Raw genomic sequence first — 144,179 nt, forward strand, 5'->3', positions numbered from 1 at the left:
AAAACCTATGTACTGATATGTCTGCATAAGGGAATCAAGTGTGTCTAGAGTGGCATAAACATGGCAGCGAGAATCAGCTCAAACCCACTATAAAAAGGAATTTCAAAAGCAAAACCAAAAAACAGGGAAATTCTTTACAATTCCTTCAGGGTGTCTGAGGAAACCTGGAAAGACCCTGTCTACAATGACAGCTGTATGTGGCATAAGGCTGGACACTTGGGACTGAGAGGATTGGTGAGATTGGGTGAGCAAATGCAGACCCTTTCAAGCAATAATGCATGGCCCCCATTCGATGGGTACCAACTCTCCAGGTTCAAGGGAATATTACTACAGCTATAACACGTACAGGAAACCTAGAGAATGGACACACTGTGAATACGAAAGGTTTCTAAAACTCAACGAATAGTCCCTCTCCTGGTGCTCCAGTTTGACTTTCCAACTGCCTTACTATCAATCCCCCAACTTGGAGAGACAGGCCCTTTAACCTCCTGGTTTGCACAGGTTCCCAATTTGGCAGAGGATGGAAGGGACGAGGGAGAACCCATGAGAGAGTAGCTGTTAGGCATTTGGACGGGCACATGTCACTCTAATTTCCCGGCAGGAAGAAGAATTAACCAAAGTCTCAGCCACCCACCGGGAACCAGAATAGGACATGATCCAAAATTTTGGACTTGCGTTCAGCTCACAAAAAACGAGTTGAGAAATGGAGCTCAGGGGCACAGCAATTCACAAACTGGCAGAGTGATAAAGGACAACTATCGTCCAAAAATCTGTTGAGGGAAGTCAATGAGGCGGACTTGAAAGCGAGGCAAAATAGCAGGAAACAGATTTCAAGAGGTACGTTGGAATCGCCTGTAAAGCACAGGAAGAGGGGCACAACTTGGACAATGGTGCACTTGGCCAAAAAGGGCGTATGCGTTTTCTCCTGAATATATTCAGGAGAAAACGCATACGCCCTTTTTGGCCAAGCAAGCAAGTGGGCAATGCAAATCTGCACTACAAAGAAGTATCATTTCCCACCGGTCAAAAGGGACATCCACAAAATGTGTAAAAACCAGAAAGGCAACACAGGTCCTGGAGAACTGGGAGCCTTGTTATGCTGATGGGCGGGATGTAAATTGCCAACTGCATCACTGGAGGAGTGCATTGTGTTCCCTAAAACAAGTAAACAACAGAGCTACAGAGCCAAGGCCACTTCCAGTCTAGGCAATATACCTTGGGAAAACTGAAAATCAATAAGAAAGAGCCACCTCCAAATTTAGGGCTGCACTGACTACAAGAACCTCAACTTGGGTACACCTTAAATATCCCAGGAAATATAAAAATGGTTCAAAACATTGTGGTACTTACGTACGATGGAATATCCCTCAGCCATGAAATCAATGTCATAAGACCAGTAGCAGCAAAGTGAGTGGAGTCAGGTTACGATGATTCTAAGTGAAATAAGTCACACAGAAAAAGAAACTTATCATAAGATATCACTTATGAAGATCCTGTAAACATGGCTACACGTGAACTGAGTTAGGAAAGAGAACAGAGTCTCACATTTAGAAAACACTCTTATGCCTGCATAAAGGGGAAGGAGAGGTGGGGTGATGCATAAAACAAGAGTTTGATATAAGCACAGGGACCGTTTCAAAAACCAACTTTGGAATTGACAAGACCGACACCTTCCTTAGTGAAAGAGACTCAAAAGCCCATATTTCCCACAAAGGAATATATCTGACTAGTAAGAATCTTAAAACCTATGTATTGATATGACTCCATAAGGGAAACAAGTGTGTCTAGAGTGGCATAAACATGGCAGCGAGAATCAGCTCAAACCCACTATAAAAAGGAATTTCAAAAGCAAAACCAAAAAACAGGGAAATTCTTTACAATTCCTTCAGGGTGTCTGAGGAAACCTGGAAAGACCCTATCTACAATGACAGCTGGATGTGGCATAAGGCTGGACACTTGGGACTGAGAGGATTGGTGAGATTGGGTGAGCAAATGCAGACCCTTTCAAGCAATAATGCATGGCCCCCATTCCATGGGTCCCAACTCTCCAGGTTCAAGGGAATATTACTACAGCTATAACATGTACAGGAAACCTAGAGAATGGACACACTGTGAATACGAAAGGTTTCTAAAACTCAACGAATAGTCCCTCTCCTGGTGCTCCAGTTTGACTTTCCAACTGCCTTACTATCAATCTCCCAACTTGGAGAGACAGGCCCTTTAACCCCATGGTTTGCACAGGTTCCCAATTGGGCAGAGGATGGAAGGGACGAGGGAGAACCCATGAGAGAGTAGCTGTTAGGCATTTGGACGGGCACATGTCACTCTAATTTCCCGGCAGGAAGAAGAATTAACCAAAGTCTCAGCCACCCACCGGGAACCAGTATAGGACATGATCCAAAATTTTGGACTTGCGTTCAGCTCACAAAAAACGAGTTGAGAAATGGAGCTCAGGGGCACAGCAATTCACAAACTGGCAGAGTGATAAAGGACAACTATCGTCCAAAAATCTGTTGAGGGAAGTCAACGAGGCGGACTTGAAAGCGAGGCTAAATAGCAGGAAACAGATTTCAAGAGGTACCTTGGAATCGCCTGTAAAGCACAGGAAGAGGGGCACAACTTGGACAATGGTGCACTTGGCCAAAAAGGGCGTATGCGTTTTCTCCTGAATATATTCAGGAGAAAACACATACGCCCTTTTTGGCCAAGCAAGCAAGCGGGCAATGCAAATCTGCACTACAAAGAAGTATCACTTCCCACCGGTCAAAAGGGACATCCACAAAATGTGTAAAAACCAGAAAGGCAAGACAGGCCCTGGAGAACTGGGAGCCTTGTTATGCTGATGGGCGGGATGTAAATTGCCAACTGCCTCACTGGAGGAGTGCATTGTGTTCCCTAAAACAAGTAAACAACAGAGCTACAGAGCCAAGGCCACTTCCAGTCTAGGCAATATACCTTGGGAAAACTGAAAATCAATAAGAAAGAGCCACCTCCAAATTTAGGGCTGCACTGACTACAAGAACCTCAACTTGGGTACACCTTAAATATCCCAGGAAATATAAAAATGGTTCAAAACATTGTGGTACTTACGTACGATGGAATATCCCTCAGCCATGAAATCAATGTCATAAGACCAGTAGCAGCAAAGTGAGTGGATTCAGGTACGATGATTCTAAGTGAAATAAGTCACACAGAAAAAGAAACTTATCATAAGATATCACTTATGAAGATCCTGTAAACATGGCTACACGTGAACTGAGTTAGGAAAGAGAACAGAGTCTCACATTTAGAAAACACTCTTATGCCTGCTTAAAGGGGAAGGAGAGGTGGGGTGATGCATAAAACCAGAGTTTGATATAAGCACAGGGACCGTTCCAAAAACCAACTTTGGAATAGACAAGACCTACACCTTCCTCAGTGAAAGAGACTCAAAACCCCATATTTCCCACAGAGGAATATATCTGACTAGTAAGAATCTTAAAACCTATGTACTGATATGTCTGCATAAGGGAATCAAGTGTGTCTAGAGTGGCATAAACATGGCAGCGAGAATCAGCTCAAACCCACTATAAAAAGGAATTTCAAAAGCAAAACCAAAAAACAGGGAAATTCTTTACAATTCCTTCAGGGTGTCTGAGGAAACCTGGAAAGACCCTATCTACAATGACAGCTGGATGTGGCATAAGGCTGGACACTTGGGACTGAGAGGATTGGTGAGATTGGGTGAGCAAATGCAGACCCTTTCAAGCAATAATGCATGGCCCCCATTCCATGGGTCCCAACTCTCCAGGTTCAAGGGAATATTACTACAGCTATAACATGTACAGGAAACCTAGAGAATGGACACACTGTGAATACGAAAGGTTTCTAAAACTCAACGAATAGTCCCTCTCCTGGTGCTCCACTTTGACTTTCCAACTGCCTTACTATCAATCTCCCAACTTGGAGAGACAGGCCCTTTAACCTCCTGGTTTGCACAGCTTCCCAATTTGGCAGAGGATGGAAGGGACGAGGGAGAACCCATGAGAGAGTAGCTGTTAGGCATTTGGACGGGCACATGTCACTCTAATTTCCCGGCAGGAAGAAGAATTAACCAAAGTCTCAGCCACCCACCGGGAACCAGTATAGGACATGATCCAAAATTTTGGACTTGCGTTCAGCTCACAAAAAACGAGTTGAGAAATGGAGCTCAGGGGCACAGCAATTCACAAACTGGCAGAGTGATAAAGGACAACTATCGTCCAAAAATCTGTTGAGGGAAGTCAACGAGGTGGACTTGAGAGCGAGGCAAAATAGCAGGAAACAGATTTCAAGAGGTACCTTGGAATCGCCTGTAAAGCACAGGAAGAGCGGCACAACTTGGACAATGATGCACTTGGCCAAAAAGGGCGTATGCGTTTTCTCCTGAATATATTCAGGAGAAAACGCATACGCCCTTTTTGGCCAAGCAAGCAAGCGGGCAATGCAAATCTGCACTACAAAGAAGTATCATTTCCCACCGGTCAAAAGGGACATCCACAAAATGTGTAAAAACCAGAAAGGCAAGACAGGCCCTGGAGAACAGGGAGCCTTTTTATGCTGATGGGCGGGATGTAAGTTGCCAACTGCCTCACTGGAGGAGTGCATTGTGTTCCCTAAAACAAGTAAACAACAGAGCTACAGAGCCAAGGCCACTTCCAGTCTAGGGAATATACCTTGGGAAAACTGAAAATCAATAAGAAAGAGCCACCTCCAAATTTAGGGCTGCACTGGCTACAAGAACCTCAACTTGGGTACACCTTAAATATCCCAGGAAATATAAAAATGGTTCAAAACATTGTGGTACTTACGTACGATGGAATATCTCTCAGCCATGAAATCAATGTCATAAGACCAGTAGCAGCAAAGTGAGTGGATTCAGGTACGATGATTCTAAGTGAAATAAGTCACACAGAAAAAGAAACTTATCATAATATATCACTTAGGAAGATCCTGTAAACATGGCTACACGTGAACTGAGTTAGGAAAGAGAACAGAGTCTCACATTTAGAAAACACTCTTATGCCTGCATAAAGGGGAAGGAGAGGTGGGGTGATGCATAAAACCAGAGTTTGATATAAGCACAGGGACCGTTTCAAAAACCAACTTTGGAATTGACAAGACCACACCTTCCTCAGTGAAAGAGACTCAAAACCCCATATTTCCCACAGAGGAATATATCTGACTAGTAAGAATCATAAAACCTATGTATTGATATGTCTCCATAAGGGAATCAAGTGTGTCTAGAGTGGCATAAACATGGCAGCGAGAATCAGCTCAAACCCACTATAAAAGGAATTTCAAAAGCAAAACCAAAAAACAGGGAAATTCTTTACAATTCCTTCAGGGTGTCTGAGGAAACCTGGAAAGACCCTATCTACAATGACAGCTGGATGTGGCATAAGGCTGGACACTTGGGACTGAGAGGATTGGTGAGATTGGGTGAGCAAATGCAGACCCTTTCAAGCAATAATGCATGGCCCCCATTCCATGGGTCCCAACTCTCCATGTTCAAGGGAATATTACTACAGCTATAACATGTACAGGAAACCTAGAGAATGGACACACTGTGAATACGAAAGGTTTCTAAAACTCAACGAATAGTCCCTCTCCTGGTGCTCCACTTTGACGTTCCAACTGCCTTACTATCAATCTCCCAACTTGGAGAGACAGGCCCTTTAACCTCCTGGTTTGCACAGCTTCCCAATTTGGCAGAGGATGGAAGGGACAAGGGAGAACCCATGAGAGAGTAGCTGTTAGGCATTTGGACGGGCACATGTCACTCTAATTTCCCGGCAGGAAGAAGAATTAACCAAAGTCTCAGCCACCCACCGGGAACCAGTATAGGACATCATCCAAAATTTTGGACTTGCGTTCAGCTCACAAAAAACGAGTTGAGAAATGGAGCTCAGGGGCACAGCAATTCACAAACTGGCAGAGTGATAAAGGACAACTATCGTCCAAAAATCTGTTGAGGGAAGTCAACGAGGCGGACTTGAAAGCGAGGCAAAATAGCAGGAAACAGATTTCAAGAGGTACGTTGGAATCGCCTGTAAAGCACAGGAAGAGGGGCACAACTTGGACAATGGTGCACTTGGCCAAAAAGGGCGTATGCGTTTTCTCCTGAATATATTCAGGAGAAAACGCATACGCCCTTTTTGGCCAAGCAAGTAAGCGGGCAATGCAAATCTGCACTACAACGAAGTATCACTTCCCACCGGTCAAAAGGGACATCCACAAAATGTGTAAAAACCAGAAAGGCAAGACAGGCCCTGGAGAACTGGGAGCCTTGTTATGCTGATTGGCGGGATGTAAATTGCCAACTGCCTCACTGGAGGAGTGCATTGTGTTCCCTAAAACAAGTAAACAACAGAGCTACAGAGCCAAGGCCACTTCCAGTCTAGGGAATATACCTTGGGAAAACTGAAAATCAATAAGAAAGAGCCACCTCCAAATTTAGGGCTGCACTGACTACAAGAACCTCAACTTGGGTACACCTTAAATATCCCAGGAAATATAAAAATGGTTCAAAATATTGTGGTACTTACGTACGATGGAATATCCCTCAGCCATGAAATCAATGTCATAAGACCAGTATCAGCAAAGTGAGTGGATTCAGGTACGATGATTCTAAGTGAAATAAGTCACACAGAAAAAGAAACTTATCATAAGATATCACTTAGGAAGATCCTGTAAACATGGCTACACGTGAACTGAGTTAGGAATGAGAACAGAGTCTCACATTTAGAAAACACTCTTATGCCTGCATAAAGGGGAAGGAGAGGTGGGGTGATGCATAAAACCAGAGTTTGATATAAGCACAGGGACCGTTTCAAAAACCAACTTTGGAATTGACAAGACCACACCTTCCTCAGTGAAAGAGACTCAAAACCCCATATTTCCCACAGAGGAATATATCTGACTAGTAAGAATCTTAAAACCTATGTATTGATATGTCTCCATAAGGGAATCAAGTGTGTCTAGAGTGGCATAAACATGGCAGCGAGAATCAGCTCAAACCCACTATAAAAAGGAATTTCAAAAGCAAAACCAAAAAACAGGGAAATTCTTTACAATTCCTTCAGGGTGTCTGAGGAAACCTGGAAAGACCCTATCTACAATGACAGCTGGATGTGGCATAAGGCTGGACACTTGGGACTGAGAGGATTGGTGAGATTGGGTGAGCAAATGCAGACCCTTTCAAGCAATAATGCATGGCCCCCATTCCATGGGTCCCAACTCTCCAGGTTCAAGGGAATATTACTACAGCTATAACATGTACAGGAAACCTAGAGAATGGACACACTGTGAATACGAAAGGTTTCTAAAATTCAACGAATAGTCCCTCTCCTGGTGCTCCAGTTTGACTTTCCAACTGCCTTACTATCAATCTCCCAACTTGGAGAGACAGGCCCTTTAACCTCCTGGTTTGCACAGGTTCCCTATTTGGCAGAGGATGGAAGGGACGAGGGAGAACCCATGAGAGAGTAGCTGTTAGGCATTTGGACGGGCACATGTCACTCTAATTTCCCGGCAGGAAGAAGAATTAACCAAAGTCTCAGCCACCCACCGGGAACCAGTATAGGACATGATCCAAAATTTTGGACTTGCGTTCAGCTCACAAAAAACGAGTTGAGAAATGGAGCTCAGGGGCACAGCAATTCACAAACTGGCAGAGTGATAAAGGACAACTATCGTCCAAAAATCTGTTGAGGGAAGTCAACGAGGCGGACTTGAAAGCGAGGCAAAATAGCAGGAAACAGATTTCAAGAGGTACCTTGGAATCGCCTGTAAAGCACAGGAAGAGGGGCACAACTTGGACAATGGTGCACTTGGCCAAAAAGGGCGTATGCGTTTTCTCCTGAATATATTCAGGAGAAAACACATACGCTCTTTTTGGCCAAGCAAGCAAGCGGGCAATGCAAATCTGCACTACAACGAAGTATCACTTCCCACCGGTCAAAAGGGACATCCACAAAATGTGTAAAAACCAGAAGGGCAAGACAGGCCCTGGAGAACTGGGAGCCTTGTTATGCTGATTGGCGGGATGTAAATTGCCAACTGCCTCACTGGAGGAGTGCATTGTGTTCCCTAAAACAAGTAAACAACAGAGCTACAGAGCCAAGGCCACTTCCAGTCTAGGGAATATACCTTGGGAAAACTGAAAATCAATAAGAAAGAGCCACCTCCAAATTTAGGGCTGCACTGACTACAAGAACCTCAACTTGGGTACACCTTAAATATCCCAGGAAATATAAAAATGGTTCAAAACATTGTGGTACTTACGTACGATGGAATATCCCTCAGCCATGAAATCAATGTCATAAGACCAGTAGCAGCAAAGTGAGTGGATTCAGGTACGATGATTCTAAGTGAAATAAGTCACACAGAAAAAGAAACTTATCATAAGATATCACTTAGGAAGATCCTGTAAACATGGCTACACGTGAACTGAGTTAGGAATGAGAACAGAGTCTCACATTTAGAAAACACTCTTATGCCTGCATAAAGGGGAAGGAGAGGTGGGGTGATGCATAAAACCAGAGTTTGATATAAGCACAGGGACCGTTTCAAAAACCAACTTTGGAATTGACAAGACCGACACCTTCCTCAGTGAAAGAGACTCAAAACCCCATATTTCCCACAGAGGAATATATCTGACTAGTAAGAATCTTAAAACCTATGTACTGATATGTCTGCATAAGGGAATCAAGTGTGTCTAGAGTGGCATAAACATGGCAGCGAGAATCAGCTCAAACCCACTATAAAAAGGAATTTCAAAAGCAAAACCAAAAAACAGGGAAATTCTTTACAATTCCTTCAGGGTGTCTGAGGAAACCTGGAAAGACCCTGTCTACAATGACAGCTGGATGTGGCATAAGGCTGGACACTTGGGACTGAGAGGATTGGTGAGATTGGGTGAGCAAATGCAGACCCTTTCAAGCAATAATGCATGGCCCCCATTCCATGGGTCCCAACTCTCCAGGTTCAAGGGAATATTACTATAGCTATAACATGTACAGGAAACCTAGAGAATGGACACACTGTGAATACGAAAGGTTTCTAAAACTCAACGAATAGTCCCTCTCCTGGTGCTCCAGTTTGACTTTCCAACTGCCTTACTATCAATCTCCCAACTTGGAGAGACAGGCCCTTTAACCTCCTGGTTTGCACAGGTTCCCAATTTGGCAGAGGATGGAAGGGACGAGGGAGAACCCATGAGAGAGTAGCTGTTAGGCATTTGGACGGGCACATGTCACTCTAATTTCCCGGCAGGAAGAAGAATTAACCAAAGTCTCAGCCACCCACCGGGAACCAGAATAGGACATGATCCAAAATTTTGGACTTGCGTTCAGCTCACAAAAAACGAGTTGAGAAATGGAGCTCAGGGGCACAGCAATTCACAAACTGGCAGAGTGATAAAGGACAACTATCCTCCAAAAATCTGTTGAGGGAAGTCAATGAGGCGGACTTGAAAGCGAGGCAAAATAGCAGGAAACAGATTTCAAGAGGTACCTTGGAATCGCCTGTAAAGCACAGGAAGAGGGGCACAACATGGACAATGGTGCACTTGGCCAAAAAGGGCGTATGCGTTTTCTCCTGAATATATTCAGGAGAAAACGCATACGCCCTTTTTGGCCAAGCAAGCAAGCGGGCAATGCAAATCTGCACTACAAAGAAGTATCATTTCCCACCGGTCAAAAGGGACATCCACAAAATGTGTAAAAACCAGAAAGGCTAGACAGGTCCTGGAGAACTGGGAGCCTTGTTATGCTGATGGGCGGGATATAAATTGCCAACTGCCTCACTGGAGGAGTGCATTGTGTTCCCTAAAACAAGTAAACAACAGAGCTACAGAGCCAAGGCCACTTCCAGTCTAGGCAATATACCTTGGGAAAACTGAAAATCAATAAGAAAGAGCCACCTCCAAATTTAGGGCTGCACTGACTACAAGAACCTCAACTTGGGTACACCTTAAATATCCCAGGAAATATAAAAATGGTTCAAAACATTGTGGTACTTACGTACGATGGAATATCCCTCAGCCATGAAATCAATGTCATAAGACCAGTAGCAGCAAAGTGAGTGGATTCAGGTACGATGATTCTAAGTGAAATAAGTCACACAGAAAAAGAAACTTATCATAAGATATCACTTATGAAGATCCTGTAAACATGGCTACACGTGAACTGAGTTAGGAAAGAGAACAGAGTCTCACATTTAGAAAACACTCTTATGCCTGCATAAAGGGGAAGGAGAGGTGGGGTGATGCATAAAACCAGAGTTTGATATAAGCACAGGGACCGTTTCAAAAACCAACTTTGGAATTGACAAGACCGACACCTTCCTTAGTGAAAGAGACTCAAAAGCCCATATTTCCCACAGAGGAATATATCTGACTAGTAAGAATCTTAAAACCTATGTATTGATATGACTCCATAAGGGAATCAAGTGTGTCTAGAGTGGCATAAACATGGCAGCGCGAATCAGCTCAAACCCACTATAAAAAGGAATTTCAAAAGCAAAACCAAAAAACAGGGAAATTCTTTACAATTCCTTCAGGGTGTCTGAGGAAACCTGGAAAGACCCTATCTACAATGACAGCTGGATGTGGCATAAGGCTGGATACTTGGGACTGAGAGGATTGGTGAGATTGGGTGAGCAAATGCAGACCCTTTCAAGCAATAATGCATGGCCCCCATTCCATGGGTCCCAACTCTCCAGGTTCAAGGGAATATTACTACAGCTATAACATGTACAGGAAACCTAGAGAATGGACACACTGTGAATACGAAAGGTTTCTAAAACTCAACGAATAGTCCCTCTCCTGGTGCTCCACTTTGACTTTCCAACTGCCTTACTATCAATCTCCCAACTTGGAGAGACAGGCCCTTTAACCTCCTGGTTTACACAGGTTCCCAATTTGGCAGAGGATGGAAGGGACGAGGGAGAACCCATGAGAGAGTAGCTGTTAGGCATTTGGACGGGCACATGTCACTCTAATTTCCCGGCAGGAAGAAGAATTAACCAAAGTCTCAGCCACCCACCGGGAACCAGTATAGGACATGATCCAAAATTTTGGACTTGCGTTCAGCTCACAAAAAACGAGTTGAGAAATGGAGCTCAGGGACACAGCAATTCACAAACTGGCAGAGTGATAAAGGACAACTATCGTCCAAAAATCTGTTGAGGGAAGTCAACGAGGCGGACTTGAAAGCGAGGCAAAATAGCAGGAAACAGATTTCAAGAGGTACCTTGGAATCGCCTGTAAAGCACAGGAAGAGGGGCACAACTTGGACAATGGTGCACTTGGCCAAAAAGGGCGTATGCGTTTTCTCCTGAATATATTCAGGAGAAAACGCATACGCCCTTTTTGGCCAAGCAAGTAAGCGGGCAATGCAAATCTGCACTACAACGAAGTATCACTTCCCACCGGTCAAAAGGGACATCCACAAAATGTGTAAAAACCAGAAAGGCAAGACAGGCCCTGGAGAACTGGGAGCCTTGTTATGCTGATTGGCGGGATGTAAATTGCCAACTGCCTCACTGGAGGAGTGCATTGTGTTCCCTAAAACAAGTAAACAACAGAGCTACAGAGCCAAGGCCACTTCCAGTCTAGGGAATATACCTTGGGAAAACTGAAAATCAATAAGAAAGAGCCAACTCCAAATTTAGGGCTGCACTGACTACAAGAACCTCAACTTGGGTACACCTTAAATATCCCAGGAAATATAAAAATGGTTCAAAACATTGTGGTACTTACGTACGATGGAATATCCCTCAGCCATGAAATCAATGTCATAAGACCAGTAGCAGCAAAGTGAGTGGATTCAGGTACGATGATTCTAAGTGAAATAAGTCACACAGAAAAAGAAACTTATCATAAGATATCACTTAGGAAGATCCTGTAAACATGGCTACACGTGAACTGAGTTAGGAAAGAGAACAGAGTCTCACATTTAGAAAACACTCTTATGCCTGCATAAAGGGGAAGGAGAGGTGGGGTGATGCATAAAAGCAGAGTTTGATATAAGCACAGGGACCGTTTCAAAAACCCACTTTGGAATTGACAAGACCGACACCTTCCTCAGTGAAAGAGACTCAAAACCCCATATTTCCCACAGAGGAATATATCTGACTAGTAAGAATCTTAAAACCTATGTACTGATATGTCTGCATAAGGGAATCAAGTGTGTCTAGAGTGGCATAAACATGGCAGCGAGAATCAGCTCAAACCCACTATAAAAAGGAATTTCAAAAGCAAAACCAAAAAACAGGGAAATTCTTTACAATTCCTTCAGGGTGTCTGAGGAAACCTGGAAAGACCCTGTCTACAATGACAGCTGGATGTGGCATAAGGCTGGACACTTGGGACTGAGAGGATTGGTGAGATTGGGTGAGCAAATGCAGACCCTTTCAAGCAATAATGCATGGCCCCCATTCCATGGGTCCCAACTCTCCAGGTTCAAGGGAATATTACTACAGCTATAACATGTACAGGAAACCTAGAGAATGGACACAATGTGAATACGAAAGGTTTCTAAAACTCAACGAATAGTCCCTCTCCTGGTGCTCCAGTTTGACTTTCCAACTGCCTTACTATCAATCTCCCAACTTGGAGAGACAGGCCCTTTAACCTCCTGGTTTGCACAGGTTCCCAATTTGGCAGAGGATGGAAGGGACGAGGGAGAACCAATGAGAGAGTAGCTGTTAGGCATTTGGACGGGCACATGTCACTCTAATTTCCCGGCAGGAAGAAGAATTAACCAAAGTCTCAGCCACCCACCGGGAACCAGAATAGGACATGATCCAAAATTTTGGACTTGCGTTCAGCTCACAAAAAACGAGTTGAGAAATGGAGCTCAGGGGCACAGCAATTCACAAACTGGCAGAGTGATAAAGGACAACTATCGTCCAAAAATCTGTTGAGGGAAGTCAATGAGGCGGACTTGAAAGCGAGGCAAAATAGCAGGAAACAGATTTCAAGAGGTACCTTGGAATCGCCTGTAAAGCACAGGAAGAGGGGCACAACATGGACAATGGTGCACTTGGCCAAAAAGGGCGTATGCGTTTTCTCCTGAATATATTCAGGAGAAAACGCATACGCCCTTTTTGGCCAAGCAAGCAAGCGGGCAATGCAAATCTGCACTACAAAGAAGTATCATTTCCCACCGGTCAAAAGGGACATCCACAAAATGTGTAAAAACCAGAAAGGCTAGACAGGTCCTGGAGAACTGGGAGCCTTGTTATGCTGATGGGCGGGATATAAATTGCCAACTGCCTCACTGGAGGAGTGCATTGTGTTCCCTAAAACAAGTAAACAACAGAGCTACAGAGCCAAGGCCACTTCCAGTCTAGGCAATATACCTTGGGAAAACTGAAAATCAATAAGAAAGAGCCACCTCCAAATTTAGGGCTGCACTGACTACAAGAACCTCAACTTGGGTACACCTTAAATATCCCAGGAAATATAAAAATGGTTCAAAACATTGTGGTACTTACGTACGATGGAATATCCCTCAGCCATGAAATCAATGTCATAAGACCAGTAGCAGCAAAGTGAGTGGATTCAGGTACGATGATTCTAAGTGAAATAAGTCACACAGAAAAAGAAACTTATCATAAGATATCACTTATGAAGATCCTGTAAACATGGCTACACGTGAACTGAGTTAGGAAAGAGAACAGAGTCTCACATTTAGAAAACACTCTTATGCCTGCATAAAGGGGAAGGAGAGGTGGGGTGATGCATAAAACCAGAGTTTGATATAAGCACAGGGACCGTTTCAAAAACCAACTTTGGAATTGACAAGACCGACACCTTCCTTAGTGAAAGAGACTCAAAAGCCCATATTTCCCACAGAGGAATATATCTGACTAGTAAGAATCTTAAAACCTATGTATTGATATGACTCCATAAGGGAATCAAGTGTGTCTAGAGTGGCATAAACATGGCAGCGCGAATCAGCTCAAACCCACTATAAAAAGGAATTTCAAAAGCAAAACCAAAAAACAGGGAAATTCTTTACAATTCCTTCAGGGTGTCTGAGGAAACCTGGAAAGACCCTATCTACAATGACAGCTGGATGTGGCATAAGGCTGGATACTTGGGACTGAGAGGATTGGTGAGATTGGGTGAGCAAATGCAGACCCTTTCAAGCAATAATGCATGGCCCCCATTCCATGGGTCCCAACTCTCCAGGTTCAAGGGAATATTACTACAGCTATAACATGTACAGGAAACCTAGAGAATGGACACACTGTGAATACGAAAGGTTTCTAAAACTCAACGAATAGTCCCTCTCCTGGTGCTCCACTTTGACTTTCCAACTGCCTTACTATCAATCTCCCAACTTGGAGAGACAGGCCCTTTAACCTCCTGGTTTACACAGGTTCCCAATTTGGCAGAGGATGGAAGGGACGAGGGAGAACCCATGAGAGAGTAGCTGTTAGGCATTTGGACGGGCACATGTCACTCTAATTTCCCGGCAGGAAGAAGAATTAACCAAAGTCTCAGCCACCCACCGGGAACCAGTATAGGACATGATCCAAAATTTTGGACTTGCGTTCAGCTCACAAAAAACGAGTTGAGAAATGGAGCTCAGGGACACAGCAATTCACAAACTGGCAGAGTGATAAAGGACAACTATCGTCCAAAAATCTGTTGAGGGAAGTCAACGAGGCGGACTTGAAAGCGAGGCAAAATAGCAGGAAACAGATTTCAAGAGGTACCTTGGAATCGCCTGTAAAGCACAGGAAGAGGGGCACAACTTGGACAATGGTGCACTTGGCCAAAAAGGGCGTATGCGTTTTCTCCTGAATATATTCAGGAGAAAACGCATACGCCCTTTTTGGCCAAGCAAGTAAGCGGGCAATGCAAATCTGCACTACAACGAAGTATCACTTCCCACCGGTCAAAAGGGACATCCACAAAATGTGTAAAAACCAGAAAGGCAAGACAGGCCCTGGAGAACTGGGAGCCTTGTTATGCTGATTGGCGGGATGTAAATTGCCAACTGCCTCACTGGAGGAGTGCATTGTGTTCCCTAAAACAAGTAAACAACAGAGCTACAGAGCCAAGGCCACTTCCAGTCTAGGGAATATACCTTGGGAAAACTGAAAATCAATAAGAAAGAGCCAACTCCAAATTTAGGGCTGCACTGACTACAAGAACCTCAACTTGGGTACACCTTAAATATCCCAGGAAATATAAAAATGGTTCAAAACATTGTGGTACTTACGTACGATGGAATATCCCTCAGCCATGAAATCAATGTCATAAGACCAGTAGCAGCAAAGTGAGTGGATTCAGGTACGATGATTCTAAGTGAAATAAGTCACACAGAAAAAGAAACTTATCATAAGATATCACTTAGGAAGATCCTGTAAACATGGCTACACGTGAACTGAGTTAGGAAAGAGAACAGAGTCTCACATTTAGAAAACACTCTTATGCCTGCATAAAGGGGAAGGAGAGGTGGGGTGATGCATAAAAGCAGAGTTTGATATAAGCACAGGGACCGTTTCAAAAACCCACTTTGGAATTGACAAGACCGACACCTTCCTCAGTGAAAGAGACTCAAAACCCCATATTTCCCACAGAGGAATATATCTGACTAGTAAGAATCTTAAAACCTATGTATTGATATGTCTCCATAAGGGAATCAAGTGTGTCTAGAGTGGCATAAACATGGCAGCGAGAATCAGCTCAAACCCACTATAAAAAGGAATTTCAAAAGCAAAACCAAAAAACAGGGAAATTCTTTTCAATTCCTTCAGGGTGTCTGAGGAAACCTGGAAAGACCCTATCTACAATGACAGCTGGATGTGGCATAAGGCTGGACACTTGGGACTGAGAGGATTGGTGAGATTGGGTGAGCAAATGCAGACCCTTTCAAGCAATAATGCATGGCCCCCATTCCATGGGTCCCAACTCTCCATGTTCAAGGGAATATTACTACAGCTATAACATGTACAGGAAACCTAGAGAATGGACACACTGTGAATACGAAAGGTTTCTAAAACTCAACGAATAATCCCTCTCCTGGTGCTCCAGTTTGACTTTCCAACTGCCTTACTATCAATCTCCCAACTTGGAGAGACAGGCCCTTTAACCTCCTGGTTTGCACAGGTTCCCAATTTGGCAGAGGATGGAAGGGACGAGGGAGAACCCATGAGAGAGTAGCTGTTAGGCATTTGGACGGGCACATGTCACTCTAATTTCCCGGCAGGAAGAAGAATTAACCAAAGTCTCAGCCACCCACCGGGAACCAGTATAGGACATGATCCAAAATTTTGGACTTGCGTTCAGCTCACAAAAAACGAGTTGAGAAATGGAGCTCAGGGGCACAGCAATTCACAAACTGGCAGAGTGATAAAGGACAACTATCGTCCAAAAATCTGTTGAGGGAAGTCAACGAGGCGGACTTGAAAGCGAGGCAAAATAGCAGGAAACAGATTTCAAGAGGTACGTTGGAATCGCCTGTAAAGCACAGGAAGAGGGGCACAACTTGGACAATGGTGCACTTGGCCAAAAAGGGTGTATGCGTTTTCTCCTGAATATATTCAGGAGAAAACGCATACGCCCTTTTTGGCCAAGCAAGCAAGCGGGCAATGCAAATCTGCACTACAAAGAAGTATCACTTCCCACCGGTCAAAAGGGACATCCACAAAATGTGTAAAAACCAGAAAGGCAAGACAGGCCCTGGAGAACTGGGAGCCTTGTTATGCTGATGGGCGGGATGTAAATTGCCAACTGCCTCACTGGAGGAGTGCATTGTGTTCCCTAAAACAAGTAAACAACAGAGCTACAGAGCCAAGGCCACTTCCAGTCTAGGGAATATACCTTGGGAAAACTGAAAATCAATAAGAAAGAGCCACCTCCAAATTTAGGGCTGCACTGGCTACAAGAACCTCAACTTGGGTACACCTTAAATATCCCAGGAAATATAAAAATGGTTCAAAACATTGTGGTACTTACGTACGATGGAATATCCCTCAGCCATGAAATCAATGTCATAAGACCAGTAGCAGCAAAGTGAGTGGATTCAGGTACGATGATTCTAAGTGAAATAAGTCACACAGAAAAAGAAACTTATCATAAGATATCACTTATGAAGATCCTGTAAACATGGCTACACGTGAACTGAGTTAGGAAAGAGAACAGAGTCTCACATTTAGAAAACACTCTTATGCCTGCTTAAAGGGGAAGGAGAGGTGGGGTGATGCATAAAACCAGAGTTTGATATAAGCACAGGGACCGTTCCAAAAACCAACTTTGGAATAGACAAGACCTACACCTTCCTCAGTGAAAGAGACTCAAAACCCCATATTTCACACAGAGGAATATATCTGACTAGTAAGAATCTTAAAACCTATGTACTGGTATGTCTGCATAAGGGAATCAAGTGTGTCTAGAGTGGCATAAACATGGCAGCGAGAATCAGCTCAAACCCACTATAAAAAGGAATTTCAAAAGCAAAACCAAAAAACAGGGAAATTCTTTACAATTCCTTCAGGGTGTCTGAGGAAACCTGGAAAGACCCTGTCTACAATGACAGCTGTATGTGGCATAAGGCTGGACACTTGGGACTGAGAGGATTGGTGAGATTGGGTGAGCAAATGCAGACCCTTTCAAGCAATAATGCATGGCCCCCATTCCATGGGTCCCAACTCTCCAGGTTCAAGGGAATATTACTACAGCTATAACATGTACAGGAAACCTAGAGAATGGACACACTGTGAATACGAAAGGTTTCTAAAACTCAACGAATAGTCCCTCTCCTGGTGCTCCAGTTTGACTTTCCAACTGCCTTACTATCAATCTCCCAACTTGGAGAGACAGGCCCTTTAACCTCCTGGTTTGCACAGGTTCCCAATTTGGCAGAGGATGGAAGGGACGAGGGAGAACCCATGAGAGAGTAGCTGTTAGGCATTAGGACGGGCACATGTCACTCTAATTTCCCGGCAGGAAGAAGAATTAACCAAAGTCTCAGCCACCCACCGGGAACCAGAATAGGACATGATCCAAAATTTTGGACTTGCGTTCAGCTCACAAAAAACGAGTTGAGAAATGGAGCTCAGGGGCACAGCAATTCAGAAACTGGCAGAGTGATAAAGGACAACTATCGTCCAAAAATCTGTTGAGGGAAGTCAACGAGGCGGACTTGAAAGCGAGGCAAAATAGCAGGAAACAGATTTCAAGAGGTACCTTGGAATCGCCTGTAAAGCACAGGAAGAGGGGCACAACTTGGACAATGGTGCACTTGGCCAAAAAGGGCGTATGCGTTTTCTCCTGAATATATTCAGGAGAAAACGCATACGCCCTTTTTGGCCAAGCAAGCAAGCGGGCAATGCAAATCTGCACTACAAAGAAGTATCATTTCCCACCGGTCAAAAGGGACATCCACAAAATGTGTAAAAACCAGAAAGGCAAGACAGGCCCTGGAGAACTGGGAGCCTTGTTATGCTGATGGGCGGGATGTAAATTGCCAACTGCCTCACTGGAGGAGTGCATTGTGTTCCCTAAAACAAGTAAACAACAGAGCTACAGAGCCAAGGCCACTTCCAGTCTAGGCAATATACCTTGGGAAAACTGAAAATCAATAAGAAAGAGCCAACTCCAAATTTAGGGCTGCACTGACTACAAGAACCTCAACTTGGGTACACCTTAAATATCCCAGGAAATATAAAAATGGTTCAAAACATTGTGGTACTTACGTACGATGGAATATCCCTCAGCCATGAAATCAATGTCATAAGACCAGTAGCAGCAAAGTGAGTGGATTCAGGTACGATGATTCTAAGTGAAATAAGTCACACAGAAAAAGAAACTTATCATAAGATATCACTTAGGAAGATCCTGTAAACATGGCTACACGTGAACTGAGTTAGGAAAGAGAACAGAGTCTCACATTTAGAAAACACTCTTATGCCTGCATAAAGGGGAAGGAGAGGTGGGGTGATGCATAAAACCAGAGTTTGATATAAGCACAGGGACCGTTTCAAAAACCAACTTTGGAATTGACAAGACCGACACCTTCCTCAGTGAAAGAGACTCAAAACACCATATTTCCCACAGAGGAATATATCTGACTAGTAAGAATCTTAAAACCTATGTATTGATATGTCTCCATAAGGGAATCAAGTGTGTCTAGAGTGGCATAAACATGGCAGTGAGAATCAGCTCAAACCCACTATAAAAAGGAATTTCAAAAGCAAAACCAAAAAACAGGGAAATTCTTTACAATTCCTTCAGGGTGTCTGAGGAAACCTGGAAAGACCCTATCTACAATGACAGCTGGATGTGGCATAAGGCTGGACACTTGGGACTGAGAGGATTGGTGAGATTGGGTGAGCAAATGCAGACCCTTTCAAGCAATAATGCATGGCCCCCATTCCATGGGTCCCAACTCTCCAGGTTCAAGGGAATATTACTACAGCTATAACATGTACAGGAAACCTAGAGAATGGACACACTGTGAATACGAAAGGTTTCTAAAACTCAACGAATAGTCCCTCTCCTGGTGCTCCAGTTTGACTTTCCAACTGCCTTACTATCAATCTCCCAACTTGGAGACACAGGCGCTTTAACCTCCTGGTTTGCACAGGTTCCCAATTTGGCAGAGGATGGAAGGGACGAGAGAGAACCCATGAGAGAGTAGCTGTTAGGCATTTGGACGGGCACATGTCACTCTAATTTCCCGGCAGGAAGAAGAATTAACCAAAGTCTCAGCCACCCACCGGGAACCAGTATAGGACATGATCCAAAATTTTGGACTTGCGTTCAGCTCACAAAAAACGAGTTGAGAAATGGAGCTCAGGGGCACAGCAATTCACAAACTGGCAGAGTGATAAAGGACAACTATCGTCCAAAAATCTGTTGAGGGAAGTCAACGAGGCGGACTTGAAAGCGAGGCAAAATAGCAGGAAACAGATTTCAAGAGGTACCTTGGAATCGCCTGTAAAGCACAGGAAGAGCGGCACAACTTGGACAATGATGCACTTGGCCAAAAAGGGCGTATGCGTTTTCTCCTGAATATATTCAGGAGAAAACGCATACGCCCTTTTTGGCCAAGCAAGCAAGCGGGCAATGCAAATCTGCACTACAAAGAAGTATCATTTCCCACCGGTCAAAAGGGACATCCACAAAATGTGTAAAAACCAGAAAGGCAAGACAGGCCCTGGAGAACAGGGAGCCTTTTTATGCTGATGGGCGGGATGTAAATTGCCAACTGCCTCACTGGAGGAGTGCATTGTGTTCCCTAAAACAAGTAAACAACAGAGCTACAGAGCCAAGGCCACTTCCAGTCTAGGGAATATACCTTGGGAAAACTGAAAATCAATAAGAAAGAGCCACCTCCAAATTTAGGGCTGCACTGGCTACAAGAACCTCAACTTGGGTACACCTTAAATATCCCAGGAAATATAAAAATGGTTCAAAACATTGTGGTACTTACGTACGATGGAATATCCCTCAGCCATGAAATCAATGTCATAAGACCAGTAGCAGCAAAGTGAGTGGATTCAGGTACGATGATTCTAAGTGAAATAAGTCACACAGAAAAAGAAACTTATCATAAGATATCACTTAGGAAGATCCTGTAAACATGGCTACACGTGAACTGAGTTAGGAAAGAGCACAGAGTCTCACATTTAGAAAACACTCTTATGCCTGCTTAAAGGGGAAGGAGAGGTGGGGTGATGCATAAAACCAGAGTTTGATATAAGCACAGGGACCGTTCCAAAAACCAACTTTGGAATAGACAAGACCTACACCTTCCTCAGTGAAAGAGACTCAAAACCCCATATTTCCCACAGAGGAATATATCTGACTAGTAAGAATCTTAAAACCTATGTACTGATATGTCTGCATAAGGGAATCAAGTGTGTCTAGAGTGGCATAAACATGGCAGCGAGAATCAGCTCAAACCCACTATAAAAAGGAATTTCAAAAGCAAAACCAAAAAACAGGGAAATTCTTTACAATTCCTTCAGGGTGTCTGAGGAAACCTGGAAAGACCTTGTCTACAATGACAGCTGTATGTGGCATAAGGCTTGACACTTGGGACTGAGAGGATTGGTGAGATTGGGTGAGCAAATGCAGACCCTTTCAAGCAATAATGCATGGCCCCCATTCCATGGGTCCCAACTCTCCATGTTCAAGGGAATATTACTACAGCTATAACATGTACAGGAATCCTAGAGAATGGACACACTGTGAATACGAAAGGTTTCTAAAACTCAACGAATAGTCCCTCTCCTGGTGATCCAGTTTGACTTTCCAACTGCCTTACTATCAATCTCCCAACTTGGAGAGACAGGCCCTTTAACCTCCTGGTTTGCACAGGTTCCCAATTTGGCAGAGGATGGAAGGGACGAGGGAGAACCCATGAGAGAGTAGCTGTTAGGCATTTGGACGGGCACATGTCACTCTAATTTCCCGGCAGGAAGAAGAATTAACCAAAGTCTCAGCCACCCACCGGGAACCAGTATAGGACATGATCCAAAATTTTGGACTTGCGTTCAGCTCACAAAAAACGAGTTGACAAATGGAGCTCAGGGACACAGCAATTCACAAACTGGCAGAGTGATAAAGGACAACTATCGTCCAAAAATCTGTTGAGGGAAGTCAATGAGGCGGACTTGAAAGCGAGGCAAAATAGCAGGAAACAGATTTCAAGAGGTACGTTGGAATCGCCTGTAAAGCACAGGAAGAGGGGCACAACTTGGACAATGGTGCACTTGGCCAAAAAGGGCGTATGCGTTTTCTCCTGAATATATTCAGGAGAAAACGCATACGCCCTTTTTGGCCAAGCAAGCAAGCGGGCAATGCAAATCTGCACTACAAAGAAGTATCATTTCCCACCGGTCAAAAGGGACATCCACAAAATGTGTAAAAACCAGAAAGGCAACACAGGTCCTGGAGAACTGGGAGCCTTGTTATGCTGATGGGCGGGATGTAAATTGCCAACTGCATCACTGGAGGAGTGCATTGTGTTCCCTAAAACAAGTAAACAACAGAGCTACAGAGCCAAGGCCACTTCCAGTCTAGGCAATATACCTTGGGAAAACTGAAAATCAATAAGAAAGAGCCACCTCCAAATTTAGGGCTGCACTGACTACAAGAACCTCAACTTGGGTACACCTTAAATATCCCAGGAAATATAAAAATGGTTCAAAACATTGTGGTACTTACGTACGATGGAATATCCCTCAGCCATGAAATCAATGTCATAAGACCAGTAGCAGCAAAGTGAGTGGATTCAGGTTACGATGATTCTAAGTGAAATAAGTCACACAGAAAAAGAAACTTATCATAAGATATCACTTAGGAAGATCCTGTAAACATGGCTACACGTGAACTGAGTTAGGAAAGAGAACAGAGTCTCACATTTAGAAAACACTCTTATGCCTGCATAAAGGGGAAGGAGAGGTGGGGTGATGCATAAAACAAGAGTTTGATATAAGCACAGGGACCGTTTCAAAAACCAACTTTGGAATTGACAAGACCGACACCTTCCTTAGTGAAAGAGACTCAAAAGCCCATATTTCCCACAGAGGAATATATCTGACTAGTAAGAATCTTAAAACCTATGTATTGATATGACTCCATAAGGGAAACAAGTGTGTCTAGAGTGGCATAAACATGGCAGCGAGAATCAGCTCAAACCCACTATAAAAAGGAATTTCAAAAGCAAAACCAAAAAACAGGGAAATTCTTTACAATTCCTTCAGGGTGTCTGAGGAAACCTGGAAAGACCCTATCTACAATGACAGCTGGATGTGGCATAAGGCTGGACACTTGGGACTGAGAGGATTGGTGAGATTGGGTGAGCAAATGCAGACCCTTTCAAGCAATAATGCATGGCCCCCATTCCATGGGTCCCAACTCTCCAGGTTCAAGGGAATATTACTACAGCTATAACATGTACAGGAAACCTAGAGAATGGACACACTGTGAATACGAAAGGTTTCTAAAACTCAACGAATAGTCCCTCTCCTGGTGCTCCAGTTTGACTTTCCAACTGCCTTACTATCAATCTCCCAACTTGGAGAGACAGGCCCTTTAACCTCCTGGTTTGCACAGGTTCCCAATTTGGCAGAGGATGGAAGGGACGAGGGAGAACCCATGAGAGAGTAGCTGTTAGGCATTTGGACGGGCACATGTCACTCTAATTTCCCGGCAGGAAGAAGAATTAACCAAAGTCTCAGCCACCCACCGGGAACCAGTATAGGACATGATCCAAAATTTTGGACTTGCGTTCAGCTCACAAAAAACGAGTTGAGAAATGGAGCTCAGGGGCACAGCAATTCACAAACTGGCAGAGTGATAAAGGACAACTATCGTCCAAAAATCTGTTGAGGGAAGTCAACGAGGCGGACTTGAAAGCGAGGCTAAATAGCAGGAAACAGATTTCAAGAGGTACCTAGGAATCGCCTGTAAAGCACAGGAAGAGGGGCACAACTTGGACAATGGTGCACTTGGCCAAAAAGGGCGTATGCGTTTTCTCCTGAATATATTCAGGAGAAAACACATACGCCCTTTTTGGCCAAGCAAGCAAGCGGGCAATGCAAATCTGCACTACAAAGAAGTATCACTTCCCACCGGTCAAAAGGGACATCCACAAAATGTGTAAAAACCAGAAAGGCAAGACAGGCCCTGGAGAACTGGGAGCCTTGTTATGCTGATGGGCGGGATGTAAATTGCCAACTGCCTCACTGGAGGAGTGCATTGTGTTCCCTAAAACAAGTAAACAACAGAGCTACAGAGCCAAGGCCACTTCCAGTCTAGGCAATATACCTTGGGAAAACTGAAAATCAATAAGAAAGAGCCACCTCCAAATTTAGGGCTGCACTGACTACAAGAACCTCAACTTGGGTACACCTTAAATATCCCAGGAAATATAAAAATGGTTCAAAACATTGTGGTACTTACGTATGATGGAATATCCCTCAGCCATGAAATCAATGTCATAAGACCAGTAGCAGCAAAGTGAGTGGATTCAGGTACGATGATTCTAAGTGAAATAAGTCACACAGAAAAAGAAACTTATCATAAGATATCACTTATGAAGATCCTGTAAACATGGCTACACGTGAACTGAGTTAGGAAAGAGAACAGAGTCTCACATTTAGAAAACACTCTTATGCCTGCTTAAAGGGGAAGGAGAGGTGGGGTGATGCATAAAACCAGAGTTTGATATAAGCACAGGGACCGTTCCAAAAACCAACTTTGGAATAGACAAGACCTACACCTTCCTCAGTGAAAGAGACTCAAAACCCCATATTTCCCACAGAGGAATATATCTGACTAGTAAGAATCTTAAAACCTATGTACTGATATGTCTGCATAAGGGAATCAAGTGTGTCTAGAGTGGCATAAACATGGCAGCGAGAATCAGCTCAAACCCACTATAAAAAGGAATTTCAAAAGCAAAACCAAAAAACAGGGAAATTCTTTACAATTCCTTCAGGGTGTCTGAGGAAACCTGGAAAGACCCTGTCTACAATGACAGCTGTATGTGGCATAAGGCTGGACACTTGGGACTGAGAGGATTGGTGAGATTGGGTGAGCAAATGCAGACCCTTTCAAGCAATAATGCATGGCCCCCATTCCATGGGTCCCTACTCTCCAGGTTCAAGGGAATATTACTACAGCTATAACATGTACAGGAAACCTAGAGAATGGACACACTGTGAATACGAAAGGTTTCTAAAACTCAACGAATAGTCCCTCTCCTGGTGCTCCAGTTTGACTTTCCAACTGCCTTACTATCAATCTCCCAACTTGGAGAGACAGGCCCTTTAACCTCCTGGTTTGCACAGGTTCCCAATTTGGCAGAGGATGGAAGGGACGAGGGAGAACCCATGAGAGAGTAGCTGTTAGGCATTTGGACGGGCACATGTCACTCTAATTTCCCGGCAGGAAGAAGAATTAACCAAAGTCTCAGCCACCCACCGGGAACCAGAATAGGACATGATCCAAAATTTTGGACTTGCGTTCAGCTCACAAAAAACGAGTTGAGAAATGGAGCTCAGGGGCACAGCAATTCACAAACTGGCAGAGTGATAAAGGACAACTATCGTCCAAAAATCTGTTGAGGGAAGTCAATGAGGCGGACTTGAAAGCGAGGCAAAATAGCAGGAAACAGATTTCAAGAGGTACGTTGGAATCGCCTGTAAAGCACAGGAAGAGGGGCACAACTTGGACAATGGTGCACTTGGCCAAAAAGGGCGTATGCGTTTTCTCCTGAATATATTCAGGAGAAAACGCATACGCCCTTTTTGGCCAAGCAAGCAAGCGGGCAATGCAAATCTGCACTACAAAGAAGTATCATTTCCCACCGGTCAAAAGGGACATCCACAAAATGTGTAAAAACCAGAAAGGCAACACAGGTCCTGGAGAACTGGGAGCCTTGTTATGCTGATGGGCGGGATGTAAATTGCCAACTGCATCACTGGAGGAGTGCATTGTGTTCCCTAAAACAAGTAAACAACAGAGCTACAGAGCCAAGGCCACTTCCAGTCTAGGCAATATACCTTGGGAAAACTGAAAATCAATAAGAAAGAGCCACCTCCAAATTTAGGGCTGCACTGACTACAAGAACCTCAACTTGGGTACACCTTAAATATCCCAGGAAATATAAAAATGGTTCAAAACATTGTGGTACTTACGTACGATGGAATATCCCTCAGCCATGAAATCAATGTCATAAGACCAGTAGCAGCAAAGTGAGTGGATTCAGGTACGATGATTCTAAGTGAAATAAGTCACACAGAAAAAGAAACTTATCATAAGATATCACTTAGGAAGATCCTGTAAACATGGCTACACGTGAACTGAGTTAGGAAAGAGAACAGAGTCTCACATTTAGAAAACACTCTTATGCCTGCATAAAGGGGAAGGAGAGGTGGGGTGATGCATAAAACAAGAGTTTGATATAAGCACAGGGACCGTTTCAAAAACCAACTTTGCAATTGACAAGACCGACACCTTCCTTAGTGAAAGAGACTCAAAAGGCATATTTCCCACAAAGGAATATATCTGACTAGTAAGAATCTTAAAACCTATGTATTGATATGACTCCATAAGGGAATCAAGTGTGTCTAGAGTGGCATAAACATGGCAGCGAGAATCAGCTCAAACCCACTATAAAAAGGAATTTCAAAAGCAAAACCAAAAAACAGGGAAATTCTTTACAATTCCTTCAGGGTGTCTGAGGAAACCTGGAAAGACCCTATCTACAATGACAGCTGGATGTGGCATAAGGCTGGACACTTGGGACTGAGAGGATTGGTGAGATTGGGTGAGCAAATGCAGACCCTTTCAAGCAATAATGCATGGCCCCCATTCCATGGGTCCCAACTCTCCAGGTTCAAGGGTATATTACTACAGCTATAACATGTACAGGAAACCTAGAGAATGGACACACTGTGAATACGAAAGGTTTCTAAAACTCAACGAATAGTCCCTCTCCTGGTGCTCCACTTTGACTTTCCAACTGCCTTACTATCAATCTCCCAACTTGGAGAGACAGGCCCTTTAACCTCCTGGTTTGCACAGCTTCCCAATTTGGCAGAGGATGGAAGGGACGAGGGAGAACCCATGAGAGAGTAGCTGTTAGGCATTTGGACGGGCACATGTCACTCTAATTTCCCGGCAGGAAGAAGAATTAACCAAAGTCTCAGCCACCCACCGGGAACCAGTATAGGACATGATCCAAAATTTTGGACTTGCGTTCAGCTCACAAAAAACGAGTTGAGAAATGGAGCTCAGGGGCACAGCAATTCACAAACTGGCAGAGTGATAAAGGACAACTATCGTCCAAAAATCTGTTGAGGGAAGTCAACGAGGTGGACTTGAGAGCGAGGCAAAATAGCAGGAAACAGATTTCAAGAGGTACCTTGGAATCGCCTGTAAAGCACAGGAAGAGCGGCACAACTTGGACAATGATGCACTTGGCCAAAAAGGGCGTATGCGTTTTCTCCTGAATATATTCAGGAGAAAACGCATACGCCCTTTTTGGCCAAGCAAGCAAGCGGGCAATGCAAATCTGCACTACAAAGAAGTATCATTTCCCACCGGTCAAAAGGGACATCCACAAAATGTGTAAAAACCAGAAAGGCAAGACAGGCCCTGGAGAACAGGGAGCCGTTTTATGCTGATGGGCGGGATGTAAGTTGCCAACTGCCTCACTGGAGGAGTGCATTGTGTTCCCTAAAACAAGTAAACAACAGAGCTACAGAGCCAAGGCCACTTCCAGTCTAGGGAATATACCTTGGGAAAACTGAAAATCAATAAGAAAGAGCCACCTCCAAATTTAGGGCTGCACTGGCTACAAGAACCTCAACTTGGGTACACCTTAAATATCCCAGGAAATATAAAAATGGTTCAAAACATTGTGGTACTTACGTACGATGGAATATCCCTCAGCCATGAAATCAATGTCATAAGACCAGTAGCAGCAAAGTGAGTGGATTCAGGTACGATGATTCTAAGTGAAATAAGTCACACAGAAAAAGAAACTTATCATAAGATATCACTTAGGAAGATCCTGTAAACATGGCTACACGTGAACTGAGTTAGGAATGAGAACAGAGTCTCACATTTAGAAAACACTCTTATGCCTGCATAAAGGGGAAGGAGAGGTGGGGTGATGCATAAAACCAGAGTTTGATATAAGCACAGGGACCGTTTCAAAAACCAACTTTGGAATTGACAAGACCACACCTTCCTCAGTGAAAGAGACTCAAAACCCCATATTTCCCACAGAGGAATATATCTGACTAGTAAGAATCATAAAACCTATGTATTGATATGTCTCCATAAGGGAATCAAGTGTGTCTAGAGTGGCATAAACATGGCAGCGAGAATCAGCTCAAACCCACTATAAAAGGAATTTCAAAAGCAAAACCAAAAAACAGGGAAATTGTTTACAATTCCTTCAGGGTGTCTGAGGAAACCTGCAAAGACCCTATCTACAATGACAGCTGGATGTGGCATAAGGCTGGACACTTGGGACTGAGAGGATTGGTGAGATTGGGTGAGCAAATGCAGACCCTTTCAAGCAATAATGCATGGCCCCCATTCCATGGGTCCCAACTCTCCATGTTCAAGGGAATATTACTACAGCTATAACATGTACAGGAAACCTAGAGAATGGACACACTGTGAATACGAAAGGTTTCTAAAACTCAACGAATAGTCCCTCTCCTGGTGCTCCACTTTGACTTTCCAACTGCCTTACTATCAATCTCCCAACTTGGAGAGACAGGCCCTTTAACCTCCTGGTTTGCACAGCTTCCCAATTTGGCAGAGGATGGAAGGGACAAGGGAGAACCCATGAGAGAGTAGCTGTTAGGCATTTGGACGGGCACATGTCACTCTAATTTCCCGGCAGGAAGAAGAATTAACCAAAGTCTCAGCCACCCACCGGGAACCAGTATAGGACATCATCCAAAATTTTGGACTTGCGTTCAGCTCACAAAAAACGAGTTGAGAAATGGAGCTCAGGGGCACAGCAATTCACAAACTGGCAGAGTGATAAAGGACAACTATCGTCCAAAAATCTGTTGAGGGAAGTCAACGAGGCGGACTTGAAAGCGAGGCAAAATAGCAGGAAACAGATTTCAAGAGGTACGTTGGAATCGCCTGTAAAGCACAGGAAGAGGGGCACAACTTGGACAATGGTGCACTTGGCCAAAAAGGGCGTATGCGTTTTCTCCTGAATATATTCAGGAGAAAACGCATACGCCCTTTTTGGCCAAGCAAGTAAGCGGGCAATGCAAATCTGCACTACAACGAAGTATCACTTCCCACCGGTCAAAAGGGACATCCACAAAATGTGTAAAAACCAGAAAGGCAAGACAGGCCCTGGAGAACTGGGAGCCTTGTTATGCTGATTGGCGGGATGTAAATTGCCAACTGCCTCACTGGAGGAGTGCATTGTGTTCCCTAAAACAAGTAAACAACAGAGCTACAGAGCCAAGGCCACTTCCAGTCTAGGGAATATACCTTGGGAAAACTGAAAATCAATAAGAAAGAGCCACCTCCAAATTTAGGGCTGCACTGACTACAAGAACCTCAACTTGGGTACACCTTAAATATCCCAGGAAATATAAAAATGGTTCAAAACATTGTGGTACTTACGTACGATGGAATATCCCTCAGCCATGAAATCAATGTCATAAGACCAGTAGCAGCAAAGTGAGTGGATTCAGGTACGATGATTCTAAGTGAAATAAGTCACACAGAAAAAGAAACTTATCATAAGATATCACTTAGGAAGATCCTGTAAACATGGCTACACGTGAACTGAGTTAGGAATGAGAACAGAGTCTCACATTTAGAAAACACTCTTATGCCTGCATAAAGGGGAAGGAGAGGTGGGGTGATGCATAAAACCAGAGTTTGATATAAGCACAGGGACCGTTTCAAAAACCAACTTTGGAATTGACAAGACCACACCTTCCTCAGTGAAAGAGACTCAAAACCCCATATTTCCCACAGAGGAATATATCTGACTAGTAAGAATCTTAAAACCTATGTATTGATATGTCTCCATAAGGGAATCAAGTGTGTCTAGAGTGGCATAAACATGGCAGCGAGAATCAGCTCAAACCCACTATAAAAAGGAATTTCAAAAGCAAAACCAAAAAACAGGGAAATTCTTTACAATTCCTTCAGGGTGTCTGAGGAAACCTGGAAAGACCCTATCTACAATGACAGCTGGATGTGGCATAAGGCTGGACACTTGGGACTGAGAGGATTGGTGAGATTGGGTGAGCAAATGCAGACCCTTTCAAGCAATAATGCATGGCCCCCATTCCATGGGTCCCAACTCTCCAGGTTCAAGGGAATATTACTACAGCTATAACATGTACAGGAAACCTAGAGAATGGACACACTGTGAATACGAAAGGTTTCTAAAACTCAACGAATAGTCCCTCTCCTGGTGCTCCAGTTTGACTTTCCAACTGCCTTACTATCAATCTCTCAACTTGGAGAGACAGGCCCTTTAACCTCCTGGTTTGCACAGGTTCCCAATTTGGCAGAGGATGGAAGGGACGAGGGAGAACCCATGAGAGAGTAGCTGTTAGGCATTTGGACGGGCACATGTCACTCTAATTTCCCGGCAGGAAGAAGAATTAACCAAAGTCTCAGCCACCCACCGGGAACCAGTATAGGACATGATCCAAAATTTTGGACTTGCGTTCAGCTCACAAAAAAACGAGTTGAGAAATGGAGCTCAGGGGCACAGCAATTCACAAACTGGCAGAGTGATAAAGGACAACTATCGTCCAAAAATCTGTTGAGGGAAGTGAACGAGGCGGACTTGAAAGCGAGGCAAAATAGCAGGAAACAGATTTCAAGAGGTACGTTGGAATCGCCTGTAAAGCACAGGAAGAGGGGCACAACTTGGACAATGGTGCACTTGGCCAAAAAGGGCGTATGCGCTTTCTCCTGAATATATTCAGGAGAAAACGCATACGCCCTTTTTGGCCAAGCAAGCAAGCGGGCAATGCAAATCTGCACTACAAAGAAGTATCACTTCCCACCGGTCAAAAGGGACATCCACAAAATGTGTAAAAACCAGAAAGGCAAGACAGGCCCTGGAGAACTGGGAGCCTTGTTATGCTGATGGGCGGGATGTAAATTGCCAACTGCCTCACTGGAGGAGTGCATTGTGTTCCCTAAAACAAGTAAACAACAGAGCTACAGAGCCAAGGCCACTTCCAGTCTAGGCAATATACCTTGGGAAAACTGAAAATCAATAAGAAAGAGCCACCTCCAAATTTAGGGCTGCACTGACTACAAGAACCTCAACTTGGGTACACCTTAAATATCCCAGGAAATATAAAAATGGTTCAAAACATTGTGGTACTTACGTATGATGGAATATCCCTCAGCCATGAAATCAATGTCATAAGACCAGTAGCAGCAAAGTGAGTGGATTCAGGTACGATGATTCTAAGTGAAATAAGTCACACAGAAAAAGAAACTTATCATAAGATATCACTTATGAAGATCCTGTAAACATGGCTACACGTGAACTGAGTTAGGAAAGAGAACAGAGTCTCACATTTAGAAAACACTCTTATGCCTGCTTAAAGGGGAAGGAGAGGTGGGGTGATGCATAAAACCAGAGTTTGATATAAGCACAGGGACCGTTCCAAAAACCAACTTTGGAATAGACAAGACCTACACCTTCCTCAGTGAAAGAGACTCAAAACCCCATATTTCCCACAGAGGAATATATCTGACTAGTAAGAATCTTAAAACCTATGTACTGATATGTCTGCATAAGGGAATCAAGTGTGTCTAGAGTGGCATAAACATGGCAGCGAGAATCAGCTCAAACCCACTATAAAAAGGAATTTCAAAAGCAAAACCAAAAAACAGGGAAATTCTTTACAATTCCTTCAGGGTGTCTGAGGAAACCTGGAAAGACCCTGTCTACAATGACAGCTGTATGTGGCATAAGGCTGGACACTTGGGACTGAGAGGATTGGTGAGATTGGGTGAGCAAATGCAGACCCTTTCAAGCAATAATGCATGGCCCCCATTCCATGGGTCCCTACTCTCCAGGTTCAAGGGAATATTACTACAGCTATAACATGTACAGGAAACCTAGAGAATGGACACACTGTGAATACGAAAGGTTTCTAAAACTCAACGAATAGTCCCTCTCCTGGTGCTCCAGTTTGACTTTCCAACTGCCTTACTATCAATCTCCCAACTTGGAGAGACAGGCCCTTTAACCTCCTGGTTTGCACAGGTTCCCAATTTGGCAGAGGATGGAAGGGACGAGGGAGAACCCATGAGAGAGTAGCTGTTAGGCATTTGGACGGGCACATGTCACTCTAATTTCCCGGCAGGAAGAAGAATTAACCAAAGTCTCAGCCACCCACCGGGAACCAGAATAGGACATGATCCAAAATTTTGGACTTGCGTTCAGCTCACAAAAAACGAGTTGAGAAATGGAGCTCAGGGGCACAGCAATTCAGAAACTGGCAGAGTGATAAAGGACAACTATCGTCCAAAAATCTGTTGAGGGAAGTCAATGAGGCGGACTTGAAAGCGAGGCAAAATAGCAGGAAACAGATTTCAAGAGGTACGTTGGAATCGCCTGTAAAGCACAGGAAGAGGGGCACAACTTGGACAATGGTGCACTTGGCCAAAAAGGGCGTATGCGTTTTCTCCTGAATATATTCAGGAGAAAACGCATACGCCCTTTTTGGCCAAGCAAGCAAGCGGGCAATGCAAATCTGCACTACAAAGAAGTATCATTTCCCACCGGTCAAAAGGGACATCCACAAAATGTGTAAAAACCAGAAAGGCAACACAGGTCCTGGAGAACTGGGAGCCTTGTTATGCTGATGGGCGGGATGTAAATTGCCAACTGCATCACTGGAGGAGTGCATTGTGTTCCCTAAAACAAGTAAACAACAGAGCTACAGAGCCAAGGCCACTTCCAGTCTAGGCAATATACCTTGGGAAAACTGAAAATCAATAAGAAAGAGCCACCTCCAAATTTAGGGCTGCACTGACTACAAGAACCTCAACTTGGGTACACCTTAAATATCCCAGGAAATATAAAAATGGTTCAAAACATTGTGGTACTTACGTACGATGGAATATCCCTCAGCCATGAAATCAATGTCATAAGACCAGTAGCAGCAAAGTGAGTGGATTCAGGTACGATGATTCTAAGTGAAATAAGTCACACAGAAAAAGAAACTTATCATAAGATATCACTTAGGAAGATCCTGTAAACATGGCTACACGTGAACTGAGTTAGGAAAGAGAACAGAGTCTCACATTTAGAAAACACTCTTATGCCTGCATAAAGGGGAAGGAGAGGTGGGGTGATGCATAAAACAAGAGTTTGATATAAGCACAGGGACCGTTTCAAAAACCAACTTTGCAATTGACAAGACCGACACCTTCCTTAGTGAAAGAGACTCAAAAGGCATATTTCCCACAAAGGAATGTATCTGACTAGTAAGAATCTTAAAACCTATGTATTGATATGACTCCATAAGGGAATCAAGTGTGTCTAGAGTGGCATAAACATGGCAGCGAGAATCAGCTCAAACCCACTATAAAAAGGAATTTCAAAAGCAAAACCAAAAAACAGGGAAATTCTTTACAATTCCTTCAGGGTGTCTGAGGAAACCTGGAAAGACCCTATCTACAATGACAGCTGGATGTGGCATAAGGCTGGACACTTGGGACTGAGAGGATTGGTGAGATTGGGTGAGCAAATGCAGACCCTTTCAAGCAATAATGCATGGCCCCCATTCCATGGGTCCCAACTCTCCAGGTTCAAGGGTATATTACTACAGCTATAACATGTACAGGAAACCTAGAGAATGGACACACTGTGAATACGAAAGGTTTCTAAAACTCAACGAATAGTCCCTCTCCTGGTGCTCCACTTTGACTTTCCAACTGCCTTACTATCAATCTCCCAACTTGGAGAGACAGGCCCTTTAACCTCCTGGTTTGCACAGCTTCCCAATTTGGCAGAGGATGGAAGGGACGAGGGAGAACCCATGAGAGAGTAGCTGTTAGGCATTTGGACGGGCACATGTCACTCTAATTTCCCGGCAGGAAGAAGAATTAACCAAAGTCTCAGCCACCCACCGGGAACCAGTATAGGACATGATCCAAAATTTTGGACTTGCGTTCAGCTCACAAAAAACGAGTTGAGAAATGGAGCTCAGGGGCACAGCAATTCACAAACTGGCAGAGTGATAAAGGACAACTATCGTCCAAAAATCTGTTGAGGGAAGTCAACGAGGTGGACTTGAGAGCGAGGCAAAATAGCAGGAAACAGATTTCAAGAGGTACCTTGGAATCGCCTGTAAAGCACAGGAAGAGCGGCACAACTTGGACAATGATGCACTTGGCCAAAAAGGGCGTATGCGTTTTCTCCTGAATATATTCAGGAGAAAACGCATACGCCCTTTTTGGCCAAGCAAGCAAGCGGGCAATGCAAATCTGCACTACAAAGAAGTATCATTTCCCACCGGTCAAAAGGGACATCCACAAAATGTGTAAAAACCAGAAAGGCAAGACAGGCCCTGGAGAACAGGGAGCCGTTTTATGCTGATGGGCGGGATGTAAGTTGCCAACTGCCTCACTGGAGGAGTGCATTGTGTTCCCTAAAACAAGTAAACAACAGAGCTACAGAGCCAAGGCCACTTCCAGTCTAGGGAATATACCTTGGGAAAACTGAAAATCAATAAGAAAGAGCCACCTCCAAATTTAGGGCTGCACTGGCTACAAGAACCTCAACTTGGGTACACCTTAAATATCCCAGGAAATATAAAAATGGTTCAAAACATTGTGGTACTTACGTACGATGGAATATCCCTCAGCCATGAAATCAATGTCATAAGACCAGTAGCAGCAAAGTGAGTGGATTCAGGTACGATGATTCTAAGTGAAATAAGTCACACAGAAAAAGAAACTTATCATAAGATATCACTTAGGAAGATCCTGTAAACATGGCTACACGTGAACTGAGTTAGGAATGAGAACAGAGTCTCACATTTAGAAAACACTCTTATGCCTGCATAAAGGGGAAGGAGAGGTGGGGTGATGCATAAAACCAGAGTTTGATATAAGCACAGGGACCGTTTCAAAAACCAACTTTGGAATTGACAAGACCACACCTTCCTCAGTGAAAGAGACTCAAAACCCCATATTTCCCACAGAGGAATATATCTGACTAGTAAGAATCATAAAACCTATGTATTGATATGTCTCCATAAGGGAATCAAGTGTGTCTAGAGTGGCATAAACATGGCAGCGAGAATCAGCTCAAACCCACTATAAAAGGAATTTCAAAAGCAAAACCAAAAAACAGGGAAATTGTTTACAATTCCTTCAGGGTGTCTGAGGAAACCTGCAAAGACCCTATCTACAATGACAGCTGGATGTGGCATAAGGCTGGACACTTGGGACTGAGAGGATTGGTGAGATTGGGTGAGCAAATGCAGACCCTTTCAAGCAATAATGCATGGCCCCCATTCCATGGGTCCCAACTCTCCATGTTCAAGGGAATATTACTACAGCTATAACATGTACAGGAAACCTAGAGAATGGACACACTGTGAATACGAAAGGTTTCTAAAACTCAACGAATAGTCCCTCTCCTGGTGCTCCACTTTGACTTTCCAACTGCCTTACTATCAATCTCCCAACTTGGAGAGACAGGCCCTTTAACCTCCTGGTTTGCACAGCTTCCCAATTTGGCAGAGGATGGAAGGGACAAGGGAGAACCCATGAGAGAGTAGCTGTTAGGCATTTGGACGGGCACATGTCACTCTAATTTCCCGGCAGGAAGAAGAATTAACCAAAGTCTCAGCCACCCACCGGGAACCAGTATAGGACATCATCCAAAATTTTGGACTTGCGTTCAGCTCACAAAAAACGAGTTGAGAAATGGAGCTCAGGGGCACAGCAATTCACAAACTGGCAGAGTGATAAAGGACAACTATCGTCCAAAAATCTGTTGAGGGAAGTCAACGAGGCGGACTTGAAAGCGAGGCAAAATAGCAGGAAACAGATTTCAAGAGGTACGTTGGAATCGCCTGTAAAGCACAGGAAGAGGGGCACAACTTGGACAATGGTGCACTTGGCCAAAAAGGGCGTATGCGTTTTCTCCTGAATATATTCAGGAGAAAACGCATACGCCCTTTTTGGCCAAGCAAGTAAGCGGGCAATGCAAATCTGCACTACAACGAAGTATCACTTCCCACCGGTCAAAAGGGACATCCACAAAATGTGTAAAAACCAGAAAGGCAAGACAGGCCCTGGAGAACTGGGAGCCTTGTTATGCTGATTGGCGGGATGTAAATTGCCAACTGCCTCACTGGAGGAGTGCATTGTGTTCCCTAAAACAAGTAAACAACAGAGCTACAGAGCCAAGGCCACTTCCAGTCTAGGGAATATACCTTGGGAAAACTGAAAATCAATAAGAAAGAGCCACCTCCAAATTTAGGGCTGCACTGACTACAAGAACCTCAACTTGGGTACACCTTAAATATCCCAGGAAATATAAAAATGGTTCAAAACATTGTGGTACTTACGTACGATGGAATATCCCTCAGCCATGAAATCAATGTCATAAGACCAGTAGCAGCAAAGTGAGTGGATTCAGGTACGATGATTCTAAGTGAAATAAGTCACACAGAAAAAGAAACTTATCATAAGATATCACTTAGGAAGATCCTGTAAACATGGCTACACGTGAACTGAGTTAGGAATGAGAACAGAGTCTCACATTTAGAAAACACTCTTATGCCTGCATAAAGGGGAAGGAGAGGTGGGGTGATGCATAAAACCAGAGTTTGATATAAGCACAGGGACCGTTTCAAAAACCAACTTTGGAATTGACAAGACCACACCTTCCTCAGTGAAAGAGACTCAAAACCCCATATTTCCCACAGAGGAATATATCTGACTAGTAAGAATCTTAAAACCTATGTATTGATATGTCTCCATAAGGGAATCAAGTGTGTCTAGAGTGGCATAAACATGGCAGCGAGAATCAGCTCAAACCCACTATAAAAAGGAATTTCAAAAGCAAAACCAAAAAACAGGGAAATTCTTTACAATTCCTTCAGGGTGTCTGAGGAAACCTGGAAAGACCCTATCTACAATGACAGCTGGATGTGTCATAAGGCTGGACACTTGGGACTGAGAGGATTGGTGAGATTGGGTGAGCAAATGCAGACCCTTTCAAGCAATAATGCATGGCCCCCATTCCATGGGTCCCAACTCTCCAGGTTCAAGGGAATATTACTACAGCTATAACATGTACAGGAAACCTAGAGAATGGACACACTGTGAATACGAAAGGTTTCTAAAACTCAACAAATAGTCCCTCTCCTGGTGCTCCAGTTTGACTTTCCAACTGCCTTACTATCAATCTCCCAACTTGGAGAGACAGGCCCTTTAACCTCCTGGTTTGCACAGGTTCCCTATTTGGCAGAGGATGGAAGGGACGAGGGAGAACCCATGAGAGAGTAGCTGTTAGGCATTTGGACGGGCACATGTCACTCTAATTTCCCGGCAGGAAGAAGAATTAACCAAAGTCTCAGCCACCCACCGGGAACCAGTATAGGACATGATCCAAAATTTTGGACTTGCGTTCAGCTCACAAAAAACGAGTTGAGAAATGGAGCTCAGGGGCACAGCAATTCACAAACTGGCAGAGTGATAAAGGACAACTATCGTCCAAAAATCTGTTGAGGGAAGTCAACGAGGCGGACTTGAAAGCGAGGCAAAATAGCAGGAAACAGATTTCAAGAGGTACCTTGGAATCGCCTGTAAAGCACAGGAAGAGGGGCACAACTTGGACAATGGTGCACTTGGCCAAAAAGGGCGTATGCGTTTTCTCCTGAATATATTCAGGAGAAAACACATACGCTCTTTTTCGCCAAGCAAGCAAGCGGGCAATGCAAATCTGCACTACAACGAAGTATCACTTCCCACCGGTCAAAAGGGACATCCACAAAATGTGTAAAAACCAGAAGGGCAAGACAGGCCCTGGAGAACTGGGAGCCTTGTTATGCTGATTGGCGGGATGTAAATTGCCAACTGCCTCACTGGAGGAGTGCATTGTGTTCCCTAAAACAAGTAAACAACAGAGCTACAGAGCCAAGGCCACTTCCAGTCTAGGGAATATACCTTGGGAAAACTGAAAATCAATAAGAAAGAGCCACCTCCAAATTTAGGGCTGCACTGACTACAAGAACATCAACTTGGGTACACCTTAAATATCCCAGGAAATATAAAAATGGTTCAAAACATTGTGGTACTTACGTACGATGGAATATCCCTCAGCCATGAAATCAATGTCATAAGACCAGTAGCAGCAAAGTGAGTGGATTCAGGTACGATGATTCTAAGTGAAATAAGTCACACAGAAAAAGAAACTTATCATAAGATATCACTTAGGAAGATCCTGTAAACATGGCTACACGTGAACTGAGTTAGGAATGAGAACAGAGTCTCACATTTAGAAAACACTCTTATGCCTGCATAAAGGGGAAGGAGAGGTGGGGTGATGCATAAAACCAGAGTTTGATATAAGCACAGGGACCGTTTCAAAAACCAACTTTGGAATTGACAAGACCGACACCTTCCTCAGTGAAAGAGACTCAAAACCCCATATTTCCCACAGAGGAATATATCTGACTAGTAAGAATCTTAAAACCTATGTACTGATATGTCTGCATAAGGGAATCAAGTGTGTCTAGAGTGGCATAAACATGGCAGCGAGAATCAGCTCAAACCCACTATAAAAAGGAATTTCAAAAGCAAAACCAAAAAACAGGGAAATTCTTTACAATTCCTTCAGGGTGTCTGAGGAAACCTGGAAAGACCCTGTCTACAATGACAGCTGGATGTGGCATAAGGCTGGACACTTGGGACTGAGAGGATTGGTGAGATTGGGTGAGCAAATGCAGACCCTTTCAAGCAATAATGCATGGCCCCCATTCCATGGGTCCCAACTCTCCAGGTTCAAGGGAATATTACTACAGCTATAACATGTACAGGAAACCTAGAGAATGGACACACTGTGAATACGAAAGGTTTCTAAAACTCAACGAATAGTCCCTCTCCTGGTGCTCCAGTTTGACTTTCCAACTGCCTTACTATCAATCTCCCAACTTGGAGAGACAGGCCCTTTAACCTCCTGGTTTGCACAGGTTCCCAATTTGGCAGAGGATGGAAGGGACGAGGGAGAACCCATGAGAGAGTAGCTGTTAGGCATTTGGACGGGCACATGTCACTCTAATTTCCCGGCAGGAAGAAGAATTAACCAAAGTCTCAGCCACCCACCGGGAACCAGAATAGGACATGATCCAAAATTTTGGACTTGCGTTCAGCTCACAAAAAACGAGTTGAGAAATGGAGCTCAGGGGCACAGCAATTCACAAACTGGCAGAGTGATAAAGGACAACTATCGTCCAAAAATCTGTTGAGGGAAGTCAATGAGGCGGACTTGAAAGCGAGGCAAAATAGCAGGAAACAGATTTCAAGAGGTACCTTGGAATCGCCTGTAAAGCACAGGAAGAGGGGCACAACATGGACAATGGTGCACTTGGCCAAAAAGGGCGTATGCGTTTTCTCCTGAATATATTCAGGAGAAAACGCATACGCCCTTTTTGGCCAAGCAAGCAAGCGGGCAATGCAAATCTGCACTACAAAGAAGTATCATTTCTCACCGGTCAAAAGGGACATCCACAAAATGTGTAAAAACCAGAAAGGCTAGACAGGTCCTGGAGAACTGGGAGCCTTGTTATGCTGATGGGCGGGATGTAAATTGCCAACTGCCTCACTGGAGGAGTGCATTGTGTTCCCTAAAACAAGTAAACAACAGAGCTACAGAGCCAAGGCCACTTCCAGTCTAGGCAATATACCTTGGGAAAACTGAAAATCAATAAGAAAGAGCCACCTCCAAATTTAGGGCTGCACTGACTACAAGAACCTCAACTTGGGTACACCTTAAATATCCCAGGAAATATAAAAATGGTTCAAAACATTGTGGTACTTACGTACGATGGAATATCCCTCAGCCATGAAATCAATGTCATAAGACCAGTAGCAGCAAAGTGAGTGGATTCAGGTACGATGATTCTAAGTGAAATAAGTCACACAGAAAAAGAAACTTATCATAAGATATCACTTATGAAGATCCTGTAAACATGGCTACACGTGAACTGAGTTAGGAAAGAGAACAGAGTCTCACATTTAGAAAACACTCTTATGCCTGCATAAAGGGGAAGGAGAGGTGGGGTGATGCATAAAACCAGAGTTTGATATAAGCACAGGGACCGTTTCAAAAACCAACTTTGGAATTGACAAGACCGACACCTTCCTTAGTGAAAGAGACTCAAAAGCCCATATTTCCCACAGAGGAATATATCTGACTAGTAAGAATCTTAAAACCTATGTATTGATATGACTCCATAAGGGAATCAAGTGTGTCTAGAGTGGCATAAACATGGCAGCGCGAATCAGCTCAAACCCACTATAAAAAGGAATTTCAAAAGCAAAACCAAAAAACAGGGAAATTCTTTACAATTCCTTCAGGGTGTCTGAGGAAACCTGGAAAGACCCTATCTACAATGACAGCTGGATGTGGCATAAGGCTGGATACTTGGGACTGAGAGGATTGGTGAGATTGGGTGAGCAAATGCAGACCCTTTCAAGCAATAATGCATGGCCCCCATTCCATGGGTCCCAACTCTCCAGGTTCAAGGGAATATTACTACAGCTATAACATGTACAGGAAACCTAGAGAATGGACACACTGTGAATATGAAAGGTTTCTAAAACTCAACGAATAGTCCCTCTCCTGGTGCTCCACTTTGACTTTCCAACTGCCTTACTATCAATCTCCCAACTTGGAGAGACAGGCCCTTTAACCTCCTGGTTTACACAGGTTCCCAATTTGGCAGAGGATGGAAGGGACGAGGGAGAACCCATGAGAGAGTAGCTGTTAGGCATTTGGACGGGCACATGTCACTCTAATTTCCCGGCAGGAAGAAGAATTAACCAAAGTCTCAGCCACCCACCGGGAACCAGTATAGGACATGATCCCAAATTTTGGACTTGCGTTCAGCTCACAAAAAACGAGTTGAGAAATGGAGCTCAGGGACACAGCAATTCACAAACTGGCAGAGTGATAAAGGACAACTATCGTCCAAAAATCTGTTGAGGGAAGTCAACGAGGCGGACTTGAAAGCGAGGCAAAATAGCAGGAAACAGATTTCAAGAGGTACCTTGGAATCACCTGTAAAGCACAGGAAGAGGGGCACAACTTGGACAATGGTGCACTTGGCCAAAAAGGGCGTATGCGTTTTCTCCTGAATATATTCAGGAGAAAACGCATACGCCCTTTTTGGCCAAGCAAGTTAGCGGGCAATGCAAATCTGCACTACAACGAAGTATCACTTCCCACCGGTCAAAAGGGACATCCACAAAATGTGTAAAAACCAGAAAGGCAAGACAGGCCCTGGAGAACTGGGAGCCTTGTTATGCTGATTGGCGGGATGTAAATTGCCAACTGCCTCACTGGAGGAGTGCATTGTGTTCCCTAAAACAAGTAAACAACAGAGCTACAGAGCCAAGGCCACTTCCAGTCTAGGGAATATACCTTGGGAAAACTGAAAATCAATAAGAAAGAGCCAACTCCAAATTTTGGGCTGCACTGACTACAAGAACCTCAACTTGGGTACACCTTAAATATCCCAGGAAATATAAAAATGGTTCAAAACATTGTGGTACTTACGTACGATGGAATATCCCTCAGCCATGAAATCAATGTCATAAGACCAGTAGCAGCAAAGTGAGTGGATTCAGGTACGATGATTCTAAGTGAAATAAGTCACACAGAAAAAGAAACTTATCATAAGATATCACTTAGGAAGATCCTGTAAACATGGCTACACGTGAACTGAGTTAGGAAAGAGAACAGAGTCTCACATTTAGAAAACACTCTTATGCCTGCATAAAGGGGAAGGAGAGGTGGGGTGATGCATAAAAGCAGAGTTTGATATAAGCACAGGGACCGTTTCAAAAACCCACTTTGGAATTGACAAGACCGACACCTTCCTCAGTGAAAGAGACTCAAAACCCCATATTTCCCACAGAGGAATATATCTGACTAGTAAGAATCTTAAAACCTATGTATTGATATGTCTCCATAAGGGAATCAAGTGTGTCTAGAGTGGCATAAACATGGCAGCGAGAATCAGCTCAAACCCACTATAAAAAGGAATTTCAAAAGCAAAACCAAAAAACAGGGAAATTCTTTTCAATTCCTTCAGGGTGTCTGAGGAAACCTGGAAAGACCCTATCTACAATGACAGCTGGATGTGGCATAAGGCTGGACACTTGGGACTGAGAGGATTGGTGAGATTGGGTGAGCAAATGCAGACCCTTTCAAGAAATAATGCATGGCCCCCATTCCATGGGTCCCAACTCTCCAGGTTCAAGGGAATATTACTACAGCTATAACATGTACAGGAAACCTAGAGAATGGACACACTGTGAATACGAAAGGTTTCTAAAACTCAACGAATAGTCCCTCTCCTGGTGCTCCAGTTTGACTTTCCAACTGCCTTACTATCAATCTCCCAACTTGGAGAGACAGGCCCTTTAACCTCCTGGTTTGCACAGGTTCCCAATTTGGCAGAGGATGGAAGGGACGAGGGAGAACCCATGAGAGAGTAGCTGTTAGGCATTTGGACGGGCACATGTCACTCTAACTTCCCGGCAGGAAGAAGAATTAACCAAAGTCTCAGCCACCCACCGGGAACCAGTATAGGACATGATCCAAAATTTTGGACTTGCGTTCAGCTCACAAAAAACGAGTTGAGAAATGGAGCTCAGGGGCACAGCAATTCACAAACTGGCAGAGTGATAAAGGACAACTATCGTCCAAAAATCTGTTGAGGGAAGTCAACGAGGCGGACTTGAAAGCGAGGCAAAATAGCAGGAAACAGATTTCAAGAGGTACGTTGGAATCGCCTGTAAAGCACAGGAAGAGGGGCACAACTTGGACAATGGTGCACTTGGCCAAAAAGGGTGTATGCGTTTTCTCCTGAATATATTCAGGAGAAAACGCATACGCCCTTTTTGGCCAAGCAAGCAAGCGGGCAATGCAAATCTGCACTACAAAGAAGTATCACTTCCCACCGGTCAAAAGGGACATCCACAAAATGTGTAAAAACCAGAAAGGCAAGACAGGCCCTGGAGAACTGGGAGCCTTGTTATGCTGATGGGCGGGATGTAAATTGCCAACTGCCTCACTGGAGGAGTGCATTGTGTTCCCTAAAACAAGTAAACAACAGAGCTACAGAGCCAAGGCCACTTCCAGTCTAGGGAATATACCTTGGGAAAACTGAAAATCGATAAGAAAGAGCCACCTCCAAATTTAGGGCTGCACTGGCTACAAGAACCTCAACTTGGGTACACCTTAAATATCCCAGGAAATATAAAAATGGTTCAAAACATTGTGGTACTTACGTACGATGGAATATCCCTCAGCCATGAAATCAATGTCATAAGACCAGTAGCAGCAAAGTGAGTGGATTCAGGTACGATGATTCTAAGTTAAATAAGTCACACAGAAAAAGAAACTTATCATAAGATATCACTTAGGAAGATCCTGTAAACATGGCTACACGTGAACTGAGTTAGGAAAGAGAACAGAGTCTCACATTTAGAAAACACTCTTATGCCTGCTTAAAGGGGAAGGAGAGGTGGGGTGATGCATAAAACCAGAGTTTGATATAAGCACAGGGACCGTTCCAAAAACCAACTTTGGAATAGACAAGACCTACACCTTCCTCAGTGAAAGAGACTCAAAACCCCATATTTCACACAGAGGAATATATCTGACTAGTAAGAATCTTAAAACCTATGTACTGATATGTCTGCATAAGGGAATCAAGTGTGTCTAGAGTGGCATAAACATGGCAGCGAGAATCAGCTCAAACCCACTATAAAAAGGAATTTCAAAAGCAAAACCAAAAAACAGGGAAATTCTTTACAATTCCTTCAGGGTGTCTGAGGAAACTTGGAAAGACCCTGTCTACAATGACAACTGTATGTGGCATAAGGCTGGACACTTGGGACTGAGAGGATTGGTGAGATTGGGTGAGCAAATGCAGACCCTTTCAAGCAATAATGCATGGCCCCCATTCCATGGGTCCCAACTCTCCAGGTTCAAGGGAATATTACTACAGCTATAACATGTACAGGAAACCTAGAGAATGGACACACTGTGAATACGAAAGTTTTTTATAACTCAACGAATAGTCCCTCTCCTGGTGCTCCAGTTTGACTTTCCAACTGCCTTACTATCAATCTCCCAACTTGGAGAGACAGGCCCTTTAACCTCCTGGTTTGCACAGGTTCCCAATTTGGCAGAGGATGGAAGGGACGAGGGAGAACCCATGAGAGAGTAGCTGTTAGGCATTAGGACGGGCACATGTCACTCTAATTTCCCGGCAGGAAGAAGAATTAACCAAAGTCTCAGCCACCCACCGGGAACCAGAATAGGACATGATCCAAAATTTTGGACTTGCGTTCAGCTCACAAAAAACGAGTTGAGAAATGGAGCTCAGGGGCACAGCAATTCAGAAACTGGCAGAGTGATAAAGGACAACTATCGTCCAAAAATCTGTTGAGGGAAGTCAACGAGGCGGACTTGAAAGCGAGGCAAAATAGCAGGAAACAGATTTCAAGAGGTACCTTGGAATCGCCTGTAAAGCACAGGAAGAGGGGCACAACTTGGACAATGGTGCACTTGGCCAAAAAGGGCGTATGCGTTTTCTCCTGAATATATTCAGGAGAAAACGCATACGCCCTTTTTGGCCAAGCAAGCAAGCGGGCAATGCAAATCTGCACTACAAAGAAGTATCATTTCCCACCGGTCAAAAGGGACATCCACAAAATGTGTAAAAACCAGAAAGGCAAGACAGGCCCTGGTGAACTGGGAGCCTTGTTATGCTGATGGGCGGGATGTAAATTGCCAACTGCCTCACTGGAGGAGTGCATTGTGTTCCCTAAAACAAGTAAACAACAGAGCTACAGAGCCAAGGCCACTTCCAGTCTAGGCAATATACCTTGGGAAAACTGAAAATCAATAAGAAAGAGCCACCTCCAAATTTAGGGCTGCACTGACTACAAGAACCTCAACTTGGGTACACCTTAAATATCCCAGGAAATATAAAAATGGTTCAAAACATTGTGGTACTTACGTACGATGGAATATCCCTCAGCCATGAAATCAATGTCATAAGACCAGTAGCAGCAAAGTGAGTGGATTCAGGTACGATGATTCTAAGTGAAATAAGTCACACAGAAAAAGAAACTTATCATAAGATATCACTTATGAAGATCCTGTAAACATGGCTACACGTGAACTGAGTTAGGAAAGAGAACAGAGTCTCACATTTAGAAAACACTCTTATGCCTGCATAAAGGGGAAGGAGAGGTGGGGTGATGCATAAAACCAGAGTTTGATATAAGCACAGGGACCGTTTCAAAAACCAACTTTGGAATTGACAAGACCGACACCTTCCTCAGTGAAAGAGACTCAAAACCCCATATTTCCCACAGAGGAATATATCTGACTAGTAAGAATCTTAAAACCTATGTATTGATATGTCTCCATAAGGGAATCAAGTGTGTCTAGAGTGGCATAAACATGGCAGTGAGAATCAGCTCAAACCCACTATAAAAAGGAATTTCAAAAGCAAAACCAAAAAACAGGGAAATTCTTTACAATTCCTTCAGGGTGTCTGAGGAAACCTGGAAAGACCCTATCTACAATGACAGCAGGATGTGGCATAAGGCTGGACACTTGGGACTGAGAGGATTGGTGAGATTGGGTGAGCAAATGCAGACCCTTTCAAGCAATAATGCATGGCCCCCATTCCATGGGTCCCAACTCTCCAGGTTCAAGGGAATATTACTACAGCTATAACATGTACAGGAAACCTAGAGAATGGACACACTGTGAATACGAAAGGTTTCTAAAACTCAACGAATAGTCCCTCTCCTGGTGCTCCAGTTTGACTTTCCAACTGCCTTACTATCAATCTCCCAACTTGGAGACACAGGCGCTTTAACCTCCTGGTTTGCACAGGTTCCCAATTTGGCAGAGGATGGAAGGGACGAGAGAGAACCCATGAGAGAGTAGCTGTTAGGCATTTGGACGGGCACATGTCACTCTAATTTCCCGGCAGGAAGAAGAATTAACCAAAGTCTCAGCCACCCACCGGGAACCAGTATAGGACATGATCCAAAATTTTGGACTTGCGTTCAGCTCACAAAAAACGAGTTGAGAAATGGAGCTCAGGGGCACAGCAATTCACAAACTGGCAGAGTGATAAAGGACAACTATCGTCCAAAAATCTGTTGAGGGAAGTCAACGAGGCGGACTTGAAAGCGAGGCAAAATAGCAGGAAACAGATTTCAAGAGGTACCTTGGAATCGCCTGTAAAGCACAGGAAGAGGGTCACAACTTGGACAATGGTGCACTTGGCCAAAAAGGGCGTATGCGTTTTCTCCTGAATATATTCAGGAGAAAACGCATACGCCCTTTTTGGCCAAGCAAGCAAGCGGGCAATGCAAATCTGCACTACAAAGAAGTATCATTTCCCACAGGTCAAAAGGGACATCCACAAAATGTGTAAAAACCAGAAAGGCAAGACAGGCCCTGGAGAACAGGGAGCCTTGTTATGCTGATGGGCGGGATGTAAATTGCCAACTGCCTCACTGGAGGAGTGCATTGTGTTCCCTAAAACAAGTAAACAACAGAGCTACAGAGCCAAGGCCACTTCCAGTCTAGGCAATATACCTTGGGAAAACTGAAAATCAATAAGAAAGAGCCACCTCCAAATTTAGGGCTGCACTGACTACAAGAACCTCAACTTGGGTACACCTTAAATATCCCAGGAAATATAAAAATGGTTCAAAACATTGTGGTACTTACGTACGATGGAATATCCCTCAGCCATGAAATCAATGTCATAAGACCAGTAGCAGCAAAGTGAGTGGATTCAGGTACGATGATTCTAAGTGAAATAAGTCACACAGAAAAAGAAACTTATCATAAGATATCACTTATGAAGATCCTGTAAACATGGCTACACGTGAATTGAGTTAGGAAAGAGAACAGAGTCTCACATTTAGAAAACACTCTTATGCCTGCTTAAAGGGGAAGGAGAGGTGGGGTGATGCATAAAACCAGAGTTTGATATAAGCACAGGGACCGTTCCAAAAACCAACTTTGGAATAGACAAGACCGACACCTTCCTCAGTGAAAGAGACTCAAAACCCCATATTTCCCACAGAGGAATATATCTGACTAGTAAGAATCTTAAAACCTATGTACTGATATGTCTGCATAAGGTAATCAAGTGTGTCTAGAGTGGCATAAACATGGCAGCGAGAATCAGCTCAAACCCACTATAAAAAGGAATTTCAAAAGCAAAACCAAAAAACAGGGAAATTCTTTACAATTCCTTCAGGGTGTCTGAGGAAACCTGGAAAGACCCTGTCTACAATGACAGCTGTATGTGGCATAAGGCTGGACACTTGGGACTGAGAGGATTGGTGAGATAGGGTGAGCAAATGCAGACCCTTTCAAGCAATAATGCATGGCCCCCATTCCATGGGTCCCAACTCTCCAGGTTCAAGGGAATATTACTACAGCTATAACATGTACAGGAAACCTAGAGAATGGACACACTGTGAATACGAAAGGTTTCTAAAACTCAACGAATAGTCCCTCTCCTGGTGCTCCACTTTGACTTTCCAACTGCCTTCCTATCAATCTCCCAACTTGGAGAGACAGGCCCTTTAACCTCCTGGTTTGCACAGCTTCCCAATTTGGCAGAGGATGGAAGGGACGAGGGAGAACCCATGAGAGAGTAGCTGTTAGGCATTTGGACGGGCACATGTCACTCTAATTTCCCGGCAGGAAGAAGAATTAACCAAAGTCTCAGCCACCCACCGGGAACCAGTATAGGACATGATCCAAAATTTTGGACTTGCGTTCAGCTCACAAAAAACGAGTTGAGAAATGGAGCTCAGGGGCACAGCAATTCACAAACTGGCAGAGTGATAAAGGACAACTATCGTCCAAAAATCTGTTGAGGGAAGTCAACGAGGCGGACTTGAAAGCGAGGCAAAATAGCAGGAAACAGATTTCAAGAGGTACCTTGGAATCGCCTGTAAAGCACAGGAAGAGGGGCACAACTTGGACAATGGTGCACTTGGCCAAAAAGGGCGTATGCGTTTTCTCATGAATATATTCAGGAGAAAACACATACGCCCTTTTTGGCCAAGCAAGCAAGCGGGCAATGCAAATCTGCACTACAAAGAAGTATCACTTCCCACCGGTCAAAAGGGACATCCACAAAATGTGTAAAAACCAGAAAGGCAAGACAGGCCCTGGAGAACTGGGAGCCTTGTTATGCTGATGGGCGGGATGTAAATTGCCAACTGCCTCACTGGAGGAGTGCATTGTGTTCCCTAAAACAAGTAAACAACAGAGCTACAGAGCCAAGGCCACTTCCAGTCTAGGGAATATACCTTGGGAAAACTGAAAATCAATAAGAAAGAGCCACCTCCAAATTTAGGGCTGCACTGACTACAAGAACCTCAACTTGGGTACACCTTAAATATCCCAGGAAATATAAAAATGGTTCAAAACATTGTGGTACTTACGTACGATGGAATATCCCTCAGCCATGAAATCAATGTCATAAGACCAGTAGCAGCAAAGTGAGTGGATTCAGGTACGATGATTCTAAGTGAAATAAGTCACACAGAAAAAGAAACTTATCATAAGATATCACTTATGAAGATCCTGTAAACATGGCTACACGTGAACTGAGTTAGGAAAGAGAACAGAGTCTCACATTTAGAAAACACTCTTATGCCTGCATAAAGGGGAAGGAGAGGTGGGGTGATGCATAAAACCAGAGTTTGATATAAGCACAGGGACCGTTTCAAAAACCAACTTTGGAATTGACAAGACCGACACCTTCCTCAGTGAAAGAGACTCAAAACCCCATATTTCCCACAGAGGAATATATCTGACTAGTAAGAATCTTAAAACCTATGTATTGATATGTCTCCATAAGGGAATCAAGTGTGTCTAGAGTGGCATAAACATGGCAGCGCGAATCAGCTCAAACCCACTATAAAAAGGAATTTCAAAAGCAAAACCAAAAAACAGGGAAATTCTTTACAATTCCTTCAGGGTGTCTGAGGAAACCTGGAAAGACCCTATCTACAATGACAGCTGGATGTGGCATAAGGCTGGACACTTGGGACTGAGAGGATTGGTGAGATTCGGTGAGCAAATGCAGACCCTTTCAAGCAATAATGCATGGCCCCCATTCCATGGGTCCCAACTCTCCAGGTTCAAGGGAATATTACTACAGCTATAACATGTACAGGAAACCTAGAGAATGGACACACTGTGAATACGAAAGGTTTCTAAAACTCAACGAATAGTCCCTCTCCTGGTGCTCCAGTTTGACTTTCCAACTGCCTTACTATCAATCTCCCAACTTGGAGACACAGGCGCTTTAACCTCCTGGTTTGCACAGGTTCCCAATTTGGCAGAGGATGGAAGGGACGAGAGAGAACCCATGAGAGAGTAGCTGTTAGGCATTTGGACGGGCACATGTCACTCTAATTTCCCGGCAGGAAGAAGAATTAACCAAAGTCTCAGCCACCCACCGGGAACCAGTATAGGACATGATCCAAAATTTTGGACTTGCGTTCAGCTCACAAAAAACGAGTTGAGAAATGGAGCTCAGGGGCACAGCAATTCACAAACTGGCAGAGTGATAAAGGACAACTATCGTCCAAAAATCTGTTGAGGGAAGTCAACGAGGCGGACTTGAAAGCGAGGCAAAATAGCAGGAAACAGATTTCAAGAGGTACCTTGGAATCGCCTGTAAAGCACAGGAAGAGGGGCACAACTTGGACAATGGTGCACTTGGCCAAAAAGGGCGTATGCGTTTTCTCCTGAATATATTCAGGAGAAAACGCATACGCCCTTTTTGGCCAAGCAAGCAAGCGGGCAATGCAAATCTGCACTACAAAGAAGTATCACTTCCCACCGGTCAAAAGGGACATCCACAAAATGTGTAAAAACCAGAAAGGCAAGACAGGCCCTGGAGAACTGGGAGCCTTGTTATGCTGATGGGCGGGATGTAAATTGCCAACTGCCTCACTGGAGGAGTGCATTGTGTTCCCTAAAACAAGTAAACAACAGAGCTACAGAGCCAAGGCCACTTCCAGCCTAGGGAATATACCTTGGGAAAACTGAAAATCAATAAGAAAGAGCCACCTCCAAATTTAGGGCTGCACTGACTACAAGAACCTCAACTTGGGTACACCTTAAATATCCCAGGAAATATAAAAATGGTTCAAAACACTGTGGTACTTACGTACGATGGAATATCCCTCAGCCATGAAATCAATGTCATAAGACCAGTAGCAGCAAAGTGAGTGGATTCAGGTACGATGATTCTAAGTGAAATAAGTCACACAGAAAAAGAAACTTATCATAAGATATCACTTATGAAGATCCTGTAAACATGGCTACACGTGAACTGAGTTAGGAAAGAGAACAGAGTCTCACATTTAGTAAACACTCTTATGCCTGCATAAAGGGGAAGGAGAGGTGGGGTGATGCATAAAACCAGAGTTTGATATAAGCACAGGGACCGTTTCAAAAACCAAAGTTGGAATTGACAAGACCGACACCTTCCTCAGTGAAAGAGACTCAAAACCCCATATTTCCCACAGAGGAATATATCTGACTAGTAAGAATCTTAAAACCTATGTATTGATATGTCTCCATAAGGGAATCAAGTGTGTCTAGAGTGGCATAAACATGGCAGCGAGAATCAGCTCAAACCCACTATAAAAAGGAATTTCAAAAGCAAAACCAAAAAACAGGGAAATTCTTTACAATTCCTTCAGGGTGTCTGAGGAAACCTGGAAAGACCCTATCTACAATGACAGCTGGATGTGGCATAAGGCTGGACACTTGGGACTGAGAGGATTGGTGAGATTGGGTGAGCAAATGCAGACCCTTTCAAGCAATAATGCATGGCCCCCATTCCATGGGTCCCAACTCTCCAGGTTCAAGGGAATATTACTACAGCTATAACATGTACAGGAACCCTAGAGAATGGACACACTGTGAATACGAAAGGTTTCTAAAACTCAACAAATAGTCCCTCTCCTGGTGCTCCAGTTTGACTTTCCAACTGCCTTACTATCAATCTCCCAACTTGGAGAGACAGGCCCTTTAACCTCCTGGTTTGCACAGGTTCCCAATTTGGCAGAGGATGGAAGGGACGAGGGAGAACCCATGAGAGAGTAGCTGTTAGGCATTTGGACGGGCACATGTCACTCTAATTTCCCGGCAGGAAGAAGAATTAACCAAAGTCTCAGCCACCCACCGGGAACCAGTATAGGACATGATCCAAAATTTTGGACTTGCGTTCAGCTCCCAAAAAACGAGTTGAGAAATGGAGCTCAGGGGCACAGCAATTCACAAACTGGCAGAGTGATAAAGGACAACTATCGTCCAAAAATCTGTTGAGGGAAGTCAACGAGGCGGACTTGAAAGCGAGGCAAAATAGCAGGAAACAGATTTCAAGAGGTACCTTGGAATCGCCTGTAAAGCACAGGAAGAGGGGCACAACTTGGACAATGGTGCACTTGGCCAAAAAGGGCGTATGCGTTTTCTCCTGAATATATTCAGGAGAAAACGCATACGCCCTTTTTGGCCAAGCAAGCAAGCGGGCAATGCAAATCTGCACTACAAAGAAGTATCACTTCCCACCGGTCAAAAGGGACATCCACAAAATGTGTAAAAACCAGAAAGGCAAGACAGGCCCTGGAGAACTGGGAGCCTTGTTATGCTGATGGGCGGGATGTAAATTGCCAACTGCCTCACTGGAGGAGTGCATTGTGTTCCCTAAAACAAGTAAACAACAGAGCTACAGAGCCAAGGCCACTTCCAGTCTAGGGAATATACCTTGGGAAAACTGAAAATCAATAAGAAAGAGCCACCTCCAAATTTAGGGCTGCACTGACTACAAGAACCTCAACTTGGGTACACCTTAAATATCCCAGGAAATATAAAAATGGTTCAAAACATTGTGGTACTTACGTACGATGGAATATCCCTCAGCCATGAAATCAATGTCATAAGACCAGTAGCAGCAAAGTGAGTGGATTCAGGTACGATGATTCTAAGTGAAATAAGTCACACAGAAAAAGAAACTTATCATAAGATATCACTTATGAAGATCCTGTAAACATGGCTACACGTGAACTGAGTTAGGAAAGAGAACAGAGTCTCACATTTAGAAAACACTCTTATGCCTGCATAAAGGGGAAGGAGAGGTGGGGTGATGCATAAAACCAGAGTTTGATATAAGCACAGGGACCGTTTCAAAAACCAACTTTGGAATTGACAAGACCGACACCTTCCTCAGTGAAAGAGACTCAAAACCCCATATTTCCCACAGAGGAATATATCTGACTAGTAAGAATCTTAAAACCTATGAATTGATATGTCTCCATAAGGGAATCAAGTGTGTCTAGAGTGGCATAAACATGGCAGCGAGAATCAGCTCAAACCCACTATAAAAAGGAATTTCAAAAGCAAAACCAAAAAACAGGGAAATTCTTTACAATTCCTTCAGGGTGTCTGAGGAAACCTGGAAAGACCCTATCTACAATGACAGCTGGATGTGGCATAAGGCTGGACACTTGGGACTGAGAGGATTGGTGAGATTGGGTGAGCAAATGCAGACCCTTTCAAGAAATAATGCATGGCCCCCATTCCATGGGTCCCAACTCTCCAGGTTCAAGGGAATATTACTACAGCTATAACATGTACAGGAAACCTAGAGAATGGACACACTGTGAATACGAAAGGTTTCTAAAACTCAACGAATAGTCCCTCTCCTGGTGCTCCAGTTTGACTTTCCAACTGCCTTACGATCAATCTCCCAACTTGGAGACACAGGCGCTTTAACCTCCAGGTTTGCACAGGTTCCCAATTTGGCAGAGGATGGAAGGGACGAGAGAGAACCCATGAGAGAGTAGCTGTTAGGCATTTGGACGGGCACATGTCACTCTAATTTCCCGGCAGGAAGAAGAATTAACCAAAGTCTCAGCCACCCACCGGGAACCAGTATAGGACATGATCCAAAATTTTGGACTTGCGTTCAGCTCACAAAAAACGAGTTGAGAAATGGAGCTCAGGGGCACAGCAATTCACAAACTGGCAGAGTGATAAAGGACAACTATCGTCCAAAAATCTGTTGAGGGAAGTCAACGAGGCGGACTTGAAAGCGAGGCAAAATAGCAGGAAACAGATTTCAAGAGGTACCTTGGAATCGCCTGTAAAGCACAGGAAGAGGGGCACAACTTGGACAATGGTGCACTTGGCCAAAAAGGGCGTATGCGTTTTCTCCTGAATATATTCAGGAGAAAACGCATACGCCCTTTTTGGCCAAGCAAGCAAGCGGGCAATGCAAATCTGCACTACAAAGAAGTATCACTTCCCACCGGTCAAAAGGGACATCCACAAAATGTGTAAAAACCAGAAAGGCAAGACAGGCCCTGGAGAACTGGGAGCCTTGTTATGCTGATGGGCGGGATGTCAATTGCCAACTGCCTCACTGGAGGAGTGCATTGTGTTCCCTAAAACAAGTAAACAACAGAGCTACAGAGCCAAGGCCACTTCCAGTCTAGGGAATATACCTTGGGAAAACTGAAAATCAATAAGAAAGAGCCACCTCCAAATTTAGGGCTGCACTGACTACAAGAACCTCAACTTGGGTACACCTTAAATATCCCAGGAAATATAAAAATGGTTCAAAACATTGTGGTACTTACGTACGATGGAATATCCCTCAGCCATGAAATCAATGTCATAAGACCAGTAGCAGCAAAGTGAGTGGATTCAGGTACGATGATTCTAAGTGAAATAAGTCACACAGAAAAAGAAACTTATCATAAGATATCACTTATGAAGATCCTGTAAACATGGCTACACGTGAACTGAGTTAGGAAAGAGAACAGAGTCTCACATTTAGAAAACACTCTTATGCCTGCATAAAGGGGAAGGAGAGGTGGGGTGATGCATAAAACCAGAGTTTGATATAAGCACAGGGACCGTTTCAAAAACCAACTTTGGAATTGACAAGACCGACACCTTCCTCAGTGAAAGAGACTCAAAACCCCATATTTCCCACAGAGGAATATATCTGACTAGTAAGAATCTTAAAACCTATGTATTGATATGTCTCCATAAGGGAATCAAGTGTGTCTAGAGTGGCATAAACATGGCAGCGAGAATCAGCTCAAACCCACTATAAAAAGGAATTTCAAAAGCAAAACCAAAAAACAGGGAAATTCTTTACAATTCCTTCAGGGTGTCTGAGGAAACCTGGAAAGACCCTATCTACAATGACAGCTGGATGTGGCATAAGGCTGGACACTTGGGACTGAGAGGATTGGTGAGATTGGGTGAGCAAATGCAGACCCTTTCAAGCAATAATGCATGGCCCCCATTCCATGGGTCCCAACTCTCCAGGTTCAAGGGAATATTACTACAGCTATAACATGTACAGGAAACCTAGAGAATGGACACACTGTGAATACGAAAGGTTTCTAAAACTCAACGAATAGTCCCTCTCCTGGTGCTCCAGTTTGACTTTCCAACTGCCTTACTATCAATCTCCCAACTTGGAGAGACAGGCCCTTTAACCTCCTGGTTTGCACAGGTTCCCAATTTGGCAGAGGATGGAAGGGACGAGGGAGAACCCATGAGAGAGTAGCTGTTAGTCATTTGGACGGGCACATGTCACTCTAATTTCCCGGCAGGAAGAAGAATTAACCAAAGTCTCAGCCACCCACCGGGAACCAGAATAGGACATCATCCAAAATTTTGGACTTGCGTTCAGCTCACAAAAAACGAGTTGAGAAATGGAGCTCAGGGGCACAGCAATTCACAAACTGGCAGAGTGATAAAGGACAACTATCGTCCAAAAATCTGTTGAGGGAAGTCAATGAGGCGGACTTGAAAGCTAGGCAAAATAGCAGGAAACAGATTTCAAGAGGTACCTTGGAATCGCCTGTAAAGCACAGGAAGAGGGGCACAACTTGGACAATGGTGCACTTGGCCAAAAAGGGCGTATGCGTTTTCTCCTGAATATATTCAGGAGAAAACGCATACGCCCTTTTTGGCCAAGCAAGCAAGCGGGCAATGCAAATCTGCACTACAAAGAAGTATCACTTCCCACCGGTCAAAAGGAACATCCACAAAATGTGTAAAAACCAGAAAGGCAAGACAGGCCCTGGAGAACAGGGAGCCTTGTTATGCTGATGGGCGGGATGTAAATTGCCAACTGCCTCACTGGAGGAGTGCATTGTGTTCCCTAAAACAAGTAAACAACAGAGCTACAGAGCCAAGGCCACTTCCAGTCTAGGGAATATACCTTGGGAAAACTGAAAATCAATAAGAAAGAGCCACCTCCAAATTTAGGGCTGCACTGACTACAAGAACCTCAACTTGGGTACACCTTAAATATCCCAGGAAATATAAAAATGGTTCAAAACATTGTGGTACTTACGTACGATGGAATATCCCTCAGCCATGAAATCAATGTCATAAGACCAGTAGCAGCAAAGTGAGTGGATTCAGGTACGATGATTCTAAGTGAAATAAGTCACACAGAAAAAGAAACTTATCATAAGATATCACTTAGGAAGATCCTGTAAACATGGCTACACGTGAACTGAGTTAGGAATGAGAACAGAGTCTGACATTTAGAAAACACTCTTATGCCTGCATAAAGGGGAAGGAGAGGTGGGGTGATGCATAAAACCAGAGTTTGATATAAGCACAGGGACCGTTTCAAAAACCAACTTTGGAATAGACAAGACCGACACCTTCCTCAGTGAAAGAGACTCAAAACCCCATATTTCCCACAGAGGAATATATCTGACTAGTAAGAATCTTAAAACCTATGTATTGATATGTCTCCATAAGGGAATCAAGTGTGTCTAGAGTGGCATAAACATGGCAGCGAGAATCAGCTCAAACCCACTATAAAAGGAATTTCAAAAGCAAAACCAAAAAACAGGGAAATTCTTTACAATTCCTTCAGGGTGTCTGAGGAAACCTGGAAAGACCCTATCTACAATGACAGCTGGATGTGGCATAAGGCTGGACACTTGGGACTGAGAGGATTGGTGAGATTGGGTGAGCAAATGCAGACCCTTTCAAGCAATAATGCATGGCCCCCATTCCATGGGTCCCAACTCTCCAGGTTCAAGGGAATATTACTACAGCTATAACATGTACAGGAAACCTAGAGAATGGACACACTGTGAATACGAAAGGTTTCTAAAACTCAACGAATAGTCCCTCTCCTGGTGCTCCACTTTGACTTTCCAACTGCCTTACTATCAATCTCCCAACTTGGAGAGACAGGCCCTTTAACCTCCTGGTTTGCACAGCTTCCCAATTTGGCAGAGGATGGAAGGGACGAGGGAGAACCCATGAGAGAGTAGCTGTTAGGCATTTGGACGGGCACATGTCACTCTAATTTCCCGGCAGGAAGAAGAATTAACCAAAGTCTCAGCCACCCACCGGGAACCAGTATAGGACATCATCCAAAATTTTGGACTTGCGTTCAGCTCACAAAAAACGAGTTGAGAAATGGAGCTCAGGGACACAGCAATTCACAAACTGGCAGAGTGATAAAGGACAACTATCGTCCAAAAATCTGTTGAGGTAAGTCAACGAGGCGGACTTGAAAGCGAGGCAAAATAGCAGGAAACAGATTTCAAGAGGTACGTTGGAATCGCCTGTAAAGCACAGGAAGAGGGGCACAACTTGGACAATGGTGCACTTGGCCAAAAAGGGCGTATGTGTTTTCTCCTGAATATATTCAGGAGAAAACGCATACGCCCTTTTTGGCCAAGCAAGTAAGCGGGCAATGCAAATCTGCACTACAACGAAGTATCACTTCCCACCGGTCAAAAGGGACATCCACAAAATGTGTAAAAACCAGAAAGGCAAGACAGGCCCTGGAGAACTGGGAGCCTTGTTATGCTGATTGGCGGGATGTAAATTGCCAACTGCCTCACTGGAGGAGTGCATTGTGTTCCCTAAAACAAGTAAACAACAGAGCTACAGAGCCAAGGCCACTTCCAGTCTAGGGAATATACCTTGGGAAAACTGAAAATCAATAAGAAAGAGCCACCTCCAAATTTAGGGCTGCACTGACTACAAGAACCTCAACTTGGGTACACCTTAAATATCCCAGGAAATATAAAAATGGTTCAAAACATTGTGGTACTTACGTACGATGGAATATCCCTCAGCCATGAAATCAATGTCATAAGACCAGTAGCAGCAAAGTGAGTGGATTCAGGTACGATGATTCTAAGTGAAATAAGTCACACAGAAAAAGAAACTTATCATAAGATATCACTTAGGAAGATCCTGTAAACATGGCTACACGTGAACTGAGTTAGGAATGAGAACAGAGTCTCACATTTAGAAAACACTCTTATGCCTGCATAAAGGGGAAGGAGAGGTGGGGTGATGCATAAAACCAGAGTTTGATATAAGCACAGGGACCGTTTCAAAAACCAACTTTGGAATTGACAAGACCGACACCTTCCTCAGTGAAAGAGACTCAAAACCCCATATTTCCCACAGAGGAATATATCTGACTAGTAAGAATCTTAAAACCTATGTATTGATATGTCTCCATAAGGGAATCAAGTGTGTCTAGAGTGTCATAAACATGGCAGCGAGAATCAGCTCAAACCCACTATAAAAAGGAATTTCAAAAGCAAAACCAAAAAACAGGGAAATTCTTTACAATTCCTTCAGGGTGTCTGAGGAAACCTGGAAAGACCCTATCTACAATGACAGCTGGATGTGGCATAAGGCTGGACACTTGGGACTGAGAGGATTGGTGAGATTGGGTGAGCAAATGCAGACCCTTTCAAGCAATAATGCATGGCCCCCATTCCATGGGTCCCAACTGTCCAGGTTCAAGGGAATATTACTACAGCTATAACATGTACAGGAAACCTAGAGAATGGACACACTGTGAATACGAAAGGTTTCTAAAACTCAACGAATAGTCCCTCTCCTGGTGCTCCAGTTTGACTTTCCAACTGCCTTACTATCAATCTCCCAACTTGGAGAGACAGGCCCTTTAACCTCCTGGTTTGCACAGGTTCCCTATTTGGCAGAGGATGGAAGGGACGAGGGAGAACCCATGAGAGAGTAGCTGTTAGGCATTTGGACGGGCACATGTCACTCTAATTTCCCGGCAGGAAGAAGAATTAACCAAAGTCTCAGCCACCCACCGGGAACCAGTATAGGACATGATCCTAAATTTTGGACTTGCGTTCAGCTCACAAAAAACGAGTTGAGAAATGGAGCTCAGGGGCACAGCAATTCACAAACTGGCAGAGTGATAAAGGACAACTATCGTCCAAAAATCTGTTGAGGGAAGTCAACGAGGCGGACTTCAAAGCGAGGCAAAATAGCAGGAAACAGATTTCAAGAGGTACCTTGGAATTGCCTGTAAAGCACAGGAAGAGGGGCACAACTTGGACAATGGTGCACTTGGCCAAAAAGGGCGTATGCGTTTTCTCCTGAATATATTCAGGAGAAAACGCATACGCCCTTTTTGGCCAAGCAAGCAAGCGGGCAATGCAAATCTGCACTACAACGAAGTATCACTTCCCACCGGTCAAAAGGGACATCCACAAAATGTGTAAAAACCAGAAAGGCAAGACAGGCCCTGGAGAACTGGGAGCCTTGTTATGCTGATGGGCGGGATGTAAATTGCCAACTGCCTCACTGGAGGAGTGCATTGTGTTCCCTAAAACAAGTAAACAACAGAGCTACAGAGCCAAGGCCACATCCAGTCTAGGGAATATACCTTGGGAAAACTGAAAATCGATAAGAAAGAGCCACCTCCAAATTTAGGGCTGCACTGACTACAAGAACCTCAACTTGGGTACACCTTAAATATCCCAGGAAATATAAAAATGGTTCAAAACATTGTGGTACTTACATACGATGGAATATCCCTCAGCCATGAAATCAATGTCATAAGACCAGTAGCAGCAAAGTGAGTGGATTCAGGTACGATGATTCTAAGTGAAATAAGTCACACAGAAAAAGAAACTTATCATAAGATATCACTTATGAAGATCCTGTAAACATGGCTACACGTGAACAGAGTTAGGAATGAGAACAGAGTCTCACATTTAGAAAACACTCTTATGCCTGCATAAAGGGGAAGGAGAGGTGGGGTGATGCATAAAACCAGAGTTTGATATAAGCACAGGGACCGTTCCAAAAACCACCTTTGGAATAGACAAGACCTACACCTTCCTCAGTGAAAGAGACTCAAAACCCCATATTTCCCACAGAGGAATATATCTGACTAGTAAGAATCTTAAAACCTATGTACTGATATGTCTGCATAAGGGAATCAAGTGTGTCTAGAGTGGCATAAACATGGCAGCGAGAATCAACTCAAACCCACTATAAAAAGGAATTTCAAAAGCAAAACCAAAAAACAGGGAAGTTCTTTACAATTCCTTCAGGGTGTCTGAGGAAACCTGGAAAGACCCTGTCTACAATGACAGCTGGATGTGGCATAAGGCTGGACACTTGGGACTGAGAGGATTGGTGAGATTGGGTGAGCAAATGCAGACCCTTTCAAGCAATAATGCATGGCCCCCATTCCATGGGTCCCAACTCTCCAGGTTCAAGGGAATATTACTACAGCTATAACATGTACAGGAAACCTAGAGAATGGACACACTGTGAATACGAAAGTTTTCTAAAACTCAACGAATAGTCCCTCTCCTGGTGCTCCAGTTTGACTTTCCAACTGCCTTACTATCAATCTCCCAACTTGGAGAGACAGGCCCTTTAACCTCCTGGTTTGCACAGGTTCCCAATTTGGCAGAGGATGGAAGGGACGAGGGAGAACCCATGAGAGAGTAGCTGTTAGGCATTAGGACGGGCACATGTCACTCTAATTTCCCGGCAGGAAGAAGAATTAACCAAAGTCTCAGCCACCCACCGGGAACCAGAATAGGACATGATCCAAAATTTTGGACTTGCGTTCAGCTCACAAAAAACGAGTTGAGAAATGGAGCTCAGGGGCACAGCAATTCACAAACTGGCAGAGTGATAAAGGACAACTATCGTCCAAAAATCTGTTGAGGGAAGTCAACGAGGCGGACTTGAAAGCGAGGCAAAATAGCAGGAAACAGATTTCAAGAGGTACCTTGGAATCGCCTGTAAAGCACAGGAAGAGGGGCACAACTTGGACAATGGTGCACTTGGCCAAAAAGGGCGTATGCGTTTTCTCCTGAATATATTCAGGAGAAAACGCATACGCCCTTTTTGGCCAAGCAAGCAAGCGGGCAATGCAAATCTGCACTACAAAGAAGTATCATTTCCCACCGGTCAAAAGGGACATCCACAAAATGTGTAAAAACCAGAAAGGCAAGACAGGCCCTGGAGAACTGGGAGCCTTGTTATGCTGATGGGCGGGATGTAAATTGCCAACTGCCTCACTGGAGGAGTGCATTGTGTTCCCTAAAACAAGTAAACAACAGAGCTACAGAGCCAAAGCCACATCCAGTCTAGGGAATATACCTTGGGAAAACTGAAAATCGATAAGAAAGAGCCACCTCCAAATTTAGGGCTGCACTGAATACAAGAACCTCAACTTGGGTACACCTTAAATATCCCAGGAAATATAAAAATGGTTCAAAACATTGTGGTACTTACATACGATGGAATATCCCTCAGCCATGAAATCAATGTCATAAGACCAGTAGCAGCAAAGTGAGTGGATTCAGGTACGATGATTCTAAGTGAAATAAGTCACACAGAAAAAGAAACTTATCATAAGATATCACTTATGAAGATCCTGTAAACATGGCTACACGTGAACTGAGTTAGGAATGAGAACAGAGTCTCACATTTAGAAAACACTCTTATGCCTGCATAAAGGGGAAGGAGAGGTGGGGTGATGCATAAAACCAGAGTTTGATATAAGCACAGGGACCGTTCCAAAAACCAACTTTGGAATAGACAAGACCTACACCTTCCTCAGTGAAAGAGACTCAAAACCCCATATTTCCCGCAGAGGAATATATCTGACTAGTAAGAATCTTAAAACCTATGTATTGATATGACTCCATAAGGGAATCAAGTGTGTCTAGAGTGGCATAAACATGGCAGCGAGAATCAGCTCAAACCCACTATAAAAAGGAATTTCAAAAGCAAAACCAAAAAACAGGGAAATTCTTTACAATTCCTTCAGGGTGTCTGAGGAAACCTGGAAAGACCCTATCTACAATGACAGCTGGATGTGGCATAAGGCTGGACACTTGGGACTGAGAGGATTGGTGAGATTGGGTGAGCAAATGCAGACCCTTTCAAGCAATAATGCATGGCCCCCATTCCATGGGTCCCAACTCTCCAGGTTCAAGGGAATATTACTACAGCTATAACATGTACAGGAAACCTAGAGAATGGACACACTGTGAATACGAAAGGTTTCTAAAACTCAACAAATAGTCCCTCTCCTGGTGCTCCAGTTTGACTTTCCAACTGCCTTACTATCAATCTCCCAACTTGGAGAGACAGGCCCTTTAACCTCCTGGTTTGCACAGGTTCCCAATTTGGCAGAGGATGGAAGGGACGAGGGAGAACACATGAGAGAGTAGCTGTTAGGCATTAGGACGGGCACATGTCACTCTAATTTCCCGGCAGGAAGAAGAATTAACCAAAGTCTCAGCCACCCACAGGGAACCAGAATAGGACATGATCCAAAATTTTGGACTTGCGTTCAGCTCACAAAAAACGAGTTGAGAAATGGAGCTCAGGGGCACAGCAATTCACAAACTGGCAGAGTGATAAAGGACAACTATCGTCCAAAAATCTGTTGAGGGAAGTCAACGAGGCGGACTTGAAAGCGAGGCAAAATAGCAGGAAACAGATTTCAAGAGGTACGTTGGAATCGCCTGTAAAGCACAGGAAGAGGGGCACAACTTGGACAATGGTGCACTTGGCCGAAAAGGGCGTATGCGTTTTCTCCTGAATATATTCAGGAGAAAACGCATACGCCCTTTTTGGCCAAGCAAGCAAGCGGGCAATGCAAATCTGCACTACAAAGAAGTATCACTTCCCACCGGTCAAAAGGGACATCCACAAAATGTGTAAAAACCAGAAAGGCAAGACAGGCCCTGGAGAACTGGGAGCCTTGTTATGCTGATGGGCGGGATGTAAATTGCCAACTGCCTCACTGGAGGAGTGCATTGTGTTCCCTAAAACAAGTAAACAACAGAGCTACAGAGCCAAGGCCACTTCCAGTCTAGGCAATATACCTTGGGAAAACTGAAAATCAATAAGAAAGAGCCACCTCCAAATTTAGGGCTGCACTAACTACAAGAACCTCAACTTGGGTACACCTTAAATATCCCAGGAAATATAAAAATGGTTCAAAACATTGTGGTACTTACGTACGATGGAATATCCCTCAGCCATGAAATCAATGTCATAAGACCAGTAGCAGCAAAGTGAGTGGATTCAGGTACGATGATTCTAAGTGAAATAAGTCACACAGAAAAAGAAACTTATCATAAGATATCACTTAGGAAGATCCTGTAAACATGGCTACACGTGAACTGAGTTAGGAAAGAGAACAGAGTCTCACACTTAGAAAACACTCTTATGCCTGCTTAAAGGGGAAGGAGAGGTGGGGTGATGCATAAAACCAGAGTTTGATATAAGCACAGGGACCGTTCCAAAAACCAACTTTGGAATAGACAAGACCTACACTTTCCTCAGTGAAAGAGACTCAAAACCCCATATTTCCCACAGAGGAATATATCTGACTAGTAAGAATCTTAAAACCTATGTACTGATATGTCTGCATAAGGGAATCAAGTGTGTCTAGAGTGGCATAAACATGGCAGCGAGAATCAGCTCAAACCCACTATAAAAAGGAATTTCAAAAGCAAAACCAAAAAACAGGGAAATTCTTTACAATTCCTTCAGGGTGTCTGAGGAAACCTGGAAAGACCCTGTCTACAATGACAGCTGTATGTGGCATAAGGCTGGACACTTGGGACTGAGAGGATTGGTGAGAAAGGGTGAGCAAATGCAGACCCTTTCAAGCAATAATGCATGGCCCCCATTCCATGGGTCCCAACTCTCCAGGTTCAAGGGAATATTACTACAGCTATAACATGTACAGGAAACCTAGAGAATGGACACACTGTGAATACGAAAGGTTTCTAAAACTCAACGAATAGTCCCTCTCCTGGTGCTCCACTTTGACTTTCCAACTGCCTTACTATCAATCTCCCAACTTGGAGAGACAGGCCCTTTAATCTCCTGGTTTGCACAGCTTCCCAATTTGGCAGAGGATGGAAGGGACGAGGGAGAACCCATGAGAGAGTAGCTGTTAGGCATTTGGACGGGCACATGTCACTCTAATTTCCCGGCAGGAAGAAGAATTAACCAAAGTCTCAGCCACCCACCGGGAACCAGTATAGGACATGATCCAAAATTTTGGACTTGCGTTCAGCTCACAAAAAACGAGTTGAGAAATGGAGCTCAGGGGCACAGCAATTCACAAACTGGCAGAGTGATAAAGGACAACTATCGTCCAAAAATCTGTTGAGGGAAGTCAACGAGGCGGACTTGAAAGCGAGGCAAAATAGCAGGAAACAGATTTCAAGAGGTACCTTGGAATCGCCTGTAAAGCACAGGAAGAGGGGCACAACTTGGACAATGGTGCACTTGGCCAAAAAGGGCGTATGCGTTTTCTCCTGAATATATTCAGGAGAAAACACATACGCCCTTTTTGGCCAAGCAAGCAAGCGGGCAATGCAAATCTGCACTACAAAGAAGTATCACTTCCCACCGGTCAAAAGGGACATCCACAAAATGTGTAAAAACCAGAAAGGCAAGACAGGCCCTGGAGAACTGGGAGCCTTGTTATGCTGATGGGCGGGATGTAAATTGCCAACTGCCTCACTGGAGGAGTGCATTGTGTTCCCTAAAACAAGTAAACAACAGAGCTACAGAGCCAAGGCCACTTCCAGTCTAGGGAATATACCTTGGGAAAACTGAAAATCGATAAGAAAGAGCCACCTCCAAATTTAGGGCTGCACTGACTACAAGAACCTCAACTTGGGTACACCTTAAATATCCCAGGAAATATAAAAATGGTTCAAAACATTGTGGTACTTACGTACGATGGAATATCCCTCAGCCATGAAATCAATGTCATAAGACCAGTAGGAGCAAAGTGAGTGGATTCAGGTACGATGATTCTAAGTGAAATAAGTCACACAGAAAAAGAAACTTATCATAAGATATCACTTATGAAGATCCTGTAAACATGGCTACACGTGAACTGAGTTAGGAAAGAGAACAGAGTCTCACATTTAGAAAACACTCTTATGCCTGCATAAAGGGGAAGGAGAGGTGGGGTGATGCATAAAACCAGAGTTTGATATAAGCACAGGGACCGTTTCAAAAACCAACTTTGGAATTGACAAGACCGACACCTCCCTCAGTGAAAGAGACTCAAAACCCCATATTTCCCACAGAGGAATATATCTGACTAGTAAGAATCTTAAAACCTATGTATTGATATGTCTCCATAAGGGAATCAAGTGTGTCTAGAGTGGCATAAACATGGCAGCGCGAATCAGCTCAAACCCACTATAAAAAGGAATTTCAAAAGCAAAACCAAAAAACAGGGAAATTCTTTACAATTCCTTCAGGGTGTCTGAGGAAACCTGGAAAGACCCTATCTACAATGACAGCTGGATGTGGCATAAGGCTGGACACTTGGGACTGAGAGGATTGGTGAGATTGGGTGAGCAAATGCAGACCCTTTCAAGCAATAATGCATGGCCCCCATTCCATGGGTCCCAACTCTCCAGGTTCAAGGGAATATTACTACAGCTATAACATGTACAGGAAACCTAGAGAATGGACACACTGTGAATACGAAAGGTTTCTAAAACTCAACGAATAGTCCCTCTCCTGGTGCTCCAGTTTGACTTTCCAACTGCCTTACTATCAATCTCCCAACTTGGAGAGACAGGCCCTTCAACCTCCTGGTTTGCACAGGTTCCCAATTTGGCAGAGGATGGAAGGGACGAGGGAGAACCCATGAGAGAGTAGCTGTTAGGCATTTGGACGGGCACATGTCACTCTAATTTCCCGGCAGGAAGAAGAATTAACCAAAGTCTCAGCCACCCACCGGGAACCAGTATAGGACATGATCCAAAATTTTGGACTTGCGTTCAGCTCACAAAAAACGAGTTGAGAAATGGAGCTCAGGGGCACAGCAATTCACAAACTGGCAGAGTGATAAAGGACAACTATCGTCCAAAAATCTGTTGAGGGAAGTCAACGAGGCGGACTTGAAAGCGAGGCACAATAGCAGGAAACAGATTTCAAGAGGTACCTTGGAATCGCCTGTAAAGCACAGGAAGAGGGGCACAACTTGGACAATGGTGCACTTGGCCAAAAAGGGCGTATGCGTTTTCTCCTGAATATATTCAGGAGAAAACGCATACGCCCTTTTTGGCCAAGCAAGCAAGCGGGCAATGCAAATCTGCACTACAAAGAAGTATCACTTCCCACCGGTCAAAAGGGACATCCACAAAATGTGTAAAAACCAGAAAGGCAAGACAGGCCCTGGAGAACTGGGAGCCTTGTTATGCTGATGGGCGGGATGTAAATTGCCAACTGCCTCACTGGAGGAGTGCATTGTGTTCCCTAAAACAAGTAAACAACAGAGCTACAGAGCCAAGGCCACTTCCAGTCTAGGGAATATACCTTGGGAAAACTGAAAATCAATAAGAAAGAGCCACCTCCAAATTTAGGGCTGCACTGACTACAAGAACCTCAACTTGGGTACACCTTAAATATCCCAGGAAATATAAAAATGGTTCAAAACACTGTGGTACTTACGTACGATGGAATATCCCTCAGCCATGAAATCAATGTCATAAGACCAGTAGCAGCAAAGTGAGTGGATTCAGGTACGATGATTCTAAGTGAAATAAGTCACACAGAAAAAGAAACTTATCATAAGATATCACTTATGAAGATCCTGTAAACATGGCTACACGTGAACTGAGTTAGGAAAGAGAACAGAGTCTCACATTTAGTAAACACTCTTATGCCTGCATAAAGGGGAAGGAGAGGTGGGGTGATGCATAAAACCAGAGTTTGATATAAGCACAGGGACCGTTTCAAAAACCAACTTTGGAATTGACAAGACCGACACCTTCCTCAGTGAAAGAGACTCAAAACCCCATATTTCCCACAGAGGAATATATCTGACTAGTAAGAATCTTAAAACCTATGTATTGATATGTCTCCATAAGGGAATCAAGTGTGTCTAGAGTGGCATAAACATGGCAGCGAGAATCAGCTCAAACCCACTATAAAAAGGAATTTCAAAAGCAAAACCAAAAAACAGGGAAATTCTTTACAATTCCTTCAGGGTGTCTGAGGAAACCTGGAAAGACCCTATCTACAATGACAGCTGGATGTGGCATAAGGCTGGACACTTGGGACTGAGAGGATTGGTGAGATTGGGTGAGCAAATGCAGACCCTTTCAAGCAATAATGCATGGCCCCCATTCCATGGGTCCCAACTCTCCAGGTTCAAGGGAATATTACTACAGCTATAACATGTACAGGAAACCTAGAGAATGGACACACTGTGAATACGAAAGGTTTCTAAAACTCAACGAATAGTCCCTCTCCTGGTGCTCCAGTTTGACTTTCCAACTGCCTTACTATCAATCTCCCAACTTGGAGAGACAGGCCCTTTAACCTCCTGGTTTGCACAGGTTCCCAAATTGGCAGAGGATGGAAGGGACGAGGGAGAACCCATGAGAGAGTAGCTGTTAGGCATTTGGACGGGCACATGTCACTCTAATTTCCCGGCAGGAAGAAGAATTAACCAAAGTCTCAGCCACCCACCGGGAACCAGTATAGGACATGATCCAAAATTTTGGACTTGCGTTCAGCTCCCAAAAAACGAGTTGAGAAATGGAGCTCAGGGGCACAGCAATTCACAAACTGGCAGAGTGATAAAGGACAACTATCGTCCAAAAATCTGTTGAGGGAAGTCAACGAGGCGGACTTGAAAGCGAGGCAAAATAGCAGGAAACAGATTTCAAGAGGTACCTTGGAATCGCCTGTAAAGCACAGGAAGAGGGGCACAACTTGGACAATGGTGCACTTGGCCAAAAAGGGCGTATGCGTTTTCTCATGAATATATTCAGGAGAAAATGCATACGCCCTTTTTGGCCAAGCAAGCAAGCGGGCAATGCAAATCTGCACTACAAAGAAGTATCACTTCCCACCGGTCAAAAGGGACATCCACAAAATGTGTAAAAACCAGAAAGGCAAGACAGGCCCTGGAGAACTGGGAGCCTTGTTATGCTGATGGGCGGGATGTAAATAGCCAACTGCCTCACTGGAGGAGTGCATTGTGTTCCCTAAAACAAGTAAACAACAGAGCTACAGAGCCAAGGCCACTTCCAGTCTAGGGAATATACCTTGGGAAAACTGAAAATCAATAAGAAAGAGCCACCTCCAAATTTAGGGCTGCACTGGCTACAAGAACCTCAACTTGTGTACACCTTAAATATCCCAGGAAATATAAAAATGGTTCAAAACATTGTGGTACTTACGTACGATGGAATATCCCTCAGCCATGAAATCAATGTCATAAGACCAGTAGCAGCAAAGTGAGTGGATTCAGGTACGATGATTCTAAGTGAAATAAGTCACACAGAAAAAGAAACTTATCATAAGATATCACTTATGAAGATCCTGTAAACATGGCTACACGTGAACTGAGTTAGGAAAGAGAACAGAGTCTCACATTTAGAAAACACTCTTATGCCTGCATAAAGGGGAAGGAGAGGTGGGGTGATGCATAAAACCAGAGTTTGATATAAGCACAGGGACCGTTTCAAAAACCAACTTTGGAATTGACAAGACCGACACCTTCCTCAGTGAAAGAGACTCAAAACCCCATATTTCCCACAGAGGAATATATCTGACTAGTAAGAATCTTAAAACCTATGTATTGATATGTCTCCATAAGGGAATCAAGTGTGTCTAGAGTGGCATAAACATGGCAGCGAGAATCAGGTCAAACCCACTATAAAAAGGAATTTCAAAAGCAAAACCAAAAAACAGGGAAATTCTTTACAATTCCTTCAGGGTGTCTGAGGAAACCTGGAAAGACCCTATCTACAATGACAGCTGGATGTGGCATAAGGGTGGACACTTGGGACTGAGAGGATTGGTGAGATTGGGTGAGCAAATGCAGACCCTTTCAAGCAATAATGCATGGCCCCCATTCCATGGGTCCCAACTCTCCAGGTTCAAGGGAATATTACTACAGCTATAACATGTACAGGAAACCTAGAGAATGGACACACTGTGAATACGAAAGGTTTCTAAAACTCAACGAATAGTCCCTCTCCTGGTGCTCCAGTTTGACTTTCCAACTGCCTTACTATCAATCTCCCAACTTGGAGAGACAGGCCCTTTAACCTCCTCGTTTGCACAGGTTCCCAATTTGGCAGAGGATGGAAGAGACGAGAGAGAACCCATGAGAGAGTAGCTGTTAGGCATTTGGACGGGCACATGTCACTCTAATTTCCCGGCAGGAAGAAGAATTAACCAAAGTCTCAGCCACCCACCGGGAACCAGTATAGGACATGATCCAAAATTTTGGACTTGCGTTCAGCTCACAAAAAACGAGTTGAGAAATGGAGCTCAGGGGCACAGCAATTCACAAACTGGCAGAGTGATAAAGGACAACTATCGTCCAAAAATCTGTTGAGGGAAGTCAACAAGGCGGACTTGAAAGCGAGGCAAAATAGCAGGAAACAGATTTCAAGAGGTACCTTGGAATCGCCTGTAAAGCACAGGAAGTGGGGCACAACTTGGACAATGGTGCACTTGGCCAAAAAGGGCGTATGCGTTTTCTCCTGAATATATTCAGGAGAAAACGCATACGCCCTTTTTGGCCAAGCAAGCAAGCGGGCAATGCAAATCTGCACTACAAAGAAGTATCACTTCCCACCGGTCAAAAGGAACATCCACAAAATGTGTAAAAACCAGAAAGGCAAGACAGGCCCTGGAGAACTGGGAGCCTTGTTATGCTGATGGGCGGGATGTAAATTGCCAACTGCCTCACTGGAGGAGTGCATTGTGTTCCCTAAAACAAGTAAACAACAGAGCTACAGAGCCAAGGCCACTTCCAGTCTAGGGAATATACCTTGGGAAAACTGAAAATCAATAAGAAACAGCCACCTCCAAATTTAGGGCTGCACTGACTACAAGAACCTCAACTTGTGTACACCTTAAATATCCCAGGAAATATAAAAATGGTTCAAAACATTGTGGTACTTACGTACGATGGAATATCCCTCAGCCATGAAATCAATGTCATAAGACCAGTAGCAGCAAAGTGAGTGGATTCAGGTACGATGATTCTAAGTGAAATAAGTCACACAGAAAAAGAAACTTATCATAAGATATCACTTATGAAGATCCTGTAAACATGGCTACACGTGAACTGAGTTAGGAAAGAGAACAGAGTCTCACATTTAGAAAACACTCTTATGCCTGCATAAAGGGGAAGGAGAGGTGGGGTGATGCATAAAACCAGAGTTTGATATAAGCACAGGGACCGTTTCAAAAACAAACTTTGGAATTGACAAGACCGACACCTTCCTTAGTGAAAGAGACTCAAAACCCCAAATTTCCCACAGAGGAATATATCTGACTAGTAAGAATCTTAAAACCTATGTATTGATATGTCTCCATAAGGGAATCAAGTGTGTCTAGAGTGGCATAAACATGGCAGCGAGAATCAGCTCAAACCCACTATAAAAAGGAATTTCAAAAGCAAAACCAAAAAACAGGGAAATTCTTTACAATTCCTTCAGGGTGTCTGAGGAAACCTGGAAAGACCCTATGTACAATGACAGCTGGATGTGGCATAAGGCTGGACACTTGGGACTGAGAGGATTGGTGAGATTGGGTGAGCAAATGCAGACCCTTTCAAGCAATAATGCATGGCCCCCATTCCATGGGTCCCAACTCTCCAGGTTCAAGGGAATATTACTACAGCTATAACATGTACAGGAAACCTAGAGAATGGACACACTGTGAATACGAAAGGTTTCTAAAACTCAACGAATAGTCCCTCTCCTGGTGCTCCAGTTTGACTTTCCAACTGCCTTACTATCAATCTCCCAACTTGGAGAGACAGGCCCTTTAACCTCCTGGTTTGCACAGGTTCCCAATTTGGCAGAGGATGGAAGGGACGAGGGAGAACCCATGAGAGAGTAGCTGTTAGGCATTTGGACGGGCACATGTCACTCTAATTTCCCGGCAGGAAGAAGAATTAACCAAAGTCTCAGCCACCCACCGGGAACCAGTATAGGACATGATCCAAAATTTTGGACTTGCATTCAGCTCACAAAAAACGAGTTGAGAAATGGAGCTCAGGGGCACAGCAATTCACAAACTGGCAGAGTGATAAAGGACAACTATCGTCCAAAAATCTGTTGAGGGAAGGCAACTAGGCGGACTTGAAAGCGAGGCAAAATAGCAGGAAACAGATTTCAAGAGGTACCTTGGAATCGCCTGTAAAGCACAGGAAGAGGGGCACAACTTGGACAATGGTGCACTTGGCCAAAAAGGGCGTATGTGTTTTCTCCTGAATATATTCAGGAGAAAACGCATACAACCTTTTTGGCCAAGCAAGCAAGCGGGCAATGCAAATCTGCACTACAAAGAAGTATCACTTCCCACCGGTCAAAAGGGACATCCACAAAATGTGTAAAAACCAGAAAGGCAAGACAGGCCCTGGAGAACTGGGAGCCTTGTTATGCTGATGGGCGGGATGTAAATTGCCAACTGCCTCACTGGAGGAGTGCATTGTGTTCCCTAAAACAAGTAAACAACAGAGCTACAGAGCCAAGGCCACTTCCAGTCTAGGGAATATACCTTGGGAAAACTGAAAATCAATAAGAAAGAGCCACCTCCAAATTTAGGGCTGCACTGACTACAAGAACCTCAACTTGGGTACACCTTAAATATCCCAGGAAATATAAAAATGGTTCAAAACATTGTGGTACTTACGTACGATGGAATATCCCTCAGCCATGAAATCAATGTCATAAGACCAGTAGCAGCAAAGTGAGTGGATTCAGGTACGATGATTCTAAGTGAAATAAGTCACAAAGAAAAAGAAACTTATCATAAGATATCACTTATGAAGATCCTGTAAACATGGCTACACGGGAACTGAGTTAGGAAAGAGAACAGAGTCTCACATTTAGAAAACACTCTTATGCCTGCATAAAGGGGAAAGAGAGGTGGGGTGATGGATAAAACCAGAGTTTGATATAAGCACAGGGACCGTTTCAAAAAACAACTTTGGAATTGACAAGACCTACACCTTCCTCAGTGAAAGAGACTCAAAACCCCATATTTCCCACAGAGGAATATATCTGACTAGTAAGAATCTTAAAACCTATGTATTGATATGTCTCCATAAGGGAATCAAGTGTGTCTAGAGTGGCATAAACATGGCAGCGAGAATCAGCTCAAACCCACTATAAAAAGGAATTTCAAAAGCAAAACCAAAAAACAGGGAAATTCTTTACAATTCCTTCAGGGTGTCTGAGGAAACCTGGAAAGACCCTATCTACAATGACAGCTGGATGTGGCATAAGGCTGGACACTTGGGACTGAGAGGATTGGTGAGATTGGGTGAGCAAATGCAGACCCTTTCAAGCAATAATGCATGGCCCCCATTCCATGGGTCCCAACTCTCCAGGTTCAAGGGAATATTACTAGAGCTATAACATGTACAGGAAACCTAGAGAATGGACACACTGTGAATACGAAAGGTTTCTAAAACTCAACGAATAGTCCCTCTCCTGGTGCTCCAGTTTGACTTTCCAACTGCCTTACTATCAATCTCCCAACTTGGAGAGACAGGCCCTTTAACCTCCTGGTTTGCACAGGTTCCCAATTTGGCAGAGGATGGAAGGGACGAGGGAGAACCCATGAGAGAGTAGCTGTTAGGCATTTGGACGGGCACATGTCACTCTAATTTCCCGGCAGGAAGAAGAATTAACCAAAGTCTCAGCCACCCACCGGGAACCAGTATAGGACATGATCCAAAATTTTGGACTTGCGTTCAGCTCACAAAAAACGAGTTGAGAAATGGAGCTCAGGGGCACAGCAATTCACAAACTGGCAGAGTGATAAAGGACAACTATCGTCCAAAAATCTGTTGAGGGAAGGCAACGAGGCGGACTTGAAAGCGAGGCAAAATAGCAGGAAACAGATTTCAAGAGGTACCTTGGAATCGCCTGTAAAGCACAGGAAGAGGGGCACAACTTGGACAATGGTGCACTTGGCCAAAAAGGGCGTATGCGTTTTCTCCTGAATATATTCAGGAGAAAACGCATACGCCCTTTTTGGCCAAGCAAGCAAGCGGGCAATGCAAATCTGCACTACAAAGAAGTATCACTTCCCACCGGTCAAAAGGGACATCCACAAAATGTGTAAAAACCAGAAAGGCAAGACAGGCCCTGGAGAACTGGGAGCCTTGTTATGCTGATGGTCGGGATGTAAATTGCCAACTGCCTCACTGGAGGAGTGCATTGTGTTCCCTAAAACAAGTAAACAACAGAGCTACAGAGCCAAGGCCACTTCCAGTATAGGGAATATACCGTGGGAAAACTGAAAATCAATAAGAAAGAGCCACCTCCAAATTTAAGGCTGCACTGACTTCAAGAACCTCAACTTGGGTACACCTTAAATATCCCAGGAAATATAAAAATGGTTCAAAACATTGTGGTACTTACGTGCGATGGAATATCCCTCAGCCATGAAATCAATGTCATAAGACCAGTAGCAGCAAAGTGAGTGGATTCAGGTACGATGATTCTAAGTGAAATAAGTCACACAGAAAAAGAAACTTATCATAAGATATCACTTATGAAGTTCCTGTAAACATGGCTACACGTGAACTGAGTTAGGAAAGAGAACAGAGTCTCACATTTAGAAAACACTCTTATGCCTGCATAAAGGGGAAGGAGAGGTGGGGTGATGCATAAAACCAGAGTTTGATATAAGCACAGGGACCGTTTCAAAAACCAACTTTGGAATTGACAAGACCGACACCTTCCTCAGTGAAAGAGACTCAAAACCCCATATTTCCCACAGAGGAATATATCTGACTAGTAAGAATCTTAAAACCTATGTATTGATATGTCTCCATAAGGGAATCAAGTGTGTCTAGAGTGGCATAAACATGGCAGCGAGAATCAGCTCAAACCCACTATAAAAAGGAATTTCAAAAGCAAAACCAAAAAACAGGGAAATTCTTTACAATTCCTTCAGGGTGTCTGAGGAAACCTGGAAAGACCCTATCTACAATGACAGCTGGATGTGGCATAAGGCTGGACACTTGGGACTGAGAGGATTGGTGAGATTGGGTGAGCAAATGCAGACCCTTTCAAGCAATAATGCATGGCCCCCATTCCATGGGTCCCAACTCTCCAGGTTCAAGGGAATATTACTACAGCTATAACATGTACAGGAAACCTAGAGAATGGACACACTGTGAATACGAAAGGTTTCTAAAACTCAACGAATAGTCCCTCTCCTGGTGCTCCAGTTTGACTTTCCAACTGCCTTACTATCAATCTCCCAACTTGGAGAGACAGGCCCTTTAACCTCCTGGTTTGCACAGGTTCCCAATTTGGCAGAGGATGGAAGGGACGACGGAGAACCCATGAGAGAGTAGCTGTTAGGCATTTGGACGGGCACATGTCACTCTAATTTCCCGGCAGGAAGAAGAATTAACCAAAGTCTCAGCCACCCACCGGGAACCAGTATAGGACATGATCCAAAATTTTGGACTTGCGTTCAGCTCACAAAAAACGAGTTGAGAAATGGAGCTCAGGGGCACAGCAATTCACAAACTGGCAGAGTGATAAAGGACAACTATCGTCCAAAAATCTGTTGAGGGAAGTCAACGAGGCGGACTTGAAAGCGAGGCAAAATAGCAGGAAACAGATTTCAAGAGGTACCTTGGAATCGCCTGTAAAGCACAGGAAGAGGGGCACAACTTGGACAATGGTGCATTTGGCCAAAAAGGGCGTATGCGTTTTCTCCTGAATATATTCAGGAGAAAATGCATACGCCCTTTTTGGTCAAGCAAGCAAGCGGGCAATGCAAATCTGCACTACAAAGAAGTATCACTTCCCACCGGTCAAAAGGGACATCCACAAAATGTGTAAAAACCAGAAAGGCAAGACAGGCCCTGGAGAACTGGGAGCCTTGTTATGCTGATGGGCGGGATGTCAATTGCCAACTGCCTCACTGGAGGAGTGCATTGTGTTCCCTAAAACAAGTAAACAACAGAGCTACAGAGCCAAGGCCACTTCCAGTCTAGGGAATATACTTTGGGAAAACTGAAAATCGATAAGAAAGAGCCACCTCCAAATTTAGGGCTGCACTGGCTACAAGAACCTCAACTTGGGTACACCTTAAATATCCCAGGAAATATAAAAATGGTTCAAAACATTGTGGTACTTACGTACGATGGAATATCCCTCAGCCATGAAATCAATGTCATAAGACCAGTAGCAGCAAAGTGAGTGGATTCAGGTACGATGATTCTAAGTGAAATAAGTCACACAGAAAAAGAAACTTATCATAAGTTATCACTTAGGAAGATCCTGTAAACATGGCTACACGTGAACTGAGTTAGGAAAGAGAACAGAGTCTCACATTTAGAAAACACTCTTATGCCTGCTTAAAGGGGAAGGAGAGGTGGGGTGATGCATAAAACCAGAGTTTGATATAAGCACAGGGACCGTTCCAAAAACCAACTTTGGAATAGACAAGACCTACACCTTCCTCAGTGAAAGAGACTCAAAACCCCATATTTCCCACAGAGGAATATATCTGACTAGTAAGAATCTTAAAACCTATGTACTGATATGTCTGCATAAGGGAATCAAGTGTGTCTAGAGTGGCATAAACATGGCAGCGAGAATCAGCTCAAACCCACTATAAAAAGGAATTTCAAAAGCAAAACCAAAAAACAGGGAAATTCTTTACAATTCCTTCAGGGTGTCTGAGGAAACCTGGAAAGACCCTGTCTACAATGACAGCTGTATGTGGCATAAGGCTGGACACTTGGGACTGAGAGGATTGGTGAGATTGGGTGAGCAAATGCAGACCCTTTCAAGCAATAATGCATGGCCCCCATTCGATGGGTCCCAACTCTCCAGGTTCAAGGGAATATTACTACAGCTATAACATGTACAGGAAACCTAGAGAATGGACACACTGTGAATACGAAAGGTTTCTAAAACTCAACGAATAGTCCCTCTCCTGGTGCTCCAGTTTGACTTTCCAACTGCCTTACTATCAATCTCCCAACTTGGAGAGACAGGCCCTTTAACCTCCTTGTTTGCACAGGTTCCCAATTTGGCAGAGGATGGAAGGGACGAGGGAGAACCCATGAGAGAGTAGCTGTTAGGCATTTGGACGGGCACATGTCACTCTAATTTCCCGGCAGGAAGAAGAATTAACCAAAGTCTCAGTCACCCACCGGGAACCAGAATAGGACATGATCCAAAATTTTGGACTTGCGTTCAGCTCACAAAAAACGAGTTGAGAAATGGAGCTCAGGGGCACAGCAATTCACAAACTGGCAGAGTGATAAAGGACCACTATCGTCCAAAAATCTGTTGAGGGAAGTCAATGAGGCGGACTTGAAAGCGAGGCAAAATAGCAGGAAACAGATTTCAAGAGGTACCTTGGAATCGCCTGTAAAGCACAGGAAGAGGGGCACAACTTGGACAATGGTGCACTTGGCCAAAAAGGGCGTATGCGTTTTCTCCTGAATATATTCAGGAGAAAACGCATACGCCCTTTTTGGCCAAGCAAGCAAGCGGGCAATGCAAATCTGCACTACAAAGAAGTATCATTTCCCACTGGTCAAAAGGGACATCCACAAAATGTGTAAAAACCAGAAAGGCAAGACAGGCCCTGGAGAACTGGGAGCCTGGTTATGCTGATTGGCGGGATGTAAATTGCCAACTGCCTCACTGGAGGAGTGCATTGTGTTCCCTAAAACAAGTAAACAACAGAGCTACAGAGCCAAGGCCACTTCCAGTCTAGGGAATATACCTTGGGAAAACTGAAAATCAATAAGAAAGAGCCACCTCCAAATTTAGGGCTGCACTGACTACAAGAACCTCAACTTGGGTACACCTTAAATATCCCAGGAAATATAAAAATGGTTCAAAACATTGTGGTACTTACGTACGATGGAATATCCCTCAGCCATGAAATCAATGTCATAAGACCAGTAGCAGCAAAGTGAGTGGATTCAGGTACGATGATTCTAAGTGAAATAAGTCACACAGAAAAAGAAACTTATCATAAGATATCACTTAGGAAGATCCTGTAAACATGGCTACACGTGAACTGAGTTAGGAAAGAGAACAGAGTCTCACATTTAGAAAACACTCTTATGCCTGCATAAAGGGGAAGGAGAGGTGGGGTGATGCATAAAACCAGAGTTTGATATAAGCACAGGGACCGTTTCAAAAACCAACTTTGGAATTGACAAGACCGACACCTTCCTCAGTGAAAGAGACTCAAAACCCCATATTTCCCACAGAGGAATATATCTGACTAGTAAGAATCTTAAAACCTATGTATTGATATGTCTCCATAAGGGAATCAAGTGTGTCTAGAGTGGCATAAACATGGCAGCGAGAATCAGCTCAAACCCCCTATAAAAAGGAATTTCAAAAGCAAAACCAAAAACAGGGAAATTCTTTACAATTCCTTCAGGGTGTCTGAGGAAACCTGGAAAGACCCTATCTACAATGACAGCTGGATGTGGCATAAGGCTGGACACTTGGGACTGAGAGGATTGGTGAGATTGGGTTAGCAAATGCAGACCCTTTCAAGCAATAATGCATGGCCCCCATTCCATGGGTCCCAACTCTCCAGGTTCAAGGGAATATTACTACAGCTATAACATGTACAGGAAACCTAGAGAATGGACACACTGTGAATACGAAAGGTTTCTAAAACTCAACGAATAGTCCCTCTCCTGGTGCTCCAGTTTGACTTTCCAACTGCCTTACTATCAATCTCCCAACTTGGAGAGACAGGCCCTTTAACCTCCTGGTTTGCACAGGTTCCCAATTTGGCAGAGGATGGAAGCGACGAGGGAGAACCCATGAGAGAGTAGCTGTTAGGCATTTGGACGGGCACATGTCACTCTAATTTCCCGGCAGGAAGAAGAATTAACCAAAGTCTCAGCCACCCACCGGGAACCAGTATAGGACATGATCCAAAATTTTGGACTTGCGTTCAGCTCACAAAAAACGAGTTGAGAAATGGAGCTCAGGGGCACAGCAATTCACAAACTGGCAGAGTGATAAAGGACAACTATCGTCCAAAAATCTGTTGAGGGAAGTCAACGAGGGGGACTTGAAAGCGAGGCAAAATAGCAGGAAACAGATTTCAAGAGGTACCTTGGAATCGCCTGTAAAGCACAGGAAGAGGGGCACAACTTGGACAATGGTGCACTTGGCCAAAAAGGGCGTATGCGTTTTCTCCTGAATATATTCAGGAGAAAACACATACGACCTTTTTGGCCAAGCAAGCAAGCGGGCAATGCAAATCTGCACTACAAAGAAGTATCACTTCCCACCGGTCAAAAGGGACATCCACAAAATGTGTAAAAACCAGAAAGGCAAGACAGGCCCTGGAGAACTGGGAGCCTTTTTATGCTGATGGGCGGGATGTAAATTGCCAACTGCCTCACTGGAGGAGTGCATTGTGTTCCCTAAAACAAGTAAACAACAGAGCTACAGAGCCAAGGCCACTTCCAGTCTAGGGAATATACCTTGGGAAAACTGAAAATCAATAAGAAAGAGCCACCTCCAAATTTAGGGCTGCACTGACTACAAGAACCTCAACTTGGGTACACCTTAAATATCCCAGGAAATATAAAAATGGTTCAAAACATTGTGGTACTTACGTATGATGGAATATCCCTCAGCCATGAAATCAATGTCATAAGACCAGTAGCAGCAAAGTGACTGGATTCAGGTACGATGATTCTAAGTGAAATAAGTCACACAGAAAAAGAAACTTATCATAAGATATCACTTATGAACATCCTGTAAACATGGCTACACGTGAACTGAGTTAGGAAAGAGAACAGAGTCTCACATTTAGAAAACACTCTTCTGCCTGCATAAAGGGGAAGGAGAGGTGGGGTGATGCATAAAACCAGAGTTTGATATAAGCACAGGGACCGTTTCAAAAACCAACTTTGGAATTGACAAGACCGACACCTTCCTCAGTGAAAGAGACTCAAAACCCCATATTTCCCACAGAGGAATATATCTGACTAGTAAGAATCTTAAAACCTATGTATTGATATGTCTCCATAAGGGAATCAAGTGTGTCTAGAGTGTCATAAACATGGCAGCGAGAATCAGCTCAAACCCACTATAAAAAGGAATTTCAAAAGCAAAACCAAAAAACAGGGAAATTCTTTACAATTCCTTCAGGGTGTCTGAGGAAACCTGGAAAGACCCTATCTACAATGACAGCTGGATGTGGCATAAGGCTGGACACTTGGGACTGAGAGGATTGGTGAGATTGGGTGAGCAAATGCAGACCCTTTCAAGCAATAATGCATGGCCCCCATTCCATGGGTCCCAACTCTCCAGGTTCAAGGGAATATTACTACAGCTATAACATGTACAGGAAACCTAGAGAATGGACACACTGTGAATACGAAAGGTTTCTAAAACTCAATGAATAGTCCCTCTCCTGGTGCTCCACTTTGACTTTCCAACTGCCTTACTATCAATCTCCCAACTTGGAGACACAGGCGCTTTAACCTCCTGGTTTGCACAGGTTCCCAATTTGGCAGAGGATGGAAGGGACGAGGGAGAACCCATGAGAGAGTAGCTGTTAGGCATTTGGACGGGCACATGTCACTCTAATTTCCCGGCAGGAAGAAGAATTAACCAAAGTCTCAGCCACCCACCGGGAACCAGTATAGGACATGATCCAAAATTTTGGACTTGCGTTCAGCTCACAAAAAACGAGTTGAGAAATGGAGCTCAGGGGCACAGCAATTCACAAACTGGCAGAGTGATAAAGGACAACTATCGTCCAAAAATCTGTTGAGGGAAGTCAACGAGGCGGACTTGAAAGCGAGGCAAAATAGCAGGAAAGAGATTTCAAGAGGTACCTTGGAATCGCCTGTAAAGCACAGGAAGAGGGGCACAACTTGGACAATGGTGCACTTGGCCAAAAAGGGCGTATGCGTTTTCTCCTGAATATATTCAGGAGAAAACGCATACGCCCTTTTTGGCCAAGCAAGCAAGCGGGCAATGCAAATCTGCACTACAAAGAAGTATCACTTCCCACCGGTCAAAAGGGACATCCACAAAATGTGTAAAAAACAGAAAGGCAAGACAGGCCCTGGAGAACTGGGAGCCTTGTTATGCTGATGGGCGGGATGTAAATTGCCAACTGCCTCACTGGAGGAGTGCATTGTGTTCCCTAAAACAAGTAAACAACAGAGCTACAGAGCCAAGGCCACTTCCAGTCTAGGGAATATACCTTGGGAAAACTGAAAATCAATAAGAAAGAGCCACCTCCAAATTTAGGGCTGCACTGACTACAAGAACCTCAACTTGGGTACACCTTAAATATCCCAGGAAATATAAAAATGGTTCAAAACATTGTGGTACTTACGTACGATGGAATATCCCTCAGCCATGAAATCAATGTCATAAGACCAGTAGCAGCAAAGTGAGTGGATTCAGGTACGATGATTCTACGTGAAATAAGTCACACAGAAAAAGAAACTTATCATAAGATATCACTTATGAAGATCCTGTAAACATGGCTACACGTGAACTGAGTTAGGAAAGAGAACAGAGTCTCACATTTAGTAAACACTCTTATGCCTGCATAAAGGGGAAGGAGAGGTGGGGTGATGCATAAAACCAGAGTTTGATATAAGCACAGGGACCGTTTCAAAAACCAACTTTGGAATTGACAAGACCGACACCTTCCTCAGTGAAAGAGACTCAAAACCCCATATTTCCCACAGAGGAATATATCTGACTAGTAAGAATCTTAAAACCTATGTATTGATATGTCTCCATAAGGGAATCAAGTGTGTCTAGAGTGTCATAAACATGGCAGCGAGAATCAGCTCAAACCCACTATAAAAAGGAATTTCAAAAGCAAAACCAAAAACAGGGAAATTCTTTACAATTCCTTCAGGGTGTCTGAGGAAACCTGGGAAGACCCTATCTACAATGACAGCTGGATGTGGCATAAGCCTGGACACTTGGGACTGAGAGGATTGGTGACATTGGGTGAGCAAATGCAGACCCTTTCAAGCAATAATGCATGGCCCCCATTCCATGGGTCCCAACTCTCCAGGTTCAAGGGAATATTACTACAGCTATAACATGTACAGGAAACCTAGAGAATGGACACACTGTGAATACGAATGGTTTCTAAAACTCAACGAATAGTCCCTCTCCTGGTGCTCCAGTTTGACTTTCCAACTGCCTTACTATCAATCTCCCAACTTGGAGAGACAGGCCCTTTAACCTCCTGGTTTGCACAGGTTCCCAATTTGGCAGAGGATGGAAGGGACGAGGGAGAACCCATGAGAGAGTAGCTGTTAGGCATTTGGACGGGCACATGTCACTCTAATTTCCCGGCAGGAAGAAGAATTAACCAAAGTCTCAGCCACCCACCGGGAACCAGTATAGGACATGATCCAAAATTTTGGACTTGCGTTCAGCTCCCAAAAAACGAGTTGAGAAATGCAGCTCAGGGGCACAGCAATTCACAAACTGGCAGAGTGATAAAGGACAACTATCGTCCAAAAATCTGTTGAGGGAAGTCAACGAGGCGGACTTGAAAGCGAGGCAAAATAGCAGGAAACAGATTTCAAGAGGTACCTTGGAATCGCCTGTAAAGCACAGGAAGAGGGGCACAACTTGGACAATGGTGCACTTGGCCAAAAAGGGCGTATGCGTTTTCTCCTGAATATATTCAGGAGAAAACGCATACGCCCTTTTTGGCCAAGCAAGCAAGCGGGCAATGCAAATCTGCACTACAAAGAAGTATCACTTCCCACCGGTCAAAAGGAACATCCACAAAATGTGTAAAAACCAGAAAGGCAAGACAGGCCCTGGAGAACTGGGAGCCTTGTTATGCTGATGGGCGGGATGTCAATTGCCAACTGCCTCACTGGAGGAGTGCATTGTGTTCCCTAAAACAAGTAAACAACAGAGCTACAGAGCCAAGGCCACTTCCAGTCTAGGGAATATACCTTGGGAAAACTGAAAATCAATAAGAAAGAGCCACCTCCAAATTTAGGGCTGCACTGACTACAAGAACCTCAACTTGGGTACACCTTAAATATCCCAGGAAATATAAAAATGGTTCAAAACATTGTGGTACTTACGTATGATGGAATATCCCTCAGCCATGAAATCAATGTCATAAGACCAGTAGCAGCAAAGTGAGTGGATTCAGGTACGATGATTCTAAGTGAAATAAGTCACACAGAAAAAGAAACTTATCATAAGATATCACTTATGAACATCCTGTAAACATGGCTACACGTGAACTGAGTTAGGAAAGAGAACAGAGTCTCACATTTAGAAAACACTCTTCTGCCTGCATAAAGGGGAAGGAGAGGTGGGGTGATGCATAAAACCAGAGTTTGATATAAGCACAGGGACCGTTTCAAAAACCAACTTTGGAATTGACAAGACCGACACCTTCCTCAGTGAAAGAGACTCAAAACCCCATATTTCCCACAGAGGAATATATCTGACTAGTAAGAATCTTAAAACCTATGTATTGATATGTCTCCATAAGGGAATCAAGTGTGTCTAGAGTGTCATAAACATGGCAGCGAGAATCAGCTCAAACCCACTATAAAAAGGAATTTCAAAAGCAAAACCAAAAAACAGGGAAATTCTTTACAATTCCTTCAGGGTGTCTGAGGAAACCTGGAAAGACCCTATCTACAATGACAGCTGGATGTGGCATAAGGCTGGACACTTGGGACTGAGAGGATTGGTGAGATTGGGTGAGCAAATGCAGACCCTTTCAAGCAATAATGCATGGCCCCCATTCCATGGGTCCCAACTCTCCAGGTTCAAGGGAATATTACTACAGCTATAACATGTACAGGAAACCTAGAGAATGGACACACTGTGAATACGAAAGGTTTCTAAAACTCAATGAATAGTCCCTCTCCTGGTGCTCCACTTTGACTTTCCAACTGCCTTACTATCAATCTCCCAACTTGGAGACACAGGCGCTTTAACCTCCTGGTTTGCACAGGTTCCCAATTTGGCAGAGGATGGAAGGGACGAGGGAGAACCCATGAGAGAGTAGCTGTTAGGCATTTGGACGGGCACATGTCACTCTAATTTCCCGGCAGGAAGAAGAATTAACCAAAGTCGCAGCCACCCACCGGGAACCAGTATAGGACATGATCCAAAATTTTGGACTTGCGTTCAGCTCACAAAAAACGAGTTGAGAAATGGAGCTCAGGGGCACAGCAATTCACAAACTGGCAGAGTGATAAAGGACAACTATCGTCCAAAAATCTGTTGAGGGAAGTCAACGAGGCGGACTTGAAAGCGAGGCAAAATAGCAGGAAAGAGATTTCAAGAGGTACCTTGGAATCGCCTGTAAAGCACAGGAAGAGGGGCACAACTTGGACAATGGTGCACTTGGCCAAAAAGGGCGTATGCGTTTTCTCCTGAATATATTCAGGAGAAAACGCATACGCCCTTTTTGGCCAAGCAAGCAAGCGGGCAATGCAAATCTGCACTACAAAGAAGTATCACTTCCCACCGGTCAAAAGGGACATCCACAAAATGTGTAAAAAACAGAAAGGCAAGACAGGCCCTGGAGAACTGGGAGCCTTGTTATGCTGATGGGCGGGATGTAAATTGCCAACTGCCTCACTGGAGGAGTGCATTGTGTTCCCTAAAACAAGTAAACAACAGAGCTACAGAGCCAAGGCCACTTCCAGTCTAGGGAATATACCTTGGGAAAACTGAAAATCAATAAGAAAGAGCCACCTCCAAATTTAGGGCTGCACTGACTACAAGAACCTCAACTTGGGTACACCTTAAATATCCCAGGAAATATAAAAATGGTTCAAAACATTGTGGTACTTACGTACGATGGAATATCCCTCAGCCATGAAATCAATGTCATAAGACCAGTAGCAGCAAAGTGAGTGGATTCAGGTACGATGATTCTACGTGAAATAAGTCACACAGAAAAAGAAACTTATCATAAGATATCACTTATGAAGATCCTGTAAACATGGCTACACGTGAACTGAGTTAGGAAAGAGAACAGAGTCTCACATTTAGTAAACACTCTTATGCCTGCATAAAGGGGAAGGAGAGGTGGGGTGATGCATAAAACCAGAGTTTGATATAAGCACAGGGACCGTTTCAAAAACCAACTTTGGAATTGACAAGACCGACACCTTCCTCAGTGAAAGAGACTCAAAACCCCATATTTCCCACAGAGGAATATATCTGACTAGTAAGAATCTTAAAACCTATGTATTGATATGTCTCCATAAGGGAATCAAGTGTGTCTAGAGTGTCATAAACATGGCAGCGAGAATCAGCTCAAACCCACTATAAAAAGGAATTTCAAAAGCAAAACCAAAAACAGGGAAATTCTTTACAATTCCTTCAGGGTGTCTGAGGAAACCTGGAAAGACCCTATCTACAATGACAGCTGGATGTGGCATAAGCCTGGACACTTGGGACTGAGAGGATTGGTGACATTGGGTGAGCAAATGCAGACCCTTTCAAGCAATAATGCATGGCCCCCATTCCATGGGTCCCAACTCTCCAGGTTCAAGGGAATATTACTACAGCTATAACATGTACAGGAAACCTAGAGAATGGACACACTGTGAATACGAATGGTTTCTAAAACTCAACGAATAGTCCCTCTCCTGGTGCTCCAGTTTGACTTTCCAACTGCCTTACTATCAATCTCCCAACTTGGAGAGACAGGCCCTTTAACCTCCTGGTTTGCACAGGTTCCCAATTTGGCAGAGGATGGAAGGGACGAGGGAGAACCCATGAGAGAGTAGCTGTTAGGCATTTGGACGGGCACATGTCACTCTAATTTCCCGGCAGGAAGAAGAATTAACCAAAGTCTCAGCCACCCACCGGGAACCAGTATAGGACATGATCCAAAATTTTGGACTTGCGTTCAGCTCCCAAAAAACGAGTTGAGAAATGCAGCTCAGGGGCACAGCAATTCACAAACTGGCAGAGTGATAAAGGACAACTATCGTCCAAAAATCTGTTGAGGGAAGTCAACGAGGCGGACTTGAAAGCGAGGCAAAATAGCAGGAAACAGATTTCAAGAGGTACCTTGGAATCGCCTGTAAAGCACAGGAAGAGGGGCACAACTTGGACAATGGTGCACTTGGCCAAAAAGGGCGTATGCGTTTTCTCCTGAATATATTCAGGAGAAAACGCATACGCCCTTTTTGGCCAAGCAAGCAAGCGGGCAATGCAAATCTGCACTACAAAGAAGTATCACTTCCCACCGGTCAAAAGGAACATCCACAAAATGTGTAAAAACCAGAAAGGCAAGACAGGCCCTGGAGAACTGGGAGCCTTGTTATGCTGATGGGCGGGATGTCAATTGCCAACTGCCTCACTGGAGGAGTGCATTGTGTTCCCTAAAACAAGTAAACAACAGAGCTACAGAGCCAAGGCCACTTCCAGTCTAGGCAATATACCTTGGGAAAACTGAAAATCAATAAGAAAGAGCCACCTCCAAATTTAGGGCTGCACTGACTACAAGAACCTCAACTTGGGTACACCTTAAATATCCCAGGAAATATAAAAATGGTTCAAAACATTGTGGTACTTACGTACGATGGAATATCCCTCAGCCATGAAATCAATGTCATAAGACCAGTAGCAGCAAAGTGAGTGGATTCAGGTACGATGATTCTAAGTGAAATAAGTCACACAGAAAAAGAAACTTATCATAAGATATCACTTATGAAGATCCTGTAAACATGGCTACACGTGAACTGAGTTAGGAAAGAGAACAGAGTCTCACATTTAGAAAACACTCTTATGCCTGCATAAAGGGGAAGGAGAGGTGGGGTGATGCATAAAACCAGAGTTTGATATAAGCACAGGGACCGTTTCAAAAACCAACTTTGGAATTGACAAGACCGACACCTTCCTCAGTGAAAGAGACTCAAAACCCCATATTTCCCACAGAGGAATATATCTGACTAGTAAGAATCTTAAAACCTATGTATTGATATGTCTCCATAAGGGAATCAAGTGTGTCTAGAGTGGCATAAACATGGCAGCGAGAATCAGCTCAAACCCACTATAAAAAGGAATTTCAAAAGCAAAACCAAAAAACAGGGAAATTCTTTACAATTCCTTCAGGGTGTCTGCGGAAACCTGGAAAGACCCTATCTACAATGACAGCTGGATGTGGCATAAGGCTGGACACTTGGGACTGAGAGGATTGGTGAGATTGGGTGAGCAAATGCAGACCCTTTCAAGCAATAATGCATGGCCCCCATTCCATGGGTCCCAACTCTCCAGGTTCAAGGGAATATTACTACAGCTATAACATGTACAGGAAACCTAGAGAATGGACACACTGTGAATACGAAAGGTTTCTAAAACTCAACGAATAGTCCCTCTCCTGGTGCTCCAGTTTGACTTTCCAACTGCCTTACTATCAATCTCCCAACTTGGAGAGACAGGCCCTTTAACCTCCTGGTTTGCACAGGTTCCCAATTTGGCAGAGGATGGAAGGGACGAGGGAGAACCCATGAGAGAGTAGCTGTTAGGCATTTGGACGGGCACATGTCACTCTAATTTCCCGGCAGGAAGAAGAATTAACCAAAGTCTCAGCCACCCACCGGGAACCAGTATAGGACATGATCCAAAATTTTGGACTTGCGTTCAGCTCCCAAAAAACGTGTTGAGAAATGGAGCTCAGGGGCACAGCAATTCACAAACTGGCAGAGTGATAAAGGACAACTATCGTCCAAAAATCTGTTGAGGGAAGTCACCGAGGCGGACTTGAAAGTGAGGCAAAATAGCAGGAAACAGATTTCAAGAGGTACCTTGGAATCGCCTGTAAAGCACAGGAAGAGGGGCACAACTTGGACAATGGTGCACTTGGCCAAAAAGGGCGTATGCGTTTTCTCATGAATATATTCAGGAGAAAACGCATACGCCCTTTTTGGCCAAGCAAGCAAGCGGGCAATGCAAATCTGCACTACAAAGAAGTATCACTTCCCACCGGTCAAAAGGGACATCCACAAAATGTGTAAAAACCAGAAAGGCAAGACAGGCCCTGGAGAACTGGGAGCCTTGTTATGCTGATGGGCGGGATGTAAATTGCCAACTGCCTCACTGGAGGAGTGCATTGTGTTCCCTAAAACAAGTAAACAACAGAGCTACAGAGCCAAGGCCACTTCCAGTCTAGGGAATATACCTTGGGAAAACTGAAAATCAATAAGAAAGAGCCACCTCCAAATTTAGGGCTGCACTGACTACAAGAACCTCAACTTGGGTACACCTTAAATATCCCAGGAAATATAAAAATGGTTCAAAACATTGTGGTACTTACGTACGATGGAATATCCCTCAGCCATGAAATCAATGTCATAAGACCAGTAGCAGCAAAGTGAGTGGATTCAGGTACGATGATTCTAAGTGAAATAAGTCACACAGAAAAAGAAACTTATCATAAGATATCACTTATGAAGATCCTGTAAACATGGCTACACGTGAACTGAGTTAGGAAAGAGAACAGAGTCTCACATTTAGAAAACACTTTTATGCCTGCATAAATGGGAAGGAGAGGTGGGGTGATGCATAAAACCAGAGTTTGATATAAGCACAGGGACCGTTTCAAAAATCAACTTTGGAATTGACAAGACCGACACCTTCCTCAGTGAAAGAGACTCAAAACCCCATATTTCCCACAGAGGAATATATCTGACTAGTAAGAATCTTAAAACCTATGTATTGATATGTCTCCATAAGGGAATCAAGTGTGTCTAGAGTGTCATAAATATGGCAGTGAGAATCAGCTCAAACCCACTATAAAAAGGAATTTCAAAAGCAAAACCAAAAAACAGGGAAATTCTTTACAATTCCTTCAGGGTGTCTGAGGAAACCTGGAAAGACCCTATCTACAATGACAGCTGGATGTGGCATAAGGGTGGACACTTGGGACTGAGAGGATTGGTGAGATTGGGTGAGCAAATGCAGACCCTTTCAAGCAATAATGCATGGCCCCCATTCCATGGGTCCCAACTCTCCAGGTTCAAGGGAATATTACTACAGCTATAACATGTACAGGAAACCTAGAGAATGGACACACTGTGAATACGAAAGGTTTCTAAAACTCAACGAATAGTCCCTCTCCTGGTGCTCCAGTTTGACTTTCCAACTGCCTTACTATCAATCTCCCAACTTGGAGAGACAGGCCCTTTAACCTCCTGGTTTGCACAGGTTCCCAATTTGGCAGAGGATGGAAGGGACGAGAGAGAACCCATGAGAGATTAGCTGTTAGGCATTTGGACGGGCACATGTCACTCTAATTTCCCGGCAGGAAGAAGAATTAACCAAAGTCTCAGCCACCCACCGGGAACCAGTATAGGACATGATCCAAAATTTTGGACTTGCGTTCAGCTCACAAATAACGAGTTGAGAAATGGAGCTCAGGGGCACAGCAATTCACAAACTGGCAGAGTGATAAAGGACAACTATCGTCCAAAAATCTGTTGAGGGAAGTCAACAAGGCGGACTTGAAAGCGAGGCAAAATAGCAGGAAACAGATTTCAAGAGCTACCTTGGAATCGCCTGTAAAGCACAGGAAGTGGGGTACAACTTGGAAAATGGTGCACTTGGCCAAAAAGGGCGTATGCGTTTTCTCCTGAATATATTCAGGAGAAAACGCATACGCCCTTTTTGGCCAAGCAAGCAAGCGGGCAATGCAAATCTGCACTACAAAGAAGTATCACTTCCCACCGGTCAAAAGGGACATCCACAAAATGTGTAAAAACCAGAAAGGCAAGACAGGCCCTGGAGAACTGGGAGCCTTGTTATGCTGATGGGCGGGATGTAAATTGCCAACTGCCTCACTGGAGGAGTGCATTGTGTTCCCTAATACAAGTAAACAACAGAGCTACAGAGCCAAGGCCACTTCCAGTCTAGGCAATATACCTTGGGAAAACTGAAAATCAATAAGAAAGAGCCACCTCCAAATTTAGGGCTGCACTGACTACAAGAACCTCAACTTGGGTACACCTTAAATATCCCAGGAAATATAAAAATGGTTCAAAACATTGTGGTACTTACGTACGATGGAATATCCCTCAGCCATGAAATCAATGTCATAAGACCAGTAGCAGCAAAGTGAGTGGATTCAGGTACGATGATTCTAAGTGAAATAAGTCACACAGAAAATGAAACTTATCATAAGATATCACTTATGAAGATCCTGTAAACATGGCTACACGTGAACTGAGTTAGGAAAGAGAACAGAGTCTCACATTTAGAAAACACTCTTATGCCTGCATAAAGGGGAAGGAGAGGTGGGGTGATGCATAAAACCAGAGTTTGATATAAGCACAGGGACCGTTTCAAAAACCAACTTTGGAATTGACAAGACCGACACCTTCCTCAGTGAAAGAGACTCAAAACCCCATATTTCCCACAGAGGAATATATCTGACTAGTAAGAATCTTAAAACCTATGTATTGATATGTCTCCATAAGGGAATCAAGTGTGTCTAGAGTGGCATAAACATGGCAGCGAGAATCAGCTCAAACCCACTATAAAAAGGAATTTCAAAAGCAAAACCAAAAAACAGGGAAATTCTTTACAATTCCTTCAGGGTGTCTGAGGAAACCTGGAAAGACCCTATCTACAATGACAGCTGGATGTGGCATAAGGCTGGACACTTGGGACTGAGAGGATTGGTGAGATTGGGTGAGCAAATGCAGACCCTTTCAAGCAATAATGCATGGCCCCCATTCCATGGGTCCCAACTCTCCAGGTTCAAGGGAATATTACTACAGCTATAACATGTACAGGAAACCTAGAGAATGGACACACTGTGAATACGAAAGGTTTCTAAAACTCAACGAATAGTCCCTCTCCTGGTGCTCCACTTTGACTTTCCAGCTGCCTTACTATCAATCTCCCAACTTGGAGAGACAGGCCCTTTAACCTCCTGGTTTGCACAGGTTCCCAATTTGGCAGAGGATGGAAGGGACGAGGGAGAACCCATGAGAGAGTAGCTGTTAGGCATTTGGATGGGCACATGTCACTCTAATTTCCCGGCAGGAAGAAGAATTAACCAAAGTCTCAGCCACCCACCGGGGACCAGTATAGGACATGATCCAAAATTTTGGACTTGCGTTCAGCTCACAAAACACGAGTTGAGAAATGGAGCTCAGGGGCAAAACAATTCACAAACTGGCAGAGTGATAAAGGACAACTATCGTCCAAAAATCTGTTGAGGGAAGTCAACGACGCGGACTTGAAAGCGAGGCAAAATAGCAGGAAACAGATTTCAAGAGGTACCTTGGAATCGCCTGTAAAGCACAGGAAGAGGGGCACAACTTGGACAATGGTGCACTTGGCCAAAAAGGGCGTATGCGTTTTCTCCTGAATATATTCAGGTGAAAACGCATACGCCCTTTTTGGCCAAGCAAGCAAGCGGGCAATGCAAATCTGCACTACAAAGAAGTATCACTTCCCACCGGTCAAAAGGGACATCCACAAAATGTGTAAAAACCAGAAAGGCAAGACAGGCCCTGGAGAACTGGGAGCCTTGTTATGCTGATGGTCGGGATGTAAATTCCCAACTGCCTCACTGGAGGAGTGCATTGTGTTCCCTAAAACAAGTAAACAACAGAGCTACAGAGCCAAGGCCACTTCCAGTCTAGGGAATATACCGTGGGAAAACTGAAAATCAATAAGAAAGAGCCACCTCCAAATTTAGGGCTGCACTGACTACAAGAACCTCAACTTGGGTACACCTTAAATATCCCAGGAAATATAAAAATGGTTCAAAACATTGTGGTACTTACGTACGATGGAATATCCCTCAGCCATGAAATCAATGTCATAAGACCAGTAGCAGCAAAGTGAGTGGATTCAGGTACGATGATTCTAAGTGAAATAAGTCACACAGAAAAATAAACTTATCATAAGATATCACTTATGAAGTTCCTGTAAACATGGCTACACGTGAACTGAGTTAGGAAAGAGAACAGAGTCTCACATTTAGAAAACACTCTTATGCCTGCATAAAGGGGAAGGAGAGGTGGGGTGATGGATAAAACCAGAGTTTGATATAAGCACAGGGACCGTTTCAAAAACCAACTTTGGAATTGACAAGACCGACACCTTCCTCAGTGAAAGAGACTCAAAACCCCATATTTCCCACAGAGGAATATATCTGACTAGTAAGAATCTTAAAACCTATGTATTGATATGTCTCCATAAGGGAAACAAGTGTGTCTAGAGTGGCATAAACATGGCAGCGAGAATCAGCTCAAACCCACTATAAAAAGGAATTTCAAAAGCAAAACCAAAAAACAGGGAAATTCTTTACAATTCCTTCAGGGTGTCTGAGGAAACCTGGAAAGACCTTATCTACAATGACAGCTGGATGTGGCATAAGGCTGGACACTTGGGACTGAGAGGATTGGTGAGATTGGGTGAGCAAATGCAGACCCTTTCAAGCAATAATGCATGGCCCCCATTCCATGGGTCCCAACTCTCCAGGTTCAAGGGAATATTACTACAGCTATAACATGTACAGGAAACCTAGAGAATGGACACACTGTGAATACGAAAGGTTTCTAAAACTCAACGAATAGTCCCTCTCCTGGTGCTCCAGTTTGACTTTCCAACTGCCTTACTATCAATCTCCCAACTTGGAGAGACAGGCCCTTTAACCTCCTGGTTTGCACAGGTTCCCAATTTGGCAGAGGATGGAAGGGACGAGGGAGAACCCATGAGAGAGTAGCTGTTAGGCATTTGGACGGGCACATGTCACTCTAATTTCCCGGCAGGAAGAAGAATTAACCAAAGTCTCAGCCACCCACCGGGAACCAGTATAGGACATGATCCAAAATTTTGGACTTGCGTTCAGCTCACAAAAAACGAGTTGAGAAATGGAGCTCAGGGGCACAGCAATTCACAAACTGGCAGAGTGATAAAGGACAACTATCGTCCAAAAATCTGTTGAGGGAAGTCAACGAGGCGGACTTGAAAGCGAGGCAAAATAGCAGGAAACAGATTTCAAGAGGTACCTTGGAATCGCCTGTAAAGCACAGGAAGAGGGGCACAACTTGGACAGTGGTGCACTTGGCCAAAAAGTGCGTATGCGTTTTCTCCTGAATATATTCAGGAGAAAACGCATACGCCCTTTTTGGCCAAGCAAGCAAGCGGGCAATGCAAATCTGCACTACAAAGAAGTATCACTTCCCACCGGTCAAATGGGACATCCACAAAATGTGTAAAAACCAGAAAGGCAAGACAGGCCCTGGAGAACTGGGAGCCTTGTTATGCTGATGGGCGGGATGTCAATTGCCAACTGCCTCACTGGAGGAGTGCATTATGTTCCCTAAAACAAGTAAACAACAGAGCTACAGAGCCAAGGCCACTTCCAGTCTAGGGAATATACCTTGGGAAAACTGAAAATCAATAAGAAAGAGCCACCTCCAAATTTAGGGCTGCACTGACTACAAGAACCTCAACTTGGGTACACCTTAAATATCCCAGGAAATATAAAAATGGTTCAAAACATTGTGGTACTTACGTACGATGGAATATCCCTCAGCCATGAAATCAATGTCATAAGACAAGTAGCAGCAAAGTGAGTGGATTCAGGTACAATGATTCTAAGTGAAATAAGTCACACAGAAAAAGAAACTTATCATAAGATATCACTTATGAAGATTCTGTAAACATGGCTACACATGAACTGAGTTAGGAAAGAGAACAGAGTCTCACATTTAGAAAACACTCTTATGCCTGCATAAAGGGGAAGGAGAGGTGGGGTGATGCATAAAACCAGAGTTTGATATAAGCACAGGGACCGTTTCAAAAACCAACTTTGGAATTGACAAGACCGACACCTTCCTCAGTGAAAGAGACTCAAAACCCCATATTTCCCACAGAGGAATATATCTGACTAGTAAGAATCTTATAACCTATGTATTGATATGTCTCCATAAGGGAATCAAGTTTGTCTAGAGTGGCATAAACATGGCAGCGAGAATCAGCTCAAACCCACTATAAAAAGGAATTTCAAAAGCAAAACCAAAAAACAGGGAAATTCTTTACAATTCCTTCAGGGTGTCTGAGGAAACCTGGAAAGACCCTATCTACAATGACAGCTGGATGTGGCATAAGGCTGGACACTTGGGACTGAGAGGATTGGTGAGATTGGGTGAGCAAATGCAGACCCTTTCAAGCAATAATGCATGGCCCCCATTCCATGGGTCCCAACTCTCCAGGTTCAAGGGAATATTACTACAGCTATAACATGTACAGGAAACCTAGAGAATGGACACACTGTGAATACGAAAGGTTTCTAAAACTCAACGAATAGTCCCTCTCCTGGTGCTCCAGTTTGACTTTCCAACTGCCTTACTATCAATCTCCCAACTTGGAGAGACAGGCCCTTTAACCTCCTGGTTTGCACAGGTTCCCAATTTGGCAGAGGATGGAAGGGACGAGGGAGAACCCATGAGAGAGTAGCTGTTAGGCATTTGGACGGGCACATGTCACTCTAATTTCCCGGCAGGAAGAAGAATTAACCAAAGTCTCAGCCACCCACCGGGAACCAGTATAGGACATGATCCAAAATTTTGGACTTGCGTTCAGCTCACAAAAAACGAGTTGAGAAATGGAGCTCAGGGGCACAGCAATTCACAAACTGGCAGAGTGATAAAGGACAACTATCGTCCAAAAATCTGTTGAGGGAAGTCAACGAGGCGGACTTGAAAGCGAGGCAAAATAGCAGGAAACAGATTTCAAGAGGTACCTTGGAATCGCCTGTAAAGCACAGGAAGAGGGGCACAACTTGGACAATGGTGCATTTGGCCAAAAAGGGCGTATGCGTTTTCTCCTGAATATATTCAGGAGAAAACGCATACGCCCTTTTTGGCCAAGCAAGCAAGCGGGCAATGCAAATCTGCACTACAAAGAAGTATCACTTCCCACCGGTCAAAAGGGACATCCACAAAATGTGTAAAAACCAGAAAGGCAAGACAGGCCCTGGAGAACTGGGAGCCTTGTTATGCTGATGGTCGGGATGTAAATTGCCAACTGCCTTACTGGAAGAGTGCATTGTGTTCCCTAAAACAAGTAAACAACAGAGCTACAGAGCCAAGGCCACTTCAAGTCTAGGGAATATACCTTGGGAAAACTGAAAATCAATAAGAAAGAGCCACCTCCAAATTTAGTGCTGCACTGACTACAAGAACCTCAACTTGGGTACACCTTAAATATCCCAGGAAATATAAAAATGGTTCAAAACATTGTGGTACTTACGTACGATGGAATATCCCTCAGCCATGAAATCAATGTCATAAGACCAGTAGCAGCAAAGTGAGTGGATTCAGGTACGATGATTCTAAGTGAAATAAGTCACACAGAAAAAGAAACTTATCATAAGATATCACTTATGAAGATCCTGTAAACATGGCTACACGTGAACTGAGTTAGGAAAGAGAACAGAGTCTCACATTTAGAAAACACTCTTATGCCTGCATAAAGGGGAAGGAGAGGTGGGGTGATGCATAAAACCAGAGTTTGATATAAGCACAGGGACCGTTTCAAAAACCAACTTTGGAATTGACAAGACCGACACCTTCCTCAGTGAAAGAGACTCAAAACCCCATATTTCCCACAGAGGAATATATCTGACTAGTAAGAATCTTAAAACCTATGTATTGATATGTCTCCATAAGGGAATCAAGTGTGTCTAGAGTGTCATAAACATGGCAGTGAGAATCAGCTCAAACCCACTATAAAAAGGAATTTCAAAAGCAAAACCAAAAAACAGGGAAATTCTTTACAATTCCTTCAGGGTGTCTGAGGAAACCTGGAAAGACCCTATCTACAATGACAGCTGGATGTGGCATAAGGCTGGACACTTGGGACTGAGAGGATTGGTGAGATTGGGTGAGCAAATGCAGACCCTTTCAAGCAATAATGCATGGCCCCCATTCCATGGGTCCCAACTCTCCAGGTTCAAGGGAATATTACTACAGCTATAACATGTACAGGAAACCTAGAGAATGGACACACTGTGAATACGAAAGGTTTCTAAAACTCAACGAATAGTCCCTCTCCTGGTGCTCCAGTTTGACTTTCCAACTGCCTTACTATCAATCTCCCAACTTGGAGAGACAGGCCCTTTAACCTCCTGGTTTGCACAGGTTCCCAATTTGGCAGAGGATGGAAGGGACGAGGGAGAACCCATGAGAGAGTAGCTGTTAGGCATTTGGACGGGCACATGTCACTCTAATTTCCCGGCAGGAAGAAGAATTAACCAAAGTGTCAGCCACCCACCGGGAACCAGTATAGGACATGATCCAAAATTTTGGACTTGCGTTCAGCTCACAAAAAACGAGTTGAGAAATGGAGCTCAGGGGCACAGCAATTCACAAACTGGCAGAGTGATAAAGGACAACTATCGTCCAAAAATCTGTTGAGGGAAGTCAACGAGGCGGACTTGAAAGCGAGGCAAAATAGCAGGAAACAGATTTCAAGAGGTACCTTGGAATCGCCTGTAAAGCACAGGAAGAGGGGCACAACTTGGACAATGGTGCACTTGGCCAAAAAGGGCGTATGCGTTTTCTCCTGAATATATTCAGGAGAAAACGCATACGCCCTTTTTGGCCAAGCAAGCAAGCGGGCAATGCAAATCTGCACTACAAAGTAGTATCACTTCCCACCGGTCAAAAGGGACATCCACAAAATGTGTAAAAACCAGAAAGGCAAGACAGGCCCTGGAGAACTGGAAGCCTTGTTATGCTGATGGGCGGGATGTAAATTGCCAACTGCCTCACTGGAGGAGTGCATTGTGTTCCCTAAAACAAGTAAACAACAGAGCTACAGAGCCAAGGCCACTTCCAGTCTAGGCAATATACCTTGGGAAAACTGAAAATCAATAAGAAAGAGCCACCTCCAAATTTAGGGCTGCACTGACTACAAGAACCTCAACTTGGGTACACCTTAAATATCCCAGGAAATATAAAAATGGTTCAAAACATTGTGGTACTTACGTACGATGGAATATCCCTCAGCCATGAAATCAATGTCATAAGACCAGTAGCAGCAAAGTGAGTGGATTCAGGTACGATGATTCTAAGTGAAATAAGTCACACAGAAAAAGAAACTTATCATAAGATATCACTTATGAAGATCCTGTAAACATGGCTACACGTGAACTGAGTTAGGAAAGAGAACAGAGTCTCACATTTAGAAAACACTCTTATGCCTGCATAAAGGGGAAGGAGAGGTGGGGTGATGCATAAAACCAGAGTTTGATATAAGCACAGGGACCGTTTCAAAAACCAACTTTGGAATTGACAAGACCGACACCTTCCTCAGTGAAAGAGACTCAAAACCCCATATTTCCCACAGAGGAATATATCTGACTAGTAAGAATCTTAAAACCTATGTATTGATATGTCTCCATAAGGGAATCAAGTGTGTCTAGAGTGGCATAAACATGGCAGCGAGAATCAGCTCAAACCCACTATAAAAAGGAATTTCAAAAGCAAAACCAAAAAACAGGGAAATTCTTTACAATTCCTTCAGGGTGTCTGAGGAAACCTGGAAAGACCCTATCTACAATGACAGCTGGATGTGGCATAAGGCTGGACACTTGGGACTGAGAGGATTGGTGAGATTGGGTGAGCAAATGCAGACCCTTTCAAGCAATAATGCATGGCCCCCATTCCATGGGTCCCAACTCTCCAGGTTCAAGGGAATATTACTACAGCTATAACATGTACAGGAAACCTAGAGAATGGACACACTGTGAATACGAAAGGTTTCTAAAACTCAACGAATAGTCCCTCTCCTGGTGCTCCAGTTTGACTTTCCAACTGCCTTACTATCAATCTCGCAACTTGGAGAGACAGGCCCTTTAACCTCCTGGTTTGCACAGGTTCCCAATTTGGCAGAGGATGGAAGGGACGAGGGAGAACCCATGAGAGAGTAGCTGTTAGGCATTTGGACGGGCACATGTCACTCTAATTTCCCGGCAGGAAGAAGAATTAAACAAAGTCTCAGCCACCCACCGGGAACCAGTATAGGACATGATCCAAAATTTTGGACTTGCGTTCAGCTCACAAAAAACGAGTTGAGAAATGGAGCTCAGGGGCACAGCAATTCACAAACTGGCAGAGTGATAAAGGACAACTATCGTCCAAAAATCTGTTTAGGGAAGTCAACGAGGCGGACTTGAAAGCGAGGCAAAATAGCAGGAAACAGATTTCAAGAGGTACCTTGGAATCGCCTGTAAAGCACAGGAAGAGGGGCACAACTTGGACAATGGTGCACTTGGCCAAAAAGGGCGTATGCGTTTTCTCCTGAATATATTCAGGAGAAAACGCATACGCCCTTTTTGGCCAAGCAAGCAAGCGGGCAATGCAAATCTGCACTACAAAGTAGTATCACTTCCCACCGGTCAAAAGGGACATCCACAAAATGTGTAAAAACCAGAAAGGCAAGACAGGCCCTGGAGAACTGGGAGCCTTGTTATGCTGATGGGCGGGATGTCAATTGCCAACTGCCTCACTGGAGGAGTGCATTGTGTTCCCTAAAACAAGTAAACAACAGAGCTACAGAGCCAAGGCCACTTCCAGTCTAGGCAATATACCTTGGGAAAACTGAAAATCAATAAGAAAGAGCCACCTCCAAATTTAGGGCTGCACTGACTACAAGAACCTCAACTTGGGTACACCTTAAATATCCCAGGAAATATAAAAATGGTTCAAAACATTGTGGTACTTACGTACGATGGAATATCCCTCAGCCATGAAATCAATGTCATAAGACCAGTAGCAGCAAAGTGAGTGGATTCAGGTACGATGATTCTAAGTGAAATAAGTCACACAGAAAAAGAAACTTATCATAAGATATCACTTATGAAGATCCTGTAAACATGGCTACACGTGAACTGAGTTAGGAAAGAGAACAGAGTCTCACATTTAGAAAACACTCTTATGCCTGCATAAAGGGGAAGGAGAGGTGGGGTGATGCATAAAACCAGAGTTTGATATAAGCACAGGGACCGTTTCAAAAACCAACTTTGGAATTGACAAGACCGACACCTTCCTCAGTGAAAGAGACTCAAAACCCCATATTTCCCACAGAGGAATATATCTGACTAGTAAGAATCTTAAAACCTATGTATTGATATGTCTCCATAAGGGAATCAAGTGTGTCTAGAGTGGCATAAACATGGCAGCGAGAATCAGCTCAAACCCACTATAAAAAGGAATTTCAAAAGCAAAACCAAAAAACAGGGAAATTCTTTACAATTCCTTCAGGGTGTCTGAGGAAACCTGGAAAGACCCTATCTACAATGACAGCTGGATGTGGCATAAGGCTGGACACTTGGGACTGAGAGGATTGGTGAGATTGGGTGAGCAAATGCAGACCCTTTCAAGCAATAATGCATGGCCCCCATTCCATGGGTCCCAACTCTCCAGGTTCAAGGGAATATTACTACAGCTATAACATGTACAGGAAACCTAGAGAATGGACACACTGTGAATACGAAAGGTTTCTAAAACTCAACGAATAGTCCCTCTCCTGGTGCTCCAGTTTGACTTTCCAACTGCCTTACTATCAATCTCGCAACTTGGAGAGACAGGCCCTTTAACCTCCTGGTTTGCACAGGTTCCCAATTTGGCAGAGGATGGAAGGGACGAGGGAGAACCCATGAGAGAGTAGCTGTTAGGCATTTGGACGGGCACATGTCACTCTAATTTCCCGGCAGGAAGAAGAATTAAACAAAGTCTCAGCCACCCACCGGGAACCAGTATAGGACATGATCCAAAATTTTGGACTTGCGTTCAGCTCACAAAAAACGAGTTGAGAAATGGAGCTCAGGGGCACAGCAATTCACAAACTGGCAGAGTGATAAAGGACAACTATCGTCCAAAAATCTGTTTAGGGAAGTCAACGAGGCGGACTTGAAAGCGAGGCAAAATAGCAGGAAACAGATTTCAAGAGGTACCTTGGAATCGCCTGTAAAGCACAGGAAGAGGGGCACAACTTGGACAATGGTGCACTTGGCCAAAAAGGGCGTATGCGTTTTCTCCTGAATATATTCAGGAGAAAACGCATACGCCCTTTTTGGCCAAGCAAGCAAGCGGGCAATGCAAATCTGCACTACAAAGTAGTATCACTTCCCACCGGTCAAAAGGGACATCCACAAAATGTGTAAAAACCAGAAAGGCAAGACAGGCCCTGGAGAACTGGGAGCCTTGTTATGCTGATGGGCGGGATGTCAATTGCCAACTGCCTCACTGGAGGAGTGCATTGTGTTCCCTAAAACAAGTAAACAACAGAGCTACAGAGCCAAGGCCACTTCCAGTCTAGGCAATATACCTTGGGAAAACTGAAAATCAATAAGAAAGAGCCACCTCCAAATTTAGGGCTGCACTGACTACAAGAACCTCAACTTGGGTACACCTTAAATATCCCAGGAAATATAAAAATGGTTCAAAACATTGTGGTACTTACGTACGATGGAATATCCCTCAGCCATGAAATCAATGTCATAAGACCAGTAGCAGCAAAGTGAGTGGATTCAGGTACGATGATTCTAAGTGAAATAAGTCACACAGAAAAAGAAACTTATCATAAGATATCACTTATGAAGATCCTGTAAACATGGCTACACGTGAACTGAGTTAGGAAAGAGAACAGAGTCTCACATTTAGAAAACACTCTTATGCCTGCATAAAGGGGAAGGAGAGGTGGGGTGATGCATAAAACCAGAGTTTGATATAAGCACAGGGACCGTTTCAAAAACCAACTTTGGAATTGACAAGACCGACACCTTCCTCAGTGAAAGAGACTCAAAACCCCATATTTCCCACAGAGGAATATATCTGACTAGTAAGAATCTTAAAACCTATGTATTGATATGTCTCCATAAGGGAATCAAGTGTGTCTAGAGTGGCATAAACATGGCAGCGCGAATCAGCTCAAACCCACTATAAAAAGGAATTTCAAAAGCAAAACCAAAAAACAGGGAAATTCTTTACAATTCCTTCAGGGTGTCTGAGGAAACCTGGAAAGACCCTATCTACAATGACAGCTGGATGTGGCATAAGGCTGGACACTTGGGACTGAGAGGATTGGTGAGATTGGGTGAGCAAATGCAGACCCTTTCAAGCAATAATGCATGGCCCCCATTCCATGGGTCCCAACTCTCCAGGTTCAAGGGAATATTACTACAGCTATAACATGTACAGGAAACCTAGAGAATGGACACACTGTGAATACGAAAGGTTTCTAAAACTCAACGAATAGTCCCTCTCCTGGTGCTCCAGTTTGACTTTCCAACTGCCTTACTATCAATCTCCCAACTTGGAGAGACAGGCCCTTTAACCTCCTGGTTTGCACAGGTTCCCAATTTGGCAGAGGATGGAAGGGACGAGGGAGAACCCATGAGAGAGTAGCTGTTAGGCATTTGGACGGGCACATGTCACTCTAATTTCCCGGCAGGAAGAAGAATTAAAAAAAGTCTCAGCCACCCACCGGGAACCAGAATAGGACATGATCCAAAATTTTGGACTTGCGTTCAGCTCACAAAAAACGAGTTGAGAAATGGAGCTCAGGGGCACAGCAATTCACAAACTGGCAGAGTGATAAAGGACAACTATCGTCCAAAAATCTCTTGAGGGAAGTCAACGAGGCGGACTTGAAAGCGAGGCAAAATAGCAGGAAACAGATTTCAAGAGGTACCTTGGAATCGCCTGTAAAGCACAGGAAGAGGGGCACAAATTGGACAATGGTGCACTAGGCCAAAAAGGGCGTATGCGTTTTCTCCTGAATATATTCAGGAGAAAACGCATACGCACTTTTTGGCCAAGCAAGCAAGCGGGCAATGCAAATCTGCACTACAAAGAAGTATCATTTCCCACCGGTCAAAAGGGACATCCACAAAATGTGTAAAAACCAGAAAGGCAAGACAGGTCCTGGAGAACAGGGAGCCTTGTTATGCTGATGGGCGGGATGTAAATTGCCAACTGCCTCACTGGAGGAGTGCATTGTGTTCCCTAAAACAAGTAAACGACAGAGCTACAGAGCCAAGGCCACTTCCAGTCTAGGCAATATACCTTGGGAAAACTGAAAATCAATAAGAAAGAGCAACCTCCAAATTTAGGGCTGCACTGACTACAAGAACCTCAACTTGGGTACACCTTAAATATCCCAGGAAATATAAAAATGGTTCAAAACATTGTGGTACTTACGTACGATGGAATATCCCTCAGCCATGAAATCAATGTCATAAGACCAGTAGCAGCAAAGTGAGTGGATTCAGGTACGATGATTCTAAGTGAAATAAGTCACACAGAAAAAGAAACTTATCATAAGATATCACTTATGAAGATCCTGTAAACATGGCTACACGTGAACTGAGTTAGGAAAGAGAACAGAGTCTCACATTTAGAAAACACTCTTATGCCTGCATAAAGGGGAAGGAGAGGTGGGGTGATGCATAAAACCAGAGTTTGATATAAGCACAGGGACCGTTTCAAAAACCAACTTTGGAATTGACAAGACCGACACCTTCCTTAGTGAAAGAGACTCAAAAGCCCATATTTCCCACAGAGGAATATATCTGACTAGTAAGAATCTTAAAACCTATGTATTGATATGACTCCATAAGGGAATCAAGTGTGTCTAGAGTGGCATAAACATGGCAGCGAGAATCAGCTCAAACCCACTATAAAAAGGAATTTCAAAAGCAAAACCAAAAAACAGGGAAATTCTTTACAATTCCTTCAGGGTGTCTGAGGAAACCTGGAAAGACCGTATCTACAATGACAGCTGGATGTGGCATAAGGCTGGACACTTGGGACTGAGAGGATTGGTGAGATTGGGTGAGCAAATGCAGACCCTTTCAAGCAATAATGCATGGCCCCCATTCCATGGGTCCCAACTCTCCAGGTTCAAGGGAATATTACTACAGCTATAACATGTACAGGAAACCTAGAGAATGGACACACTGTGAATACGAAAGGTTTCTAAAACTCAACGAATAGTCCCTCTCCTGGTGCTCCAGTTTGACTTTCCAACTGCCTTACTATCAATCTCCCAACTTGGAGAGACAGGCCCTTTAACCTCCTGGTTTGCACAGCTTCCCAATTTGGCAGAGGATGGAAGGGACGAGGGAGAACCCATGAGAGAGTAGCTGTTAGGCATTTGGACGGGCACATGTCACTCTAATTTCCCGGCAGGAAGAAGAATTAACCAAAGTCTCAGCCACCCACCGGGAACCAGTATAGGACATGATCCAAAATTTTGGACTTGCGTTCAGCTCCCAAAAAACGAGTTGAGAAATGGAGCTCAGGGGCACAGCAATTCACAAACTGGCAGAGTGATAAAGGACAACTATCGTCCAAAAATCTGTTGAGGGAAGTCAACGAGGCGGACTTGAAAGCGAGGCAAAATAGCAGGAAACAGATTTCAAGAGGTACCTTGGAATCGCCTGTAAAGCACAGGAAGAGGGGCACAACTTGGACAATGGTGCACTTGGCCAAAAAGGGTGTATGCGTTTTCTCCTGAATATATTCAGGAGAAAACGCATACGCCCTTTTTGGCCAAGCAAGCAAGCGGGCAATGCAAATCTGCACTACAAAGAAGTATCACTTCCCACCGGTCAAAAGGAACATCCACAAAATGTGTAAAAACCAGAAAGGCAAGACAGGCCCTGGAGAACTGGGAGCCTTGTTATGCTGATGGGCGGGATGTAAATTGCCAACTGCCTCACTGGAGGAGTGCATTGTGTTCCCTAAAACAAGTAAACAACAGAGCTACAGAGCCAAGGCCACTTCCAGTCTAGGGAATATACCTTGGGAAAACTGAAAATCAATAAGAAAGAGCCACCTCCAAATTTAGGGCTGCACTGACTACAAGAACCTCAACTTGGGTACACCTTAAATATCCCAGGAAATATAAAAATGGTTCAAAACATTGTGGTACTTACGTACGATGGAATATCCCTCAGCCATGAAATCAATGTCATAAGACCAGTAGCAGCAAAGTGAGTGGATTCAGGTACGATGATTCTAAGTGAAATAAGTCACACAGAAAAAGAAACTTATCATAAGATATCACTTATGAAGATCCTGTAAACATGGCTACACGTGAACTGAGTTAGGAAAGAGAACAGAGTCTCACATTTAGAAAACACTCTTATTCCTGCATAAAGGGGAAGGAGAGGTGGGGTGATGCATAAAACCAGAGTTTGATATAAGCACAGGGACCGTTTCAAAAACCAACTTTGGAATTGACAAGACCGACACCTTCCTCAGTGAAAGAGACTCAAAACCCCATATTTCCCACAGAGGAATATATCTGACTAGTAAGAATCTTAAAACCTATGTATTGATATGTCTCCATAAGGGAATCAAGTGTGTCTAGAGTGGCATAAACATGGCAGCGAGAATCAGCTCAAACCCACTATAAAAATGAATTTCAAAAGCAAAACCAAAAAACAGGGAAATTCTTTACAATTCCTTCAGGGTGTCTGAGGAAACCTGGAAAGACCCTATCTACAATGACAGCTGGATGTGGCATAAGGCTGGACACTTGGGACTGAGAGGATTGGTGAGATTGGGTGAGCAAATGCAGACCCTTTCAAGCAATAATGCATGGCCCCCATTCCATGGGTCCCAACTCTCCAGGTTCAAGGGAATATTACTACAGCTATAACATGTACAGGAAACCTAGAGAATGGACACACTGTGAATACGAAAGGTTTCTAAAACTCAACGAATAGTCCCTCTCCTGGTGCTCCAGTTTGACTTTCCAACTGCCTTACTATCAATCTCCCAACTTGGAGAGACAGGCCCTTTAACCTCCTGGTTTGCACAGGTTCCCAATTTGGCAGAGGATGGAAGGGACGAGGGAGAACCCATGAGAGAGTAGCTGTTAGGCATTTGGACGGGCACATGTCACTCTAATTTCCCGGCAGGAAGAAGAATTAACCAAAGTCTCAGCCACCCACCGGGAACCAGTATAGGACATGATCCAAAATTTTGGACTTGCGTTCAGCTCCCAAAAAACGAGTTGAGAAATGGAGCTCAGGGGCACAGCAATTCACAAACTGGCAGAGTGATAAAGGACAACTATCGTCCAAAAATCTGTTGAGGGAAGTCAACGAGGCAGACTTGAAAGCGAGGCAAAATAGCAGGAAACAGATTTCAAGAGGTACCTTGGAATCGCCTGTAAAGCACAGGAAGAGGGGCACAACTTGGACAATGGTGCACTTGGCCAAAAAGGGCGTATGCGTTTTCTCATGAATATATTCAGGAGAAAACGCATACGCCCTTTTTGGCCAAGCAAGCAAGCGGGCAATGCAAATCTGCACTACAAAGAAGTATCACTTCCCACCGGTCAAAAGGGACATCCACAAAATGTGTAAAAACCAGAAAGGCAAGACAGGCCCTGGAGAACTGGGAGCCTTGTTATGCTGATGGGCGGGATGTAAATTGCCAACTGCCTCACTGGAGGAGTGCATTGTGTTCCCTAAAACAAGTAAACAACAGAGCTACAGAGCCAAGGCCACTTCCAGTCTAGGGAATATACCTTGGGAAAACTGAAAATCAATAAGAAAGAGTCACCTCCAAATTTAGGGCTGCACTGACTACAAGAACCTCAACTTGGGTACACCTTAAATATCCCAGGAAATATAAAAATGTTTCAAAACATTGTGGTACTTACGTACGATGGAATATCCCTCAGCCATGAAATCAATGTCATAAGACCAGTAGCAGCAAAGTGAGTGGATTCAGGTACGATGATTCTAAGTGAAATAAGTCACACAGAAAAAGAAACTTATCATAAGATATCACTTATGAAGATCCTGTAAACATGGCTACACGTGAACTGAGTTAGGAAAGAGAACAGAGTCTCACATTTAGAAAACACTCTTATGCCTGCATAAAGGGGAAGGAGAGGTGGGGTGATGCATAAAACCAGAGTTTGATATAAGCACAGGGACCGTTTCAAAAACCAACTTTGGAATTTACAAGACCGACACCTTCCTTAGTGAAAGAGACTCAAAACCCCATATTTCCCACAGAGGAATATATCTGACTAGTAAGAATCTTAAAACCTATGTATTGATATGTCTCCATAAGGGAATCAAGTGTGTCTAGAGTGTCATAAATATGGCAGTGAGAATCAGCTCAAACCCACTATAAAAAGGAATTTCAAAAGCAAAACCAAAAAACAGGGAAATTCTTTACAATTCCTTCAGGGTGTCTGAGGAAACCTGGAAAGACCATATCTACAATGACAGCTGGATGTGGCATAAGGGTGGACACTTGGGACTGAGAGGATTGGTGAGATTGGGTGAGCAAATGCAGACCCTTTCAAGCAATAATGCATGGCCCCCATTCCATGGGTCCCAACTCTCCAGGTTCAAGGGAATATTACTACAGCTATAACATGTACAGGAAACCTAGAGAATGGACACACTGTGAATACGAAAGGTTTCTAAAACTCAACGAATAGTCCCTCTCCTGGTGCTCCAGTTTGACTTTCCAACTGCCTTACTATCAATCTCCCAACTTGGAGAGACAGGCCCTTTAACCTCCTGGTTTGCACAGGTTCCCAATTTGGCAGAGGATGGAAGGGACGAGAGAGAACCCATGAGAGAGTAGCTGTTAGGCATTTGGACGGGCACATGTCACTCTAATTTCCCGGCAGGAAGAAGAATTAACCAAAGTCTCAGCCACCCACCGGGAACCAGTATAGGACATGATCCAAAATTTTGGACTTGCGTTCAGCTCACAAAAAACGAGTTGAGAAATGGAGCTCAGGGGCACAGCAATTCACAAACTGGCAGAGTGATAAAGGACAACTATCGTCCAAAAATCTGTTGAGGGAAGTCAACAAGGCGGACTTGAAAGCGAGGCAAAATAGCAGGAAACAGATTTCAAGAGGTACACTTGGAATCGCCTGTAAAGCACAGGAAGAGGGGCACAACTTGGACAATGGTGCACTTGGCCAAAAAGGGCGTATGCGTTTTCTCCTGAATATATTCAGGAGAAAACGCATACGCCCTTTTTGGCCAAGCAAGCAAGCGGGCAATGCAAATCTGCACTACAAAGAAGTATCACTTCCCACCGGTCAAAAGGGACATCCACAAAATGTGTAAAAAACAGAAAGGCAAGACAGGCCCTGGAGAACTGGGAGCCTTGTTATGCTGATGGGCGGGATGTAAATTGCCAACTGCCTCACTGGAGGAGTGCATTGTGTTCCCTAAAACAAGTAAACAACAGAGCTACAGAGCCAAGGCCACTTCCAGTCTAGGGAATATACCTTGGGAAAACTGAAAATCAATAAGAAAGAGCCACCTCCATATTTAGGGCTGCACTGACTACAAGAACCTCAACTTGGGTACACCTTAAATATCCTAGGAAATATAAAAATGGTTCAAAACATTGTGGTACTTACGTACGATGGAATATCCCTCAGCCATGAAATCAATGTCATAAGACCAGTAGCAGCAAAGTGAGTGGATTCAGGTACGATGATTCTAAGTGAAATAAGTCACACAGAAAAAGAAACTTATCATAAGATATCACTTATGAAGATCCTGTAAACATGGCTACACGGGAACTGAGTTAGGAAAGAGAACAGAGTCTCACATTTAGAAAACACTCTTATTCCTGCATAAAGGGGAAGGAGAGGTGGGGTGATGGATAAAACCAGAGTTTGATATAAGCACAGGGACCGTTTCAAAAAACAACTTTGGAATTGACAAGACCGACACCTTCCTCAGTGAAAGAGACTCAAAACCCCATATTTCCCACAGAGGAATATATCTGACTAGTAAGAATCTTAAAACCTATGTATTGATATGTCTCCATAAGGGAATCAAGTGTGTCTAGAGTGGCATAAACATGGCAGCGAGAATCAGCTCAAACCCACTATAAAAAGGAATTTCAAAAGCAAAACCAAAAAACAGGGAAATTCTTTACAATTCCTTCAGGGTGTCTGAGGAAACCTGGAAAGACCCTATCTACAATGACAGCTGGATGTGGCATAAGGCTGGACACTTGGGACTGAGAGGATTGGTGAGATTGGGTGAGCAAATGCAGACCCTTTAAAGCAATAATGCATGGCCCCCATTCCATGGGTCCCAACTCTCCAGGTTCAAGGGAATATTACTAGAGCTATAACATGTACAGGAAACCTAGAGAATGGACACACTGTGAATACGAAAGGTTTCTAAAACTCAACGAATAGTCCCTCTCCTGGTGCTCCAGTTTGACTTTCCAACTGCCTTACTATCAATCTCCAAACTTGGAGAGATAGGCCCTTTAACCTCCTGGTTTGCACAGGTTCCCAATTTGGCAGAGGATGGAAGGGACGAGGGAGAACCCATGAGAGAGTAGCTGTTAGGCATTTGGACGGGCACATGTCACTCTAATTTCCCGGCAGGAAGAAGAATTAACCAAAGTCTCAGCCACCCACCGGGAACCAGTATAGGACATGATCCAAAATTTTGTACTTGCGTTCAGCTCACAAAAAACGAGTTGAGAAATGGAGCTCAGGGGCACAGCAATTCACAAACTGGCAGAGTGATAAAGGACAACTATCGTCCAAAAATCTGTTGAGGGAAGTCAACGAGGCGGACTTGAAAGCGAGGCAAAATAGCAGGAAACAGATTTCAAGAGGTACCTTGGAATCGCCTGTAAAGCACAGGAAGAGGGGCACAACTTGGACAATGGTGCACTTGGCCAAAAAGGGCGTATGCGTTTTCTCCTGAATATATTCAGGAGAAAACGCATACGCCCTTTTTGGCTAAGCAAGCAAGCGGGCAATGCAAATCTGCACTACAAAGAAGTATTACTTCCCACCGGTCAAATGGGACATCCACAAAATGTGTAAAAACCAGAAAGGCAAGACAGGCCCTGGAGAACTGGGAGCCTTGTTATGCTGATGGGCGGGATGTAAATTGCCAACTGCCTCACTGGAGGAGTGCATTGTGTTCCCTAAAACAAGTAAACAACAGAGCTACAGAGCCAAGGCCACTTCCAGTCTAGGCAATATACCTTGGGAAAACTGAAAATCAATAAGAAAGAGCCACCTCCAAATTTAGGGCTGCACTGACTACAAGAACCTCAACTTGGGTACACCTTAAATATCCCAGGAAATATAAAAATGGTTCAAAACATTGTGGTACTTACGTACGATGGAATATCCCTCAGCCATGAAATCAATGTCATAAGACCAGTAGCAGCAAAGTGAGTGGATTCAGGTACGATGATTCTAAGTGAAATAAGTCACACAGAAAAAGAAACTTATCATAAGATATCACTTATGAAGATCCTGTAAACATGGCTACACGTGAACTGAGTTAGGAAAGAGAACAGAGTCTCACATTTAGAAAACACTCTTATGCCTGCATAAAGGGGAAGGAGAGGTGGGGTGATGCATAAAACCAGAGTTTGATATAAGCACAGGGACCGTTTCAAAAACCAACTTTGGAATTGACAAGACCGACACCTTCCTTAGTGAAAGAGACTCAAAACCCCATATTTCCCACAGAGGAATATATCTGACTAGTAAGAATCTTAAAACCTATGTATTGATATGTCTCCATAAGGGAATCAAGTGTGTCTAGAGTGTCATAAATATGGCAGTGAGAATCAGCTCAAACCCACTATAAAAAGGAATTTCAAAAGCAAAACCAAAAAACAGGGAAATTCTTTACAATTCCTTCAGGGTGTCTGAGGAAACCTGGAAAGACCATATCTACAATGACAGCTGGATGTGGCATAAGGGTGGACACTTGGGACTGAGAGGATTGGTGAGATTGGGTGAGCAAATGCAGACCCTTTCAAGCAATAATGCATGGCCCCCATTCCATGGGTCCCAACTCTCCAGGTTCAAGGGAATATTACTACAGCTATAACATGTACAGGAAACCTAGAGAATGGACACACTGTGAATACGAAAGGTTTCTAAAACTCAACGAATAGTCCCTCTCCTGGTGCTCCAGTTTGACTTTCCAACTGCCTTACTATCAATCTCCCAACTTGGAGAGACAGGCCCTTTAACCTCCTGGTTTGCACAGGTTCCCAATTTGGCAGAGGATGGAAGGGACGAGAGAGAACCCATGAGAGAGTAGCTGTTAGGCATTTGGACGGGCACATGTCACTCTAATTTCCCGGCAGGAAGAAGAATTAACCAAAGTCTCAGCCACCCACCGGGAACCAGTATAGGACATGATCCAAAATTTTGGACTTGCGTTCAGCTCACAAAAAACGAGTTGAGAAATGGAGCTCAGGGGCACAGCAATTCACAAACTGGCAGAGTGATAAAGGACAACTATCGTCCAAAAATCTGTTGAGGGAAGTCAACAAGGCGGACTTGAAAGCGAGGCAAAATAGCAGGAAACAGATTTCAAGAGGTACACTTGGAATCGCCTGTAAAGCACAGGAAGAGGGGCACAACTTGGACAATGGTGCACTTGGCCAAAAAGGGCGTATGCGTTTTCTCCTGAATATATTCAGGAGAAAACGCATACGCCCTTTTTGGCCAAGCAAGCAAGCGGGCAATGCAAATCTGCACTACAAAGAAGTATCACTTCCCACCGCTCAAAAGGGACATCCACAAAATGTGTAAAAAACAGAAAGGCAAGACAGGCCCTGGAGAACTGGGAGCCTTGTTATGCTGATGGGCGGGATGTAAATTGCCAACTGCCTCACTGGAGGAGTGCATTGTGTTCCCTAAAACAAGTAAACAACAGAGCTACAGAGCCAAGGCCACTTCCAGTCTAGGGAATATACCTTGGGAAAACTGAAAATCAATAAGAAAGAGCCACCTCCAAATTTAGGGCTGCACTGACTACAAGAACCTCAACTTGGGTACACCTTAAATATCCTAGGAAATATAAAAATGGTTCAAAACATTGTGGTACTTACGTACGATGGAATATCCCTCAGCCATGAAATCAATGTCATAAGACCAGTAGCAGCAAAGTGAGTGGATTCAGGTACGATGATTCTAAGTGAAATAAGTCACACAGAAAAAGAAACTTATCATAAGATATCACTTATGAAGATCCTGTAAACATGGCTACACGGGAACTGAGTTAGGAAAGAGAACAGAGTCTCACATTTAGAAAACACTCTTATTCCTGCATAAAGGGGAAGGAGAGGTGGGGTGATGGATAAAACCAGAGTTTGATATAAGCACAGGGACCGTTTCAAAAAACAACTTTGGAATTGACAAGACCGACACCTTCCTCAGTGAAAGAGACTCAAAACCCCATATTTCCCACAGAGGAATATATCTGACTAGTAAGAATCTTAAAACCTATGTATTGATATGTCTCCATAAGGGAATCAAGTGTGTCTAGAGTGGCATAAACATGGCAGCGAGAATCAGCTCAAACCCACTATAAAAAGGAATTTCAAAAGCAAAACCAAAAAACAGGGAAATTCTTTACAATTCCTTCAGGGTGTCTGAGGAAACCTGGAAAGACCCTATCTACAATGACAGCTGGATGTGGCATAAGGCTGGACACTTGGGACTGAGAGGATTGGTGAGATTGGGTGAGCAAATGCAGACCCTTTCAAGCAATAATGCATGGCCCCCATTCCATGGGTCCCAACTCTCCAGGTTCAAGGGAATATTACTACAGCTATAACATGTACAGGAAACCTAGAGAATGGACACACTGTGAATACGAAAGGTTTCTAAAACTCAACGAATAGTCCCTCTCCTGGTGCTCCAGTTTGACTTTCCAACTGCCTTACTATCAATCTCCCAACTTGGAGAGATAGGCCCTTTAACCTCCTGGTTTGCACAGGTTCCCAATTTGGCAGAGGATGGAAGGGACGAGGGAGAACCCATGAGAGAGTAGCTGTTAGGCATTTGGACGGGCACATGTCACTCTAATTTCCCGGCAGGAAGAAGAATTAACCAAAGTCTCAGCCACCCACCGGGAACCAGTATAGGACATGATCCAAAATTTTGGACTTGCCTTCAGCTCACAAAAAACGAGTTGAGAAATGGAGCTCAGGGGCACAGCAATTCACAAACTGGCAGAGTGATAAAGGACAACTATCGTCCAAAAATCTGTTGAGGGAAGTCAACGAGGCGGACTTGAAAGCGAGGCAAAATAGCAGGAAACAGATTTCAAGAGGTACCTTGGAATCGCCTGTAAAGCACAGGAAGAGGGGCACAACTTGGACAATGGTGCACTTGGCCAAAAAGGGCGTATGCGTTTTCTCCTGAATATATTCAGGAGAAAACGCATACGCCCTTTTTGGCTAAGCAAGCAAGCGGGCAATGCAAATCTGCACTACAAAGAAGTATTACTTCCCACCGGTCAAATGGGACATCCACAAAATGTGTAAAAACCAGAAAGGCAAGACAGGCCCTGGAGAACTGGGAGCCTTGTTATGCTGATGGGCGGGATGTAAATTGCCAACTGCCTCACTGGAGGAGTGCATTGTGTTCCCTAAAACAAGTAAACAACAGAGCTACAGAGCCAAGGCCACTTCCAGTCTAGGCAATATACCTTGGGAAAACTGAAAATCAATAAGAAAGAGCCACCTCCAAATTTAGGGCTGCACTGACTACAAGAACCTCAACTTGGGTACACCTTAAATATCCCAGGAAATATAAAAATGGTTCAAAACATTGTGGTACTTACGTACGATGGAATATCCCTCAGCCATGAAATCAATGTCATAAGACCAGTAGCAGCAAAGTGAGTGGATTCAGGTACGATGATTCTAAGTGAAATAAGTCACACAGAAAAAGAAACTTATCATAAGATATCACTTATGAAGATCCTGTAAACATGGCTACACGTGAACTGAGTTAGGAAAGAGAACAGAGTCTCACATTTAGAAAACACTCTTATGCCTGCATAAAGGGGAAGGAGAGGTGGGGTGATGCATAAAACCAGAGTTTGATATAAGCACAGGGACCGTTTCAAAAACCAACTTTGGAATTGACAAGACCGACACCTTCCTCAGTGAAAGAGACTCAAAACCCCATATTTCCCACAGAGGAATATATCTGACTAGTAAGAATCTTAAAACCTATGTATTGATATGTCTCCATAAGGGAATCAAGTGTGTCTAGAGTGGCATAAACATGGCAGCGAGAATCAGCTCAAACCCACTATAAAAAGGAATTTCAAAAGCAAAACCAAAAAACAGGGAAATTCTTTACAATTCCTTCAGGGTGTCTGAGGAAACCTGGAAAGACCCTATCTACAATGACAGCTGGATGTGGCATAAGGCTGGACACTTGGGACTGAGAGGATTGGTGAGATTGGGTGAGCAAATGCAGACCCTTTCAAGCAATAATGCATGGCCCCCATTCCATGGGTCCCAACTCTCCAGGTTCAAGGGAATATTACTACAGCTATAACATGTACAGGAAACCTAGAGAATGGACACACTGTGAATACGAAAGGTTTCTAAAACTCAACGAATAGTCCCTCTCCTGGTGCTCCAGTTTGACTTTCCAGCTGCCTTACTATCAATCTCCCAACTTGGAGAGACAGGCCCTTTAACCTCCTGGTTTGCACAGGTTCCCAATTTGGCAGAGGATGGAAGGGACGAGGGAGAACCCATGAGAGAGTAGCTGTTAGGCATTTGGATGGGCACATGTCACTCTAATTTCCCGGCAGGAAGAAGAATTAACCAAAGTCTCAGCCACCCACCGGGGACCAGTATAGGACATGATCCAAAATTTTGGACTTGCGTTCAGCTCACAAAACACGAGTTGAGAAATGGAGCTCAGGGGCAAAACAATTCACAAACTGGCAGAGTGATAAAGGACAACTATCGTCCAAAAATCTGTTGAGGGAAGTCAACGAGGCGGACTTGAAAGCGAGGCAAAATAGCAGGAAACAGATTTCAAGAAGTACCTTGGAATCGCCTGTAAAGCACAGGAAGAGGGGCACAACTTGGACAATGGTGCACTTGGCCAAAAAGGGCGTATGCGTTTTCTCCTGAATATATTCAGGTGAAAACGCATACGCCCTTTTTGGCCAAGCAAGCAAGCGGGCAATGCAAATCTGCACTACAAAGAAGTATCACTTCCCACCGGTCAAAAGGGACATCCACAAAATGTGTAAAAACCAGAAAGGCAAGACAGGCCCTGGAGAACTGGGAGCCTTGTTATGCTGATGGTCGGGATGTAAATTGCCAACTGCCTCACTGGAGGAGTGCATTGTGTTCCCTAAAACAAGTAAACAACAGAGCTACAGAGCCAAGGCCACTTCCAGTCTAGGGAATATACCGTGGGAAAACTGAAAATCAATAAGAAAGAGCCACCTCCAAATTTAGGGCTGCACTGACTACAAGAACCTCAACTTGGGTACACCTTAAATATCCCAGGAAATATAAAAATGGTTCAAAACATTGTGGTACTTACGTACGATGGAATATCCCTCAGCCATGAAATCAATGTCATAAGACCAGTAGCAGCAAAGTGAGTGGATTCAGGTACGATGATTCTAAGTGAAATAAGTCACACAGAAAAATAAACTTATCATAAGATATCACTTATGAAGTTCCTGTAAACATGGCTACACGTGAACTGAGTTAGGAAAGAGAACAGAGTCTCACATTTAGAAAACACTCTTATGCCTGCATAAAGGGGAAGGAGAGGTGGGGTGATGGATAAAACCAGAGTTTGATATAAGCACAGGGACCGTTTCAAAAACCAACTTTGGAATTGACAAGACCGACACCTTCCTCAGTGAAAGAGACTCAAAACCCCATATTTCCCACAGAGGAATATATCTGACTAGTAAGAATCTTAAAACCTATGTATTGATATGTCTCCATAAGGGAAACAAGTGTGTCTAGAGTGGCATAAACATGGCAGCGAGAATCAGCTCAAACCCACTATAAAAAGGAATTTCAAAAGCAAAACCAAAAAACAGGGAAATTCTTTACAATTCCTTCAGGGTGTCTGAGGAAACCTGGAAAGACCCTATCTACAATGACAGCTGGATGTGGCATAAGGCTGGACACTTGGGACTGAGAGGATTGGTGAGATTGGGTGAGCAAATGCAGACCCTTTCAAGCAATAATGCATGGCCCCCATTCCATGGGTCCCAACTCTCCAGGTTCAAGGGAATATTACTACAGCTATAACATGTACAGGAAACCTAGAGAATGGACACACTGTGAATACGAAAGGTTTCTAAAACTCAACGAATAGTCCCTCTCCTGGTGCTCCAGTTTGACTTTCCAACTGCCGTACTATCAATCTCCCAACTTGGAGAGACAGGCCCTTTAACCTCCTGGTTTGCACAGGTTCCCAATTTGGCAGAGGATGGAAGGGACGAGGGAGAACCCATGAGAGAGTAGCTGTTAGGCATTTGGACGGGCACATGTCACTCTAATTTCCCGGCAGGAAGAAGAATTAACCAAAGTCTCAGCCACCCACCGGGAACCAGTATAGGACATGATCCCAAATTTTGGACTTGCGTTCAGCTCACAAAAAACGAGTTGAGAAATGGAGCTCAGGGGCACAGCAATTCACAAACTGGCAGAGTGATAAAGGACAACTATCGTCCAAAAATCTGTTGAGGGAAGTCAACGAGGCGGACTTGAAAGCGAGGCAAAATAGCAGGAAACAGATTTCAAGAGGTACCTTGGAATAGCCTGTAAAGCACAGGAAGAGGGGCACAACTTGGACAATGGTGCACTTGGCCAAAAAGTGCGTATGCGTTTTCTCCTGAATATATTCAGGAGAAAACGCATACGCCCTTTTTGGCCAAGCAAGCAAGCGGGCAATGCAAATCTGCACTACAAAGAAGTATCACTTCCCACCGGTCAAATGGGACATCCACAAAATGTGTAAAAACCAGAAAGGCAAGACAGGCCCTGGAGAACTGGGAGCCTTGTTATGCTGATGGGCGGGATGTCAATTGCCAACTGCCTCACTGGAGGAGTGCATTGTGTTCCCTAAAACAAGTAAACAACAGAGCTACAGAGCCAAGGCCACTTCCAGTCTAGGCAATATACCTTGGGAAAACTGAAAATCAATAAGAAAGAGCCACCTCCAAATTTAGGGCTGCACTGACTACAAGAACCTCAACTTGGGTACACCTTAAATATCCCAGGAAATATAAAAATGGTTCAAAACATTGTGGTACTTACGTACGATGGAATATCCCTCAGCCATGAAATCAATGTCATAAGACAAGTAGCAGCAAAGTGAGTGGATTCAGGTACAATGATTCTAAGTGAAATAAGTCACACAGAAAAAGAAACTTATCATAAGATATCACTTATGAAGATTCTGTAAACATGGCTACACATGAACTGAGTTAGGAAAGAGAACAGAGTCTCACATTTAGAAAACACTCTTATGCCTGCATAAAGGGGAAGGAGAGGTGGGGTGATGCATAAAACCAGAGTTTGATATAAGCACAGGGACCGTTTCAAAAACCAACTTTGGAATTGACAAGACCGACACCTTCCTCAGTGAAAGAGACTCAAAACCCCATATTTCCCACAGAGGAATATATCTGACTAGTAAGAATCTTAAAACCTATGTATTGATATGTCTCCATAAGGGAATCACGTTTGTCTAGAGTGGCATAAACATGGCAGTGAGAATCAGCTCAAACCCACTATAAAAAGGAATTTCAAAAGCAAAACCAAAAAACAGGGAAATTCTTTACAATTCCTTCAGGGTGTCTGAGGAAACCTGGAAAGACCCTATCTACAATGACACCTGGATGTGGCATAAGGCTGGACACTTGGGACTGAGAGGATTGGTGAGATTGGGTGAGCAAATGCAGACCCTTTCAAGCAATAATGCATGGCCCCCATTCCATGGGTCCCAACTCTCCAGGTTCAAGGGAATATTACTACAGCTATAACATGTACAGGAAACCTAGAGAATGGACACACTGTGAATACGAAAGGTTTCTAAAACTCAACGAATAGTCCCTCTCCTGGTGCTCCAGTTTGACTTTCCAACTGCCTTACTATCAATCTCCCAACTTGGAGAGACAGGCCCTTTAACCTCCTGGTTTGCACAGGTTCCCAATTTGGCAGAGGATGGAAGGGACGAGGGAGAACCCATGAGAGAGTAGCTGTTAGGCATTTGGACGGGCACATGTCACTCTAATTTCCCGGCAGGAAGAAGAATTAACCAAAGTCTCAGCCACCCACCGGGAACCAGTATAGGACATGATCCAAAATTTTGGACTTGCGTTCAGCTCACAAAAAACGAGTTGAGAAATGGAGCTCAGGGGCACAGCAATTCACAAACTGGCAGAGTGATAAAGGACAACTATCGTCCAAAAATCTCTTGAGGGAAGTCAACGAGGCGGACTTGAAAGCGAGGCAAAATAGCAGGAAACAGATTTCAAGAGGTACCTTGGAATCGCCTGTAAAGCACAGGAAGAGGGGCACAACTTGGACAATGGTGCACTTGGCCAAAAAGGGCGTATGCGTTTTCTCCTGAATATATTCAGGAGAAAACGCATACGCCCTTTTTGGCCAAGCAAGCAAGCGGGCAATGCAAATCTGCACTACAAAGAAGTATCACTTCCCACCGGTCAAAAGGGACATCCACAAAATGTGTAAAAACCAGAAAGGCAAGACAGGCCCTGGAGAACTGGGAGCCTTGTTATGCTGATGGTCGGGATGTAAATTGCCAACTGCCTTACTGGAGGAGTGCATTGTGTTCCCTAAAACAAGTAAACAACAGAGCTACATAGCCAAGGCCACTTCAAGTCTAGGGAATATACCTTGGGAAAACTGAAAATCAATAAGAAAGAGCCACCTCCAAATTTAGGGCTGCACTGACTACAAGAACCTCAACTTGGGTACACCTTAAATATCCCAGGAAATATAAAAATGGTTCAAAACATTGTGGTACTTACGTACGATGGAATATCCCTCAGCCATGAAATCAATGTCATAAGACCAGTAGCAGCAAAGTGAGTGGATTCAGGTACGATGATTCTAAGTGAAATAAGTCACACAGAAAAAGAAACTTATCATAAGATATCACTTATGAAGATCCTGTAAACATGGCTACACGTGAACTGAGTTAGGAAAGAGAACAGAGTCTCACATTTAGAAAACACTCTTATGCCTGCATAAAGGGGAAGGAGAGGTGGGGTGATGCATAAAACCAGAGTTTGATATAAGCACAGGGACCGTTTCAAAAACCAACTTTGGAATTGACAAGACCGACACCTTCCTCAGTGAAAGAGACTCAAAACCCCATATTTCCCACAGAGGAATATATCTGACTAGTAAGAATCTTAAAACCTATGTATTGATATGTCTCCATAAGGGAATCAAGTGTGTCTAGAGTGTCATAAACATGGCAGTGAGAATCAGCTCAAACCCACTATAAAAAGGAATTTCAAAAGCAAAACCAAAAAACAGGGAAATTCTTTACAATTCCTTCAGGGTGTCTGAGGAAACCTGGAAAGACCCTATCTACAATGACAGCTGGATGTGGCATAAGGCTGGACACTTGGGACTGAGAGGATTGGTGAGATTGGGTGAGCAAATGCAGACCCTTTCAAGCAATAATGCATGGCCCACATTCCATGGGTCCCAACTCTCCAGGTTCAAGGGAATATTACTACAGCTATAACATGTACAGGAAACCTAGAGAATGGACACACTGTGAATACGAAAGGTTTCTAAAACTCAACGAATAGTCCCTCTCCTGGTGCTCCAGTTTGACTTTCCAACTGCCTTACTATCAATCTCGCAACTTGGAGAGACAGGCCCTTTAACCTCCTGGTTTGCACAGGTTCCCAATTTGGCAGAGGATGGAAGGGACGAGGGAGAACCCATGAGAGAGTAGCTGTTAGGCATTTGGACGGGCACATGTCACTCTAATTTCCCGGCAGGAAGAAGAATTAACCAAAGTGTCAGCCACCCACCGGGAACCAGTATAGGACATGATCCAAAATTTTGGACTTGCGTTCAGCTCACAAAAAACGAGTTGAGAAATGGAGTTCAGGGGCACAGCAATTCACAAACTGGCAGAGTGATAAAGGACAACTATCGTCCAAAAATCTGTTGAGGGAAGTCAACGAGGCGGACTTGAAAGCGAGGCAAAATAGCAGGAAACAGATTTCAAGAGGTACCTTGGAATCGCCTGTAAAGCACAGGAAGAGGGGCACAACTTGGACAATGGTGCACTTGGCCAAAAAGGGCGTATGCGTTTTCTCCTGAATATATTCAGGAGAAAACGCATACGCCCTTTTTGGCCAAGCAAGCAAGCGGGCAATGCAAATCTGCACTACAAAGTAGTATCACTTCCCACCGGTCAAAAGGGACATCCACAAAATGTGTAAAAACCAGAAAGGCAAGACAGGCCCTGGAGAACTGGAAGCCTTGTTATGCTGATGGGCGGGATGTAAATTGCCAACTGCCTCACTGGAGGAGTGCATTGTGTTCCCTAAAACAAGTAAACAACAGAGCTACAGAGCCAAGGCCACTTCCAGTCTAGGCAATATACCTTGGGAAAACTGAAAATCAATAAGAAAGAGCCACCTCCAAATTTAGGGCTGCACTGACTACAAGAACCTCAACTTGGGTACACCTTAAATATCCCAGGAAATATAAAAATGGTTCAAAACATTGTGGTACTTACGTACGATGGAATATCCCTCAGCCATGAAATCAATGTCATAAGACCAGTAGCAGCAAAGTGAGTGGATTCAGGTACGATGATTCTAAGTGAAATAAGTCACACAGAAAAAGAAACTTATCATAAGATATCACTTATGAAGATCCTGTAAACATGGCTACACGTGAACTGAGTTAGGAAAGAGAACAGAGTCTCACATTTAGAAAACACTCTTATGCCTGCATAAAGGGGAAGGAGAGGTGGGGTGATGCATAAAACCAGAGTTTGATATAAGCACAGGGACCGTTTCAAAAACCAACTTTGGAATTGACAAGACCTACACCTTCCTCAGTGAAAGAGACTCAAAACCCCATATTTCCCACAGAGGAATATATCTGACTAGTAAGAATCTTAAAACCTATGTATTGATATGTCTCCATAAGGGAATCAAGTGTGTCTAGAGTGGCATAAACATGGCAGCGAGAATCAGCTCAAACCCACTATAAAAAGGAATTTCAAAAGCAAAACCAAAAAACAGGGAAATTCTTTACAATTCCTTCAGGGTGTCTGAGGAAACCTGGAAAGACCCTATCTACAATGACAGCTGGATGTGGCATAAGGCTGGACACTTGGGACTGAGAGGATTGGTGAGATTGGGTGAGCAAATGCAGACCCTTTCAAGCAATAATGCATGGCCCCCATTCCATGGGTCCCAACTCTCCAGGTTCAAGGGAATATTACTACAGCTATAACATGTACAGGAAACCTAGAGAATGGACACACTGTGAATACGAAAGGTTTCTAAAACTCAACGAATAGTCCCTCTCCTGGTGCTCCAGTTTGACTTTCCAACTGCCTTACTATCAATCTCGCAACTTGGAGAGACAGGCCCTTTAACCTCCTGGTTTGCACAGGTTCCCAATTTGGCAGAGGATGGAAGGGACGAGGGAGAACCCATGAGAGAGTAGCTGTTAGGCATTTGGACGGGCACATGTCACTCTAATTTCCCGGCAGGAAGAAGAATTAAACAAAGTCTCAGCCACCCACCGGGAACCAGTATAGGACATGATCCAAAATTTTGGACTTGCGTTCAGCTCACAAAAAACGAGTTGAGAAATGGAGCTCAGGGGCACAGCAATTCACAAACTGGCAGAGTGATAAAGGACAACTATCGTCCAAAAATCTGTTTAGGGAAGTCAACGAGGCGGACTTGAAAGCGAGGCAAAATAGCAGGAAACAGATTTCAAGAGGTACCTTGGAATCGCCTGTAAAGCACAGGAAGAGGGGCACAACTTGGACAATGGTGCACTTGGCCAAAAAGGGCGTATGCGTTTTCTCCTGAATATATTCAGGAGAAAACGCATACGCCCTTTTTGGCCAAGCAAGCAAGCGGGCAATGCAAATCTGCACTACAAAGTAGTATCACTTCCCACCGGTCAAAAGGGACATCCACAAAATGTGTAAAAACCAGAAAGGCAAGACAGGCCCTGGAGAACTGGGAGCCTTGTTATGCTGATGGGCGGGATGTCAATTGCCAACTGCCTCACTGGAGGAGTGCATTGTGTTCCCTAAAACAAGTAAACAACAGAGCTACAGAGCCAAGGCCACTTCCAGTCTAGGAAATATACCTTGGGAAAACTGAAAATCAATAAGAAAGAGCCACCTCCAAATTTAGGGCTGCACTGACTACAAGAACCTCAACTTGGGTACACCTTAAATATCCCAGGAAATATAAAAATGGTTCAAAACATTGTGGTACTTACGTACGATGGAATATCCCTCAGCCATGAAATCAATGTCATAAGACCAGTAGCAGCAAAGTGAGTGGATTCAGGTACGATGATTCTAAGTGAAATAAGTCACACAGAAAAAGAAACTTATCATAAGATATCACTTATGAAGATCCTGTAAACATGGCTACACGTGAACGGAGTTAGGAAAGAGAACAGAGTCTCACATTTAGAAAACACTCTTATGCCTGCATAAAGGGGAAGGAGAGGTGGGGTGATGCATAAAACCAGAGTTTGATATAAGCACAGGGACCGTTTCAAAAACCAACTTTGGAATTGACAAGACCGACACCTTCCTCAGTGAAAGAGACTCAAAACCCCATATTTCCCACAGAGGAATATATCTGACTAGTAAGAATCTTAAAACCTATGTATTGATATGTCTCCATAAGGGAATCAAGTGTGTCTAGAGTGGCATAAACATGGCAGCGCGAATCAGCTCAAACCCACTATAAAAAGGAATTTCAAAAGCAAAACCAAAAAACAGGGAAATTCTTTACAATTCCTTCAGGGTGTCTGAGGAAACCTGGAAAGACCCTATCTACAATGACAGCTGGATGTGGCATAAGGCTGGACACTTGGGACTGAGAGGATTGGTGAGATTGGGTGAGCAAATGCAGACCCTTTCAAGCAATAATGCATGGCCCCCATTCCATGGGTCCCAACTCTCCAGGTTCAAGGGAATATTACTACAGCTATAACATGTACAGGAAACCTAGAGAATGGACACACTGTGAATACGAAAGGTTTCTAAAACTCAACGAATAGTCCCTCTCCTGGTGCTCCAGTTTGACTTTCCAACTGCCTTACTATCAATCTCCCAACTTGGAGAGACAGGCCCTTTAACCTCCTGGTTTGCACAGGTTCCCAATTTGGCAGAGGATGGAAGGGACGAGGGAGAACCCATGAGAGAGTAGCTGTTAGGCATTTGGACGGGCACATGTCACTCTAATTTCCCGGCAGGAAGAAGAATTAACCAAAGTCTCAGCCACCCACCGGGAACCAGTATAGGACATGATCCAAAATTTTGGACTTGCGTTCAGCTCACAAAAAACGAGTTGAGAAATGGAGCTCAGGGGCACAGCAATTCACAAACTGGCAGAGTGATAAAGGACAACTATCGTCCAAAAATCTCTTGAGGGAAGTCAACGAGGCGGACTTGAAAGCGAGGCAAAATAGCAGGAAACAGATTTCAAGAGGTACCTTGGAATCGCCTGTAAAGCACAGGAAGAGGGGCACAACTTGGACAATGGTGCACTTGGCCAAAAAGGGTGTATGCGTTTTCTCCTGAATATATTCAGGAGAAAACGCATACGCCCTTTTTGGCCAAGCAAGCAAGCGGGCAATGCAAATCTGCACTACAAAGAAGTATCACTTCCCACCGGTCAAAAGGGACATCCACAAAATGTGTAAAAACCAGAAAGGCAAGACAGGCCCTGGAGAACTGGGAGCCTTGTTATGCTGATGGGCGGGATGTAAATTGCCAACTGCCTCACTGGAGGAGTGCATTGTGTTCCCTAAAACAAGTAAACAACAGAGCTACAGAGCCAAGGCCACTTCCAGTCTAGGGAATATACCTTGGGAAAACTGAAAATCAATAAGAAAGAGCCACCTCCAAATTTAGGGCTGCACTGACTACAAGAACCTCAACTTGGGTACACCTTAAATATCCCAGGAAATATAAAAATGGTTCAAAACATTGTGGTGCTTACGTACGATGGAATATCCCTCAGCCATGAAATCAATGTCATAAGACCAGTAGCAGCAAAGTGAGTGGATTCAGGTACGATGATTCTAAGTGAAATAAGTCACACAGAAAAAGAAACTTATCATAAGATATCACTTAGGAAGATCCTGTAAACATGGCTACACGTGAACTGAGTTAGGAAAGAGAACAGAGTCTCACATTTAGAAAACACTCTTATGCCTGCATAAAGGGGAAGGAGAGGTGGGGTGATGCATAAAACCAGAGTTTGATATAAGCACAGGGACCGTTTCAAAAACCAACTTTGGAATTGACAAGACCGACACCTTCCTCAGTGAAAGAGACTCAAAACCCCATATTTCCCACAGAGGAATATATCTGACTAGTAAGAATCTTAAAACCTATGTATTGATATGTCTCCATAAGGGAATCAAGTGTGTCTAGAGTGGCATAAACATGGCAGCGCGAATCAGCTCAAACCCACTATAAAAAGGAATTTCAAAAGCAAAACCAAAAAACAGGGAAATTCTTTACAATTCCTTCAGGGTGTCTGAGGAAACCTGGAAAGACCCTATCTACAATGACAGCTGGATGTGGCATAAGGCTGGACACTTGGGACTGAGAGGATTGGTGAGATTGGGTGAGCAAATGCAGACCCTTTCAAGCAATAATGCATGGCCCCCATTCCATGGGTCCCAACTCTCCAGGTTCAAGGGAATATTACTACAGCTATAACATGTACAGGAAACCTAGAGAATGGACACACTGTGAATACGAAAGGTTTCTAAAACTCAACGAATAGTCCCTCTCCTGGTGCTCCAGTTTGACTTTCCAACTGCCTTACTATCAATCTCCCAACTTGGAGAGACAGGCCCTTTAACCTCCTGGTTTGCACAGGTTCCCAATTTGGCAGAGGATGGAAGGGACGAGGGAGAACCCATGAGAGAGTAGCTGTTAGGCATTTGGACGGGCACATGTCACTCTAATTTCCCGGCAGGAAGAAGAATTAACCAAAGTCTCAGCCACCCACCGGGAACCAGTATAGGACATGATCCAAAATTTTGGACTTGCGTTCAGCTCACAAAAAACGAGTTGAGAAATGGAGCTCAGGGGCACAGCAATTCACAAACTGGCAGAGTGATAAAGGACAACTATCGTCCAAAAATCTCTTGAGGGAAGTCAACGAGGCGGACTTGAAAGCGAGGCAAAATAGCAGGAAACAGATTTCAAGAGGTACCTTGGAATCGCCTGTAAAGCACAGGAAGAGGGGCACAACTTGGACAATGGTGCACTTGGCCAAAAAGGGTGTATGCGTTTTCTCCTGAATATATTCAGGAGAAAACGCATACGCCCTTTTTGGCCAAGCAAGCAAGCGGGCAATGCAAATCTGCACTACAAAGAAGTATCACTTCCCACCGGTCAAAAGGGACATCCACAAAATGTGTAAAAACCAGAAAGGCAAGACAGGCCCTGGAGAACTGGGAGCCTTGTTATGCTGATGGGCGGGATGTAAATTGCCAACTGCCTCACTGGAGGAGTGCATTGTGTTCCCTAAAACAAGTAAACAACAGAGCTACAGAGCCAAGGCCACTTCCAGTCTAGGGAATATACCTTGGGAAAACTGAAAATCAATAAGAAAGAGCCACCTCCAAATTTAGGGCTGCACTGACTACAAGAACCTCAACTTGGGTACACCTTAAATATCCCAGGAAATATAAAAATGGTTCAAAACATTGTGGTGCTTACGTACGATGGAATATCCCTCAGCCATGAAATCAATGTCATAAGACCAGTAGCAGCAAAGTGAGTGGATTCAGGTACGATGATTCTAAGTGAAATAAGTCACACAGAAAAAGAAACTTATCATAAGATATCACTTAGGAAGATCCTGTAAACATGGCTACACGTGAACTGAGTTAGGAAAGAGAACAGAGTCTCACATTTAGAAAACACTCTTATGCCTGCATAAAGGGGAAGGAGAGGTGGGGTGATGCATAAAACCAGAGTTTGATATAAGCACAGGGACCGTTTCAAAAACCAACTTTGGAATAGACAAGACCGACACCTTCCTCAGTGAAAGAGACTCAAAACCCCATATTTCCCACAGAGGAATATATCTGACTAGTAAGAATCTTAAAACCTATGTATTGATATGTCTCCATAAGGGAATCAAGTGTGTCTAGAGTGGCATAAACATGGCAGCGAGAATCAGCTCAAACCCACTATAAAAAGGAATTTCAAAAGCAAAACCAAAAAACAGGGAAATTCTTTACAATTCCTTCAGGGTGTCTGAGGAAACCTGGAAAGACCCTATCTACAATGACAGCTGGATGTGGCATAAGGCTGGACACTTGGGACTGAGAGGATTGGTGAGATTGGGTGAGCAAATGCAGACCCTTTCAAGCAATAATGCATGGCCCCCATTCCATGGGTCCCAACTCTCCAGGTTCAAGGGAATATTACTACAGCTATAACATGTACAGGAAACCTAGAGAATGGACACACTGTGAATACGAAAGGTTTCTAAAACTCAACGAATAGTCCCTCTCCTGGTGCTCCAGTTTGACTTTCCAACTGCCTTACTATCAATCTCCCAACTTGGAGAGACAGGCCCTTTAACCTCCTGGTTTGCACAGGTTCCCAATTTGGCAGAGGATGGAAGGGACGAGGGAGAACCCATGAGAGAGTAGCTGTTAGGCATTTGGACGGGCACATGTCACTCTAATTTCCCGGCAGGAAGAAGAATTAACCAAAGTCTCAGCCACCCACCGGGAACCAGTATAGGACATGATCCAAAATTTTGGACTTGCGTTCAGCTCACAAAAAACGAGTTGAGAAATGGAGCTCAGGGGCACAGCAATTCACAAACTGGCAGAGTGATAAAGGACAACTATCGTCCAAAAATCTGTTGAGGGAAGTCAACGAGGCGGACTTGAAAGCGAGGCAAAATAGCAGGAAACAGATTTCAAGAGGTACCTTGGAATCGCCTGTAAAGCACAGGAAGAGGGGCACAACTTGGACAATGGTGCACTTGGCCAAAAAGGGCGTATGCGTTTTCTCCTGAATATATTCAGGAGAAAACGCATACGCCCTTTTTGGCCAAGCAAGCAAGCGGGCAATGCAAATCTGCACTACAAAGAAGTATCACTTCCCACCGGTCAAAAGGGACATCCACAAAATGTGTAAAAACCAGAAAGGCAAGACAGGCCTTGGAGAACTGGGAGCCTTGTTATGCTGATGGGCGGGATGTAAATTGCCAACTGCCTCACTGGAGGAGTGCATTGTGTTCCCTAAAACAAGTAAACAACAGAGCTACAGAGCCAAGGCCACTTCCAGTCTAGGCAATATACCTTGGGAAAACTGAAAATCAATAAGAAAGAGCCACCTCCAAATTTAGGGCTGCACTGACTACAAGAACCTCAACTTGGGTACACCTTAAATATCCCAGGAAATATAAAAATGGTTCAAAACATTGTGGTACTTACGTACGATGGAATATCCCTCAGCCATGAAATCAATGTCATAAGACCAGTAGCAGCAAAGTGAGTGGATTCAGGTACGATGATTCTAAGTGAAATAAGTCACACAGAAAAAGAAACTTATCATAAGATATCACTTATGAAGATCCTGTAAACATGGCTACACGTGAACTGAGTTAGGAAAGAGAACAGAGTCTCACATTTAGAAAACACTCTTATGCCTGCATAAAGGGGAAGGAGAGGTGGGGTGATGGATAAAACCAGAGTTTGATATAAGCACAGGGACCGTTTCAAAAAACAACTTTGGAATTGACAAGACCGACACCTTCCTCAGTGAAAGAGACTCAAAACCCCATATTTCCCACAGAGGAATATATCTGACTAGTAAGAATCTTAAAACCTATGTATTGATATGTCTCCATAAGGGAATCAAGTGTGTCTAGAGTGGCATAAACATGGCAGCGAGAATCAGCTCAAACCCACTATAAAAAGGAATTTCAAAAGCAAAACCAAAAAACAGGGAAATTCTTTACAATTCCTTCAGGGTGTCTGAGGAAACCTGGAAAGACCCTATCTACAATGACAGCTGGATGTGGCATAAGGCTGGACACTTGGGACTGAGAGGATTGGTGAGATTGGGTGAGCAAATGCAGACCCTTTCAAGCAATAATGCATGGCCCCCATTCCATGGGTCCCAACTCTCCAGGTTCAAGGGAATATTACTACAGCTATAACATGTACAGGAAACCTAGAGAATGGACACACTGTGAATACGAAAGGTTTCTAAAACTCAACGAATAGTCCCTCTCCTGGTGCTCCAGTTTGACTTTCCAACTGCCTTACTATCAATCTCCCAACTTGGAGAGACAGGCCCTTTAACCTCCTGGTTTGCACAGGTTCCCAATTTGGCAGAGGATGGAAGGGACGAGGGAGAACCCATGAGAGAGTAGCTGTTAGGCATTTGGACGGGCACATGTCACTCTAATTTCCCGGCAGGAAGAAGAATTAACCAAAGTCTCAGCCACCCACCGGGAACCAGTATAGGACATGATCCAAAATTTTGGACTTGCGTTCAGCTCACAAAAAACGAGTTGAGAAATGGAGCTCAGGGGCACAGCAATTCACAAACTGGCAGAGTGATAAAGGACAACTATCGTCCAAAAATCTGTTGAGGGAAGTCAACGAGGCGGACTTGAAAGCGAGGCAAAATAGCAGGAAACAGATTTCAAGAGGTACCTTGGAATCGCCTGTAAAGCACAGGAAGAGGGGCACAACTTGGACAATGGTGCACTTGGCCAAAAAGGGCGTATGCGTTTTCTCCTGAATATATTCAGGAGAAAACGCATACGCCCTTTTTGGCCAAGCAAGCAAGCGGGCAATGCAAATCTGCACTACAAAGAAGTATCACTTCCCACCGGTCAAAAGGGACATCCACAAAATGTGTAAAAACCAGAAAGGCAAGACAGGCCCTGGAGAACTGGGAGCCTTGTTATGCTGATGGGCGGGATGTAAATTGCCAACTGCCTCACTGGAGGAGTGCATTGTGTTCCCTAAAACAAGTAAACAACAGAGCTACAGAGCCAAGGCCACTTCCAGTCTAGGGAATATACCTTGGGAAAACTGAAAATCAATAAGAAAGAGCCACCTCCAAATTTAGGGCTGCACTGACTACAAGAACCTCAACTTGGGTACACCTTAAATATCCCAGGAAATATAAAAATGTTTCAAAACATTGTGGTGCTTACGTACGATGGAATATCCCTCAGCCATGAAATCAATGTCATAAGACCAGTAGCAGCAAAGTGAGTGGATTCAGGTACGATGATTCTAAGTGAAATAAGTCACACAGAAAAAGAAACTTATCATAAGATATCACTTAGGAAGATCCTGTAAACATGGCTACACGTGAACTGAGTTAGGAAAGAGAACAGAGTCTCACATTTAGAAAACACTCTTAATCCTGCATAAAGGGGAAGGAGAGGTGGGGTGATGGATAAAACCAGAGTTTGATATAAGCACAGGGACCGTTTCAAAAAACAACTTTGGAATTGACAAGACCGACACCTTCCTCAGTGAAAGAGACTCAAAACCCCATATTTCCCACAGAGGAATATATCTGACTAGTAAGAATCTTAAAACCTATGTATTGATATGTCTCCATAAGGGAATCAAGTGTGTCTAGAGTGGCATAAACATGGCAGCGAGAATCAGCTCAAACCCACTATAAAAAGGAATTTCAAAAGCAAAACCAAAAAACAGGGAAATTCTTTACAATTCCTTCAGGGTGTCTGAGGAAACCTGGAAAGACCCTATCTACAATGACAGCTGGATGTGGCATAAGGCTGGACACTTGGGACTGAGAGGATTGGTGAGATTGGGTGAGCAAATGCAGACCCTTTCAAGCAATAATGCATGGCCCCCATTCCATGGGTCCCAACTCTCCAGGTTCAAGGGAATATTACTACAGCTATAACATGTACAGGAAACCTAGAGAATGGACACACTGTGAATACGAAAGGTTTCTAAAACTCAACGAATAGTCCCTCTCCTGGTGCTCCAGTTTGACTTTCCAACTGCCTTACTATCAATCTCCCAACTTGGAGAGACAGGCCCTTTAACCTCCTGGTTTGCACAGGTTCCCAATTTGGCAGAGGATGGAAGGGACGAGGGAGAACTCATGAGAGAGTAGCTGTTAGGCATTTGGACGGGCACATGTCACTCTAATTTCCCGGCAGGAAGAAGAATTAACCAAAGTCTCAGCCACCCACCGGGAACCAGTATAGGACATGATCCAAAATTTTGGACTTGCGTTCAGCTCACAAAACACGAGTTGAGAAATGGAGCTCAGGGGCACAACAATTCACAAACTGGCAGAGTGATAAAGGACAACTATCGTCCAAAAATCTGTTGAGGGAAGTCAACGAGGCGGACTTGAAAGCGAGGCAAAATAGCAGGAAACAGATTTCAAGAGGTACCTTGGAATCGCCTGTAAAGCACAGGAAGAGGGGCACAACTTGGACAATGGTGCACTTGGCCAAAAAGGGCGTATGCGTTTTCTCCTGAATATATTCAGGAGAAAACGCATACGCCCTTTTTGGCCAAGCAAGCAAGCGGGCAATGCAAATCTGCACTACAAAGAAGTATCACTTCCCACCGGTCAAAAGGGACATCCACAAAATGTGTAAAAACCAGAAAGGCAAGACAGGCCCTGGAGAACTGGGAGCCTTGTTATGCTGATGGGCGGGATGTAAATTGCCAACTGCCTCACTGGAGGAGTGCATTGTGTTCCCTAAAACAAGTAAACAACAGAGCTACAGAGCCAAGGCCACTTCCAGTCTAGGCAATATACCTTGGGAAAACTGAAAATCAATAAGAAAGAGCCACCTCCAAATTTAGGGCTGCACTGACTACAAGAACCTCAACTTGGGTACACCTTAAATATCCCAGGAAATATAAAAATGGTTCAAAACATTGTGGTACTTACGTACGATGGAATATCCCTCAGCCATGAAATCAATGTCATAAGACCAGTAGCAGCAAAGTGAGTGGATTCAGGTACGATGATTCTAAGTGAAATAAGTCACACAGAAAAAGAAACTTATCATAAGATATCACTTATGAAGATCCTGTAAACATGGCTACACGTGAACTGAGTTAGGAAAGAGAACAGAGTCTCACATTTAGAAAACACTCTTATGCCTGCATAAAGGGGAAGGAGAGGTGGGGTGATGGATAAAACCAGAGTTTGATATAAGCACAGGGACCGTTTCAAAAACCAACTTTGGAATTGACAAGACCGACACCTTCCTCAGTGAAAGAGACTCAAAACCCCATATTTCCCACAGAGGAATATATCTGACTAGTAAGAATCTTAAAACCTATGTATTGATATGTCTCCATAAGGGAATCAAGTGTGTCTAGAGTGGCATAAACATGGCAGCGAGAATCAGCTCAAACCCACTATAAAAAGGAATTTCAAAAGCAAAACCAAAAAACAGGGAAATTCTTTACAATTCCTTCAGGGTGTCTGAGGAAACCTGGAAAGACCCTATCTACAATGACAGCTGGATGTGGCATAAGGCTGGACACTTGGGACTGAGAGGATTGGTGAGATTGGGTGAGCAAATGCAGACCCTTTCAAGCAATAATGCATGGCCCCCATTCCATGGGTCCCAACTCTCCAGGTTCAAGGGAATATTACTACAGCTATAACATGTACAGGAAACCTAGAGAATGGACACACTGTGAATACGAAAGGTTTCTAAAACTCAACGAATAGTCCCTCTCCTGGTGCTCCAGTTTGACTTTCCAACTGCCTTACTATCAATCTCCCAACTTGGAGAGACAGGCCCTTTAACCTCCTGGTTTGCACAGGTTCCCAATTTGGCAGAGGATGGAAGGGACGAGGGAGAACCCATGAGAGAGTAGCTGTTAGGCATTTGGACGGGCACATGTCACTCTAATTTCCCGGCAGGAAGAAGAATTAACCAAAGTCTCAGCCACCCACCGGGAACCAGTATAGGACATGATCCAAAATTTTGGACTTGCGTTCAGCTCACAAAACACGAGTTGAGAAATGGAGCTCAGGGGCACAACAATTCACAAACTGGCAGAGTGATAAAGGACAACTATCGTCCAAAAATCTGTTGAGGGAAGTCAACGAGGCGGACTTGAAAGCGAGGCAAAATAGCAGGAAACAGATTTCAAGAGGTACCTTGGAATCGCCTGTAAAGCACAGGAAGAGGGGCACAACTTGGACAATGGTGCACTTGGCCAAAAAGGGCGTATGCGTTTTCTCCTGAATATATTCAGGAGAAAACGCATACGCCCTTTTTGGCCAAGCAAGCAAGCGGGCAATGCAAATCTGCACTACAAAGAAGTATCACTTCCCACCGGTCAAAAGGGACATCCACAAAATGTGTAAAAACCAGAAAGGCAAGACAGGCCCTGGAGAACTGGGAGCCTTGTTATGCTGATGGGCGGGATGTAAATTGCCAACTGCCTCACTGGAGGAGTGCATTGTGTTCCCTAAAACAAGTAAACAACAGAGCTACAGAGCCAAGGCCACTTCCAGTCTAGGCAATATACCTTGGGAAAACTGAAAATCAATAAGAAAGAGCCACCTCCAAATTTAGGGCTGCACTGACTACAAGAACCTCAACTTGGGTACACCTTAAATATCCCAGGAAATATAAAAATGGTTCAAAACATTGTGGTACTTACGTACGATGGAATATCCCTCAGCCATGAAATCAATGTCATAAGACCAGTAGCAGCAAAGTGAGTGGATTCAGGTACGATGATTCTAAGTGAAATAAGTCACACAGAAAAAGAAACTTATCATAAGATATCACTTATGAAGATCCTGTAAACATGGCTACACGTGAACTGAGTTAGGAAAGAGAACAGAGTCTCACATTTAGAAAACACTCTTATGCCTGCATAAAGGGGAAGGAGAGGTGGGGTGATGCATAAAACCAGAGTTTGATATAAGCACAGGGACCGTTTCAAAAACCAACTTTGGAATTGACAAGACCTACACCTTCCTCAGTGAAAGAGACTCAAAACCCCATATTTCCCGCAGAGGAATATATCTGACTAGTAAGAATCTTAAAACCTATGTATTGATATGTCTCCATAAGGGAATCAAGTGTGTCTAGAGTGGCATAAACATGGCAGCGAGAATCAGCTCAAACCCACTATAAAAAGGAATTTCAAAAGCAAAACCAAAAAACAGGGAAATTCTTTACAATTCCTTCAGGGTGTCTGAGGAAACCTGGAAAGACCCTATCTACAATGACAGCTGGATGTGGCATAAGGCTGGACACTTGGGACTGAGAGGATTGGTGAGATTGGGTGAGCAAATGCAGACCCTTTCAAGCAATAATGCATGGCCCCCATTCCATGGGTCCCAACTCTCCAGGTTCAAGGGAATATTACTACAGCTATAACATGTACAGGAAACCTAGAGAATGGACACACTGTGAATACGAAAGGTTTCTAAAACTCAACGAATAGTCCCTCTCCTGGTGCTCCAGTTTGACTTTCCAACTGCCTTACTATCAATCTCCCAACTTGGAGAGACAGGCCCTTTAACCTCCTGGTTTGCACAGGTTCCCAATTTGGCAGAGGATGGAAGGGACGAGGGAGAACCCATGAGAGAGTAGCTGTTAGGCATTTGGACGGGCACATGTCACTCTAATTTCCCGGCAGGAAGAAGAATTAACCAAAGTCTCAGCCACCCACCGGGAACCAGTATAGGACATGATCCAAAATTTTGGACTTGCGTTCAGCTCACAAAAAACGAGTTGAGAAATGCAGCTCAGGGGCACAGCAATTCACAAACTGGCAGAGTGATAAAGGACAACTATCGTCCAAAAATCTGTTGAGGGAAGTCAACGAGGCGGACTTGAAAGCGAGGCAAAATAGCAGGAAACAGATTTCAAGAGGTACCTTGGAATCACCTGTAAAGCACAGGAAGAGGGGCACAACTTGGACAATGGTGCACTTGGCCAAAAAGGGCGTATGCGTTTTCTGCTGAATATATTCAGGAGAAAACGCATACGCCCTTTTTGGCCAAGCAAGCAAGCGGGCAATGCAAATCTGCACTACAAAGAAGTATCACTTCCCACCGGTCAAAAGGGACATCCACAAAATGTGTAAAAACCAGAAAGGCAAGACAGGCCCTGGAGAACTGGGAGCCTTGTTATGCTGATGGGCGGGATGTCAATTGCCAACTGCCTCACTGGAGGAGTGCATTGTGTTCCCTAAAACAAGTAAACAACAGAGCTACAGAGCCAAGGCCACTTCCAGTCTAGGCAATATACCTTGGGAAAACTGAAAATCAATAAGAAAGAGCCACCTCCAAATTTAGGGCTGCACTGACTACAAGAACCTCAACTTGGGTACACCTTAAATATCCCAGGAAATATAAAAATGGTTCAAAACATTGTGGTACTTACGTACGATGGAATATCCCTCAGCCATGAAATCAATGTCATAAGACCAGTAGCAGCAAAGTGAGTGGATTCAGGTACGATGATTCTAAGTGAAATAAGTCACACAGAAAAAGAAACTTATCATAAGATATCACTTAGGAAGATCCTGTAAACATGGCTACACGTGAACTGAGTTAGGAAAGAGAACAGAGTCTCACATTTAGAAAACACTCTTAATCCTGCATAAAGGGGAAGGAGAGGTGGGGTGATGCATAAAACCAGAGTTTGATATAAGCACAGGGACCGTTTCAAAAACCAACTTTGGAATTGACAAGACCGACACCTTCCTCAGTGAAAGAGACTCAAAACCCCATATTTCCCACAGAGGAATATATCTGACTAGTAAGAATCTTAAAACCTATGTATTGATATGTCTCCATAAGGGAATCAAGTGTGTCTAGAGTGGCATAAACATGGCAGTGAGAATCAGCTCAAACCCACTATAAAAAGGAATTTCAAAAGCAAAACCAAAAAACAGGGAAATTCTTTACAATTCCTTCAGGGTGTCTGAGGAAACCTGGAAAGACCCTATCTACAATGACAGCTGGATGTGGCATAAGGCTGGACACTTGGGACTGAGAGGATTGGTGAGATTGGGTGAGCAAATGCAGACCCTTTCAAGCAATAATGCATGGCCCCCATTCCATGGGTCCCAACTCTCCAGGTTCAAGGGAATATTACTACAGCTATAACATGTACAGGAAACCTAGAGAATGGACACACTGTGAATACGAAAGGTTTCTAAAACTCAACGAATAGTCCCTCTCCTGGTGCTCCAGTTTGACTTTCCAACTGCCTTACTATCAATCTCCCAACTTGGAGAGACAGGCCCTTTAACCTCCTGGTTTGCACAGGTTCCCAATTTGGCAGAGGATGGAAGGGACGAGGGAGAACCCATGAGAGAGTAGCTGTTAGGCATTTGGACGGGCACATGTCACTCTAATTTCCCGGCAGGAAGAAGAATTAACCAAAGTCTCAGCCACCCACCGGGAACCAGTATAGGACATGATCCAAAATTTTGGACTTGCGTTCAGCTCACAAAAAACGAGTTGAGAAATGGAGCTCAGGGGCACAGCAATTCACAAACTGGCAGAGTGATAAAGGACAACTATCGTCCAAAAATCTCTTGAGGGAAGTCAACGAGGCGGACTTGAAAGCGAGGCAAAATAGCAGGAAACAGATTTCAAGAGGTACCTTGGAATCGCCTGTAAAGCACAGGAAGAGGGGCACAACTTGGACAATGGTGCACTTGGCCAAAAAGGGCGTATGTGTTTTCTCCTGAATATATTCAGGAGAAAACGCATACGCCCTTTTTGGCCAAGCAAGCAAGCGGGCAATGCAAATCTGCACTACAAAGAAGTATCACTTCCCACCGGTCAAAAGGGACATCCACAAAATGTGTAAAAACCAGAAAGGCAAGACAGGCCCTGGAGAACTGGGAGCCTTGTTATGCTGATGGGCGGGATGTCAATTGCCAACTGCCTCACTGGAGGAGTGCATTGTGTTCCCTAAAACAAGTAAACAACAGAGCTACAGAGCCAAGGCCACTTCCAGTCTAGGCAATATACCTTGGGAAAACTGAAAATCAATAAGAAAGAGCCACCTCCAAATTTAGGGCTGCACTGACTACAAGAACCTCAACTTGGGTACACCTTAAATATCCCAGGAAATATAAAAATGGTTCAAAACATTGTGGTACTTACGTACGATGGAATATCCCTCAGCCATGAAATCAATGTCATAAGACCAGTAGCAGCAAAGTGAGTGGATTCAGGTACGATGATTCTAAGTGAAATAAGTCACACAGAAAAAGAAACTTATCATAAGATATCACTTATGAAGATCCTGTAAACATGGCTACACGTGAACTGAGTTAGGAAAGAGAACAGAGTCTCACATTTAGAAAACACTCTTATGCCTGCATAAAGGGGAAGGAGAGGTGGGGTGATGCATAAAACCAGAGTTTGATATAAGCACAGGGACCGTTTCAAAAACCAACTTTGGAATTGACAAGACCGACACCTTCCTCAGTGAAAGAGACTCAAAACCCCATATTTCCCACAGAGGAATATATCTGACTAGTAAGAATCTTAAAACCTATGTATTGATATGTCTCCATAAGGGAATCAAGTGTGTCTAGAGTGTCATAAACATGGCAGTGAGAATCAGCTCAAACCCACTATAAAAAGGAATTTCAAAAGCAAAACCAAAAAACAGGGAAATTCTTTACAATTCCTTCAGGGTGTCTGAGGAAACCTGGAAAGACCCTATCTACAATGACAGCTGGATGTGGCATAAGGCTGGACACTTGGGACTGAGAGGATTGGTGAGATTGGGTGAGCAAATGCAGACCCTTTCAAGCAATAATGCATGGCCCCCATTCCATGGGTCCCAACTCTCCAGGTTCAAGGGAATATTACTACAGCTATAACATGTACAGGAAACCTAGAGAATGGACACACTGTGAATACGAAAGGTTTCTAAAACTCAACGAATAGTCCCTCTCCTGGTGCTCCAGTTTGACTTTCCAACTGCCTTACTATCAATCTCCCAACTTGGAGAGACAGGCCCTTTAACCTCCTGGTTTGCACAGGTTCCCAATTTGGCAGAGGATGGAAGGGACGAGGGAGAACCCATGAGAGAGTAGCTGTTAGGCATTTGGACGGGCACATGTCACTCTAATTTCCCGGCAGGAAGAAGAATTAACCAAAGTCTCAGCCACCCACCGGGAACCAGTATAGGACATGATCCAAAATTTTGGACTTGCGTTCAGCTCACAAAACACGAGTTGAGAAATGGAGCTCAGGGGCACAACAATTCACAAACTGGCAGAGTGATAAAGGACAACTATCGTCCAAAAATCTGTTGAGGGAAGTCAACGAGGCGGACTTGAAAGCGAGGCAAAATAGCAGGAAACAGATTTCAAGAGGTACCTTGGAATCGCCTGTAAAGCACAGGAAGAGGGGCACAACTTGGACAATGGTGCACTTGGCCAAAAAGGGCGTATGCGTTTTCTCCTGAATATATTCAGGAGAAAACGCATACGCCCTTTTTGGCCAAGCAAGCAAGCGGGCAATGCAAATCTGCACTACAAAGAAGTATCACTTCCCACCGGTCAAAAGGGACATCCACAAAATGTGTAAAAACCAGAAAGGCAAGACAGGCCCTGGAGAACTGGGAGCCTTGTTATGCTGATGGGCGGGATGTCAATTGCCAACTGCCTCACTGGAGGAGTGCATTGTGTTCCCTAAAACAAGTAAACAACAGAGCTACAGAGCCAAGGCCACTTCCAGTCTAGGCAATATACCTTGGGAAAACTGAAAATCAATAAGAAAGAGCCACCTCCAAATTTAGGGCTGCACTGACTACAAGAACCTCAACTTGGGTACACCTTAAATATCCCAGGAAATATAAAAATGGTTCAAAACATTGTGGTACTTACGTACGATGGAATATCCCTCAGCCATGAAATCAATGTCATAAGACCAGTAGCAGCAAAGTGAGTGGATTCAGGTACGATGATTCTAAGTGAAATAAGTCACACAGAAAAAGAAACTTATCATAAGATATCACTTAGGAAGATCCTGTAAACATGGCTACACGTGAACTGAGTTAGGAAAGAGAACAGAGTCTCACATTTAGAAAACACTCTTATGCCTGCATAAAGGGGAAGGAGAGGTGGGGTGATGCATAAAACCAGAGTTTGATATAAGCACAGGGACCGTTTCAAAAACCAACTTTGGAATTGACAAGACCGACACCTTCCTCAGTGAAAGAGACTCAAAACCCCATATTTCCCACAGAGGAATATATCTGACTAGTAAGAATCTTAAAACCTATGTATTGATATGTCTCCATAAGGGAATCAAGTGTGTCTAGAGTGTCATAAACATGGCAGTGAGAATCAGCTCAAACCCACTATAAAAAGGAATTTCAAAAGCAAAACCAAAAAACAGGGAAATTCTTTACAATTCCTTCAGGGTGTCTGAGGAAACCTGGAAAGACCCTATCTACAATGACAGCTGGATGTGGCATAAGGCTGGACACTTGGGACTGAGAGGATTGGTGAGATTGGGTGAGCAAATGCAGACCCTTTCAAGCAATAATGCATGGCCCCCATTCCATGGGTCCCAACTCTCCAGGTTCAAGGGAATATTACTACAGCTATAACATGTACAGGAAACCTAGAGAATGGACACACTGTGAATACGAAAGGTTTCTAAAACTCAACGAATAGTCCCTCTCCTGGTGCTCCAGTTTGACTTTCCAACTGCCTTACTATCAATCTCCCAACTTGGAGAGACAGGCCCTTTAACCTCCTGGTTTGCACAGGTTCCCAATTTGGCAGAGGATGGAAGGGACGAGGGAGAACCCATGAGAGAGTAGCTGTTAGGCATTTGGACGGGCACATGTCACTCTAATTTCCCGGCAGGAAGAAGAATTAACCAAAGTCTCAGCCACCCACCGGGAACCAGTATAGGACATGATCCAAAATTTTGGACTTGCGTTCAGCTCACAAAACACGAGTTGAGAAATGGAGCTCAGGGGCACAACAATTCACAAACTGGCAGAGTGATAAAGGACAACTATCATCCAAAAATCTGTTGAGGGAAGTCAACGAGGCGGACTTGAAAGCGAGGCAAAATAGCAGGAAACAGATTTCAAGAGGTACCTTGGAATCGCCTGTAAAGCACAGGAAGAGGGGCACAACTTGGACAATGGTGCACTTGGCCAAAAAGGGCGTATGCGTTTTCTCCTGAATATATTCAGGAGAAAACGCATACGCCCTTTTTGGCCAAGCAAGCAAGCGGGCAATGCAAATCTGCACTACAAAGAAGTATCACTTCCCACCGGTCAAAAGGGACATCCACAAAATGTGTAAAAACCAGAAAGGCAAGACAGGCCCTGGAGAACTGGGAGCCTTGTTATGCTGATGGGCGGGATGTCAATTGCCAACTGCCTCACTGGAGGAGTGCATTGTGTTCCCTAAAACAAGTAAACAACAGAGCTACAGAGCCAAGGCCACTTCCAGTCTAGGCAATATACCTTGGGAAAACTGAAAATCAATAAGAAAGAGCCACCTCCAAATTTAGGGCTGCACTGACTACAAGAACCTCAACTTGGGTACACCTTAAATATCCCAGGAAATATAAAAATGGTTCAAAACATTGTGGTACTTACGTACGATGGAATATCCCTCAGCCATGAAATCAATGTCATAAGACCAGTAGCAGCAAAGTGAGTGGATTCAGGTACGATGATTCTAAGTGAAATAAGTCACACAGAAAAAGAAACTTATCATAAGATATCACTTAGGAAGATCCTGTAAACATGGCTACACGTGAACTGAGTTAGGAAAGAGAACAGAGTCTCACATTTAGAAAACACTCTTATGCCTGCATAAAGGGGAAGGAGAGGTGGGGTGATGGATAAAACCAGAGTTTGATATAAGCACAGGGACCGTTTCAAAAACCAACTTTGGAATTGACAAGACCGACACCTTCCTCAGTGAAAGAGACTCAAAACCCCATATTTCCCACAGAGGAATATATCTGACTAGTAAGAATCTTAAAACCTATGTATTGATATGTCTCCATAAGGGAATCAAGTGTGTCTAGAGTGGCATAAACATGGCAGCGAGAATCAGCTCAAACCCACTATAAAAAGGAATTTCAAAAGCAAAACCAAAAAACAGGGAAATTCTTTACAATTCCTTCAGGGTGTCTGAGGAAACCTGGAAAGACCCTATCTACAATGACAGCTGGATGTGGCATAAGGCTGGACACTTGGGACTGAGAGGATTGGTGAGATTGGGTGAGCAAATGCAGACCCTTTCAAGCAATAATGCATGGCCCCCATTCCATGGGTCCCAACTCTCCAGGTTCAAGGGAATATTACTACAGCTATAACATGTACAGGAAACCTAGAGAATGGACACACTGTGAATACGAAAGGTTTCTAAAACTCAACGAATAGTCCCTCTCCTGGTGCTCCAGTTTGACTTTCCAACTGCCTTACTATCAATCTCCCAACTTGGAGAGACAGGCCCTTTAACCTCCTGGTTTGCACAGGTTCCCAATTTGGCAGAGGATGGAAGGGACGAGGGAGAACCCATGAGAGAGTAGCTGTTAGGCATTTGGACGGGCACATGTCACTCTAATTTCCCGGCAGGAAGAAGTATTAACCAAAGTCTCAGCCACCCACTGGGAACCAGTATAGGACATGATCCAAAATTTTGGACTTGCGTTCAGCTCACAAAACACGAGTTGAGAAATGGAGCTCAGGGGCACAACAATTCACAAACTGGCAGAGTGATAAAGGACAACTATCGTCCAAAAATCTGTTGAGGGAAGTCAACGAGGCGGACTTGAAAGCGAGGCAAAATAGCAGGAAACAGATTTCAAGAGGTACCTTGGAATCGCCTGTAAAGCACAGGAAGAGGGGCACAACTTGGACAATGGTGCACTTGGCCAAAAAGGGCGTATGCGTTTTCTCCTGAATATATTCAGGAGAAAACGCATACGCCCTTTTTGGCCAAGCAAGCAAGCGGGCAATGCAAATCTGCACTACAAAGAAGTATCACTTCCCACCGGTCAAAAGGGACATCCACAAAATGTGTAAAAACCAGAAAGGCAAGACAGGCCCTGGAGAACTGGGAGCCTTGTTATGCTGATGGGCGGGATGTCAATTGCCAACTGCCTCACTGGAGGAGTGCATTGTGTTCCCTAAAACAAGTAAACAACAGAGCTACAGAGCCAAGGCCACTTCCAGTCTAGGCAATATACCTTGGGAAAACTGAAAATCAATAAGAAAGAGCCACCTCCAAATTTAGGGCTGCACTGACTACAAGAACCTCAACTTGGGTACACCTTAAATATCCCAGGAAATATAAAAATGGTTCAAAACATTGTGGTACTTACGTACGATGGAATATCCCTCAGCCATGAAATCAATGTCATAAGACCAGTAGCAGCAAAGTGAGTGGATTCAGGTACGATGATTCTAAGTGAAATAAGTCACACAGAAAAAGAAACTTATCATAAGATATCACTTATGAAGATCCTGTAAACATGGCTACACGTGAACTGAGTTAGGAAAGAGAACAGAGTCTCACATTTAGAAAACACTCTTATGCCTGCATAAAGGGGAAGGAGAGGTGGGGTGATGCATAAAACCAGAGTTTGATATAAGCACAGGGACCGTTTCAAAAACCAACTTTGGAATTGACAAGACCTACACCTTCCTCAGTGAAAGAGACTCAAAACCCCATATTTCCCGCAGAGGAATATATCTGACTAGTAAGAATCTTAAAACCTATGTATTGATATGTCTCCATAAGGGAATCAAGTGTGTCTAGAGTGGCATAAACATGGCAGCGAGAATCAGCTCAAACCCACTATAAAAAGGAATTTCAAAAGCAAAACCAAAAAACAGGGAAATTCTTTACAATTCCTTCAGGGTGTCTGAGGAAACCTGGAAAGACCCTATCTACAATGACAGCTGGATGTGGCATAAGGCTGGACACTTGGGACTGAGAGGATTGGTGAGATTGGGTGAGCAAATGCAGACCCTTTCAAGCAATAATGCATGGCCCCCATTCCATGGGTCCCAACTCTCCAGGTTCAAGGGAATATTACTACAGCTATAACATGTACAGGAAACGTAGAGAATGGACACACTGTGAATACGAAAGGTTTCTAAAACTCAACGAATAGTCCCTCTCCTGGTGCTCCAGTTTGACTTTCCAACTGCCTTACTATCAATCTCCCAACTTGGAGAGACAGGCCCTTTAACCTCCTGGTTTGCACAGGTTCCCAATTTGGCAGAGGATGGAAGGGACGAGGGAGAACCCATGAGAGAGTAGCTGTTAGGCATTTGGACGGGCACATGTCACTCTAATTTCCCGGCAGGAAGAAGAATTAACCAAAGTCTCAGCCACCCACCGGGAACCAGTATAGGACATGATCCAAAATTTTGGACTTGCGTTCAGCTCACAAAAAACGAGTTGAGAAATGCAGCTCAGGGGCACAGCAATTCACAAACTGGCAGAGTGATAAAGGACAACTATCGTCCAAAAATCTGTTGAGGGAAGTCAACGAGGCGGACTTGAAAGCGAGGCAAAATAGCAGGAAACAGATTTCAAGAGGTACCTTGGAATCGCCTGTAAAGCACAGGAAGAGGGGCACAACTTGGACAATGGTGCACTTGGCCAAAAAGGGCGTATGCGTTTTCTGCTGAATATATTCAGGAGAAAACGCATACGCCCTTTTTGGCCAAGCAAGCAAGCGGGCAATGCAAATCTGCACTACAAAGACGTATCACTTCCCACCGGTCAAAAGGGACATCCACAAAATGTGTAAAAACCAGAAAGGCAAGACAGGCCCTGGAGAACTGGGAGCCTTGTTATGCTGATGGGCGGGATGTCAATTGCCAACTGCCTCACTGGAGGAGTGCATTGTGTTCCCTAAAACAAGTAAACAACAGAGCTACAGAGCCAAGGCCACTTCCAGTCTAGGCAATATACCTTGGGAAAACTGAAAATCAATAAGAAAGAGCCACCTCCAAATTTAGGGCTGCACTGACTACAAGAACCTCAACTTGGGTACACCTTAAATATCCCAGGAAATATAAAAATGGTTCAAAACATTGTGGTACTTACGTACGATGGAATATCCCTCAGCCATGAAATCAATGTCATAAGACCAGTAGCAGCAAAGTGAGTGGATTCAGGTACGATGATTCTAAGTGAAATATGTCACACAGAAAAAGAAACTTATCATAAGATATCACTTAGGAAGATCCTGTAAACATGGCTACACGTGAACTGAGTTAGGAAAGAGAACAGAGTCTCACATTTAGAAAACACTCTTATGCCTGCATAAAGGGGAAGGAGAGGTGGGGTGATGCATAAAACCAGAGTTTGATATAAGCACAGGGACCGTTTCAAAAACCAACTTTGGAATTGACAAGACCGACACCTTCCTCAGTGAAAGAGACTCAAAACCCCATATTTCCCACAGAGGAATATATCTGACTAGTAAGAATCTTAAAACCTATGTATTGATATGTCTCCATAAGGGAATCAAGTGTGTCTAGAGTGGCATAAACATGGCAGTGAGAATCAGCTCAAACCCACTATAAAAAGGAATTTCAAAAGCAAAACCAAAAAACAGGGAAATTCTTTACAATTCCTTCAGGGTGTCTGAGGAAACCTGGAAAGACCCTATCTACAATGACAGCTGGATGTGGCATAAGGCTGGACACTTGGGACTGAGAGGATTGGTGAGATTGGGTGAGCAAATGCAGACCCTTTCAAGCAATAATGCATGGCCCCCATTCCATGGGTCCCAACTCTCCAGGTTCAAGGGAATATTACTACAGCTATAACATGTACAGGAAACCTAGAGAATGGACACACTGTGAATACGAAAGGTTTCTAAAACTCAACGAATAGTCCCTCTCCTGGTGCTCCAGTTTGACTTTCCAACTGCCTTACTATCAATCTCCCAACTTGGAGAGACAGGCCCTTTAACCTCCTGGTTTGCACAGGTTCCCAATTTGGCAGAGGATGGAAGGGACGAGGGAGAACCCATGAGAGAGTAGCTGTTAGGCATTTGGACGGGCACATGTCACTCTAATTTCCCGGCAGGAAGAAGAATTAACCAAAGTCTCAGCCACCCACCGGGAACCAGTATAGGACATGATCCAAAATTTTGGACTTGCGTTCAGCTCACAAAAAACGAGTTGAGAAATGGAGCTCAGGGGCACAGCAATTCACAAACTGGCAGAGTGATAAAGGACAACTATCGTCCAAAAATCTCTTGAGGGAAGTCAACGAGGCGGACTTGAAAGCGAGGCAAAATAGCAGGAAACAGATTTCAAGAGGTACCTTGGAATCGCCTGTAAAGCACAGGAAGAGGGGCACAACTTGGACAATGGTGCACTTGGCCAAAAAGGGCGTATGTGTTTTCTCCTGAATATATTCAGGAGAAAACGCATACGCCCTTTTTGGCCAAGCAAGCAAGCGGGCAATGCAAATCTGCACTACAAAGAAGTATCACTTCCCACCGGTCAAAAGGGACATCCACAAAATGTGTAAAAACCAGAAAGGCAAGACAGGCCCTGGAGAACTGGGAGCCTTGTTATGCTGATGGGCGGGATGTCAATTGCCAACTGCCTCACTGGAGGAGTGCATTGTGTTCCCTAAAACAAGTAAACAACAGAGCTACAGAGCCAAGGCCACTTCCAGTCTAGGCAATATACCTTGGGAAAACTGAAAATCAATAAGAAAGAGCCACCTCCAAATTTAGGGCTGCACTGACTACAAGAACCTCAACTTGGGTACACCTTAAATATCCCAGGAAATATAAAAATGGTTCAAAACATTGTGGTACTTACGTACGATGGAATATCCCTCAGCCATGAAATCAATGTCATAAGACCAGTAGCAGCAAAGTGAGTGGATTCAGGTACGATGATTCTAAGTGAAATAAGTCACACAGAAAAAGAAACTTATCATAAGATATCACTTATGAAGATCCTGTAAACATGGCTACACGTGAACTGAGTTAGGAAAGAGAACAGAGTCTCACATTTAGAAAACACTCTTATGCCTGCATAAAGGGGAAGGAGAGGTGGGGTGATGCATAAAACCAGAGTTTGATATAAGCACAGGGACCGTTTCAAAAACCAACTTTGGAATTGACAAGACCGACACCTTCCTCAGTGAAAGAGACTCAAAACCCCATATTTCCCACAGAGGAATATATCTGACTAGTAAGAATCTTAAAACCTATGTATTGATATGTCTCCATAAGGGAATCAAGTGTGTCTAGAGTGTCATAAACATGGCAGTGAGAATCAGCTCAAACCCACTATAAAAAGGAATTTCAAAAGCAAAACCAAAAAACAGGGAAATTCTTTACAATTCCTTCAGGGTGTCTGAGGAAACCTGGAAAGACCCTATCTACAATGACAGCTGGATGTGGCATAAGGCTGGACACTTGGGACTGAGAGGATTGGTGAGATTGGGTGAGCAAATGCAGACCCTTTCAAGCAATAATGCATGGCCCCCATTCCATGGGTCCCAACTCTCCAGGTTCAAGGGAATATTACTACAGCTATAACATGTACAGGAAACCTAGAGAATGGACACACTGTGAATACGAAAGGTTTCTAAAACTCAACGAATAGTCCCTCTCCTGGTGCTCCAGTTTGACTTTCCAACTGCCTTACTATCAATCTCCCAACTTGGAGAGACAGGCCCTTTAACCTCCTGGTTTGCACAGGTTCCCAATTTGGCAGAGGATGGAAGGGACGAGGGAGAACCCATGAGAGAGTAGCTGTTAGGCATTTGGACGGGCACATGTCACTCTAATTTCCCGGCAGGAAGAAGAATTAACCAAAGTCTCAGCCACCCACCGGGAACCAGTATAGGACATGATCCAAAATTTTGGACTTGCGTTCAGCTCACAAAAAACGAGTTGAGAAATGCAGCTCAGGGGCACAGCAATTCACAAACTGGCAGAGTGATAAAGGACAACTATCGTCCAAAAATCTGTTGAGGGAAGTCAACGAGGCGGACTTGAAAGCGAGGCAAAATAGCAGGAAACAGATTTCAAGAGGTACCTTGGAATCGCCTGTAAAGCACAGGAAGAGGGGCACAACTTGGACAATGGTGCACTTGGCCAAAAAGGGCGTATGCGTTTTCTCCTGAATATATTCAGGAGAAAACGCATACGCCCTTTTTGGCCAAGCAAGCAAGCGGGCAATGCAAATCTGCACTACAAAGAAGTATCACTTCCCACCGGTCAAAAGGGACATCCACAAAATGTGTAAAAAACAGAAAGGCAAGACAGGCCCTGGAGAACTGGGAGCCTTGTTATGCTGATGGGCGGGATGTAAATTGCCAACTGCCTCACTGGAGGAGTGCATTGTGTTCCCTAAAACAAGTAAACAACAGAGCTACAGAGCCAAGGCCACTTCCAGTCTAGGCAATATACCTTGGGAAAACTGAAAATCAATAAGAAAGAGCCACCTCCAAATTTAGGGCTGCACTGACTACAAGAACCTCAACTTGGGTACACCTTAAATATCCCAGGAAATATAAAAATGGTTCAAAACATTGTGGTACTTACGTACGATGGAATATCCCTCAGCCATGAAATCAATGTCATAAGACCAGTAGCAGCAAAGTGAGTGGATTCAGGTACGATGATTCTAAGTGAAATAAGTCACACAGAAAAAGAAACTTATCATAAGATATCACTTATGAAGATCCTGTAAACATGGCTACACGTGAACTGAGTTAGGAAAGAGAACAGAGTCTCACATTTAGAAAACACTCTTATGCCTGCATAAAGGGGAAGGAGAGGTGGG

Source organism: Mesoplodon densirostris, unplaced genomic scaffold (genome assembly GCF_025265405.1).
Source record: "Mesoplodon densirostris isolate mMesDen1 unplaced genomic scaffold, mMesDen1 primary haplotype scaffold_35, whole genome shotgun sequence".
NCBI lineage: Eukaryota > Metazoa > Chordata > Mammalia > Artiodactyla > Ziphiidae > Mesoplodon > Mesoplodon densirostris.